At 40.3% G+C, this 130898-nt stretch overlaps 1 long non-coding RNA gene across 1 annotated transcript; it reads right to left on the reverse strand.

Annotated features, from left to right (window-relative positions):
* Window positions 1-64953: 64953 nt before the first annotated feature.
* Window positions 64954-121437, reverse strand: LOC143271878 (uncharacterized). The gene is made up of 3 exons (XR_013049163.1): window positions 121365-121437; window positions 120874-120939; window positions 64954-67406 (listed from the first exon to the last, which is right to left on the reverse strand). It is a non-coding gene; the product is annotated as an uncharacterized LOC143271878 (long non-coding RNA).
* Between the last annotated feature and the right edge of the window lie 9461 nt (window positions 121438-130898).

Genomic DNA, 130898 nt, shown 5'->3' on the forward strand with positions numbered 1-130898 from the left:
TGCTAGAGGGCTGTGAGGACAAACTAGATGGTAGCTGAGAGGTGAACTTGATTCATGCCTGGCACATGTACCAGGCACACTGTGGAGTGGTTGTTATGGTTTCCTCCATCTGCTGCTGATGGCAGGGCCATAAAGGGATTAAGTAAAAAAAAAAAAAAAAAAAAATTGCATTTAAAAACACTTCATTTCCTGCCTGCACCCAGAGAGTTTTCTACAAGTTGGAGCTGTTATTAGTAGAGATGAAGTATGTACATTACAAAATGATGATAGGAACTACATGACACAGACGGATTCTCAAGCTACCTCAAAGGAGATACCTGCAGAGACTTTCAGTCAGAAATCAGTTTTCCTCATCTCTCTGCTAAGAAGCCACTCATACCTCCATGCCCAATCTGTAAGAACAGTACTAACACATGAGCTGGGGAGCTACATGTTTAGCAAGCACCCCAAGATTTAGCCATGAAAAATATCTGCACACCTCTAATCTGAATACCTTCCTGGATGGGACTTACCCCCAGGTAACTATGACCATAGCTATGGAGCAAGTACCAAGAAAATGGAAACCATAAGACAAAAAAAATTAGATTGATAAGGCCAATCTATTTATTTCTAGAGATTCTACATTCTTGGACTCTAGAGGTTATAATCCCCCAGGGTGGGGGTAACTATCATACAAGGCTAAACCGTAGGGAATTGCCAACATTGTGCTGGTTTTCACTGATGTTATGTCATACACACATACGGACAAAAGTACTTGAAACACACAGACTCATACACAAGTTGTGGAGTCATTGCCATGGCATTGTGGCCCACCAATTCCTGCTAACCAGCACAGTTCTCTCTAAAGCTCAGGTTAGTACAATGAGAGAGCAGTGAATTCATCACCAAAGGTATATTTGGCTAAGAGCTACTGTTACCAAAGCAAGGAATGGAGATTTCTAAATCTTTGGATTGCACAGTAATTTAAACACTAAGCTTGTTGTGACAAAATGCAGCATGATATATCAAAGTAAGTGGGAGGATTCTGTAAATGAAAGAGAAGCTGGAAACTCAGAGAAAACCCAGGGGAAGGCAGACTGCAGCTCTCAGAAGGGAGCAGGACAGAAATGGTCTTCAGGAAGCATGGCTACATGGGAAACAACAGCATTCTTGCACATCTCTGTAAGGATCCCATATACCTTATCACTAAAATTTGCCATGCCTTCCCTGGTATTCCCATCTGACATCAGAGATTCGAAAATGTGAACTGGGGTCCATTGCATCCCCTTAATCTAAAAGGAGCCATGAGGAGTTTACACCAAATCCTGGGGTAGAGGAGGTCAAATCAAGCCACAGACATTGTATTATTGGCAGGAATTAGTCCTGATGCTCAAGAAGCTGGAGATGTCTGCAGAATGCCCCTCCTAGAAGTTTCAGTGTAAACAAAGGGCAAGAGACTAGACTGCAGGCCTGTGCTGGTTGTGATGATAGCAATAGCAAACCCAGTCCTATTCAAAGCACTTGTTAAATACTAATTTACACATATGACACAACATCCCTATGAAGTCCACATACTGGGATTAAGCAGCACCTCATGTAAAAAGAAACTGGGATGCTCTCCTGGTTACACTAACATGCAAGACCACAAGCTGAGTCTGCTGCTGCCCTGTCTCTGCCGCCTGTCTTCCTCCTTTTAGCCAGAGATAAACAGAGGAACAAGTATGACTGGAGCTGGAGGAAAGGCTGCTTTTATAACATATACAAAGGTGAAAGAGAGTCAAATGACATATTAATTTTCTGGACATTATCTTTTCATTCTGACACTTCCAATGCAGTATTTATATGTGATGCTGATTTGTTGTTGATATTGCAGCAAGATAAAAACTCCTTCTAAAAGATGACTGTTAGCAAAGGATGACCATATTTATATTTATTGTATGGGTCTTCTTTCCTATCTGTCTCTTAAGGCTGTGTATCACTGAAGGGTGTGTGTTTATGTGTGTGGTGTGCCTTATAAGAATACTATTCTAGTGTGTATTTTGGTGGAGCTGTGTGTGTCTGTACATGTGTTCTCTGGGCATCTGGGCATGTATATTATTTATTTTCTCCCTGATGTGACAGGATTTCTGACAACTTTAGGGAGGAAGGATTTATTCTGGCTCATGGTTTCAGGGGATATTAGACTATCTTGCCATGGAAGGCATACTGGGACAGCTTCATCTGTGATGAGAGGAGCTTGCACAATGGCTTCTTTTATATCAATGGACCAAGAAGATGAAAACAGGACTAGAAATGGGGATAGTCTATAATCCTTAAATCCCCACCCCTGAGGGCCTTAATCTGCCAATTAGTCACTATGTCTAAAACATTCCACTCCATGACCTCCCAAAATAGTGCCACCAGCTGGAGGCTAAGTGTTCAAGTACTAGCTTATGAAAAACATTTCACATTCTAACCATAACAGCATGTATCTACAGATATGCATCCCTAAATATCCTGTGTGATTGTGTGTATGTCTGTAGTTTGTGGTTAACTTGATGTATAGAATATGTATAGGTAATATATATGTGAGTGAACAATATGGATGGTATGTGGGTTACCCACATGTGCCCAGCTATTGCATGTACTGGCTATGCTAGGTGTGTTCCAAGTGCCTTTGATGTATGTACATCTCAGGTTGAAAGCTGTGTGTTTTTGTGGGTTTCTGGTGTGTCTAGGAAGGATGCATTCGGCTCAAGCATATATCATATGTGTGTAGCCTATTTCCTGTATGCTAAAATACAATGTTCTGAAGTATACTCTATATCTCTGTTTGTGGGTTTCAGGCTGTGTTGGCAGGTTTAGCCTGTGTATCTGAATGTCTTTGTTGCAGGTGTGCCGGTGTGTGTGTGTGTGTGTGTGTGTGTGTGTGTGTGAGAGAGAGAGAGAGAGAGAGAGAGAGAGAGAGAGAGAGAGAGAGAGAGAGAGAGAGAGAGAACATGTATATGACTGATGGGAATCTATCAGGTCTCTGTCTCAGAGTGAATTACACCCTCCATTCTCCCGCACTCTCTCAGACTAAGCCTGTCTTGGTGTTGGCATCAGATAGTTATTAGCTGGTCAGACATTTTTATCTCCTCAAAATATCCTATTGCTCATATCCAGCTCAGTAATCACAGGAATGGGCCTCAGAGATGTCATTTTATGCTGCAGTCTCCACAGACCAGGGGGAGCTCATGTCCCTGTTACCTATTAGTTACTGAAAATAAAGACTCAAACAAAATAGCTGCTGTCTGAGCTGAGGTTAACTATTTCCGGCCCAGTTAGAGATTCTCTTTATTGGAGCTGTAAATATCACACAGGTCAGGGTGGGAACAAAAGAATTCCGCGCTTTGAAATACCTGGACATTTCAGCTTCCAACTACCATAAAATACAACAATTGGCTCACCCATCTAATGGAGCACTGTTGGCATTTGCTGAGGAGGGGGTGAGTGGACAGGGCATCACTGAATGTAACAGTTCCACACAATGCAAGGTCCTTAGTCTTTCCAGTCCCACCTATTTGGTGCCTGAGGCTCTACACGGCTGCAATCAATCATAACGATTGCAACATATCCCTTCTCCAAATTTTTAATAAAAGGGAAAAGAATACTTTTATGAGCTAAACAAATCATTACATTATAGGGGACTTAAATGACAGCTTTCAGGAATTATCCTTCTAGTCTCTGCCCTTCCTAATCCAATAAAATGGAGGTGGCCCCTTAGAACTTGAACTAATATCATCTATCTAGGTGAGATAGATTCTGTTGGCCCAGGGAACACACTTGAAATCTGCTGTTGTGGAGAAAATATACCAAGCAAAGGTGTAGCAAATGGGCATGCAAAGAATGAGGTCACTTCATTGCGTCAAAACAGAAGAGAGCAATGACAGCGGCAGTAACTTTGGTTATGCACCAGACAATGTGTGCACTGGTTATCATTATCATTTTTCACAAAAGAGAATTCAGGCTACAGAGCAGGCGAGTGGTTTGTCTCCACTTTCACTTATCTAATATTCCAGTGTATAATGCAAGCCACCTGACTCCTGCGTCTTCACATCCCAAAATCCCCATTGTCAAGGCCCTGGAACTTCTTTGAATTGTAAGACACTCTCTAGTTTTGACCTCTGTGAGTTCCAATTTTTCTAGCCTTGAACCACCACCATCATCACCACCACCTGCCAGGAGTAGGGAGCAATGTCCAACCCCCTCATTGGCTCATAATCTCCCAGATGATAAAGTTTATAAGCTCTGCAGAAAATCGGCAGCGCAAGAGACACCTAACTGTAAATCATGGGATGGTCTTTAATACTTATCCTTTTCACTTGACAGCCTGCTATTTGTGTCAGCATGCACTCCCCCTTTCTTACACACACACATGAACACACACACACACACACACATGCACACACATGCAGGTACCTTTTTTCCCATTCCTTTGCTATATTACCATAACATGAAATCCTGATTAATCCTGATTTTACATATTTACTCCCAGTTTTTTTTTTAAATATATACAAGGCATAAATAATCCCAAATATGTTCAACATGAAGAAACCTCTGACCTCCTAAGAAAGCCTTGCCCTTTCATCACAAGCAGTGGTGTTGGAGGACTAAAGGCATCTTTCTGTGTCTTACTTCAGGACATCCATCTCCTCAAACCCAAGAGCAGCAGGAGCCATACTCTGAAGTTAATTAATACTATGGTCAGTCCAAGAAGGTTTCTTATCTACTGGCCAAAAAGCATAGGCCTTCTTGGGCAATGCTGGTCACAACATTATTGATCATCATTTTTACATATATACTAAATAGATTTCTAGAAGATGCAAATAGTTCACAAATGTTCCCAACAAAATGATTTCTGCCATGAAAGTATAAAATTCCCTTTGAAGAACTTCATGAAGTTTCAAAAGGAAAATTATAGTCTAATCACTGAGTACTTACCAAACTCCAAGCTAGGAATCCTGCTCTGAGCGCTGGCTTGTTCTTCACAGAGTTTCTATGGGATGGGTGTTATTATCATCTCTATTTTGTAAATGAGAAAACCAAGACTCTGGAAGGCTTAATTGTTTTACTTCAAGGTCAAACAGCAAGCAAATGGCAGAGCTGGGCTACTATCCAGAATTCTTATGACTCCAAAGTTCACATAAACCCACAATTCTGTGCTACTTCCTCAGGTGAAGGAAGCATATTTGTTATGTACGGCTGTGCCCTTACATGGGGTCTAGATCGATAATGAGTTCACTTCCTTGTTCTTCAAGATGGAGAGATCATTTGGAACTTCTCCACTGCCATCTTCACCTCACTAACTATTCCGGAGTGTACATTTTCAACCAGAGTGTGGCTTGCGACTCAAACACTTAAACACTTACTATTCACACAGAGCAAGTAAAGAGGCAAGTAAATCATTCATAAGTATGAATCAAATATAGCTATTGTTATGAAAATAAACCATGAAAGCTACAATGCTGAAAAGGTATTCTATATTGTATGGGAGTTCCAAGTGCTCCAAATTTGACAATACTTCGTATTATCAGCCTTTTACTTGAGCCTTTCTAATGGGTTTCATAGTTATACTTATTTGTAGTTTTTCCTATATTTATCTGGTAGCTGACAATGTTGAGATTGGTGGCCACGGTCATACTTCCATTTATGTTGAAGTGTTTTGTAATTGAATTATCTTCTTATTGAGTCATAAGTGTTTTAAATATGCTAACATGAGTCTGTAGTACTGATGGTTGCTCTTCTTTAATGTGTATCACAGGTTAGGTAACATACAATAGAAATATTGGTCAGAGTTCTAGAGAGTGGGAAGTCAAGGCACCAGAGATTCAGTGTCTGGTGGGTGCCTATTCTCAGCTTCAAAGTAAGGATCTTATCTTCCTCTGAATGGCATTTACATCATTTTAGTACATCTAATGATGGAATGGTTGAACACTTTCTGAGTAAACAATTTTTTAGACTATCTTAAAAATTGAGAAACTTAAGAATATAAGTCTGGAAGGTAGAAAACTTGAATATTAATATTTATTCTAATATTAATTATCATTTCCTACAAAAATAATGAAATACCCTCTTTTCTACATATACATTCAAGATATGTATTAGATAGATGATAGATAGTAGATAGATAGATAGATAGATAGATAGATAGATAGATAGATAGATAGATGATAGATAGATAGACAATGGTAACAGATGGGTGACAAATAGATGATATATGATATATAGAATAGATATAGAGAGAGTATAAGAGATAAATAGATATATATATAGAGAGAGATGGAGAGATAGAGCAGATAATTAGAAGATGATTACATTGTTCTTAGTGTTCCAATATAGCCTGGCTTATAAAACCCAAAGCTTTCCTATAATTACTCTGACTCTTGGAAATGATTTTTATCTCAAAATAGAATTCCAAAGAGCCTGAAAAGTAGCTACAAGTGGCTTCATAGAAATTGTTTCGAAGGAAAGAAAGAACAAGAGAATGAATGGGAACATGGAGTATCCTCAGGATGTAGATGACTGCTGTTGGTATTTTCTATTGCAGTTGTGACAGATTTCGACAAAGATGGTGGCCTAAAGCAATACAAATTCTTAACCTTATAATTATTTCTGGGTGTTTAAAATCCAACTTGATTCTCTTGAGCTTAAACTCAAGCTATCAGCAATGCTCTGTTCCTTTCTGAAGACTCTGACCTTACACATTTCTTAATTTGGGGTCATGGACTGATAGCTCTATGGTTAAAAGCATGTACTGTTCTTGCAGAGGATCTGAACTTGTTTCCCAGCACCCACACTGGGCAGTTCACAGCAGCCTGTAACTCCAGATCCAAGGAATCAACACCTCTGATCTTTGCAGACACCTGCACAAAACCACACTTGCACACGTGATTAAAATAAAATAAACCTTATACATTTTTTTCTTCATTTTCAAGACCCATGTGATTAAGTGTAACATAGCCAAATTGTTCAGATAATGTCCTTAACTAAGGCCCTTAATTTAATCATGTATGAAAATTACTAACAATTTTTTAGGGTTAGGATATATACTGAAGGGGTACTTTTTTACCCAGCACAAGTGAAAAGCTCAGTTATGGGCCCAATCAGTAGCTGTTGGATTAAATTAGCCTTCATTTTTCAAGCTCTGTTAACATCCAAATGCATAAGGAAGGACCCAGAGTTTTGCCATTAACAAGAGAGATGCTAGGAAGTAGAGACAAGAACCCTGGGACCCATTTGTCAGGATTCAATGTCTAGCTGTGAGACCATAGAAGAAGCCTCTTGACCTATCAGTATGGAAATCACTACATATTTGCACTGAGAATTCTGGAATGCACATAATAAAAATATATCAGGCAACCAAATGAAAAATAAAAGGGGGAAAAGCTGGAGTCTTGAGCACACTGACAAGAATGCTCCATGTAAAACACTGAGTAAGATACTAGTGCTTGCTAAATAAAGCACTCAGCATGCACCAGGCATCCATATACCCTAGACCAGCTGAGCTCCAAGGATGCTTCCAGCTCTAACATCTGCTAGTCTTTACGGAACTTCATCTTAAATTCATGGATGTTTGTATTTTCCCACCTCCAGCAGCAGAAGATGAAGTATGACTCCAAACCGAAGTGCTTGCCGCGAGATGGAGAACAGAAAATAGCTGAGGAGATCAGAACCTTTTCTCCCTCATCCGCAGACTGCAAACACCCAGTTCTGCCGAGGCACCATCCCAGCTATGCTGAGTTCAGCTTGGCCGAGGCTGGAAGGAGACCTGGAGCAGCCTAGGCCTCATTTCCAAAGGGTGTTATTTCACCCCTGCTTCCCAGATAATGTAACTGAGTCACTCAATTGAGCATAAAATAGAAATTTGGCTTCTTATCTGCCTCAGACCTGACTTTACTATTTTCTTTCTGCAAAATACATTTTTCACTATCTTATCTTCTAATAAACAATCCTGGCTCTGCAGCCTTGTGGCGATGGCGCTGAATGCATTTAAGAGACATATTTTTCCTCTCTCACTCCCTGCTTAACGTATTCGGTTTAAAAGCCTTCATCCCCACCCCCCTCTTTTGGAAAAAAAAATATACATCCCATTTGTATGCTGTCTCCCTTTAAAGAACATACACATTTTCTCCTGCACTGTCCTGATGGATCCTTCCCTGGTTTTTCTTCTGCTCACATGATTGAAATTAAAAGGAAGACTTACTTGTGCAGCAAAGGAGTGTGAATTGGATGGGCTTGCGGATCAGATCAGGGAATCTCAAGGAGCCTCCTTTATGAGAAGGTCAATTTCTGGAGTGGTCAGACCTCGCTTGGTCTTCCAAGATTCTACAGAAGTCAGAGCATATGGATGAGAAAACAGCTCCTGATATCTAATGGAGTCTCTCAAATACAGGCAGTCATATGTGTCACCAGACAGCCACTCTTAAGCCTCAGCAGGAGATCAAGCAGAAGGAAACCGTATTTTCTGGAATTTTTCTCACAACAATCTCCTGAGTAAAAGAGCAAAAGCAAGAAGTTCCCTCCATTACAGAAGGGGAAACTGAGGCTCACAGTGCTAATGCATGTCTTGACAATGTGATTTCAGAGCTATTATCTTGCCCTTCAGTCACTACTTTGAATAAAAGAATTAGATATGCACAGATACACATATATGTTTTGTGGCAGAGAATTTGTAGTGTGCAGGCAATTTCTTTGTTCTGATACAAAGCACCCTGAAAATCAATGGCAGTTCCAGCCTAGCCTCCACTGGGCCCCATTGATGGATGCTTAACTCCTCCAGTTTTGTTCTAAGAAACATAATAAGTGTGTGCTCATGATTTTCTCAGCTTGAAAAAAATGTACCTCCAATACTATTTATTTGCATTTATTCTCAAAATAAAATCTGGCTTCTGTCCCATCTGGTCTTGCTGGCCTGCTCACCTCAAGGCCATCCTTTCTTCAATCATGCCACATCTTTTGACCCTTTTAGATCTCCATGTCTGTTGTTCCCTTTCTCTAAAACAAAAATTTCACCCCTCTTCAGTCTTCATATGTAAGGTCACATGCTGTCTTCCCAGGGACATCTCTGACCATGCTATCTACAGGAGACCTTGGGTTTATTCTCCCCATACACACTGCAGTCAGCCTCTTTCCTTCCCAGAATTGTTCCTCATCTGTACCTGTACGCCTATACTTTTACACATTTCTTCTCTGTCTCTACCCACAGTATATGAACTCCAGGAAAGAAAGGACTATACCATCCTTTTAAATACAGCACCCTGATCCTAGCACCTGACCCTCACTTAGTAGGTGTTCCTATTTACAGTGGAGGAAGCATGAGCCCACAGAACACACAGCAGGGGCCAGAGCACAAGATTTGCTGTGAAGGCTTTTCCTATTGAGCCTCAGGGCCTCACATCCGAGCAACCAATGGCAAGAAGGAAAGAACCAGGTAAATGTTTTGGAAAGTTGCCTGAGAAGAGTTTGAAGTCTCCTCCAACATTTGCCATACTTAGGTCAAAGGTAAATGCAAAAGAACAAAGAATGTTTCAGAAGCTAGGGTCCCTCGGGACCTTCCTGGCAAGAGGCCTTCTGGAACAAGACCTTGATTCTGCTGGTTTTGCTTGCCCTGGGGGCTCTTGCCTTCAGTTCAGCTGCCCTCTGCCCACTCCTAGGCCTTTGCCAGCCTGAGAACTCCATTTCTCACTTGCAGGCTAGAGAGCAGGATGAGGTCAATAGGGCCTTCAGTCCCTGCAGGAAGCCAGTGAAGATTAATTGGAAGAGAGAGAGATGATGCTGGGCAGAGGAAGAGATTTATGAGGGAGGAAAATCCAGGTCAAGGTCCCCAGGCTTTGTTTCTCTTTATCTCTCCTTTGACTATCACATAGCCCTGTGATTGGAAGAGACTCCAGAGCTCATCTCTTCCAGCCCTCTGCTCCTTGAAACTCCTCAGACAAGAGCATGGCCATCGGATGCTAAGACATTCAAGCTTTCAATAGCTCTCTCTGCCCTTCCTAGGATGAGTGCTACTCAGAGCTATTTTGAGAATCTCTACCTGGTGTCGGAGATCACAGTGATCCAAGTCCATGATACCTCATCTATAACCCCTTAACTTTCAGCATGAATGTCAGTAAAGTAGGTCATGATGATGGAATACATCTTCAATCCCAGCACTTAGAAGGCTGAGACAGGAGAACTGCATGTTCAAAGCTAGCCTAGGCTACAAAACAAGACCCCTATCTCAAACAAACAAAAACAAATATGAAGTAAACTTTACAACACTCAATCTGATATTTCTTCCCTAGGGCCCCAAGCTTGGGTCCATTTCCCATGCTACATCTTTCATTTGAAATGATTTACCACCTAATTTTCAATAGCATATATTTTGTAAGGTTCAGGGCAAATATCTATGTCCGGGGAGCCTGATGGTGGGAATCTATGTTAACATAAGATGTCTTGTTACATTCTATTTTTCTCTTTCAGTGATAAATATTTATAATCCCATCACCTCTGACAGATTTAGAGCAGTTGCACATATTGATCTTTCTTTAGCAACCAATGCCTAAGACCCTACAATGTGACACTTCCTCCCTCACCTGTCCTCCCAGACACAAGCTGCCCTGCTTACTTCTCTATACTGCTGTTCCCTCTCCTGCAAATATTTCCCCATTCTCACCACGACAAAATCATCTCTTGTGATGACTAATCTCAGTTGTCAACCAGACTAGATTTGGATTCAATTTAGACAAGCAAGTGTGCACCCCTAGGAGGGATTTTTTTAGAAGATCATGACATATAGACATGTAGGCCATGCTTTTTTTTTTTTTTTTTTTTTGGGTGGCAGCACAGACAAAAGAAGGTATGAGGAGAAAGCTTTTTGCCTGCTTGCCTTTATACCTTGCTGGCAAATTCAACTACTCTTATGCTGCCACTTCCTCTGCTGATATCACTGCTGCAACTCTCCTTTGTTGACATCAGAGCACAGCTTCATCATCCCTCCAATACTGCCCAGAGAACTGGCCTTCAGAATGCAACTACTGAGGCATCCAGCCTCATGAGCTGAGGAGCTACTGGGGTTTCAGCCTCTCTGGTGTGAAAACAGCCATTCTTGGGCTATTCATAATGCATTGTGTGAGCCAAACTACTAAATCTCTTTTGTAATGAATATTCATTCTATTGGTCCTGTTTCTCTAGAGAACCCCAAGGCAGAAAGGAAGTAACAATGTGGACTACCATATGGACATGTGTTGTGCTGGGTTGGGCTCTGCATATATGATCTCAATTAATCTTTACCAAACCATTGGTTAAAGCCAGATATTATTGTCAATCTGCAGATAATGATACAGAGAAAAGAAGAAAATTCAAAGATGGAGGAAGAAGGGGAAAGGCAAGGAGCAATGAGGAGAAACAAGAATGTTTTACAGCACTCTAGGTTGGATTCCACTGATTATAAATTACTCTTATGACCAAACCGGGCTCCAAGTATTGAAGGCAATACTGAAACCCATGTCCCCAGAGCTGGTCAGAACTCAGGTCATACAAAAGTTGTATATAGTAGTCCCTTGCCATCTCCTATGATCCACCCCAAAGATACATATTTTACCCCATGCAAATGCACCTATCACAGTTCCCCAGCCTTCTCTGGAAGGATACCTTGATTTTATCAAATGCTCATGAGATGTTACAAAGGGACTACAGCCTCCAGATGTTGTACCTTTACTTGAAATTCACAGGGGCAAAATTATGATTCTAAGCTTATATCCTCATTTTGCCTATGAGGAAACCAAGACTCAGGTTGGAAAATTATCCCGAGGACACAGATCTGTGAAACAGTCACCAAAACCACCACCAGAACTCATGTGTCAGAATGCTTATCACCATGACAACTAAAACAGAAAGGATTAAGACCCCCAGAAGGAATTATTGAGACAAAGAAATATATAACGTTCAAGGCTCTGAGTTCAATTCCCATCAACACAAAGATTTCTAAACATCCAAATGCCCTCCTAAATAACTCAGAGTATTCTATTAGCTCAACCACTCTTGGTTCTTTATCTGACTCTCTGTTTGTAGCACAGTCAAGGTAGGGTGCAGCAAATATCCAGATAGTCATTTCCCTTTCAAGAAAGTAACTGAATACAGAAAGAGTGAGAGAAAATCAATAGCTTGAACAAAATTTAATCTGTTTTTGAACTTTTTCTCTTTTGTTTTTATTCACAAATTAGTAACAGGTTTGTTACATCTATCAATGTAGTCTAAACTCCTGCATAAATGGAGACTCTACTCTTGCTCAGCAGCTCTTTTTGTGACCTATGGAAGGTAGCCAACCAGCCATGTCTCCAGTTCCACTTGGCAGCAGCTCCCTAAGATCCACTGAGATAACAGACACAACAACAGGACTGATGGATTCCCTCCCCTTCCTGTCATACTGTCGATCTGTCCATCAATCAACATTTCCTGATGCTCATATAAACAGCATGCCCTAGACTCCATGGCTCCAGACTCTCTGGCAGGGTTCCAGAATTGTTAAAGAAAAGCAACTTCCCACACCTGAGCATCTTGACCAGCCAAGGGCAGCTGCCTAGAAAAGAGGCTGTCAATGTGAATGATGCCCCATAGACCTTACAACTGCACAGCATGTCTGATTATCAGGAAGCTGTCAGTACTGAGCATGAAGACCCATGGGTGTCAGTGTTCATATAACATCCAGTCAAGAGAGAGATAGGTGTCATAGCCATGCAGAGTACAAGGGCAGGACAAGGAGAGTTCAAATGCTAAGGAGCTCACCCTGAGATTTAGGAAACACCGATCTCCATCATGAACGAAGACATACTCTGTACACAAGCATTTCCAATTACTGAGCTCTTTTTATAAAAGTGGCATGGTACAGAGTACTGTAACCTTCTGACAAATAAAATTCAGGTCATCTGACCTCTCTTTTGTGGTTCCTTCCCACTAGCAATGTTCCCTTCTCTACTAGTTGACTAGGGCTACTACAGCAAAGTTCCAGAGATTGGGTGGTTTACGGCAGACATATATTTTTTCAGAGGTTTGGAGACTGGCAGTCCAAGGTAAAGGTGTGGGTCTAGAATTACTTCAGAATTGAGTCTCAATTGAGTAATTGTTTTTATCAGGTTGGTCTATATGTGTGTCTAAGGAATTGTATTGATTGGAAATTGATGTAGGAGAGCCCAGCCCACTGTGGGTAATGCTATTGTCTGGGCAGGTGGTCCTAGGTGTATAAAGAGGGTAATAGAGCATGAGCTTTTAGCACCCCAGAGAATGAGCCATCAAGCAGCACTCTTTTCATAGTTTCTGCTTCTAGCTTCTGTCTTGAGTCCCTGCCCTGACTTCCCTCAGTAATGAGTTGTGACACAAAAATGTAAACCAAACAAATCCTTTCCTCCCTCATGTTGCTTTTGGTCAAAGCATTTTTCATCAGAGCAACAAAAATGAAACTAGAATATATGGAAGATTTGAGCTTAGTCTTAGGAACTTGACAGGGATGAAGTTCAGTCTGTATCATCTTCCAGGTGTAGCACATGCTGCACTTTGAAGTCCACAAAACATTTTATCTACTTTCAAGAACATGGGCTTTGAGTACAGACAAACTTGTAGGTGACTCTCAGATCTACTGCTTACAACTGTCTGCTATGTAGCCAGTTCCTTAGGGAGCCCTGGTTTTACTCTGTATAATGGAATAATATAATGTGCAGTCTAAGCATCTTGATAGGATTAGAGGTTGAGTTACAGAGGGCACTTAATGAGCATTACCAATGCTGCTAGTGGTATTTATTAATGGCAACAATAGTACTCTGAGATGAGATTAGTCTGGATTTGGACTTGGATAATAACAGCCAACATTTCTGGAGCCACAAAGCACTATTCTAAGTGGATTTGCTCATTTAATTCTCAAAACAACCCAGAGAGTACAAAGCACAATGGTCCCTTTTTACAAATAGGAAAGAGAAGTACATGGTTAAGTAAAATGTCTTCAAGGTCATACACAGCTAATAAATGGAAGGCCTAGAATTTAAACCCAGGTTCCTAGGCTCTCAAGACCACACACTCAGTGTTATTGTAAGTAACCCATTAATGTACTGATACTCTCTAAACAAAAGCAATACTCTCGTGGCCTACTGTTGATCAGAACATTAACTCCTAAATTATCTGATGTTCAAAAAAGGTTACTTTTCTATTTGATTGAGTTTCATAATTTATATGGATTTTTTTTTGTCAGAGAAACAATTGTGACTTTTTCAGACAAGAAAGCCAATATAAAAATTTGACCCTTCTACAAATGAGTTGATGAACCCCCTTCACACAAACTCTGCAAGTGGAGAAGATAGCTTAAATCTATCCTTTAGAGCCAACAATGTTGATTAAAATACTCTTATAAAGCAGAAAAAAATAAAGCTAATATTAAAAATCCAGTTTTATTAATCCCCAAAGGGAGGATTTTATTAATTCCTTTAGAATCCAATAAAAGCATGTTTTTTAATCAACTTTGTTTTTCAACTTCTGCTCAAGTGTCAAATCATAGCAAAGTACTTCACATTTCTTGAGAAGCTTCAAAATACAGGGACAAAACCCAGAGGTGTGGACTTAGGCCTTGTAGACAATCCAGTTGGATATGAGAAACATGCAATACATTCAGAAGTCATCAAGTTAATGTAAAAGGCACTGTTAGTGAGAATGATGGCTGTGCTCGTTTTTTTCCCCATTCAAACAGAAACCAATTGCTGTGGGATGTCTTTCTGCACACTGTGAATATGTATTGCTCTGATTGGTTGATAAATTAAGCAGTTTGGCCTATGACAAGGCAGCTTAAAGGCAGGCGGGGAATCCAAGCAGGAAGAAAGCAAGGAGAGATGCCAGTCACCGCCAGAGGAACAACATGCAAGCAGACTGCTAAGCTACAGAACATGTGGAAAACATAGATTAATAGAATGGGTTGATTTAAGATATAAGAGCTAGCTAGCAAGAAGCTTGAGACATTAGACCATACAGTTTATAAATAATACAAGCCTCTGTGTGTTTACTTGGTTCTGAGTGGTTTCAAGACCATGGGTGAGAAAGATTTGTCTCGACCACAGAAGACACGAAGGACAAAGGAAAACTTCGACTACAACCAATTGTTCTAGAGCCATTTGTGAAACATAGCACAACCTCAGTGAATACTAGCTGAAGAAGCAGATAATAGTGGAGTGTCTTCTTGGCATGATAAGATGTTTGGCTTAATTTCCCAAACAATATATGTCTTTCTAAATTGAAAGGTACCATAATTTAGCTGGTTTTGTCTTTTTAGGATGTTAGTATTGTGTGTGTGTGTGTGTGTGTGTGTTAGTGGTGCTGTTATTTGGTTGGTTAGTTGGGTTTTATTTTTTTTTTTTTCTAAATCACCTTGGGACATTTAGGAGAAGAAATACAGGCATGAGAAGAAGAATGAAATAAATATCAATTATGCAAGCATTACTAAGCAGGATGATGTTGGTCTAGACTAAGGGTAACCAAATAGAGACAAAAGGAATATGGGTATTACTAATCATAAGGCATGCCTGGGGACTGGTCATGGGAAACAAAGGAAAGCAGAGACTAAGTGAGACTGCCTGACATCTCTTGAGAATCTGGTGGATATGATATTTGCTAAGATTGGAGTAATATAAGGCAAAATGGACTCCAGGTTTAGGAAAGGCAGCAATCAAGATTTCTGATTTGAATATATGAAGTGTAAGATACTCATTGCTGTGAAAGTAGAAATAATTAGTAGTTATTGGATGTGCAAGTCAGTAGTGCAATATATTATAAGATGGAGGAGGTATGAGTGGGTAGTCTACCAGAAGCATTTAAGTCAAGGGTAAGACATTCTGTTCCTCTATACTATAGCGTCTATGGCATTCATTCCCCAGTTGAGCTAAACAACTCAGAGATGGTAATTTTTATTGTAAGCCAAAACTTGTTCTTCCAACAGAAAATCCAAGACATACAATGGGTTCTCACTTCCTATGAAGAGCTTCTCCAAGCTTCTCCCACACCCAGTAAATTTTATATGGGAGCCACTGGTATCCACATATAGTTAAAGTCCATTCTGCATACTGTGGGTTTAATCAGATGCATGGCTTCATCGCTTGGGCTTAATGAGGTAAACCAGACCTCCGGTAATATTGCCTGTATAATTGACATGGTTCTGTGGGAAACATTATGCTTTATAATGAAAATACTGTATATAATTAGAATCTAATAGGAAGAAAATAGTAATTAGCCAGAATTAACTGAACAGACGCAATCAGGCAAATAAAGGTTATCCTCAGGAGAGGACCCTTCAGAGTTCAAATGCACATCCTATAATTGTAGCAAAGCCCCAGTAATTACGGGTAATTTTTTCCTGCATCGTGGATTGTGGTGTTTGTGGAAGAAGAGGTTATTTTTTTTTCACATTTTTTTCTGCTGAGTGGGGGAATGAATCTGGACAAGATATAAGTAGAAAGGATCTAGAAGGTTATACCCAGATTCCACAGATCCCTAGATTCAGGATGGCATGCAGAGCAGGAACAGAAAGCATCAGAACCGATAACTCTAGATACAAAGGCAATGTTGGGTTTCATCTCTAACCAGCTGGGTGACTCCAGTGAGTGACTCATATTTTCTGGTGACAATAATAATAGTAACTGCTACCTGTTGAGTTTCCATTTACTATGAGCTCTCAGATTAAGCATGTGTCATGTGTTATATAATTTTTTTGTTCTGAACCACTAGATAAATGTCCTTCCTTCTTTATGTACTTTAAAACAAATGTCTTTCATGCTACTTAAGATTAAACCACATAATCCAAAACATACTTGTGATGACAAGTAATCGTAACTCTCTGGAGGGTTTAGCTGAGGCACCATTAAGATCAGGCCTCTTTTCAAGCTGCACTAAAAAGAAAAATCAGACTATGTGGACCACTTGTTAACATAAAGTACTTCAAGAGAATCTGGAACTCTTGCATCATAAACTTGAGCTCCCATTTTAGACAACCTGCCCAGCAAAGGCTGCTATGTTAGGGAAAAGGTCATATGAGGCTTCAACCACAGACATGTTCTTCAGATTACACAAGGTCACTCACTGACTTGCTTAATCTGCAAGAGGAGAAGGAAGTTTGCTGAAGGAAAATCAGCCTTGACTGAAGCCAGAGAATTGCTGTGAAATAGGAACTCAGCATGTGGCTCTAGGGCAATGGCTTCCCAAATACGACATGGTCTAGGTCTGTGTGAACCAGAATGCCAATGAAGAACGATATTTTCCAAAAGATGAGTCAGGAATAGTCAGCACTCACACTGTATTTTTACATCCAACAAAATTCGTGAGTAAAATCCTTGTGTTGACTGAGTGTAGACACTAAGGGTCCAGAGTCCAGTCCAGAAAGCAGGGATAGGGGTGGAGAGAGGAAAGAATAACCACATCAAATACAGTAAGTTCAGTAATAAAAACACCACCATAGTTAATAGAAGCTAACAGGTGCTTTTAAATACTCTATGTAAAGAATAGAGACAGAACTGGAAGACTTGGGTAGAGAGATTGCATTTGAATATGACCTCATCTTTAGAACTGTTATCTATAAGACATCAGTGAAAGAGGAATGTCCACGAATGTGATAGTTTATGCATAATGGTCATGCGTTGCTTCACAATGGGGATGCATTCTGAGAAATCCATACTTGGATGACTTTGTCATTATATGAACATGATAGAGTACTCACACTTTCTCAGATAGTGTCAGACAATCCAATGTGGCCTTTGGCTAGACTACAGAGAAGCATTAAACATAAAATATACAAGGCTTCTGTTGCCCTAACAATATGCTGTTTTACAGTAAACTTTTGAAAGTAGATGGAACACACTGAAAAACAATAATAAAAAACATGTATAGTAAACACATACTTCATTAGCACTGTCAAGTGTTAGATATGGTACATAATTGCATATGCTATGTGTTTGTGTGACTGGTAGTGTACAGGATTTGTTTACACCAATAAATGATGTATTACACTTTGATGATACCACAGCATCACTAGTTGACAATCCTTCAGCTTTTGTATAAAGTTATGGGCCCACTCTCGTGCCTATGATTTCATTGCATGAAAAGTCATTATGCAGCTCATGACTATGTTTATTAAGCACCCACTGCATGCAAAGTTCAGTACAACATGCCAAGGATGCTGTACAGAGGAGCTACATTTTATTTTATTCTTTCTTTTGAAAAATTTACCATGCCACAAAAGATGAGATTTGTATGAAGTAATCCTAACACAAGGTGAAAGGAAATAAGATGATTGTTTTAAGTGCTATGATGTGTTGTGGACAGGAAAAAGAAAACAACAGACAAACAAACAAAATCCAAAAAGAAGAAATTTTCAGGAAGAGGTTATTCTGACAAGCTGAGGGCTGAAGGCAGGAAGTGAAAATTCAAAGCTGAAAGAAGGGTCTCCCAACTTCTGCTTGGTGGAAGCAGCATCTAGGCAAGGCCATAAGAAATCAGGGTCAGGACAAGGAGGGGACATCCAATGCCAAGGCTTACCTGAGTACCATGTAAGGAAACATTGTGAAACATAGCTCAGAGCCTCTTGTATAATATTAAAAGACCAGCCTTAATAATATACTTCCCAGGGACTCAGAAGAGAAACTATGAATGGTGAGAATTATTTTCAGGAAATGAATCTAAGTACACCATGCTCTTTGTCCATCTACTTTATTCTTCTGAGATAAAATCTTATCTATACAGCTTCAGTTCTGTACTCAAGCCTAGTTCTTTTCTGTTTAATTCTCTCTATATTTATCTGCTGTCCCTTCTAAGTTCTATCTTAATTCTCTCATCTTAGTTCTGCCCCATCTAGGTTCTCATCCATCTAGTTCCTTCCCATTTTAGCTCCTCTCCCATCTCCTTCTTCCTCATCTTGTTCATCCCCATCTGGCTCTCCCTCATCATCCATCTTGTTCCTCTAGTACTCTCTTAGCCCTTCAATCTAGTTCTTCCCATCTATCCCATTCCTCTCCAGTTCTTACCCATCTAGTTCTTCTGTTCTCTTTCTCTCAGTTCTCCCCAAGTCTCTCAGGAATCCAATTATAAACTCAAGCAATAGCAATCCTCTGGCAGAGCAAGGTCATAAGTCTTGAATTCTTATGGGGTCATAAAGGCAGATAAGAATTTTCCTCAGGCAGTGACCACCAGGGTTTCTTTTACAACCAAAAGGGGAGTGGTAAAGGAGAAGGTCAATAGAGAGCTAATGATCAGTTAGAATATCAGGAAGGGGATCTATGTACATAGTCTATATTCCTAGAAGTAGTGAGGTAAGAAGTTAGTAGTCTACTGTAGATGTAACCAATCGTATTATTAAAATAAGAAACACAGAGCCAAGGTAAAAGAGAAAAGCCGAGAGGTCAGAGCTCAGAGATAAAATCTTACCTCCTCCAGTGCTCCTAGCTTCCCCGAGAGAGGGAGGTACTTCCTGTGTCCCTGTTTAAATAATCTTTCTGTTCTGCCTTCTCATTGGTTGTAAACCCAACCACATGACTGCCTCATCACTGCCTGTAAGTACCGCCCTCCAGGTCTTAAAGGCGTATGTCTCCAATACTGGCTGTATCCCTGAACACACAGAAATCTACCTAGCTCTTCTAACCACCACGCTCTTACTATGGCTCTAATAGCTCTGACCCCAGGGCAACTTTATTTATTAACATAAAATTAAAATAACATTTCAGTACAAATAAAATATCACCACATTTCCCCTTTTCTATTTTAATAAAAAGAAAAAAGGCAAAAGGTTATAACTAACAAAAGAAAAACTATATACAAAAGTACAATAACTATATACAATATATACAAGTAACAAATACCTAAACGATGTCTAGTCCATTTGTATTTGACAAATCAGAGAAAATAATTCCCTTATCTATCCTATTTTAGTAAGTCCAAAATGTATCTAATTCACTTTCTATCCTAATTAATCTTCAACTATAACTAACTAATCTTCAACTCCCTCAGAGACCCAAGAAGGAAATAATATTAGCTAACAAAAATAAAAACAGAAAGTGCACAAAAGCAACTTCCAAAAATTTTGTGAGTTGACAGAAACAGCCAGCTGCCTGGACAGTCACCTGAGGTTTCTCCACAGTGTTGGGGCATCATCTTCAGCCTATAGGCTTATCGTATCTGACAGACTCATTTGTTAAGTAGGTTGTACACAAGGTCAACAGTTCAACCTCACACTGGGTGAGAGCAGTCCATGTACCAGAAACACCTGAATTCCACTAGTGTCATGTCATGATTCAGGATTTTAAATTCTGGAAATTGTTGACAGTTTTTGAATTCAGCTGTCCATTCTTCTTGGCTGTGTATATATGGCTTCATCTAAGCATGCCCTTCTCCAGATCTCTCTATTAAATGCCAGTCTACTATTGAGAGGCGTGAGCTTTCAGTTGCTGTTCCATTGCACAACAGAAGCCATCGGCCCACTGCCTGTTCAGCTGCCTTCGAAGAAAAGGGCACTGTACCTTTTCCAGATTGTGAAGGCCACTTCAGGGATGGTGCCATATTGTCCTGGCCTCAGAAGATGCTGTCTGATAAAGCCATAACCACACTTGTTTTGGCAGGAATCGGTAGTCCTTTGTTTCGTGTTCCGTCTGTCCATTTTGTCCTGTTGATACGAGGATACTTTGTTGTCCAGTGGCTAACTTTTGCCACAATGAAAATTAACTCCATATGCAGTTTCTTCAATGCCCATATTTTCTCTGAAGTAGATTGGTACTGCCAGGAGCCGACATGTCTCAAAAAAGAAAAATTTCTAAGTTATTAAAACATTTTAAATGCCATATTCTGTAGATCTCTGAAGGGTTTGAAGATGACCTGTCTAAAATACATCTGCTCAATTTTTAAAACATATCTAATATGACTACAATTTCTATTGTAATGTCTAACTACTAACTTTCATTTCTTTATATCCTAATAGTTGGTAATAATGTAAAGTATTTAAAACTAGTAATTGTCTTTTTCTTTTCTTTCTTTTTTTTTTTTTTAAACAAGAACCTTAAATCTAATCTCCTTTGCTTAGCCTTTTTCCTAACCCTTGACAACAACTTGTAACCAACCCCCCTAAACAATTGAAAATTATCCCAGACCCAAAACCCATTAAAAGAACCAAAAAACCACCCGCCCCACACCACTTCTTTGGCAATGTGGGTGTCATATTCTTAAAATTGCTTCCTGCTGGGTATGGGTGAAGTTATCTTTATCCTGAAAGAAAAATTTAGGTTAATTGTCAAATTCTAGGAAAGGTAACTATATCCTTCATTATTATCCAGTCTGTGTATAAAGCCAAAGTTCAGGGTTTATCTCAAGTCCTTATTCAAGTAGTCTTTGAGACTGGATCATCTCAGCTAGTCATCTCAAAATTGCTCTGAGCACCTTGTAGTTCAAAGCTGATCTGTAGATGATGTTTGTCAGTTCAGTGATATTATTATTGTCCACGTGGAATTGTTGTTGTTGTTGTTGTTGTGGGGCCCCATCTTCTTTCCGGAGACTTCAGTTGATGTTAGGCCTGGCCGTGATTTCCTGCAGAAAACTGATAAGAGACTCGAACACAAAGACATATATATGCAGCTAACTGAAGCCTTTTTTCTAGAATTAGTTAGTACTCTATATGACCATTCATATCTTAACAAAGTTTAAAATGTATATATATATTAATCTTGTAAATTTTGATATAAAATTTATACTTTAAGAAAAGTTTAAAGAATCAGAATAGAATCAAAGAGTTGAGATTAGTAATAGAATAGTCCCTTAATTAATTTGGCTTTTGTCCTGTCCCATAGCAGAAAATGGCTCTTTTATTCTGTCATGATACAGGGAGTTTGTATTTTCATTTTAACAACATGCTTGAGTTTAAAGAAGGAGAGAGCCATTCTCCAACTCCAAAGTCAGCTTTAAATTTTAATTGAACTGGGACTATTAGAAAACCAATAGTGTTAAATCTTTAGAGAAAAGCAGAAACAAACATTTAAGAAGACATAAAATTTTTTAGATAATATATACCCATATGCAATATACTCCCATATACTCTGTTTCCTGGGATAGATGATTTGTCCCTTTTCTTCAGTTGTCTCATTTGTCTTGTGTCCTTCAGATTCCTTAACCTTCATTCTCCTAAAAGACAAAAACAAAAACCTTCCCCCAAGACTAATTTTGGGGATGTTCCTTTTTGGCAAGTTATTATCTGATTAAATGAAAAGACATGTGTTACAGGTACAAGTTAGTTTAAATTGGATATTCATGCTGGTTGATGAACTATCACCTCCTCTAATTAAGAGGTTTTTCTTGTTCAAATCGAACCTTTATCAATCTTGATGGTATCCACAGCTTATCTTCTCCTGTAGAAACAAAAGCAAAACCTCGTCCCCAACGTAATACATACCCTGGTTTCCATTCTGAGGTCAGCACATCCTTAAAGTATATAGGCTGATTTAATTCTTTCGTTTTTTCTATTACCCAATGTCTCTCTGCAGCTGTTGTTCCTTTCTCATTGGCATTCAGAAAATTCAAAGTTAATAGAGCATTATGCAGTCTATTTCTGGGGGTTTTTGTTACTCCTTTCTGTTTATTTAGCATATCCTTTAGAGTTCTGTTTGACCTTTCTATAACTGCTTGACCTGTAGGATTATGTGGTATACCTGTAATATGCTTTATATTGTAATAAGCAAAAAACTGTTTCATTTTAACAGAGACATATGATGGAGCATTGTCAGTTTTGATTTGTGCAGGTATACCCATGATGGCCATGACTTCTAGCAAATGAGTGATTACAGAATCAGCTTTTTCAGAACTCAAAGCAGTTGCCCATTGAAATCCTGAATAAGTATCGATAGTGTGGTGTACATATTTCAGTTTTCCAAATTCTGCAAAGTGAAACACATCCATCTGCCAGATTTCATTTCTCTGAGTACCCTTTGGGTTACATCCTGCTGGTAATGGCGTTTGATTATAGAAGGAACAAGTAGGACATTTCTTTACTATTTCTTTGGCTTGTTGCCAGGTTATGGAAAAATCCTTTTTTAAACCTTTACTATTGACATGATGTTTTTTATGAAATTCTGAGGCCTCCAGCACATTTCCTATCAATAATTTATCAATCTCATCATTGCCTTGTGCTAGAGGGCCTGGCAGACCAGTATGAGATCGGATGTGAGTTATATATAAAGGATGACTCCTTTTCCTGATTGTATCTTGTAATTGAATAAATAGTGAAGTTAATTCTGAAGCATCAGGGATAAATTCTGCAGTCTCAATATGTAATACCACTCTTTCAGCATACTGAGAGTCAGTTACTATGTTGAGAGGTTCTGAAAAATCCATTAATACCAACAGAATAGCATACAATTCTGATTTTTGCACTGAATTATAAGGACTTTGTACCACTTTACTTAAATTTTCTGATTTGTAACCTGCCTTTCCTTGTTTGTTGGCATCTGTATAAAATGTACGAACTCCAGATATGGGTTTTTGCCGTACAATTCGAGGCAAGATCCAATCAGCTCTCTTTATAAAATCAATTCTGTTGCTTTTGGGATATTTGCTGTTAATTTCTCCCAAAAAATTACTGCAAGCTCTTTGCCAAGGTTCACTTTCTGTCCATAATTTTTCAATGTCCTCCTTAGTTAAAGGTACGACAATTTCTGCTGGGTCTATTCCTGCTAATTGACGAAGTCTCAATTTTCCTTTCCAAATCAAGTCAGAGATTTTTTCCCCATAAGTTTTTAATTTTTTATTTGGTTTATTTGGTAAAAATATCCATTCTAATATAATATCTTCCCTCTGCATTAATATTCCAGTAGGGGAATGCCTAGAAGGTAAAATAACCAAAATGCAATCCAGCTTTGGATCAATACGATCCACGTGCCCTTCATGTACTTTCTTTTCTACCAAGGCCAATTCTTTCTCAGCTTCAGGTGATAATTCTCTTGGACTATTTAAGTCCTTGTCACCTTCTAAGGTTTTGAACAAATTAGTCAGTTCATCATTTTTTACCCCAACAATAGTTCGTAGATGAGAAATATCTCCAAATAATCTTTGAAAGTCATTAAGAGTCTGTAGTCTATCTCTCCTAATTTGCACCTTTTGGGGTCTAATTTTTTGTAGCTCTATTTTATATCCTAAATAATTAATAGAATCTCCTCTTTGTATTTTTTCAGGAGCAATTTGTAATCCCCAGCAAGGCAAAATTTTCTTTACTTCTTCAAACATTCTTTCTAAAGTATCTGCATTTGAGTCAGCTAGTAAAATATCATCCATATAATGATAAATTATAGATTTAGGAAATTTTTTACGTATCACTTCCAATGGCTGTTGTACAAAATATTGGCACAGAGTTGGGCTATTTAACATTCCCTGTGGGAGGACCCTCCATTGAAATCTTTTAACCGGTTGAGAATTATTATAAGTAGGCACTGTGAAAGCAAATCTTTCTTTGTCTTTTTCTTGTAAGGGTATTGAAAAGAAACAGTCTTTTAAATCAATAACTATGAGAGGCCATCCTTTTGGTAACAGAGTAGGCAAAGGAATTCCAGATTGTAGAGAGCCCATCGGCTGAATTACTTTGTTAATTGCTCTAAGGTCTGTTACCATTCTCCATTTACCAGATTTCTTTTTAATAACAAATACAGGAGAATTCCAAGGGCTGGTTGACTGTTCAATATGCTGAGCATTTAACTGTTCTTCTACCAGCTCTTCTAAAGCCTGGAGTTTCTCTGTTGTTAAAGGCCATTGCTGAACCCATACAGGCTTGTCTGTTAACCATTTTAAAGGTAGAGCTGTTGGTATTTTTGGAGGATTATCAGTTGTTGTGCCCTGTTCCTGTATAATATGGATGGCTGGTGACCACTCAAAATAATGCCTTCTAATATTTCTCTCAGAAACATGTGCTAGTTTATGATTTGTTTCTGAGATTGGAGGGATTTTAATCTGAGTATTCCATTGTTGCAACAAGTCTCGACCCCACAGGTTCATAGCTATGTTAGCGACATATGGTTTTAATTTTCCTCTCTGTCCTTCTGGACCTATACATTCCAGCCATCTTGCACTCTGTTTCACTCCAGATAATGTCCCAATTCCTAACAGTTGAACGTTTACCTCCTGAAGAGGCCAAGCTGGATGCCAAAATTCTGGTGCAATTATGGTAATGTCCGCACCTGTGTCTACCAGACCAGACAATAAAACACCATTTATTTTTATCGTTAATTTTGGTCTCTGTTCATTAATAGAAGTTTGCCAAAAAATTTTCTTTATGTTTTCTCCTGAATTTTCTATTCTCTCTTTTTCATCATCCTGACCAGCCTGATTTATTCCAATAGTCATTTGGTTATTTAATCGCTCAGAGCAGGGATTTCCTCTACAGCTGCAGGAAAGGTTTGAACTGGTTTTGCTATGGGGGCCTGCATGAGGCCCCTCCAGGAGTTTCCCGAAAACTGAGGCAAAGGATTACCCTGTCTGTCCTTTGTTGATCTACATTCGTTGGTCCAGTGTTTTCCCTTACCACACCTTCTGCATACTCCAGAAGGAAGGGGCATTCTGTTGCCATTGTTCCTTGAAGAAACATTGCTTCTAGGATTGACCTGTTTACAGTCCCTTTTAAAATGTCCTTGCTTTCCACACCCAAAACATCTAACACTCCTCAAACCTTTTGAAATTACTTCTCCTACCCACGTATCATGCTCATCAACCTCAACATTAATTGTTTCTCTAATCCAATCTTCCAAAGGTGCAGATCTTGCCCTTAACGGCCTGATTATTCTTTTGCATGCTGCATTCGCATTCTCAAATGCCAAAGCTTCAATTATTGCCTTACTAGCTTCTGATCCTGAGACCATTCTGTTTACTGCTGAAGCCAGTCTTTCTAAAAAATCTGTGAAAGATTCTTTTGGGCCTTGCATAACCTTTGTGAATGACTCAGGTTTTTTTCCTGGTTCATCAACTCTGTCCCATGCATTCAAGGCTGCCATTCGACATAAAATTACAGTTTGAACATCATATAAACATTGTGTTTGTATTGAAGCATATTGGCCTTCTCCAATAAGCTGATCCTGACAAACTTGTATTCCTTTATCCCTCCATTGTGTTTCTACGTTTCTAGCTTCCTCCTTAAACCATGTTAGAAATTGAATTCTCTGGCTGGGTTCCAGAACAGCTTGTGCAAGGTCCCGCCAGTCCTGTGGTATAATCCTATTATATGTTGACCAAGAGTTTAACATTTGCTTTACATATGGGGAATGCATGCCATAAGATACTATTGCCTCCTTAAACCTTTTAAAATCCATCAGTTCAATTGGAGCCCAGATATTTTGTGTAGCCATTTGATCAGGCATCTGCTGTACGGTTACAGGATAAATTAAGGATGACTGTGTGAAAACAGGTTTTCTTTCTGTAACCTTATGATCCAAACTTGAACCAACTTCACTGTTAAAATTAACAGGTTTTTCTAAAGCTGTTATCCTGGCACTTAAATCGACTATCTTTTTAAATAGTAAAATGAGAATAAGCATGGTGATTAACTGCATAATTCCCATAATACTAATCTTTTCATATAGTTGTTCCATTGTCAGACTGCCTAAAATTTCAAACAAAACCCAATTTTCTTCCAATGTACACAGGAAACCCATTTTTTTTTTAAATGTGGAAAAAATTTGTCTTTTAAATAGTTTCCTTTATGACTTACCAAATCTGCGTAGAACAGTAGAAATCCGAGCGAATTTCAAAACAGCCACCTAGAGTCCTAGGTGTAAATCCAGAGAGAGAGAGAGAGAGAGAGAGAGAGAGAGAGAGAGAGAGAGAGAGAGAGAGAAGCAAGAGAGAAAGCGAAAGCGAAAGTGAAAGTGAAAGTGAAAGTGAAAGCGAAGGGGTAGCCGGCTAAAGCTTAAAGCCAGCCACTTGTTCCCTCTTGAGCCTAGTCAAGGCTTGGCTTTACAGGCAGGGGCCCTGTTTAGCAGGGCAGGCCTGAGCTGTTTGTAGCACTGGCTTTAAGCAAGCAGCTCACAGTCCAGCCTGAGCCCAAGCAGACCTGGGCCGGGGCTAGGGAGCCGGCTGCTCCGGCTAGGGAGCCGGCCCCAAGCAGTTTTTAATGGATTCTTGTCACGTTGGGCGCCAGATGTAGATGTAACCAATCGTATTATTAAAATAAGAAACACAGAGCCAAGGTAAAAGAGAAAAGCCGAGAGGTCAGAGCTCAGAGATAAAATCTTACCTCCTCCAGTGCTCCTAGCTTCCCCGAGAGAGGGAGGTACTTCCTGTGTCCCTGTTTAAATAATCTTTCTGTTCTGCCTTCTCATTGGTTGTAAACCCAACCACATGACTGCCTCATCACTGCCTGTAAGTACCGCCCTCCAGGTCTTAAAGGCGTATGTCTCCAATACTGGCTGTATCCCTGAACACACAGAAATCTACCTAGCTCTTCTAACCACCACGCTCTTACTATGGCTCTAATAGCTCTGACCCCAGGGCAACTTTATTTATTAACATAAAATTAAAATAACATTTCAGTACAAATAAAATATCACCACAGTCTACAGTTTTAGTAAGGCTGTATAAGAAAGGAGGGTCTCACCTTAAATTGTACAAGAAATAAAACTATCCTCCTGACCTAGGAGACAAGTGTTTCATTTCGCCTTGGATGCTTGATAGGTATTTTAGATAAATGCACTCTTAGGAGTTCTTGGAAGCATGCATAGCATTACAAGAAAATCACTGTAGGAACCAGCTAATATATATACAAAAGTTAAAATATCACCAAGACTTCTTATGCCATAGCTTGACCTTTGGAGAAGTCCTTGACTTTTCCAAGTAGTGGCTTTTGTGATAGTAGCTAAATTCCATTATGTTTTCCTGCAGCTTGCAGCAAGAGCCAGACTTAAGGTGAACGAGATGACTCAGTGAGTTAAAGTGCTTGCCACTGAATCAGAAAGGAGAAATCCAGCTCCTAAAAGTTGTGCCCTGACCTCCACATATTTGCTATAACACACACAAATAAATAAATAAATAAATAAATAAATAAATAAATAAATAAATAAATAAAATAATAGATAGATAGACAGACAGGCAGACAGACAGACAGACAGACAGATGATAGATAGATAGATAGATAGATAGATAGATAGATAGATAGATAGATAAAGTGTAAATATTTTACAGGCCAGACCATAAGGGAAGTCAAATGTTAAATGCAAATGGCCTGTTAAATGCAAATGGCCATTGCCTTTTGAGAAAGTATTTAAGCAGCAGAAGAAGCCAAAGAAAGCAGTATGGCAGGGCACCTGATGGCAGAAGCACCCAAGGAGGAATAAAGGGTGTTTTGGGGGCTGTGTCTCCTTCGAACATGTGGGTTGGTGTTTTGGAAAGTGATATCAGATCAGGCTTGGCCTCCATCCCTTTCTTTCTCTCTACCAGAAGCAGGACCCAGGACTTCTTTGGTGACCACAGGCAGAACACTCCAGTCAAGGCCCAGTATTTCTATTATTAAAGCCATTTAATACTTAATTACTCAATCAGCCACAAGGCCTTTGGAGGACTCCTTGTGAGAGAGTCAATCATATTTGTCAGAAATTTCCAAAAAGCACACAGTGCTCTTGGAGGTCTCGGAATAGTTGCGTCAGTGGCCCTAATGGAACATAATTTCCTGTAAAGGAAAACTAATGTGATATTTTCAGGTATTATGTAACCAAGTGCCCAGGGACAGAGTGAAGATGACTGCCAACGAGAAACAACCAGTGTGCAGTAACCTCATGGAATCAGAAAGCCTGGATCTCTGTCCTGTGCTGCCAAAGGGGGCTGATTGCAGAGAAGGGGTGTGGCAGAGGAAGGAGGTGGGGCTTTGAGCCAGGCTTGTGCGAGCTATGAACCCCATGCTACTGTTTATAGGCCGTGAAACCCTGGTTATAGTCTAATATCTCTGAACATGGAAGTTCTGGCATCAGCAAGATGGAGATGCAAAAGAACCCCAACTCATTTGGTTGTTGTGAGGATTAAATAAAAAAAAATATGAAAATTTGTACATTGCTTAGTGCTTGGCACTTGAATATGCACTCAATAAATGGTGATTGTTGTTATTGTTCCTGAGAGGAGGGTTAAAGAAAACTCACTTCCCTCTGCTCAGTTTGGAAGGAAGGTAGGGGGTCAGTGCAATGGTCACCAAAATTTTGGCAAACAACACTCCATCACAGGACCATCTTATTATACATCTCTCCCTCTGACTACAGCACTTGACGTCCAGTACTACAGCACAAGACTGACAGAACTCATGCCTCTTGTCTGCATGGTGGACACTAATGATCCCTTTATTCCCCAACCAGCACCACAAGTGGTGTCTTCAGGTCACCTTCATTACTACCATCAAAAGACAGTTCTCTGGACCTGGGAGATTGATCAGTGACTAAAGCACTTGCCATGGAAGCATGGAAACTTGAGTGTTGATTCTCCAGAAATACACAATACACATAAAGCAAGACATTCTAGTATACATATGCAATCCCAGTACTCCTACAGTGAAATGGGAGCCGTCCCTTGAAGCCTGTGGGACAACTAGCAAGACAGAGGGTAAAGTCCAACACCAAAGTTGTCTTCTGACCTCCATACAAGTTCTATGTATCCTCTCTCTCTCTCTCTCTCTCTCTCTCTCTCTCTCTCTCTCTCTCTCTCTCTCTCTCTCTCCGATCTATCTGTTCTCTTTCTCTAAAATATAAATATGTGCTAATTCCAAATCATGAGCCTAGTTGCTTGGGTTCTCTGCTCAGAGGGTGTGAGAGTCTGTCAGAATCTAAAAATTTCAAATCTAGTCTTGCCGTTCTATCTTTCAAGGCCTTGCACAATCTGCCCCCTCTCCCACTTCAGCTCCCATCATGCCGTGTGGCCTCATCTTCCCACACACCACCTTGCAGCTTCTTTGATAAACCATACTTCCCTCTTCTGCACACACGGCCAACCTAATGAATCCTGGCACTTTCTCCTAGCAAGCCAGATGCAAGACATCAAACTCTGTCTCAACACAGTGTTCTAGGCAGCCACAACCAACTGGTCAGATTGGACCTAAACATTAAGTGTCTTCACCATCCTTGGCTAGGATAGCTTGAATTTTGGCCAATTTGGTCTAGGTTTAGCCTGAGTTTTAGAAACTCCACAGAACCAACTTAGTTAAGATTTTTAAGTATATCACATGCCTTGGGACTTTTCTGAAAAGTAAGCCTATTTCTTAACAAGTAGCCTTCATACCACTTCTATTCATTCTAGACTCTATGATCCCAAGATAGCCCTGCTATGACATGGCCTTACTCTAATGCAATGAGTCCCATAGACTTAGGGACATAGTTTCTGCTGCAATTTTGATAGTACTAAGCGGGACCCAGATGGGTTTCATGGTCATTAAGATTCCTTATATAAACTATTTACAGAGTCAAAGATAATAGCTTTTCTCTTTATGCTGTGAGGAACCAAGGAAGGTACTTTTGCCACCAGGAGAAGGCTTACATCCTAAAGATACATGCTTTCAACTCAGCATCTCTTCACTACTTCCCTTCACCCCAGGATCAAACCCTTATGAACCAGATACTTTCCTAACACCTCCAAATATAGCATCAGACAACTCCTCCAGCCTTACTAAGATCACTCCAGCTCAATAGAGAAGTAGGGAATCTAGTTTAGATGAACTACTACTGCAGACCTGCCTGCCCAGGACCTTTCCAGAAATCTCAGAGTAGAAATTACCCCAGCAAAGCTACATTATACCTCTGTAGCAAGAGTGTCTACAGCCTGGAGGGTTTTCAAAGACTCTGGCTTTACTTTAATCCTATCTGGGCTCATCTTCGAGAAACTCTACTTCCGCTCTGATGTGGAGCCTGTGCATCATCTTTTTGTCAAAAACTCCCTGGTGGATTCCAGTATGCAGGCTGGTTTGAGATGTTACAAATGTAAAGGAGTGATGATTCCCAAAGGGAGTGTCCTCTGAACAGTAGCCTCAGAAAGTCTTCCCACCAGAATAGTGTGGAAAAGAGATCAAGCTGCTGCCTAGAAACAACTGAAGATGATTTGGATTATCTTCAAAAGACCCAGAACTAGTGCCTAATCTTGGAACCCATCCATCCACCCATAAATACTGATCTTTTATTGTATATCAGGCATGGTAGTAAATGGGATACAAGTTTTATCTACCCATAAACACTGATCTTCTGTTGTATATCAGGCATGGTAGTAGGATACAGGTAGTCTAAGTGGTAGGAAGAACTTGCTTTTGAATAAAGGTACCAAGTTTGTATCTATTCAAAGTAGTTTCTGAACTTGAGCTGAGAACTCCAGAAACTTATCCTACACTCTATTGTTCCAAACACAGTGATTGACCAATGGCAATTTTTTTTTAATTTTTCTACATTTTAAATTGAGAAACTACTGTATTATAATGTGTTTAAGGTAATCATACTATGTTTAGTTTCCAGCCACCATTTTTCAAGATAAGTTTTATTGTAACCTATTTATAAGTAAGAAAATAATTTGTTGAAAGAGAAGAGTCATTGTCACAACATTGTGCAACTCTTCGGGAGTTGAACTGCCCTTGGATTCCATATCATCTAAGTTAGTATATAGTGTAGATATAGAATATACACCTATGTTAGTATATAATGAGCCTCATGTATTTACTTACTGATCCAATAAAACACTACCAATATTTATTGAGGTCCTTGTTACACCTGACACTATATGAATACTCAAAAGAATCCTGAGGTGGTTATCATCCTCATCATTTCAGAGGGATCATTAAGTTGCTGTAAAGAGCCATTTTGGAATGATTTGGGGTTTTGTGGGACTCTTTCATGGTCACACTACTATTGTAACACCAAGGTATTTTTTTCTTTTTCTTTATTAAGAATTTTTTTTATTCATTTTGCAGACCAACCATAGATTCCCCTCTCTTCCCTCCTCCTGCTCCCTCCCCTAGCCTTCTCCCCACAATCCCCCTCCATTCCCTCCTCCTAAAAGGTAAAGCCTCCCATGGGGAGTCAGCAAAGCCTGGTACATTCAGTTGAAGCAGGTCTAAGCCCCTCCTCGTGCATCAAGACTGTGAAAAGTGTCCCACCATAAGTGATGAACTTCAAAAAGCCAGCTCATGAACCAGGGATAGAAACTGATCCTATTGTCAGGGAGCCTCTTAAACAGGCCAAGTTACACAACTGTCTCACTTATGCAGAGGACTTAGTCCAGTCCCATGTAGGCTCCACAGTTGTTAGTCTAAAGTTCATGAGTTCCCACTAGCTTGGTTTGGTTGTCTATATAGGTTTCCCCATCATAATCTTGATGCCTCTTGCTTATAGAATCCCTCTTTCCTCTCTTCAACTGGACTCCTGGAGTTTGGCCTGGTGCTTGGCTGTGGATCTCTGCATTTGTTGTTGGATGAAGACTCTGTGATGGTATTTAGAGTATTCACCAATCTGATTACCAGGATAAGCCAGTTCAGGCACCTTCTATTGCTAGTAGTCTAAGCTGGGATCATTGTGGATTTGTAACTGAAAGTTTTCCTATGCCCACCTGGCTCCTGCGTCCTTACAGTCCCTCAGCTGCTCAGACCCAAATGAACACACAGAGGCTTATATTATTACAAACTGTATGGCTCAGACTTCTCTCTAGCTAGATCTTGCATCTTAAATTAACCCATTTATATATAAATCTATGCTTTGCCACATGGCTCCTGCTTACCATTATCTTTACTTCTTGCTTCTCTTAGAGGCAGCTGGCAGCATCTCCTCTGGTCTGCCTTTCTCCTGCCTTCTCTCTATTTAGAATGTCCCCCCTAACCTTATTCTGCCTCCACCATTGGCCAAACAGCTTTATTTATCAACCAATCAGAGCAACATATTTTCACAGCATACAAATAGACATTCCCCATCACGAATTTCTGGGAACTTCCCTAGTACCAGCTTTATCCCTATCCCCATGATGTCCCCCTCTATCAAGATATCTCTTTCATTGCTCTCCCACTCCATCCCTGTTCCAGCTAGACCATCCTGTTCCTTTATGTTCTCATCCCCAATCCACTACCCTCTATTGCACCCTCACACCCAGTTTACTCAGGAGATCTCATCTATTTCCCTTTCCCAGGGCAATCCATGTGTCCCTTTGAGGGTCCTCCTTGTTAGCTAGCTTTTCTGGAGACATAGGTTATACTTTGGTTATCCTTCACTTTATATCTATTATCCACTTGTGATTGAATACATAACATGTTTGTCCTTCTGGTTCTGGGTTACCTCACACAGGATGTTATTTTCTAGTTCCATCCATTTGCCTGCAAACCTCATGATGTCATTGTTTTTTACTGCTGAGTAGTAATATGTACCACATTTTCTTTATCCATTCTTCATTTGAGGGGCATCTAGGTTTCAGGTTCTGGTTATTATAAATAATTCTGCTATGAACATAGATGAGCATGTGTCCTTGTGGTATGATTGAACATTCCTTTAGTATATGCCCAAGAGTGGTATCAATGGGTCTTGGGGTAGATTGATTCCCAATTTTCTGAGAAACAACCATACTGATTTCCAAACAAGTTTGTACTGCCACTAGAAGTATAGGAATGTGCCCCTTGCTCCAAATCCACTCCAACATAAGCTGTCATCAGTGTTTTCTATCTTAGCCCATTCTGACAGATGTAAGGTAGTATCTCAGAGTTATTTGAATTTACATTTCCCTGATGACTAAGGATGTTGAGCAATTCCTTAAATGTCTTTCAGCCATTTGAGATTCTTCTATTGAGAATTCTCTGCTTAACTCTGTAGCTCATTTTTTAATTGGGTTGTTTGGTATTTTAATGTCTAGTTTCTTGAGTTCTTTATATATGCTGGAGATCAGCCCTCTGTCATATATGGGGGTGGTGAAGATCTTTTCCTATTCTGTAGGCTGTTGTTTTATCTTATTTGCTATGTCAAGGGTAAATATTAACAGTATATGTTGCATTAAAATTCTATCTACAAAAAAAGTTAGTGTCCTGGACTTGGCCTATGGAGCTTAATTTTCTAACATGTTCCAGTGAAAGAAAACTGAGATTAACAGGGGATGAAGACTTGTCCATGGTCATTCACCTCCTAAGCATGCACCAGCCTTCAATCTACATTTGTAGGACTTTTCTGTCATTTCCACCACCCCACTTCAATAGAATATCCTAGCAATAGAACCATGTGACATTGGAGCTCCTTCACTGTGGACAGGAAGCAGAAAGAGAGACAGGAAGAGCCAGAAACATGATAACCACAGAGTCCTTCTGTACCTGTTTCATCCTCCCATTCCTATTGCTATGATATTCTGTCTCCACATGAAACTCAGAGGACTAACTCTTTCATAATATTATCTGTCCCACTCCCCTAAATTTTGTCTGTTCTGATTAAGACCAGATTATTTTACTCAGGATACTATTGTTCACAATTCTATCTCAAGAACATAAGAAGAAAACAAATCTATTTTGTCTTAATAATTTGATAATGATTGTGAAATATTTCATGTGCTAAGTTCCAGTCTTGATCATCAAGTTCAAAGCTCTTCTTTGTCTGTCCCACACTCAAACAGGATGCCTTTGTCACAGTTTACACAGGAAATGTCACAAAAACAGCACACATGTTCAAACATGCTCCCCAATTGATAGCACTATTTTGGAAAGCTGTGGAACTTTAGGAGGCAGAGCCTCACTAGGACAAGTAGGTCATACTCATAGGGTTTCTACATCTGCACTCTGAGGTTATTGTGTCCCTGGCCCTTCCTGTCTCCCTTTCTGCTTCATGCCCAGAATGAAATGAAGAAGCTCCATTGTACCATGGTCTTATTCTGTCCAAATGCATGTGAACAGGAAACCATGATGATGAGAGCCCTCTGAAACACTGAACCAAAATAAATCCCTTCTACCCTGTTTATGTCAGGCATTCTGGTTACAGTGATACAAAACTAATTAATTTACTTTACTTGTTCACTCTTAGTATGCTTTTTCAATTTTAAAGCATTTGCATTATTCTTTCTAATTTATTTTTGAGAGCATATGTATATACTGAAATATGATCATGTCCATCTCCTGTTTCCCCATTCAATTTCCCTAAGATTCCCCTTACATGTCTTTTTCAATATCTTGTCATTGTCTCTTCCTCCTCCCTCTCCTATTCCCCTCCTCCTTATTTTATAACCTACTAAGTCCAGTTAGTGCTGCTCATATGTCTGGTTGTGGAGCCGTCCACTAGAATACAGACAACTTAGCAGTATCCACAACCCAAAGAAGAATGAGTCTCCATCACCCTGGCAACTATGAATAGCTGCATAGGTAGCCATTGGGCCTAACAAACTCTTTCTTTGTCATCTCTTCTCTCTTTCTTTGATATTGAATTTTGGCTTTGGTATTACTTGAGCCCCCTTAGTCCATCTTACCTTTTTGTCAGTATTTGCAAATGCTTATCATTTTGTATCTCTGTATTTACTCTTAAATGACTACAGGCTCCCAAGAACTCTGAAGGCAGTTAACTGTTCCATCTATTGTCTCCATACAAAACTATCCTCATTTATTCATTTATGCATTCATTCGTCCAATAAATATGAATCGATCATAGGCAGGCAGAGGTGATGGAATGTTGATCAGGACTAGCATGGTTTCAACTTTCATGGGGAAAACCATTTAGTGGGAGAAGTCAGCATTTGTAAAATGATAAAAAAAAAATATAATTCCAATACTGAGCAGTATACTAACAGAAGTTGCCTGACTAATCTCATTGGTTGGAGTCAATCATTGAGGTTTAAAAACTGTGCCATCCAATGACAGTCAATGTTGGAGAGGATGTGGAGCAAAGGGAACACTCCTTCACTGTTGGTGGGAATGTAAACTTGTACAACCTCTGTGGAAATCAGTATGGCGGTTTCTCAGAAAATTAGGAATCGAACTACCTCAAGACCCAGCCATCCCACTCTTGGGCATATACCCAAGGAATGCTGATTCATACCATAAAGATACATGCTGAGCTATGTTCATAGCAGCACTATTTGTAATAGCCAGAACCTGGAAACAACCTAGATGCCCGCCAACAGAAGAATGGATGAAAAAAAATGTGGTACGTATACACAATAGAGTGCTACTCAGCAGAGAAAAACCATGAAAGCATGAAATTTGCAGGCAAATGGATGGAACTAGAAAAAAATCATCCTGAGTGAGGTAATCCAAACCCAGAAAGACAGTCATGGTATGCACTCACTCATAAGTAGATTCTAGATATAAAATAAAGAACAATCAGACCACAACCCATAAAACCATGGAGGCTATATATATATATATATATATATATATATATATATATATATATATATATATATATATATATAGCATGGAGGTCCCTAGGACGACTGTGGCTTATAATAAATTTCGGTTTTACTCAATTATTGAAAAAAATAGCCAAATGAATGGAAACACATGAACTATGAACCAAAGGCTGAGGGGCCCCCAGCTGGATCAGGCCCTCTGAATAGGTGAGACAGTTGATTGGCTTGATCAGTTTGGGAGGCAATTAGGCAGTGGGACCAAGTCCTGTGCTCATTGCATGAGTTGGCTGTTTGAAACCTGGAGCTTATGCAGGGACACTTGGCTCAGTCTAGGATGAGGGGACTGGACCTGCCTGGACTGAGTCTACCAGGTTGATCGCAGTCCTCAGGGGAGGATTTGCCCTGGAGGAGGTGGGAATGGGGGGGTTGGCTGGGGGTAAGGGGAGAGGGCGGGAGGGGGGAGAATAGGGGAACCCGTGGCTGATATGTATGACTGAATGTTATTATAAAATAAAATTAAAAAAAAACTGTGCCATATAAGATATACTCTCTTAATGCAGAAGAGAGGTTGAGCATGAACTATATAGAACCTAGAGGAACAATGCTTTTCATCCCAAACCAGCTCCTATCTATTATAAGCCTCCATGTAAGAAAATCCTCTATACTTCATTTCAGGAGATCCATTAACTACCTCTGGATTAGAGGTACCTTATGTTACAACAGCTTCTAGCAAGGAGAGTCCCTTATTATCATCTAGGACAACTTAGTGCCTGAAGAAGATCAGAGGGTTGCTTGATTCAGACAGTCTGTAGAGGCAGAGCTGGGCTCTAGCCAGTCTCCTGACTCCTTTCCCAAGTGCTGAAGTTAAGACCCACTTTTATGAAGCTTCTGAAGAAAAGATGCATATCTTTATTGTAGATTGACTAATGGTTGGAGGGGTAATAACAATAACTACTATTTTTGTTAAGATCTGTCTGTAGTTCAGGTACAGGTTAATACTCATTAGCTCTTTTAGTGGGGTTCCAGTAGTCCAGTGATATGTGATTTGATATTGGTCCCTTTGTTCTTCCTGTGTCATCTCAGCTGGCTGAGACCTCTGTTCAGCTGTGGACCTCAGGCCAAAAAACAGAAGGGAATCTGCACAGCCAGCCTGACTTCTCTCTCTGTACCACAGCAGGCAGAACACAATTGGCCATTTGTACAGCGTCAGCCTGTGAGCCCCGCCGCATACTAATCAGGCACTAGAAATAGATGCATCAGGGGCAAAAACATTTACTGGCAACACTATCTGGCTTCAATCTTTCACCTTCACTGGGTAATGAGATGAGCTAGAACATTAAAACCAACAAACAGCCTTTGGTGTTTACAGCAAATGTTTGCAAGAGCGTGGGAGCCAGAGGTACACTGGGGAACATCTGGATTTCTGGAAACTGTGTGATTACACAGATGTGTTAGATGCATCAGGCTGTAAAAATATCCTGTGATGTATGTCAAGAAGAAAAATAGCCTCCCAAAATGGATTTTTGTACAAGTTATCAATCACTGAAAAGACACTCAAAGAGAATAGACACGACTCCAGGCTCAGTGGATATTCTCAAAGCTGGGGTGAACTGAGTGCTTTAAAGAGGGAGCCTTGTTGACAAAGACAGGAGTAGAGTAGAACCTAAGAAGTCCACAATGATGTGCATCTCTATCTTCACCTCTCATAATGCTCTCTCTATAAGCACCCCTTTGTACAGCTTGGATGACATTGAAAGAATACAATGGAACTCACAGGTTTACAGACATTCAGTGTAATATGTATTACAGCACTTTTCTAGCCTCAACTTCTGTATCTACTTTTGGTACAAAACTAAGATATATCCTGGTTTTCCATACATGTCATTTGTATTCGTGCAAAACCACAACACCATGTCTTACTTGGTCCTCTCAAATATTGCTTTGTTTTGTTTTTGAATGTTTGAGTGAATTAAAAAGTGATTTAACTGGCTCTAGACATTGGTATATGCCTATGTCCAGTCTTGGATGCAAAGCCAAGATCCAGAGTCCATGCAGGGAATGCTTTTACTCCCCTAAACCCATTATAGGGAATCATCTCAAATAACCCACTTCAATTCTCTAGAGTCTCATCATACCAAATCATCAAATGTACAAAGTTTCAGTTTAGCTCATTAAATGTCTTGTTTTTTCTTTTACACTTACCTTTATTTCTCATTGTTCCATAGCTTTAGCTGGGGGCATCAGTGTGCTCATTTTTATAGTTCTGCCCTCTAGCACAGAGTTATATGACGACTCTATGTCAGCCAGCTTCTACTATGGTTTGGGTGGGGTTTGTCCATCAAAACTGCATATGTTGGAGACTTTCTGTTCAGTGACAGCAATATTGTCGAGCGAGTAAAATATCTGAGGCAGGGATGCTCATAAGTCACTGGGGGCACAGGCACCAAACAGAGTTAAATTTGCTATCAGATTTCTTAGTCTTCCTGAAAACAGGAGGTCATAAAAGGGAGACCCTGGACCAAAAACCCTTCTTCTGCTTTGCTTCTTGGTTTGGGATGTGATCTTCTTTATATACATGAAGTTCTCATGGCATGTAAATGCAATTCCTTTGAATATTCAGTACTGATCTAAACAAATTATTTGTTTAATTTCTAAATTAAACAATTAATTTTAATTTAATTTATTTAAAAAGTCCCTCCCCCCCTTTGCAAACACAGTATATGTATGAACACACACATGTGTATACAGATGCACACATGAGTAAATGTGTGTGTGCATATGGCAGTCAGAAGCCAAATACGGGTGTCATTCCTCAAGTGTTTTACACTTCTTTTGAGGTAGGATCTCTCATTAAGCTGGAATTCACCAAGTAGACTAGGCTGGATGGCCAGACCAGGTTCCATAATTCACTTGTTTGTTGCTCCCCAGTGCTGGAATTACAAATGGGTACCATCATACCTGTTCTCTCTCTCTCTCTCTCTCTCTCTCTCTCTCTCTCTCTCTCTCTCTCTCTCTCTCTCTCTCTCCTTTCTTTCAACAAGGATCTTGGAGCTAGACCTCAGATCCTCCTGCTTTCAAGGCAAGAGGTTATCCAGCCTTGAGCATTTCACTATAGTAATGAAAAACACAGTAACTGTTAGTGTGTTTGTGACTGATAATAACCTTTAAAAATAATAAATAGTAAAAAAAAAAAAATACGGCAGGAACTGACCTACTCTGGTGATGGGATGGCCAGACACCCTGATAATTGTGCCTAAACCCCATCCAAGGACTGAGGAATCTGGATGCAGACATCCACGGCTGGGCCCCTGGTGGAGCACTGGGAGTCTAATTAGTGAGAAAGAAGAGGGTTTATATGAGCGAGAATTGCTGAAGCCAAGGTTGGATAAAGCACAGGGACAAATAACCAAATGAATGGAAGCACAGGATCTATGAACCAAAGGCTGAGGGGCCCCCAACTGGATCAGGCCCCCTGAATGGGTGAGACAGTCTTTTGGCTTGATCTGTTTGGGAGGCAGCTGTGCGTTGGTGCTGGGTCCTAAGGTCCTTGCATGAGTTGGCTGTTTGAATCCTGGGACTTATGCAGGGACGCTTCGCTCGGTCTGGGAGGGGGGGACTGGACCTGCCTGGACTGAGTCTACCAGGTCGACCCCGGTCCTCGGGGGAGACCTTGATCTGGAGGAGGTGGGAATGGGGGGTGGGCTGGGGGGAGGGGGAGGGGGGAGAGAGGGGGAGAACAGGGGAATCTGTGGCTATTATGTTGAACTGAATGGTGTTGTAAAATAAATTTAAAAAAATAAGTAAATAAGAAGAACAAATATTTCCCATAAGGTCACAAAGGCTTAGGATTCTAAAATTAATTTTATTATAACCCTGTATGTAACCTGGAAAAGTTCCCAACTCAACAAGATACTCAGGGCCTGAATAGGTGTTATTCCTTCCATTGGGAATCAAGATTAGATGGGGGAGTCATTGTAACAATTAGAGTAGATTAGTCTGACAGGCAGCAACATGCCCCAGCAGATATTTAAATCAATGTCTATTTCTTTTAAAAATTAGTTCACCAACTCTGAATACTGAAAATAGAAAAATAGTATAAATAGAAACATGAATAGCAAAATAAATAAGTATAAAAATAAACAGTATGTATGGGAAATATAGAAATAGAAAACTAAAGTTGTGGGTTGTGTATGGTGCATGTGGGGAGAAACTTTGCACCAGAGTGATGAGACCTAGAAAGACCTGGATTTCTTGGCTCTGAAATCTTCACGCTCTTCCTCCTATAACAAAAACTCACTAATGGAATTGCATGTGTTTTATCTGGAGTTGTCTGCTAAAGAAGCAACCCCCAAGTCAGCAGACAGCTACACATGGTTAAAGAAAATGCCTCTCCCTGTGTGGATTCATGCAGAATGATTTGGAAAATAAAATAAAGCCATAGAAGTTTAGTGACTACCCAAGAATTCCCAACTTTCTGCTTGAAAACAGACATTCTTGGAGTTTGCTATTGGTCATTTTTTTTCTACCCTGGAGGAAACAGAAAGTCCAAGTAGTTAATCTGTATCCAGTAAGAGTTAACAGAAATCATGTGGATTAACACATAAAACGCAAATAGCACTAATGACTAATGAGAAAAAAATTCCTGTATTAGACATGTTTATTTCATCATTCAGTGTGTCCAGCTCTTTGGGTACTTCTCAAAAGCTTTGGAAACACCAATACTACTTTAGAATATTTCCCAATATTTATTTTTATAAAAAGTCTAATTGGGGAGGGGCTAAGGGGCTGCCACAAGACCATATTGTACTATCCACCACCTTGAGAAACAAGAAAATAATTTGTTTTGTAGTGTGGCCACACTGGGAAACAAGAAACTATCATTCTAAATCCTATCTCAGGGTACAAACAAGAGCTTCAGATTTCTATAGAGTAAAGACCAAACAGAGCTAGGAAGGATAGTCTGTTTTGAACAAACTGTAGTCTGGTGTTATGAGGTCTTGCCCTGGGGAAGTTATTATTGCTTCAGGAGGAAATTTAGTGTTCATTATGAAATGATTGCTCCTGCTTAGAGAGGCAGCCTCAGTTTGCCTTATGGAGCAATTGCTCCTGCTTGGCAGTGGGAGGGGACAGTACCATCACAGGATGATCTGTCTACCTGGTTCTCTATTTCTAAAATGAAATCATATTAATTTTTTTAAACCTTAGTGTCTTCAGTCTCTCAGGAATTCAAGAGGCATAAATTTGAGACTAGATAACTTTGTATCACCAGTTCATAGCAAGCTACTCCTTAGACATATTTCTATTTCAGAATTGGGCAGGGATTTGACCCAATGTCTGAACATAGCAAAAGGGACAGATGCAGCCTTAAGGTAGACATGCCAAACATTCGTTTTAGTTACCATCAGACATCTTCAAGTGAAGATGCTTTAGAAGCCAAATGTGGTGGTGCATAACATACTCCTAAAACCCAGAAGATGGAGGCAGACATCCAAGGTCACTCTCAGCTGTAAAGTAAATTTGAGACTGCCCTGAGCTATGTGAACCTATATCAAAAACAAACAAACAAAAACCCAGAGACTTTTTTTTAAAGCAACCCCTACATTCCTATCACATTCTATGGCCATCATGGAAGAAGTTTTAATAGAGATATAGAGTTCTACTTCTAATATAATATAAATCAGACTCCTTGAAGGTATTGCCCAGGAATTTATAGTCTTACATGGATCCCTAACGATTCTTAAATGCAATAGTGTTAATGCTACCAAGCTCATCAAAATTCTAGAAAGTATAAAAGGGAAATTAAAACCAGCCTTTTACTTATATGATGACTAGATGTTATACAGGTCTGAAAATGTGGCTGTGTATGTTTAAATTCACTGAATGCAATGTCCAGTTTATTTCACTGTAGGAACCCCATTACTCTCCATATGCCCTGCTGTACCGGTACAAGAAAAGACCAGTGTTAAAAAAGAATCCCTTTGCCCAACAACTAAGACCATCTGCCTCTGCCTTGCAAATATTTTATAACACAGATCGGAAGAGAATGGGTCACCTTCGAGCCCCTTCCATTCCCTACCCTAGTCAGGGCCCCCGTCATTCCACAAATGAGACCCTGGAGGGCTGGTAGAAATGAGAAATTACTTTACCAAAAGCGACTCAGGGAAATTAGGGCCTCCCTACCTTGGAGGCATCAAGAGACAGTGGACAAGGGCTGAAAGAAAAGAGACAAAACGCCCATTCCAATAAGGAAAGGGCTTTAATCTATCAAAGTAATTCTCCTCCTTTCAGGAAGAGAGAACATGAAATTGCACAAAATGACTTACAGAATGGCACCCAGTCTGATTAGCGTGGTGAGGCCCAGAGCTCTCTGCACTTAGTATGTAAGGTAGAAAACCCATTTGAATATCCTGCTTTAAAAAATTCCACATAAAAAGGAACAAAAAAAATGTGTTCTTCTCTTCAAAGAATAGAAATGTTGGCAAAAGCATGTATTTGGGGGAAATAACGACAAAGAGGTATAGTGCTGAGCAGGGTCATAGAGAGTCTGTGATGATCAGAAAGAGTGACAGTTTTATTCCTGACCCCATACTGCCCCCAGATCTCTGTCTCCCTAATCTCACAGGTTAACATCCAATCCCTTTGTTGTGCCCAGTCCACTCCAGGGCACAGACAAGGGATAGTAAAATTATTCTATAAAAGAGGAGAAAGTAAATATCTCAAGTTTTACATGCCAATGGTTTCTGTCTGGGTTCTCTGCCTCTAATTTTACAGATCCCAGGTAACCACAGATAATCTGTCCATACATAGGAGTGTCTGGTCTCTTATTTTATATATGGACACTGACATTTACATTTCATGGACTTTTCTTGTATAATAAAATTCCTTGATCTGTTTGGGAGGCAGCTGTGCATTGGTGCCAGGTCCTGGGCTCGTTGCATGAGTTGGCTGTTTGAATCCTGGGACTTATGCAGGGACACTTGGCTGGGTCTGGGAGGGGGGAATGGACCTGCCTGGACTGAGTCTACCAGGTCAACCCCGGTCCTCGGGGGAGACCTTGATCTGGAGGAGGTGGGAATGGGGGGTGGGCTGGGGGGAGGGGTGGGCGAGAGGGGGAGGACAGGGGATTCTGTGGCTATTATGTTGAACTGAATGGTGTTGTAAAATAATAATAATAATAATAATAATAATAAAAAAACCAAAAAAAAAATTCCTCTGCTTTCAACAATTTAAAAATGAAAATAAATGTTTTAAGCATTTAGCATAAAAATAAACAGTGGGCCAATGCAAATCATAGGTTATAGTTTGCCCACCCTGGTCTAAACTACAGTGTGTGTGTGTGTGTGTGTGTGTGTGTGTGTGTGTGTGTGTGTGACTTTGTGCTCTTTCTGTGAATCCATCAAAAGAAATATCTGTCCTTCCCAGTGCAGGATCCTTTATATCCAGGATGGATACTGTTTCTCTACTCTTTTTACCTCCAATGTCTTTTATTTCCTTCCTCAGCATCCACACAGTCGTCTAATCCTCCAGCTCATCACCTTATCTTTGGTAGCTTCCATAAGACATGATCTTTCCACATCCTTTATCTATGAGTCTTATCTCCTGTAAGAGATTTTAAGCTTCTTAGAAATTAAATAGTATCCAGCATCAACAGGTATTCTTCAATTACTTCCCTATAACAGATCTCTAAGATAAACATGGGTATTATCTCCAATTACAGATGTTGGAATTGGATCTTGAAAGAGAATGTCAAGTTTCCTGAGGTTATTCAATTAAAAACAAACAAACAAACAAACAAACAAAAAGAACTCTTCCTCATGTACCAGGTGTAGTCCACAGGCCTGGATAGATGGAAGCCTTCCAAAATGCATAATTTTCATTACCTCAAACCTTGCTATATCTAATGTGTTCCACTTATATGTCTTATTTGTGAAACTTTGGGAGATTACTCATAGGCATAGATCCAAGTTATGAGTAATGACAAAGAGAGGACAGCTGACATCTGATATCTGAGAAGATGCTCAACCTCAGCTCCATAAACACATAAGGCTCAATGTTGGTACCATTTTGTGAAGGCCTGATGACACCAAGAGCATGACTCTGAGATCTATGAAGCATAGACAGGTCATGGTAGGAACACTAAGTCCTGTCAAAATCATCAAGTTAATTCTCAGAAGAAATCTAAGGGAAGTCTCTACTGTTTGGTCAGATGCCCAATTCATAGGCCTTTGGTGGCATTGTCATGTTTGGCTTTTGAAAAATTCTGTTTGAAGATGTCAGATCTTTGTTATTAAATATTCTTATACTGCAGGATTCACACCCCAATGATAATGGAGACCCAACAGCCTTCCTATCTCAGCCATGTTGCAGTAAATCCTCTATTTTACCTGCTACTCATGCCTGCTAGCCTTGCCATGAACCAATTTCCCTGTTTGTTACAGACTGGAAACATTAAATATAAATCAAACAGCATTGCTGAATTCTTATTGAGCTTGTCATGTTATGCTGGATAATGCTGGTGTGGAGCTAGTAATCACTAAGACCAGTCTTGTTTTTAACAGTATACAGTCAAGGAAAGAGACAGATGAGAAGACAATGCATGGGTTATGCTGTTTTGTGCCAAGTGAGTAGCATTTTATCATCAAGAAAAAAAATGGATTTTTTTTTGGTGGGGCACTGGCAAGATGGTTTAGTGAGTGAAGTTTTTGCTCAGTATGAGGCCCAAGCTTGAGTCACCACAATACAAAGAAATCCAGGCATGGCAGCACACATCTACTCTTATGATGAGATGGGAGGTGGAGATAGGAAAACTCTTGAAAGCTCATGGACCAGCTACCCTGGAGTATGAAGTTGAGAACACCAAGATAGATCTAGTTTCAAACAACATGAAAGAAAAAGAAGAGCAGAAGTTTCATTCTGACCTTTATGTGCACACCTTGGCACAAGCACATGTACACAAACAGACAAACTAACTCTCTCACTCTCTCTCTCTCTGTCTCTCTCTGTCTCTGTCTCTCTCTGTCTCTCTGTCTCTGTCTCTCTCTGTCTCTCTCTGTCTCTCTCTCTCTCTCTCTCTCTCTCTCTCTCAAGCACAAATGTATAACAAAGAAAAGCCTAAAATGATATGCCTTCCTTTCCAGATACCTTGATTTTAAGCATAGTCTTGGTCCCCTTGAACTTATTCTCCTGTGACTACTTGAACTACTTGAGACCACAAACTGTGATGTGCAACATCACCCTAAATCTGTCTTAGGAATTCCTGGTATTTGATTTGTTCCTTACTAGGCTTCGTTGGTGATGTTCCATTTTGCCCCAGGCTGCCATGTGTTGTTCATTTTCTATTTCTCTAGAAAGTGGTCTCTGTGTATTTCTCATCCTTAGATTTGCTGTTCTTGTCTTAGTGCTAATAAATCAATTAATACATTCCTGGGTGGAAAGAAATGATAGTCACCACTGGGAGAAAATCATATATCAATAATGCCATAGGCATTTTTGGTAAATATTTAGTGAGCATCTAGTAAATGCCAGGCTCTGTGCCAGCTACTAGAATGCAGAGGCAATGATACTATGCATTAGGGTGTTCACTGCTGATAGGAAGGAATTATTTGCACTCTGTGCTAAGTTCTATGATTCACTGAAAACACAGCCATCTAAAGCTTCTTCTCTGCCATAGCTCCTGTTCTGGAAGCCAGAGTTCTGGAAAATAATAACTTAAAAAATCCTTCTTTATGGAGCCTATTAAATCTTAGTAAATATTCTGGTCCTTCCCCTGCTAGACGCATGGTACTATCATACTTTCCTATCTATCTGAGTCCTAAGAGGGTGACTTGACTCATGATAGTCAACAAAACATGAGTGAACGGGACACGTTTTACATCCAAGCAAAGCTCTTTAAGACCCACTGTGCAGCTGCCATCACCCTGTTTCCCTGCTGTGGTGAAAGGAACACAATTCCAAATTGTATTTCCCTCAAGTGACTGAAATGAACAAATTACTTTGTGGACTCTTACATGTTATGTAGTGTGAGTCAGAAATAAAACTACCTGTGTGATATTTAGACACTGAAATTGGGGGAAGTGGCATTGTATATTACTTCTATGTCATCCCACCTCACCTGACCAGTGCAGGATACAAGTAAAAAGCACACTTGTGATAGAAAAGAAAAAAAGGCAAACTAAGCCTAAAGCTTACAGTGAAGCTTTCCAAAGGAAACGATGCCCTACCTGCCCAGATGTAACTATTAATAAAAAACAGAGACTACTGAGACCACAAAGAGAAGACATGGCCCTGGGCAAATGACTTCCTCTCCCTGAGCGTCTCTTTCCTAATCAGCAAAATAGACATAATGATGGCTACTTCAGTGGAATGTTGTGAAAGTCAGTTAATACAATAGAGTGCAAATGGTTCATACTGGGTTGTTATAAGCATCAAGAGTCATCGTCATAATTAATAAAACAAAACAAAATAGCTTAAAATAACAAAAAATAGAAATCAATTTGTATGTAACTTGTTAAATAGGGATAACTTTTGGATCTCTCTTTTCTCTTTCCCTCTCCTCTCTTCTCCTCTCCTCTTCCATTCCTAACTTGATTTTTTATGCTCCATCCTCAAGCATATATTTGTCAGTTACAAGGCTGAGAAATAGCTCTGGGAGGCTTTAAGTTGGTATGACTCGAGCACTCCAGACCAAGAATACTTTTCCCTAGCAGCTTCATGAGTGTTAAAACATAAAAGACCCTGTCACCAAATTAACTACCACTCATACCTGTGGGACAAGGAGAATGAACTGTTCTATAAGATGACAAAGCACCCATGCCTGTCTGGCTCACAGGATCAATAGTTTCACCAGATTCACCTTGAATTAGAATATTCTGTTTTCCAAGGGAAGAAGTGATAAATAGAAAAAAATATGTAGAGATCTCCCCTGAACTGAATGTTCTTTAAAGCAAGGACAACATATAGATCACTTGATGGAGTATGCTAAGGAAAGTAGAGAAAAAGCAATCTGGTTTTGCTAGAGCACAGAGTGAGGTATGCAGATGATGAATCTAGGCAAGTGAGTTGGGGTAGAAGACTCAATGGCATGCATTGAATAATATGCTAGCTAGTTTTATGTCAACTTGACAATGCCTCCATAAGACCAGGAAGCATCAAAGCCTGCAGGGCATGTTCTTAACTAGTGATTGATGTGAGAGGACCCAGGCAATGGTGTGTGGGGCCACACTTGGTCTGGTGGTCCTGGATTCTATAAAAAAGCAGGCTAATCAAGCATGGAGAAAAGGCCTGTACACAGCAACCCTCTGTGGCCTCTGCATCAGTTCCTGCCTCTAGGTTCCAGCTCTGTTTGAGTTCTTACCCTGACTTCCTTCAATGATGGACCATGATGTGGAAGTGTGTCTTAGGGTTTCTATTGCTATGAAGAGACACCATGACCACAGTGATTCTTATGAAGGAAAACATTTAATGGGGTAGCTTACAGTTTCAGAGGTTTAGTCCATTATCATCATGGTAGGATGCAGTATGCAGGACATGGCAGTATGCAGGCAAACATGGTACTGGAGGTGAAAGTCATACATCTTGATTAGCAAGCAACAGGAAGTGCACTGAGTCACTGGGCATGGCTTGAGCCTATATGAAACCTCAAAGCCCACCTCCACAAGTGATGAACTTCATCCAACGAGGTCGTACCTACTCCACAAAGCTACACTTCCTAATAGTGCCACACCCTATGAGCTTATGGGAGTCAATTACATTCCAACTACCACAAAGTGTAAGCCAAACAAAGCCTTTCCTCCCCAACTTGCTTTTGGTCATGGTGTTTCCTCAAAGCAATGATAATCATAACTAAAATGCATACATATATCTTGATCATAAGACAGGTGATACAAAGTGTCACAAAATTCTAAAATAATCTAAGTCACAGGCAGGTGGCTCTGCAGACACCCTGATGTTTTACTGCAAGGAAATGACCAAGAAACATACAGTATATAGACAGAACTGAGGGGAAAGAGCAACCCAGACACCTCCTGGGGCTGTGCCTACTTCTCATATGTGTGCTAATCTGATACTGGGTGATTTCCAGATGCACTTGAAAAGCCAAATCTTTTCTTTTTCATCACTGTGGAAAGTGTCACAGAGTGGTCCACACCCCACTCGTCATTTGAAGGTGCACAGTCAGGGAACAGATACAAAGGGTCTACTTGGGCTTTAATCTTTTTATAGCAGTGAAAAGTATTGCTTAAAGAAGATAAAACTCTACAATGCAAAAAACCAAAGCATAGCACTTGTGTACAGTGGATATCCAGTTTTCACAAGTTGAGAAAGGACTGAGTTGAGTTTAATGGCCAGGCAGATACTGAGTCATATTCTTGCTTCTCTTCCAGTCTGGCTCTCTATGCACAGGAATCTACATCACTCCTCCCTGTGCCTCAGTTGCATCATCTATATGATGGATATTTTACTGTCTCTTCCTCACAGGATATCCATCAGCATTGATTGTAAGGGAATATAGTAGAGTGGAACCCCAGTGACCATGGGGTTCATACCCAGGTCTTATCTTACTAGTCACCCTTAACCCCCAGCCCCAGCTAGAAAGCATCTTCTTCTGTTATGTATGCCAGGTAGTTCCCTTAATGGATAGAGGTTCCATGGATAACTAGCTCCCTCTCTGTAGCCCTTCATGTCTCCAGTCAGCCACTACAGTTCCTGAAGAGTCACCAGCTCTTGAAGCATCATTCTCAGGTTTTGAACCAAGTCAGAAGTTTCCATTCATGAGCTAAGAGCCGGTATGCTTTGTGTACACAGTTTTGTTTTTGTTTTTGTTTTTGTTTTTAACACTAGTACATGAGTGCTTCTGGGTACAATGAGAGCTCCACCCAAAACGGAAGTCCTCACCATTTTCTCGTGCCTCCTCAACTATATTATGCCGTGTGCATTACCCATATGAGCTGTGTGTATATCCTTATAACCACTACACTGTCTTCCCTACTCAGAAATCTAGGTTCAGGGGTCTGCTTGTTTCCTAAAAAAAAAAAAAAAAAAAGTGTTAATTTTCATTATTTTGCCTCTTCACTTGGCCTCTCCTTCAAGAGTGTGTAAAATTTCCCCCCTCTACTTCAAACCAGATTCTATGCATCTTTGACAGATTTTATCTCTTAGTTTTACTCATCCTATATTTCTTGAAGAAATATAATGAAATCAACACTAAGTTAACGTCACAAATAACAAATGCTTCAGGAAGATTTCATTGATGAACCACACCCTGGGTTTATACTAATGATGTTCACACTCAGTATCAAGACTTCCTACCATTAATGTGCCAGACATCATGTTAACCTATTCACAAGACACAACGGCTCTGACATGATGGTGCTGTCATTTCCACTCTGCAGCGAAGGCCATCCATCGTGTTTCAGAGATGTAAAGCAATTTGCCCAAAGGCACACAGGAGTAAGTGGGAGAACTATGTTTAAAAATCACATTCATTTGACTTCAGAGTCACTGATTCACTTTTTCTTATTAGTATATGTAATACAGTAATAATATCAAGAGGTAATTATCAAGGAGATAGATGCACATTCTGATTTGCAGAGGGCTTTTTCAATTACTCCTTTGATCTCATTAGGAGTCTGCAACAGAGAGAAGACATAGCTAATTCTTTCTACTTACATATTAGGAAGGAATTTGGGAAAACTTCATTTCCTCTCTACCCAGAGAAGCATCAGCTATGCCTTAAGATTTTAAAGAAACAAAAATCTCCTTTTTTGACTTAGGGCTGTCATCAAGGGCAAGATCAAATATATACCAATCTGCAAATATTTTCCTCTAAGTGTCTATTTCCAGTGAACATAAATTGGACTGAATTATCTTTACCTGCTAGAACTGGAAAATCCATCCTTATAAACTGACCACTTAGCTCTGCCATTCTCAGAGAACAATTAGCTGATCTCTGGCAGCTTCCTCCTCTCGGGGCGTGCACCAGCACTGCCACTAACAGTCACTAACTCCAAGGTTTTTCTCAAGGGTGATCCACTTACTTCTCCATGCTTCTTTTTTTTTCTAGAACCAGAATGGAATACAATTCCATTTCTAGCTCTCTAATCATCTCTGTTCCTGCTTCTCTCATATAATCACAGCATACTGAAATAGCTCTTTTTTTTTTTTTTATTTTGCCTCTTCTATTCTCAATACCTCTGCTCTGGGTCATCTCATCACTGTTCTGGGCTATGATCCTGCTTCCCCACTCCTCTCCTTATTTTTTCCCCCACACCTCCCACACTTATCTTCATGTCTCTGGTCAGAGAGTGCTACTCCATAGAAAAATAGAAACTATCTGTCTTCTTCACAGAGGGGGTCATGCATGTACTCTCCATTCAGATTAACTATTCTCAACTCAAGGAAGATGAAGAAGACACCCACCTCCACTCCATAGTGTGTGTGTGTGTGTGTGTGTGTGTGTGTGTGTGTGTGTGTGTGTGTGTGTGTGTGTGTGTGTATGTGTGTATTCCTATTCTGTATAGAGTGGAAAACTATGTGGGGAAATTTTATGAGTTCTCGTTTATTAAGAGCATACTGTGTGTGCTCTGGTGAGAGTTGTGTGTCATGGAGACTCCAGAGTGAAAATGGACCTAGGCCTATTACTGCCCAATTCACTTGTTGGCTGCATCACACATAACTGGAGAACTGATTTTGCTCCCTTGGGATCCTTTCCACCTTTCTCTATCCTACTCTGTACCCTGGTTGCTTTCTCTTATGGTCTAGGAAACATCTTGCAAGAAAACATATTTGGATTACCCCACCATGTGTCCAGCCTTTTACCAAAATCTAACCCAGGGTGCACATCATATAGAACAGTATTTTTCTAGATCAAAGCCACTGGTTCCAGGTCCTGGGGTGTGTGCCCTGTTTTACCCATAGCCTTAAGTGACCCACTGTTCTGTTCTTCAGCCACTCTTTGTAAGCAAACCTGCATCTGTCCTTTCTCCTCTGTCATCCAAGTTAAGTGTGTTGCCTGATTCCTGCCTCCCTCTGGTTTCAGAATAGGATACTAAGTCACACCCCTTCTCTGAGTCTGAGTCACCTATGCTACAGGGTATAGAAGGGAGGGAAGGGGAATACATGGTGCTGAGAGAGGTACACCAGGGAAAGCTCTAAAACAGCCCAGATTCTAGAACATGTCCTGCAAATGAAGGTGCCTTTCCTATTAGTAAATACCCCTGAATATGTGGAAACTAATTCCAGTACAGGTCAAAGGACTTGCTGAAAGCCACTCTGCACTTACAAGGGTAAAAATTCAAATCTGAGGCCTTGAGGTTTGAAACTGAGGCTGAGCTATGATTCAGTAAAGCAGTGAACCAAGGTTCAAACACCTCCCCTGAGATGCTCTTGCTGTGGCTCAGCCTTAGAGAAAACCTGCAGTCTTATGAGGACCCACAATGCACCTGGATAATCACTCCATGGATGCTGGAGTGAGGGATGGGGGTTCCTCCTTGACCCCTGCAGGCAATCAGCTTAGCCCATGAAGCATGAGATTTAATTACCCTTATCTAAGCTTAAATAACTGTAAATGTTATTGTTGGTCACACAGAATTATCTCGCCCTTTGAAAACACCCAGCCATTTCCCTGACTCTGTGATTTCCTCAGCCAGGGAAACAATGTTGTTAATGTCACAGAAGCCCATTGCTAGGTGAGCCCCAGTGTCTTGTAGACAGTTGCTATGAGATTTTGTAGCACCCAGTATGCCAACGTGAGGCTTACTAGAGAGCAGCTTAATAGCTGCTTTCATGGCATCAGGCTTGGAGAGAAGTGTAGAGAGAGCGCAAACATTCAGATTTCTCCCCTTGTTACTGGTACTCACTGGGGAAGCTGCTTAGCCTTTCTGGTTTTCTCTCTTCCTGTGACTCCTCAGCTTCTCCTAGTGTTTCCTGCTGGAAAGGTGGGACACAAATGAATAGCATTTTGAAAACAAACAAGGAAAGTCATAGGCTAGGTATGGTGGTGCATGTCTTTGATCATCCCTCACTTGGGAGACAGGGGCAGGCTGATCTCTGTGAGTTAGAGGACAGCCTGATCTACATAGTAAGTTCCAAGTCAAGGGAGACTGTGTCTTCAAATAAACAAACAAAACAGCTAAGGGAAATAATGTGGATTCGCCATTAGTGCATTGCTGCAGTTACCCCCACATAACCAGAACAGAGGCCAGGAGAGGCAAACCCAGACTATTCAGTACAGCATGAGAAGGCAGTGTGCAGTTATACAGCAAAAATAAAGACCTGGACATACAGAATAATAGTCCAAGCACAGCCATTGACTAGCTGAGTTAACAAAGCAAGTTCCCTTTCTTCTCTGAACTTCACTTTTTCTTCCTAGTAAAATTAAGATAACCCCAACATATAGTATTTGATTAATATGATAGACAGTGTAGTGGTTTGAATAATAATGGCCCCCAAAAACTCATATATTTGAATGCTTGGTTCCCATGTAGTGGAACTATTTCAGAAGGATTAGGAGCTGTGGCCTTGAAGGAGGTGTGTCACTAGGGGGAGGTTTTGAGTTTCCAAAGCCCATGTTATTTCTAGCTAGCTTTCTCTGCCTCATGCTTCTCTCAAGTTATAAGCTCTTAGCTACTGCTCCAGCATCATGCCTGTCTGCCTGCTACCATGCTGTCTGCCATGAAGGTCATAGACTCACCCCCTAAAACTGAAAGCCTACAATAAACTCTTTATACTGTAAGTTGTATGATCACGGTGTCTTCAAAGCACAAAATTTCCCGAGACAGACAGACAGGCAGATTATAGATTGATGACAGGAAGACAGATAATTAATTTTTAGAAAGCTCTGATAAATCATAAGCAAGAGAGAATAATTATGGTTTAGCTATAACTGTTTCAATAAACTATGAACAAGCAAGCAGATTGATATCCTAGATGATGACGGTGATGTTGAACATGATGACAATGCTTGACATCAGCTGCCTTTTCTCAGTTTTCATTAATAGTATACTAAGTAGAACTACTTAATCAACTATAAATGTCAACCTGTGCTAATTATATTAAATGAATTATCAAAACATTCTTTATAGCCCTGAGTTGGTACTATTTCACCCATGGCTACTAAGAAAAATGAGGCTCAGAGAAATTTACTGGTTGGTTCTAGATAGTGAGTACCTAGGGCTAGAAACCAGTTATACCTGACCATGGAGCCCCTGCTCTAAATAAAAGAGCAGGATTCTCCACTGTGATAGAAAAGTCAAGAGTGGTACTAAGGAGCAAGATTCAGTGCAAAGAAAGTAATCTCTGGGAAGTCACGGGTAAAGGGCAGGGAAAGAGAATGGAAGATCTCAATCTAATGAAGTATCCATTTGTTAAAATGGTCAGTACCATGGACCCTGCCCTAGGTATCCTGCAGACAGACCCAGGGTAGAAGCCAGGGCTCACAGCCATTATGGTTATAGTTCTAAATATCGGGTCATTTTAACTTTATGAGCAATGAAGCAGGGAAGCCAGAGCTAAGCAGACCTTGACAGAACCCTAAACCCGTCACCTCAAAGCTGTGAGTTATAATTGTATATTCTGTCCTTTCTAGTCCTTAGTTTCCCAAGGTGTGGTATTGAGTATATATAGGCAGGTAAGTGACCCAAAAAAAATGGCATAAATATAATCATGCCCATTCCTACAATTGGTACAGACATCATTAATGAATCTCTGAACACTTTCTATGCCCGAACTGTAGAATTCTATAGTGACAGCCCCAAGTAATCTACCCAAGTCATGGCCAGACTGAATTGCAAAGCATCTGAGTATCTGTTACAGTCTTAAGCACTGTGGTTCTGCTACTTTATTTTCTGGCTTGTGATGTTATAATCTTTCCTGTCTCACTTTAGAGATACTCAGAGATGGTTTTCAAACCAATAGGCAGTGGATGAACACAAAAATTAAAAGCCTACAGTGTCTTTGTATTTGTCTATTTAAGTGGCTTTTAAGGTGCAGTCCTCCAAGTTCTAGGGTTTCCTCAAGTTGGCCTGTCTTATTTAGAAGAAAGAACCCCAAGGCTGACATTCTCACATGAATCAAGGCAACTCTCTTTTTTCTGTTTTGTGGATTGAGATTTCAAATGAAATTTCATTTTTATCATCTATTCATGAAAAATATAATTCTTAAAACTAATGTGTCAGATTGTACACACTGAAAGAAAGGAAGGAAGAAGAGGAGAAAGGGAGGGGAGGTCTGGGAAAGGAGAAAGTATGTTATAAAGCCACTGACCTAACCTGATTTACAAACAGAAAGTCCAAGACATTGGACAAGACGAGGTCAAGGTCAGTTTTCTGAAGAACTAGCTAAATCAAAGCCCTTTTCATGGTGTCCTAGTTTCTTCTGCCCACGAAAAGTTGGAGAATAAGCAGAGTGAAGAAGCCATCTTTAGGAAAAGAGAACAAACAGAGACTAAATAAAAAATTAGAACATTGACACCAAAACCCACTGGGGCTAGAGACATTGCTCACAGGTTATGATCCTCCACTGTTCTTCCAACAAACTTCAAGTTCATTTCTTAGCACCCACACTGAGCTGACCACAACAGTCTATAGCTCCATTTCCAGGGGATCTGCTACCTCCAGCTTCCCTGGACACCTGCATTCATGTGCCTACCCATACACACATAAACATATACACACAATTAAAGTTGAAATAAATTTCTGGAAAAGCAAAGAAAATGGAAACCACCAAAGGATGCTACTTTTTAAGACCTTCAAGTATGAAGGTCCAGCCAACATACTAAGTGACAATGTTGGAGCATGTGCGTAAATACAGGGAGGCATGCCTGTGCCTTCCTGGTGGTATATATGCAACCCATGCCTACTGTCAAGGCATCCTCTGAGACATTTTATGATTGCTTCAAATTGCCCTGGAGTCATCTGCTTCCTTACACTTCTGGGTTCCTATAGATCTTTATGCTGGCTCTCATGTCAGCTTCTTCTCAGACCAGGGATGCTTGTGGAGGTTTATGGTGCATCTGCAACACTGTGGGCAGATTTTTCTTCCTCTCAAGAGTTTGGGTCTCCTTTATCATTCACAAAATCATTCTACATCTACATTCTACATCATTTATTAGAGTGACTTTCAGGCTGCAGTCTAGCTAATCCAACAATGGCTGGTTATGAACGGAAAGTCCCAAAATCCAGAGTCGCTCAGTCTACAAGGCTGGATGTCTCAGCTGGGCTTCAGTAGACACTGGAATTCCAAATAAGTAGGCTCTAAGCCAGGGAAGGAATGGACTTGCTAGCAAGGTGAGAGCAAGCAGGTAAAGAGTAAGAGCTTTCTTCTTCTGTGTCCTTAGAGGCTTCCAACAGGTGTGGCCAGATTAAAGGTGTGTCTCCCCACCTCAAAAGATCTGGATTAAAGGCATGTCTTCCCATTTCTTGTTCACATTCTGTAGGCTGTCGCTTTAAGAGACCATGGTAAATGAAGACCACATGAGAAAAGGAAGAAACAAAGTGCTAAAGAGGCCCACAGAAATCCACAAAGATACCCCCACAAAAGACTGCTGGCAATGGCCGAGAGACAGCCAGGACTGACCTACTCTGGTGATGGGATGGCCAAACACCCTAATAGTTGTGCCAGAAACCCCATCCAAGGACTGAGGAATCTGGATGCAGACATCCATGGCTAGGCCCCGGGTGGAGCACCGGTTGTCTAATTAGCAAGAAAGAAGAGGATTTATATGAGCGAGAATTGTTGAAACCAAGGTTGGATAAAGCACAGGGACAAATAGCCAAACAAATGGAAACACATGAACTATGAACCAAAGGCTGAGGGGCCCCCAACTGGATCAGGCCCTCTGAATAGGTGAGACAGTTGATTGGCTTGATCTGTTTGGGAGGCATCTAGGCAGTGGTACCAGGTCCTGGGCTCATTGCATGAGTTAGCTGTTTGAAACCTGGGACTTATGCAGGGACGCTTGGCTCAATCAGGGAGGAGGGGACTGGACCTGCCTGGACTGAGTCTATCAGGTCGATCTGAGTCCTCGGGGGAGGCCTTGCTCTGGAGGAGGTGGGAATGGAGGGTGGGCTGGGGGGAAGGGGAGGGAGGCAGGAAGGGGGAGAACAAGGGAATCTGTGGCTATTATGTAGAACTGAATAGTATTGTAAAATAAAATAAAATAAAACAATAATAATAATAAAAAGATAAAGGCATGTCTTCCTTCCTCAAATATGTAGATTAGAAGTGTTTCTTTCTAAGTTAAGCAAAATTCTCTTACAGGTATGTGTAGGCAGAAGTTTCTGTCCTATCTGGTCTTGCAGCAGTTCAGTCCCAATAAACACACAGAGGCTTATAATTATTATAAAATGTTTCGTCTATGGCTCAGGCTTCTTGCTAGCTAGCTCTTTCATCTTAAATTAAACCATTTCTATTAATCTGTTTTGCCATGTGGCTTTTTTCATGTGAACCAAAGGACACCCTAAACCCCAGAGGAGGCAAAGCACTAAGATGCTAATGTGTGGTTGAAATATCTTGGGTGGTCTGAAAAGTAAATCTCCTGATTTTTATTATTATATTAATTATTTATTAAATATTTATCAATATTAATCATATTCATAAATGTGACAAAGCAACTGTGATGGTTAAAATTGGTCTTCAACTTGACTGGATCCAGAATCTTCTATGAAACAGATCTCTGCACATGACTGCACAGATGTTTTTCCTTTTGTTAATGGAAATGGGAAGATATACCCTAACTCCAGGCAGTGCCATTCTATATACTGTGGTCTTTGATGAAATAAAAGTGAGAAATGGAGCTGGACATCCAGTGCACACTCTCTCTCTCTCTCTCTCTCTCTCTCTCTCTCTCTCTCTCTCTCTCTCTCTCTCTCTCTCTCTCCCCTCCCTCCCTCTCTCTCCCTCTCTGTTTCTCTCTCTCTCCCCACCTCTCTTTTTCTCCCTCCCTCCCCCTCTCCCACTTTCTCTCTCTCTACCCCTCTCTTTCACTCTCTCTCTCCCTCCCCTCCATCTCTCTCCCTCCATCTCTCTCCCTCCATCTCTCTCCCTCCCTCCCCCTCTCTCTTTCTGCTTTCTGACTACAGATTCAATGTAAACAGCCTGTTCAAACTCTTGCCACCATGACTTCTCTGCTATGACTAACTTTATCTTTAAATTGTGATGCAAAATAAACCCTTCCTTACAGAAAAAGGAGGAGGAGGGGGAGGAGGAGGAACAGAAGAAGAATAAATAGCTATTGTCTCATTCAGAAAGTAGAGTAAGTGAGTTGAAAGGGTTTTCTCCCCTACTAGAAGATGGTTCTAAGATCCTTGCTCAAGATCAAAGAACAGATGTAGTATGAAGACATTTCTGTCATCTGACATCCCTTAGGGATAAAAGATAAAGACCAGTAAGCCCCACAAGCCTTCCAGTGAAGAAGCAAGGGATCCCTGCATTGTTTACATATACAAATTCATAGCTCTTTTCTCCCAAAAGCAGTCTTCTTTGGTGTGTGTTTATAACACAGCATGTTCTTTCTCACCTCAAAGGCTGGAATTTCATACTCATCTACCCACCAACCTAGAATGCACTCCACCCTCATGCTTTCCTTGGCCAATCCTGAAATGAGCTGAAATGTCACTTCCTCGATAGGATTTCCAAAAGACCCAGAGCTATACTCTCTGTCAAGTTATTTCCTTTCACACACCCCATACTTCATGGAACTGATTAAAAATTTAACATTTTTTAGTTGTAGGTTTATTTTTCCTTTATTTGACTCCTCCACAAACCAAAAAAAAAAAAAAAAAGTCATTTGCTGCCTGAGTAGGTGAGTGAGTGATGCTACTGAACTAGAACCATCTGAAAAAAAAAATGTCTTGGTTCTGAGTAATGAAGGGAAGATGGAAATCACTTTATTTTTCTGAATCTTAGAAACTTTCTATTGATATCAGAGTGAATGTGGCACATTCATCTCAAAAGATACATTTTTATCAAAACCACAATAACACCGACTACAAAGGCATTTCTTAATTTATTTTGTGGCACCAAAACACTATCCCTAATAATTCGCAGGTAGTGTCATCAAAGAGGATGCTTCTAGGGGAGGGAGAAAGATCTTCTTAAAGCATCCTTAGCTTCATGCTTTGTCAGTTTATTAATCCACTAGTGAAGTCAGAGCCCTGGTGATCCAGTCACTTCCCCAAAACCTATCAGTTGAATGTCTGAGAGGCACTTCAGATTCAAACAATTTTGTTTCATCTTCTCCACATTCTTACCAGCTAAGCTTGATGATTCTACTTGTTGATGAAAGAGGAAAAATGACCTGCCCAGCTCAGTACCTAGTAAGAAAGACAGCTAGGTTTTCAATCCAGCCTTACCCAACTCCAAGACATGTAAATTCATCTACAACCCAAATATTTACTTGTTCACCACCTACTCTGTGGCTAGAGCAGTGTGCTAGACTTTGAGATTATGTGTTATATAAAACAAAAGAGAGGAAGTTCTGGTTTTGTATGGTGCATACCTGGAGGATAGCAATTGTCCCTACTTCTACAAGGCTCTCACGCTACTGACAAGTAAGTCAGAAAGAGGCAGTGCTAGAATATTTGAACTCCTGTGTCCAATCTTAAATTTCCTGCCTGGCTCCTCTGCCTTCCCTAGTGTCCTCATCCCTAGATCCAAGGTGCAGATGCCAGAAGGCAGGGCTTAACTACACTTATCTGAGACAGGACTCTGTCTATGGTCTTGGGTTGGCCTCTGCGACTGAGTGTAGCCATAGCAAGCTGGGCCAGTGCTAAAATACACCAGTGTTCAATAGTTTCCCAAGTCTTTGGTGTATTCTAGGAGAGATAGATTGTGCTTCCAAGAGCCACTGCCATCATCAGGGTGTTTTAAGGGTGTCCCCAGGCAAAGCTTGTTATTCATTGTGTGTGTATTCTTAGGGTCTAGGAGATATCCTCCAATCTCAGACACCCCCAGACACCATTTTCAGACTCTCTTCCTATTCAGGAATTTAGAAAAAGATGAAACACTGGTGTTTTATCTACCCTGAAACCTCAAAAAGCCACGCACCTTGCGGAGCCTTGGCTTCTGCATCTGTAAACTAGGACCTTAGGGTTCATCCTGGACCGTCGTAGCTCTACAGTCTAAAATCAAACAACACAATATGGAGCAACCACCAAGGCTTCGTGGATAGGGATCACTAAGCAGCCAAGCCTACTTCCTTAAATCTACTCATATACTCTGCCTTTGCTCCCTCTCAATAGCCCCATCAGCTGAGTCTTAGCACATGCTGCATTTTTTTTATACTAAGAACCGATCCTGGGGTGCAGTTCTCACACTCTTCCCTTGTGCAGCCTATTTTTACCCACTGCACAGCTCACTGCCTGGGTGGCAGGCACCAGCAGCTCCAGCTGTGAGGCACACAGTTCAGCTTTGCTTTTCCTCCTTCAATCTGCCAGCAACACTTCCCTTCAACACTCAACCTGGGGAATGCAGCCCTAGGCGCCATTCCTTCACAGTTTTCTGAAAGTGGTGGGGAGAGCTTCGTGCCCACTAGATGAAGAAATAAGGAACATGAAAGCAGGAAGAACAAAGAGAGAAAAACAAAGAGATAAAGAAGCAAATACACAGGAGTAAAAATACAAAGGACCTGAAAGACCCAAATTTCTACTTCAAAAACATCATCTTTTGATTTATCCAGCAAACATTATATACATGACACTGTATAATGGGCACTAGGAATATAATAGTGGACAATAGCAGCTCACTGCCATCTTGTTGAGAGAGACTAATAATATCCATTAACCCCTGCATTAGCTACTTTTCCTATTGCTGTGATTTAAAAAAAAATACTCTGACAAAAATCAACTTAAGGAAGAACTATTTTGGATCATAGTTCAAGGGTATATTCCACCATGGCAAGAATTCATCGAGGAAGAAACCTGAGGAACCTGATCACATTGCATGTACACTCAAAGAAACAGAGAGCAAAGAATGCTACTGTTCAACTGTTATCCTTTTTATTCAGTGGAGAATTCTACCCCATGGAATGGTGCCATCTAGTTATGGTGAGTCTTCCCTCATCAATTAAAATAACCTAGATAACCCTTTAGAGGCATGCTAGGAAAGAGGCTTGTCTCCTAGGTAATTCCATATCTTTTCCAATTGATAAACAATATTACCTATCACGGTCCCCCTTAATAACCTCTATCAATTAAAGTACCCATTTTAAAGATTAACTAAGACTTTAATTACTTGCCTAAAACCACTAAAAGGAATTTGGAAAATCTGAGATTTAAACTTAATACCTCCCGACTCCTTAGAACACATCTTGGGTCTACTTTTCTGTCCTCTGTCTTCAGCAGTGGGCTCGGCTCAGTTGGAAACACATCAACAGTCACCTACACACATGAATAGTTAAGAGTAAAAAGTCCTTCCCATACCATTTCACTAGCTCAACGAAACCAGAGAGAAATAAAGCCAGAAAGGGTGAATGACTGCTGAGAGCTTCATGATTCAAGGATCAGGGCTGGAACTAGGGCTTTCAGAGACTGGTCATCATCCATCTTTTATGTCCCCATGGACCATGTTACTCTTCTTTTCCTTTAGTCTTTCTGGAAAAGATGTATTTTTGATGATGTAAAGCAATGTATCTCCTCTTTCTCTCCATTCCAGCTGGATTGTTTCATGCCTACTGCAGCCTGGCAATGTAAGAAGAGATTCAAGAATGGTTTTGCTAGCTGGGGGAAAAATACAGTTTCACTCAACTGGGATGAACAAATTAAACTTTTAAAAGAAATAAAATAGATTTGAGACTTTGTTTAGAGAGCAAGGGGACCTCCAAATTCTCAGTGTTCTCATTAGACATTAAGAGTGCAACCAAGAAGATTCGGCATCAAGTTTTATTCTGGGGTAGGAAAACTCAAGAACAGACACAACTCCAGCTTCCACCAGTCAGGCAGGCTGAAAAAAATGTTTTGGCAAGGGATAGCTGTTTGGAAGTCATAAGCTTTTAAATAAAGCTTTAATCTTTAGGAAAAGAAATGAAGTCCAACACCCAGGCCTAGCCCAAAGGAGAGTCAGGAATACAACATCATAAAGGGAAAAATCTCTTGGGTCTGGGCTGAGTAAAGTACCTGTCACACAGCTTGAAGACCTTAGTTCTGATTCCCAGCCCATGTTTTTTAAAAAAAGTTCAAGGCTTAGTTGCATACTCTGAGAGTTCGAGAGAGACTAGAGAATCCCAAAGCTTGTTGACCAGGCAGACTAGCTGACTGATGAACATTAAATTCACTGAGAGGCCAAGTCTCAAAAGACTAGGTGAGCAATAAAAGAAGACATTCATATAAATCTCTGACTTCCATATATATATATGTGCATGCACACCACACACACACATGCACATACATACACTACACACATATGGGTGCTCACACATATACACCAAAACATAAAATCTTCACTGCACCTCAGATATGGGGACAGTGTCTGAAGCCATCAGGCTGTTGTTTACTTACCACTATCAATGCACTAAGGCCCAAGGAAGCAGTAATCCAGTAAAAAAAAAAAAACTAACAGCAACTGATTCCACATAACCAAAGCAAGCTCCTCAGAGGAATCCAAATGTCTTCTGGGTATCCTTTGAAAATCATCAGTGGGTCAGCCAAGACCCAAGTACACAACAAAGAAGCTTCCAGGGAGACAACCAAATTGAGATTCCAAAGTCAGTGCTTGATACCAGACTAAACCTGAATGTCCCACACACAACCAGTTTCATCAAGGAGTCTTAATCAAGGACAGAAGTGTATATCCAAACTGGAGGGGCAGAATTGTCTCCAAGGTCAGTAAGTAGTGGCTTCAATACAGCCACTGTCCCACTATCAGAAGGATAATTCCACTTCTTCCTGAAAGTAGGAAACATAACAAGGAAGGAAAACAACATGTATGGATTCTATATCTCTGAGAGATCCAGTATTATTCCAGGAAGGGTTATTTAAAACTGAAAGAAACTGAATTCCAAATTCATAATATTCTCTCTCTCTCTCTCTCTCTCTCTCTCTCTCTCTCTCTCTCTCTCTCTCTCTCTCTCTCTCTCTCTCTCCCTTCCTACCTCCCCCACCCTCTGTTTCCCTTCCTCTTTAAGGCTTTAGTGATATGAGGGTTGAAGAGTCATTGAAGAGACTTTTTTTTCCATACATTTGTGTCTTGCATCCATAAATCATTCATGAGCAGGGTATTTGTTTTGATGACTGCCTGAAACATTCTGGTGGGAGAAACAGGGTGTACATAGAAAGACTAAACCTCAGGTTTCAGGGATCTTCCTCTCAGAATCCAGCATCTCAGCCACTCATTGCCATGTTCTATATCACTTTCACCATCTCTCAAATACGCTCAAAGTTAAAAGAGAACTGAGAGCTTTCACTAGCATGCCTCCCCAAGCATAAATCTCCACTCATAAATCTGAAACATGATGTCCAGACTGGGGAGTATCCCAACAAGGTGACGAGGCTCATGATGTTTGTACCAGGATGTGCCCCAGATTTCCTGCTTCTGAGTTGAAAACTCTGTTCAGAGCACAGATTCCCCACCCCCTTTTGTTCTCATCTCTACTGTCTCACATTCACAACACCTCCTTATTTTTATCTCCTTTATTTCTGTCGGGATTTGTTATTCTGACTGGGTAACTGCTGAGGGCCTTCCAACAGAACAGTCAGTGGTTCAGTTTGTCTTCTTGCTTGTCCTTGAGTCACCCCACTTAGAGTGAGCAAATACTTGTTGGTTTTTAGAGGAATGTGGGGCAACCACCAGTTTGGTGAAATAGTTGTCAGAGCCCTGCAGCCTGTCCTGAATGACAGACCAGTGTGGGGTGTCTCTGCCCCGCTTACTCGACTGCACCACTTCCATGGCTGCTCTGGCATCTTTGCTAGTTTATTCTTTCACTATGTCTCTTTCTCATTTCTCAGGTAATCTCCAGAATTCCAAGCATAATCAAACTTCAAGATTTCTATTCCAATAATTTAGATTTTATGATAATTCACTCAGAGCATTAAAAGGTTTGTTCACCAACATGAGGAGGAAGGCAATCTTAATACCTTAAATAAACCAGTCACTCTGGGGATCCATAACCAAAGCAGTAGTTGGCAATGAAGATGCAGACCTAGGCTTCAACCAGCCCTAATCCATATAAAATCGCCTAGCTTGTTAAAATATCATTTTTGACTGTTTGGTTTTAAAAGATCTCCAAAGAGCTGTATTATGTATGATCATGTTAGCCTCGTTTGAATTCTGGTCTATGTATACTCATGGATTAATGCCAACTTTTTTTCCATTAAACTCTCTTTGGAACTGGTGATTTACAATATCCCCTTTCTAATTTTTCTAAATGAGTAAAGCCTCCACTGAGCATGCGGTACTGAAGCACCATAGGTGTCAGGAAGCAACTCAGAATATGTGTTCTTACCCATAGCATTTCCCAACTTGTCCAGTGAATCCAGGTAAGTAATGAACTTCACCCATCCTCTGCCATACAGGAAATAAAGACACTACTGTAGGTTTATTTATTGACCTAATTTATTATTTTCTTTACCTCCTAAGGCTATGAGGTGACAGAACAAAATCATTCAGGTAGCCAGTCCACAAACAGTACACACTGAATATTGATGCACAGAGCCTTTGGGGATGTATGAAGGAAGTATTCATTCATTCATGCAATAAATATTAGTATATCTCCCATGTCCTAAGCCATTGGCACACACTGAGAGAACAACACAGATATATAACTTCTGTGTGGGTTAAGTTCTCTTTTAGTGAAAGACCTAGGTGATTAAGAAAACAATAATAGAAAATAATGACACCTGGATTTTTTTGAAAAAAAAAATGGGATGGAGAAACACATGGATGAAAAAGATGGGTGTGGTTTAATGTGAGTGACCTAGGGGACACACAAGAGGAAACAGTGTTTAAACTAAGACTTGGAAAAATGACAAAGAATGGCAAATGTGTGTGGGCAAGTATTTCCAACAAAAGAGCCACTTCAAGCATTCATGATTTGGCATTTGGTACCATACTTGTTTTGACACTGAATTATCTCAAATCATTTAGATTAAAAAAAAAACTGTGGATACCGCAATTCCTTTAACTCAGGAATGTTCGATTTAATTTAATAATGAAACACATTTCCTAAAACTTTCTTAAAACATCCATTTTATAGGAAACCTAATATGGAAAAACAGATGAAATCATAAATTAATGAGAAGCATTTATTTTCTACTCTCCTGTTCACCACACTTACTTGGATGCCCATCATCAAATGCAAAAGTCTTTTTTCCATAAAAGTAATAATATAGCAATCTGGAGTAACACTCAGTTTAAGTATGAGTATTTAATACAATGAGTTATTTTATTTTGATGAGGTTAACCATATTGAGAAAAACCTCCCTTCACTCAGAAAATTAGTCATATTCATTACAGTAATCTGTAAGATTGGAAAAGAACATTGTGGGGTTAAAATTAAGTTCCATCCTAGGATTATAGATTTCTAATAATGACAAATTCATATTTTTATAATAGATAGATGGATAGATGATAGACATATAGATAGATTGATAGGTGATGATAGATAGACGATAGATGAGAGATAGATAGATGATAGATAGATAGATAGATAGATAGATAGATAGATAGATAGATAGATAGATAGATATACAATGATCACATGATACCATATACCAGATGAAAAACATATACTTTGAGGCCATAGTTATATGAAAACTGCCTGTGCCTAATACTAGCAGGGTGATCTCCGTTATACTGTTTAATCCCTTCAAGCATTAATTCCTAAATCTTAAATATTAGGATTAGAACCCTTGCCCTGTCAATTGCTATGAGACTTCAAACAAGGTAAAGTCCATACAGTGATGAGTTTGGAGTATAGCATGCTATTATCACAGGTCCTTAATCAGTGTTTCTTCTTTGATTTCAGCCCTGCTCAGTCTTTTCCTATATAAATGAGTGAAAGTAAGATCAGATCTTAGATTTGTTCAAATGTTTCACTAAATGCTCCCAGGTTCTAATAGCATCAACTTGTCAGGCTGCATCTTCTATGTTTGTAATTCAGGTAGCAAATTGATTTGTGAGAGCACTCTGGGCCTACTCTGTCCATGTCAGATAAGCTCTGAGCATTAATTATGCACCAATATTGACGTTTTTGTCTGACAAGGTCTAATGTCACCATATTCAAATCTGGCTGCTTCCTTATTAGAAAATCCTTTGAAATGTGGCCTTGGAAGAGACAGCAAGTGTCACCTGCAATATTTGAAGTGTCCTAGGATTGAAGCCCTCAATTAGAATTAAAGACAATGCATGTCTTTGTCCTGTTCCCTGAAGTAAATAAGCTGATGTATTTCATGAAAGCAGACTCTGCTATGCCTTCATCAAGCACTGCTGGAAAGATGGCAACCAACCCTTTTGGTGAACTGTAAACATGATGATGCAAGGGAATTGAATACATTTGGATCTACCACATTCACAGGCCTGGCACTTCAGTGTATTAGGAAACCTACCCCTTCGCTGATTATTATGCTCCTACATGTATAGCCCTCCAAGTCCGATGGACTTCACAGACTCCTTAGAACTGGGATCAACTTTATTGTTCCTGCCGTGCCCACCGAAAGAATTCTTAGAATCATGCAAATATCAGTAACTTTGACTTTAACCAAGCGAATAAACTTCAGATAACTTCCATTGATGATTTGTATTAGATGTGTTTAATCCATTCAACAAATGATGTAAATAATTTGTGCTCTGCCTACATGCCAGGAATTCACCTAGACATTGAGCACCCACCAACTAGGGCTGCTCTGGGAAGTGGCATCACTTAGATACTCTAATTTCCCAGACTTTGGCTTAAATAGCAATTTAGGGCAAAGTCAGTTAGCTGAATTCTTCTTTTCTGTGAGTTTAGGACTTCGATTAATTTAAAGTCGTTTTCTAATTCTATCTCAAGAAACTCCTGAGAAACATGCTCAAGAGTTCTGAAGATAATTAATGTTTCTCTCATTTTTAGCTACATTGTGTTTTCATGATATCTGAAAAATAACAGGACTCTTGGGAAAATGATTATTCTGTATTTTCTGAAAGGGCATAGGACAAGAGGGTTACAAGTGCCTACTTGCTCACTTGGTAAAAAGGAAAGGACTCTCACTCCTGAGAATGAATGGTTAATGTTAGTGATACTTTAGTTATCTGGGGAAAATGGAGGAGGAGGAATTTTAGCATATCCCAAGATATTTTCAACAATGTTCAGCATGCACTTTGTCCAAGGAACTATATAATATTTGGAGATTACAAATAACATGTAATATGACCCAAATAGTCAAGAAGTTCACAGAAGAAGGATAAATCAAGCCTATGTAGTATAGGCGTTAAAATGGATAGCTTTGGGATATGAAAACAAAAAGTTTAGATAGAATAATGAATTAGACATCTAAAGATGCTTTGTTCTTTTCCTGTGTCACTTGAAGAGACCACTAAAACTTTCTTTATTGAGAATCCTCATCAGAATGAAAGAATTTCAAAGAATTGTTTGCAAGGATTACTTAAAATCTTGAGAATGAAATGTGGTGGAAACAGTGATTTCCAAATGGAAATGATGGGACACATTGGTTACATTTTCTATAAATTTAAGAGAGCAGAGTGTAATGGTAAATGCAGTAATAGCTAGCCTTCATTGCTCACTTAATTCACGAGGCCCTACTCAAAGGCATTTATGAACACTAACCAATTTAAATATTGAAATTAGACATGTGAAATAAGTGTTACTTTTACTTCCATTTTAAAATAAGAGCAGGGAGGTCCATAGATGTTCAATTAATTTTTAAAGCATCACCAGAAGTGACATAGACCAGATGTGAACTGGAAGTCTGACTCAGAAGCCACTCCAGTATTTTTGTACACTTAAATATTTTGAATTAAAATTCACCAGGCCACCCACTTTCAACTATAATGATGGATAATCTATAGTTCCTACCTTGAACTGTTAATATTTTACAGAGGCAAGGTCATCTTCAAGGTCAGGCTCTTCCTCTCACCTCTTAACTTGCTGGGAACAAGGAGCATTCCAGCTGCAGGTGGAATACAGAAACAGGTACTCCATGTAGTTTTATAGCCTTGGGCCATGAACTCTAATCTCACTTTTGTCAGAAAGACTTTCCTTGAGAGAACAGGTCGGTCTATAATTATTAATAAAGTAATACCCAACACCTTAATCGTTTACTGATCCATGCATAAAGCACTCTTAGTTGGAGGCTATAGAGAAAGGAAGAGTGGACAGCATAGAAGGGTTTAAGCATTTCTATGTCTCTTGCTGAAACTCCATGCCAGCTCACCAACACCTTATTTTCAGAAGTGTTATATGTTAGGCATTTCAAATCTATTATCTCTACCAAAACTCACAAGTGGCATATGGTAGGCCCCTAATAAACACTGCTCCTTTGATTGGCTCTATTTTGTTCAATCTTGCATCAAGTGTGAACAGGTCTATCACTTATTCAAACTCTATGAGACAGTACTATTATTTCCATTCCATGTGTGGATAAATAAGGATGTAATAGCTTAAATTAGTCACTTTGTGATTCAAACGCAGGATTATTTGATGCCAACCCTTGTAGTCTTTTGGATAAACTCAAGGACACGGTCAGCATTACCTTCTTTCTTTCGTTCTCCCACCCGTTCTACTTTGTCCGGTTACTTTGATTTTGTCTCCAGTGCATTGTTCTGAAAAGCACTTAAGACATTTGATGATGTCACTTTGCTTACATTTCTGGTGCTGGAACATATCTGGCATGCCTAAGATAATGGAAGCTTACTATGTGTCAGCCTCAGTGGTAGTAATTTTACATATAGTATTTCTTTATATCCATAAAACAAATTTACAAAAAAGGTAACAATACAATTATAAGAAAAAGAAAGAAAGAAACAAGAGCCCAAAGTGGCAAATAGTCTTTCTAAAACCACACAGAAAAAAATAAAATTCAGACTCAGCTTCCTCAAGAAATCTTTTGTGGAACCCAGCAATGGCTCAGAAACATTTGTACCAGCTGGGAACCCCTTCCAAGTGTACCCTCCAATATCTTCCCCATCACATTCATTGCAAGACTTTGATCACTACCAATTTCTTCATGAATACCCTTGCCCCTGGAGGTTAGACATGGAGTCACCATTCATAAAAAGAGCTACCTGAAAACCCTCTTCCTGTCTGCTTCCTGTAAATCCCATCTCCCAACTTGCTTCCAACAAGCAATCCCTCTTCTCTTGACACTGCCCCTCTGTATCTTTAATGGAGCTGCAGTCAACACTGAACAACTTGATCAGACATTTCTTAATCAAATTAGCAGAAAACAGGATGGAAAAGGCAAATTTCTTTCTTCTGGATGCTCCTGAGAGACTCAAGATGCTTTGAGTAAGTGGACATCCCTCACAGAGAAGGAAATTTTATAATGTGATAATAACTGGAAAAGTAATAGGGGCAGGAGTGATAGCTCAGTTAATGAAATGATTGCCTTGCAAACATGAGGACCTTAGTTTGAACCTTCAAAATGCACATAAAAAAATAAAATGTACAGTGGTGTGGTGACAAGTGTTTGTATCCCAGTACTAAGGAGGTAGACACCAGTGGGACCCTGGGGTCACTACACAAGCAGCTTAGCCTACTTGGTAATCTTCAGACCAATGAGAGACCTTGTCCAAAAAAAAAATGGGCAACACATGAGCAATGACATCTGAAGTTGTCTTCTGGCCTCCACATGCACTCACATACACTTGCACCTACAGACACCTGCAAAAGACACACACATGCACATACTCACCTCAACCAATGTAACAACAATAAATCAGCAATAAATGATACATGCTACTGCTCAATTCTCTTTATCAATTTTATACAGTCCAGGACTCCCAACCCAGAGGACAATGACACCCACAGTGTGCATGTCTTCAGCTCCACTTCTTTTAAAAAAACACCTTTTCCTTCGTCTTGACAATATTCTCAATAATGACAAAGTTCCAAGCCTCCTCTTCCTGGTCTGCCCTGGAGATTTTAGGATAACTCCTGTCAAACACTACTTTTATAGAGGTCACTAACAAAGGTCAGGGCATTTGCAATTCATCACTCTAACCAGACTCCCTTAACCCCATGTTGCTCTATTCATCTCTAAATACCACTCTCCTCCCAAACTCTCCCATTCCTTCCTAAGTACCTTCTTCATATCAGGTTCTCCCATTAGCAAAATCCTCTATATCTGCTACAATTTCAAGGTCTTTGGTACAGTCTGAGTTTCCCTAAATTCTAGAAAAATCCTTCAGAAATTTCTTCTCCAAGAGTCCTGGCTGTCACCATGCCTGAAGAAGCAAAGAAAGAAACTTTCAGGACTGAGCTACTTGGGACACATATTGGTGACCTCATTTTTGATAGGAGTTATTGATTTTTTTTTTTTTTTGTAGCTAAGTACACAGGAACTGAAAGAAAATCGCTTAGATTTAGTCTCCATTCTGCTACTAGAAACAGGGTAGACCCGTCCCTTAACCAGTCCAAACTATGGAGTGTATAATGGTATAACCGTGCCTGTCTAATATGTTAATAAAAAGAAAAATATCTACGTCTTAATCACCTCTTCCAGAACATTCTACCTGACTATTAAGACATGCATACTAGAACCAAAGTTTATATTATTAGTCTATGCCCACCGGTTCTACTCCATCAAGTCAATTTAAAGATTTTAGTATATTCGTTGTAACTATTGCCACAATCTAATTAGAGAATATTTTCAATACCCGCAAAAGAAACTTTACATACGTTATCAGACACTGCCTCCCAGCACTCTTCCCCAGCCACAACCAGCTACTAATCTATTTTCTGTCTCTATAGATTTGTCTAATTCTAGAAGTAAGTAGAATCAACAACCATGTGCCTTTCTGTAGTTTGTTTCTTTCAGCCAACATGATGTTCAAAAGTTTTATTTATGTTATAATGTGTCTTGATACTTCACTTATCTTTTTGCTGGATAATATCCCACTGAAGAGATATACCATACTCTGTTTATGCATTCATCATTTGATAGACATTTATATTGTATGCACAGTTTTGCTATTATAAATAATTCTATAATTTTCAATTATGCACAAATTTTTGTGAGAACATGTTTTATTTCTCTTGAAGGCATTCATGAAATACATAAAGTAAGTTTACATTTAGCAACATGACAAATTATTCAAGTACTTTCCTAAGCAGATGCACATTTTTACATGACCAGCAATGAATGCAGACTCCATATCTCCACATTAACTCCAACACTGTATATGTATTTATCAATTGCTTGTAGATATTTTGCTTCTAACTCATTGTTGTTTTGATTTATATTTATCTGATAACTACTAATAGTAAATGACTTTCCTAACTTTGTGGGCCACATGAATATAGTCATTCCTGATAATGATCTCCATTATCATGACATTTTTGTTGGCTGATCTCTGATTTCCTTTACATCCTTCAAAGTCCATGTCCTTTGCCTCACCCCAGCCACCATTCCCACAGACATACCTACTGTGATCATCAAAAACAACAAAAATCACTATGTTCTCAATTTTAGGAATCCCATCCTCCTGTTACTACCTCCTGCCTTTCTAGCTCACAGAACATGCTTCCAAGACTCCTAACATTCTTTGTCCCATTGTGACCTTCATTTCATATACCCAACAGACTATTTTATATTTCTTGCACTTTTGTGTCTCACTTTCTGTCACAGATAGTTCTGTGTATGTGGTCCACAGATAAAATTCTCTTTCTGCCTCCATCTCACCTAATCACTCCAGGTTCAAAAAAAGTTTCAAACCTAGCCAATCTAACCTTCACCCTTACCCTCACTTTCACCCACTGAATTTAAAGGAGACAAATGCATGTGGTTGGAGAGGTTGGAGAGGTGGCTCAATGGTTACGAGTGTTGTTAGAGGACCTAAGTTCAGTTCTCAACACCTTTCTATTGACTCCCACCCACCTTTAACTCCAGTTCCAGAGGATCCAGTGCCCTCTTCTGGTTTCCTCTGGTTCCTGTATACATGTCATATACAAAGTCCATGCAGTAATACATGTACATGCACATATATACATATACACACATGCATACACACACACACACACACACACACACACACACACACACACCCCTCACACATGCAGAAAGTGATAGAGAGAATAAATCTTAAACAAATATAAATAAAAGGTGGAAGAGGAACACATACAAACCTACTATCTTGTAAACTCAGGGCCACTATGGTCAGGAACAGCTATGAACTTCTGGTGTAATTGCCTATCTGAGTCACTCTTCCATTTTCATTGTAACTGTCTCAGAAGACCTCTTTCTCCTCAAATATCAACACATCTTTCCTGAATCTCAGAGTCAGAGGGTTTTTTTATGTCAAGGTGCAAACACTGCTGAAGAATTGTCCATTTCTTTCATGATTATACTAAGATATCTGTACCTGACCACTCATTTAAATCCTCCAGTTGGCATGAATGAATATTCCCTAACCTACTCTGGGCCCAGGGTTCATATTATCAAGGGACGAGCCTCAATAATGGTACCCACCCTCTCCTACACTGTCAAATGTTTCTTTTGTATGGGTCCACTCCCATTAGCAAACAATCATGTTGTAATATATTTTCTCTTCAATTATGCATTACTCACAGTTTCCCTTTGATGCATACTTCCTTGTGAGAGTTAGCTAGTCTGTATACTTGTGGGTTTTGTATCAGCCCCTACCCTCTGTTACAAAAAACAAATGTGATTTAAGCTATTTATCCACACTGTTTCACCAAAACTGTTCTTGTAAATGTTTGTAATGTTTCTCCAGTCTTCATGTTACTAAGCCTAAAAGTAAATTCTTAGTATTTATCTTACTTTCTTTCCTGCAATACTTGAGTCAAGCATCTCACCCTCCATTTTTTCTCCTCCTAGCTCTTAAATTCCTTAAACAAGCCCCTTTCTTCCCCTTGACTTCTTAGTAGCAGAGTACCCAGTGTTCTGCCCTTGGGTTTCTTCATTTTTTTCCAAGTATACTTATACTCCGCATAAGCCAAACCACTGACTAATACTCAGGTTTCCTATTTGATAGGTATATATGGTTATTTCACTGGAAATCATCAGTTCTAGTCACTGACAGACAGATTAGATAATGGTGTCCCATGAAGAAAAGACAAATCTACATGGGTGAAGCACTGGAAATCCAGTGAGCCACTTCACAGTTGAGAGTGATTCACCAAGCAGCCTGTCTTGAAGAACTAAAAGAGGAGAGTCTGAAAGGTAGACTAGAGAGTCTAAACATGTCCAAGGGGAACACTTGGAAGACCAGCTAGCCAACCTGTGGAAGGTTTGCTGGAGGAAGAGGAAGAAAGCCAACACTTAAGACACATACAGCTAGGACAGGTGCTATACTGGTTCTTTTCTATGCATTTCCTTTAGTCTTTACTGTGAACCATCAACAGTTACAGGATGAAGTCAATGCTGGACCTAGATAATGCTGGAGATCATAGAGATAATACCAGGAAAACAACATGTTAAATTCTTAGGAACACAGACATGAAGGCTGGAGGAAGAGAAAGAATGGATCTGGGAAGGAGAAATGACACACTGGTGAGAATTGTCCATGTACCTAGTTATCAAACCTGGAATCGGGTGATACACTAGAAGTCCAGCTGTAGATGCCAAGAACTTTCCTGGCCTACCTCATTTTGGAATAGATCCTGGTACTACCGCAGATGAAGGCTAGTGACACCCTCTATTCACTTTGGAGAGAGATGGGGATTTGTATCCTCCAAGATGTGGCATAGAGGAGCAGAACCAGACTGATTCTAGTATGTTACCCACCAACACTTTTCTCTTATTTCTACTCAGACTGACATAAATGACCAGAGTCAGAGAATAATGACACTTCCTCCCACAGAGCCCTTGTTTTTTATTCGCAGAACTTGTATTATGAATTTCAATTGTAAGTGATGAAATGTCAGTTCAAAACTGGCTTGTTATAAAGAACATTGATTTTAACAGCTTGAGTAGTATATAATTCCATTTAAATTGTGCACGCGGGTCAATTCAATGGTTTTTATGCAGCCACAGATACATGCATCCATCTCCACAATTTCAGAACTTTTTCATCACCTCCCAATGAGATCTGTAATCTTTAGCTATCAATGCCTGTCTTCCCATTCCTCTGAGCAAATACTCATCTATCCTGTCTTTAGAGACCTTTCTGTTGTGAAATTTTCCTATGAATGGGATTATATAATATTTAGGATTTTCCGAGTAGTTTCTTTGAGTTATCATAATGCTTTTGAAGTTTATTTATAGCATAGCAAATCTATTTCCATTGAATAGGTGTACCACATTTTTTTCTTATCTATTCATCATATTATAGATCCTCTGGTTGTTTCCATCTCCTAGCTATTACAAATGATGTTTCTTAAAATATTACAAGTCTTTGGTTAGAAAATATTAATTTTTCACACAGATTAAATTGGAACTTTCGGGCTGGAGAGATGGCTCAGAGGGTAAGAGCACCGACTGCTCTTCCGGAGGTCCTGAGTTCAATTCCCAGCACCCACATGGTGGCTCACAACCACCTGTAATGAGATCTGGTGCCCTCTTCTGTATAGATAATAAATAAATAAATAAATAATTCAAAAAAAATTGGAACTTTAAAGTAATTTTTGTAAGTCTATATGAAGAATTTTCATATTCTTTCCCAAAGAGGCTGTGCTACTTTATATTTTCACAAGAGTACCATGTGAGTTCTAACTTCTTCACATGCTTGCTATCATCTGCCTCTGAACTTTGGATCTGGCCATGTTAGTAAAGAAGTGATATCTCATTAATTTTCATTTGTATTCCCCTGATGACTTGTACTGAGCACATTCTCACATATTTATTGACTATTCACCTATTTTCCTTGTAGAAATGTCTATTCAGATCCTTGGCCTTGTTTTTAATTGAGTTATTGTTTTATATTACTGAAGACTATTTCTATATGAATATTCTCAAGATACAACTAAGTTTTGCATAAGGCTGGATCCGATGGCTCAATAATATTACCAATACCTATGTCCTTCATATATTCATATACATATATTTTTATTTATGCCCTCAAAAGATATTGATTTCACCCTAAGCTTGTTTTTTTTTCAATGATTTAAAAGTGACCTCTAGAAGCTGTTACTTCAATATTTCTTCTGTCTTAACCTATGGCATAAAATAGAATCCCTTTCACAACATAAAAATCTTGTAATTATCTTTTATTTTCAGAGCACGAAATTATCTCTGAATCAGTCACAGTGATGATGAATGATGGCTCTTACACAGGATGGATCTGGGTATTTAGATTGTCTTTAGCACTGAGATTGGGTTCAGTTTCTGCATTCACATTGAAAGCACATGACTGCTACACAATCACAGATGGTTTGGCTAGGTGTTGGAAAAGGCCACCCTCATCATCCACCCATCCACTTAGCACTACTATAATTATGTTTTTGTACAAATACTTTATCATGTCTCTCTTTCCCATGAAAAGATGAAGACATCAACTATAATAATTCTGCTTATCTGTTCCCACTGAAAGTCCTGGCCTGGTTATGGTGTATGTACATGTTCTATGTGAGCTATGGCATTCTAAAGTTGAAATTGACTGTGACTACCTGTAGTTTAGAAGTAAAAATGTTCAGCTCATACATATTTAAAGACTTATCCAGCCACCAGTAAGAGGTAGAGCTGGTATTTGAATACTGTCCGATGCCTCAGTATCCTTGAGTATAATATTTTAAATAAAGGCATGGTTTCCTTTTATTTGACAAAAACATTAAGGTCAGGGTGAAACTGAAGAATCCAGTGGTTGTAAGAGTTTCCCAGCAGCCCCGCCCATCATGCTGCTGCTTCTGCTGCCTGTAGCTTAGGAATGGTTGTCTGGGTCACAGCATCAGAGCTCCCACACATCAATTTGACACATCCTTTGGCCTTTACTGAGCTCTCCTCCCAGGAGGGCAGATCAGCATCTTGATGTGCATGAGTGACTGTAGAAATCCAGAAAGAAACTTTGAAACCAGGCCTTAAATGCCTTGTGTGATAAATAATTGAAAAGTCCTGTAGGTTTTTTTCCTCCTATCCTTCAAATCAAAAGAGTAGTAATACGAGATCAAAACCCCCAGAAGAATATGAAGAAAAATACTCAGAAATGATATGGGTGCCTGGAATCGAAAACATCTTCTTTTCCCATGCATCAAAAGAAGCTCCAGTTTATCAGACATTTTCATGTGGGCTGCAGCACATTGGGATGAGAATAAAAGCATCGCAGTGAATTCTAGGTCATTAGACTGGAAAGTCAGCCCAAATGAAGCTCCATCTCATCTTTCCTTTGAGACAGACACATTTGCAAAGGATTTCTTCAATTTTCAACTATTTCCTGACTTTTCTTCTGCATTTGATGGAAAATAAAACCTTTAGGTGGATGGTAGTTTAAACATTTTCTTACTTTGCTAGGTGTTTTCTCTTGTACCAACTCACAGGAGGCTTATAAGTAGACTGCAGCTCTGTGAACGTAAGGAAGTTGATATTAAAAGCTCTGTTTTACAAGTGATAAAATTGAGGCTCACAGTTGTACATTGGTGTTGAATGCTATATAGATGGTGAGGATCAGAAATGAAATTCCATTAAGGTATTTGACCTTCTGGGGCTTGTAGCATAAATATGTCATGGTTCAGGGAACTGTATACATGAACTTTCTTTTTTTTATCATTTCATTTCTTTTTGCTCTATTTTTGAGACAGGGTCTTATATAGTTCAGAATGGCCTCAAACTTGCTAGATGACCAATGATGCCTTTGAACATGTAGTTCCCTTGCTTCTACCTTCGGTGTTCTGGGATAACAGGTGTGCAACATTGTGCCTAGTTTATACTATGCTGAAGTTTAAACCTAGGGTTTCATACATATCAGACAAACACTCTACAGATTGAGCCATCTCTTAGGTTTCAAGCATAGACTTTGACTTTGTAAGTTATTTATACCTTCATTTTCTTCATTTCACTGTAAAATTTTGCTAGCTCCTGTAATGCAAGGCAGTGGTAAGACTTACACGTAGTGCATGTAATGTTCCCAAATTAGAGACTTTAGAATGACCAACAACTAATAATCTACTTTTGTACCTAAATGATGATTGAGAAAAAGAACAGTAAACGTAAGTAGGTGGGTGGAATGTCACTAATGGTGGTTAAAAAAAAAGTGGGCTTCTTAATGTTTAAGGATAGACCTCAGAAGACTTGTCACTGAGTCACATGGAACATTTTGTGATCCAAAAGTGATAATGATGATGTTGTTAGACTCTCTTTCTGACATGTCCTCAGTGAACTTAAATTATTGGGAATATAATCAAATATTATTTGATTAAAAGCTCTCATGATTTGAGTAAGTGAATGGAGCCCCTTAATAACTTGCCACAAAAAGTCAGTAGCAGCTAGGCAGGAACAAACCTGGCAATAGGAACCCACTTTCTTATTTCCAATACAACTTTCTTCCCATGGTACTATACTACCTTACTTGCCAGGAACCAGAATTTTCCTTCAAGAAAGGTTTTGGATATTTTTCTTGACCAAATACAATAGAAAAAAAAATTGGTTTTAAAAGGTACTTAATAATTAAATGGTGTATTCATCCATATTTCGCAAAACACTCGTTAAGCTTTCTGGGGGCAAGACATTTGCTTGAAGAGGTTTATTTGCTGATGATATCAAGAAAAATCTGAGAGAATTTAATCTGTAATAAGAACCTTCCACCGGCCAGGCAGCGGTGGCACATGCCTTTAAACCCAGAGCTTGGGAGTCAGAGCCAGGCAGATCTCTGTGAGTTCAAGGCCAGCCTGGCCTACAGAGCAAGATACAGGATAGGCACCAAAACTATGCAGAGAAACTCTGTCATGAAAAAACCAAACAGAAACAAAACAAAACAATAAAAAGAACCTTCCAGGCAAATGCAACGACCTTGATACAGGAAGATGCTTGATATGTTTGACAAATAAAGAAAAGGTCCCCATGGATTGCAGTTTTTAAAACCTGTCATGATTACTATGTAGGCAATGGGGGAGCAATAATAGAAAGAGAGAACTAGTCAGAATGCCAAGACAATGATTTAGACTTAAGAAGAAGCTAGTAGCTTGGAATAAGGACATGGTCATAGTAGAGAAAAGAAGTCAAACTCTTGGTGTTTATTTTTAGGCAAAGTTAGTAGAATTTTCTGATGTATTAATGAATATGTGAAATAAAGAAAAGAATAAAAATGATATCTAGATCTTTGCTTGGGCATTGGAAATAATGGAGAGGGGTACACTCTGATTATTAGAGTGGGAAGATCATGGAGGAGTTGGTTTAGAGATACTATAATTAACAATGTGATTTGGGATATGGTAAGCTTAAAATACTCATTAGACACTCAAGAGGCCATGTATAGTAGTATATTGGTTGTCTAAGACTGAATTTCAGGAGAGTTATCAAGTATGTAACACATATATTGAGCCATCAGTCTGTATCCTGATAGCTTTGTACCCATGTGTGATAGTACATGATAAAGCCTAAACAGATATTTATTAAGTAGGTGAATGTTTCTCATTGTAATGAAATAATCATATATCTATCTCTTTGCCTCTTTGCCTGCCTCTCTCTCACACTCTTTCTCTCTCCTCCCCCTCTTTCTCTCTCTGTCCCTCTACACACACACACACACACACACACACACACACACACACACACACACACACACACACACACACGAGACACTCTCATCTTCTACACTAGAAGCTGTCTTTTGACAGTGCTTCTGATTATCTTTGCAACTCTAGGATCCAGCATGCAGCCTGCATTCAAGTTAGTCACTCAGAACATATTGGTTGAATTCTTTTTTCATGAAGTCAGTCACCCCAGCTAAATAAGATCTCAGTTCCTCTGAATATTCAAAGATTCTTAGAAACTCTTGACACATGTACCCACCTCTGCTCTGTACTGTAAGGCTTTGCAAAAACAGCTTTTTACACCCCTGATATTATGAATGCTTCTGGAGGTGGGTTCCCACCTGGTACATCTACTGGAGCACCTATTAATGGCATGGAATAAAAGGCCAGTTGGGGGAGGGGACTAGAAATGACTTGTCACATAAGCAAGCAGACCTGAGTTTAGATATCCAGTCACTCAATAAAAGTAAGGTGTGGTGGTATGTGTCTATAACACCAAGAGGCTCTCTGGCCAGTCGATAAAGTCAAATCAAAAAGCTCCAGGTTCAGTGAGAGACTCTGCATAAAAATAAAGGGGAGAGCAATAGAGGAAGACATACAGTGTAGGCTTCTGGCTCCCACATGCATCAAACAGAGAGTGACCCTTCACACATATGTTCATAAACAAACATAAACTACACAGAGAAATACATGCACAAAAGACACAATAAAAACTTAATACATGTATTTATTTATTAGTAGGCAGACAACTGACTGGATATGAGAAAAAGAGTTCTATATCAGAGGGGAAACGGCATACATTTTGGAGGATCAAATACAGTCTGGCCCACAATCTATTTTCATGACACTGCCATCAAGATATATTTGTAGGTAGCATATTTGTTTTATCATCTCATTCACCTATCAGACTGCAGATCCCCGGAGAAAAAACATCCACATTTAATGCATCCACCATTGTACCCTCTGTGTTTAACACTTGGCAAGCTTTTAATAAGTGTGTTGATGGCTGAACATTCATGCATAGGTAACTCCCCAAGTATAATCTCTTCTTTCTACCACTCTTGATTTTAGTCCTGAAATGACCAATGGAAGTCTTGTGCCATCTAAGTGGGTAAATACTCAACCACAGGAGTGAGCATCCCTCTTCAGTGGCCTCTGCCTGCATCTTTATGCTTCTCCTATTGGCTTGAATCATTTAATCTGCAGTTAATTCAGAAGCATGCAAGCCAGCCTCTGATAAGTCAGATGATCTAGAGAAATAGCTGAAGTACTTTTATGAGTAAAACCTCTTCAGATTTCAGTACATAAATCATTTGTTGTGGAAATTGCTCGTTGTCTTTAGGCTAAGCTATAACATAAAAAACATTCTATTTATGAACCAAAAGTCAGGGGATTAGGAACAGTTTGAAGGAAAGAGACTACGATATAAAAATAAGATTTATTGCTTAATATTTTCCTTACATAGATCCTCCTCCCCCCTTTCTTACTTACTTTTCACAGTGGAATAAGAATTCAATTTTATGTTTGTTCTGTAGAGTCATTGGAGGTGGGGGATGAGAAAGAATTCAGGAAATACTTTATCTCCCTATCAACTCAGTCAATCCTCACTGGATGTCAGGTTAAAAGTCACTTCCTCAGAGGAGCCTTCCTTGATAGCAGGCTAAAACATAAATCCAGTTAGCTGCTCTGAGTTACTTATATTGCTCTTACCACAGTTCTAATTGTATATTTACATATTCCCTCTCTTTATGCCTATTTCCCTCAGTAGATTGTAGATTTCTTTATATGACAACCATATTTGGTGTTCACTACTTAACACAGTGCCTAGCATGAAGTAGATGCTGAGCAAACATCTGTTTAAAATAAACACATGATGAGAATTTTCCCAGAGTTAATGTAGAAAGCCCACCACAGGACAGAAGAAACATTTAATTTCTCTTAAGTATTTTAAATGCTGATGATGAGACATGAAATGATACTCTTGAAATCAAACAAAGATGCGTTCACTCTGTAGTAGTTATCATATATACCAATTTTATAACACTTTCAACAGTGTCTAAATTTGGCAATCTAGGCATGACCCTATGCAAGTAATAAGCAGTTTGTGTCCTCAGAAGCTTAGGCTTTTTCCTAGATTTGTTAGCCAATGATAGATTTCAGTCTCTCTCTCTCTCTCTCTCTCTCTCTCTCTCTCTCTCTCTCTCTCTCTCTCTCTCTCTCTCTCTTTCTCTCTCTCTCTCTCTCTCTCTCTCTCTCTCTCTCTCTCTCTCTTCTCTCTCATATGTATGCCTATTTGTTTAGATATGCTGTGCATGTGTATGCCCTGTATATGCAATGTGGAATCATGTGGAGGCTAGAAGTTGACATTGAGTTCCTTCTTCAATTGCTCACCACCTTATTTTTTGAGACAACTTTTCTCATTGATTCTATAGCTCACTAATCCTTCTAAACAGAGTGATGAGCAAGGCCCTAAGAGACTCCTCTCCATGCCTGCCCAGCACTGGGATTACATACACACACCACTAGACCTAGCTTTTTATGTGAGTACTGTGGATCCAAACTCAGACCCTCATGCTTAAGTGGCAAGCCCCCTTCTGACTAAGCCATCTCCTCAGCCCCTCACTAATGGCTTTGATGGGATTAAGACCCACAAAGTTTAACTCTCAATTTCAACCTCTTGCCCTCATGCTAAATACCCTTGCCTGTGAAGACCCGTGGATATAAATATAGTTCCTTTTCTGCTGGAAACATTTTTCTCCTTTCTGGCTTTATACCATGCAAAGAGAAAAAAAGTAGTACAAACACCTGAAGACCAAAGAGAGGGTTGTGCTTTGCTTTTCCCTTTAAAACTTACAGAAATTCACTAGACATGGTTCTGACATGAGGAATATATTTTAGACTGTGCTCGTGTCTGCCTGCAAAAGAATTTTTCAAACAACCTTGCAGGAAGTCAGCTCCTGGGGCCAGGTCCTGCTCTCTACCAGATTTGTCTTTTGGTGCACGGATGTAAACAGTAAGGTTTTGTTTCCAACAAACACTAACAAAGGCACCATGGACACAGAGGGACATATGCACTACACACACATACAGGTGCATGTGGGTGGTGTGTGTGTGTGTGTGTGTGTGTGTGTGTTTGTGCACTTTGAACTAAGAAATAATCCCATGAAGTGTGAACTAAGAAATAAGCCCACCAAGTACCACAAGAGTACTCATGTGTCTGCTTTTAAAAAATAAGCAATAGCATCCTCTTTCACCAACACAGCAAACATGGGACCATATTATTAAGATAAATTATTAATATCAATACTTCCATGTGTATGTCCTCATAAATAGTACATAGTAACTAACCCATGTCAGTGTATCAGTTTTCATCACAAACTCATTTTATATCCATTTCTTCACTTTGTTACCATAAGAACCCATCTGTTAATCGATTTAGATTAAAATAACATCAACCCAACAATTTCACAGGCATCCATAAACAGTAGATGTGAATAAAACTGTTCTGAACAGTTTTGCCAATGAACAGAGGTTTTTCTTTTCTCTAAGATGAATGTGCATGAGAACATGTTGCAGGTCATATTTGTGAATGACTCCATCTCTCAACTTTCTTGATACTGTTTCTTGTTGTCACTGTTTTTTGCTTTATCCATTCTGATAAGTGTGAAGTAAAGTTTCATTTGGCTATTAATTTGCATTGATCTAATGATTAAACATTTTTAATTTGCTTACTTGCAAATAAAAGTGCATCATTGTCTTTTAAATTTTAATAACATATTGTACTTAACCCAGTGTAGCAAGAATATTATCAATTAAACTTGCAATCAGTATAAAACTTGTTAATGATACATTTTATGTTCTCCTTTCATGCCATCCTGGAAACTGAGAGTGTACACTTGAAGTATGTATTGGATAGGATTGTCCTCTGTCAAGTGCTCAGTAGCAACAATGCTGTATACTGGGAGGAAAGCACAGATTTGGAACTTCGAATATTGAAATAATGGTTTGGGGCATAGCTCTGTTGTAGAGCACATGTTTAACCTTGAAGAGGTTGCCTCTAAATTTAATCCCCAGCACCAAATAGAAAAATTCCACCCTTTCTAATGAAGTATGACTTCCTATCTTTTGTCTATTTTCTCATTAGAATATTTTCTTTTCCACTGCTGAGTTTTGAGAATGAAAACCTAATGTAATATATATTATATACTGTGGCATGAGAATTAAAATAATGTTTATATATATATATATATATATACATTATGACATGAGAATTAAAATAATATGTAATATACATTATATACTATAACATTATACATAAAACATGTATTCTAGATAACAGTTCTTTGCTTGATTTACAGTTTATAAACATTTGATCTTACATTTTTTATTCTTAACAGAAGTTTGGGCAGAGTAAAACTTTTTACTTTTACATGAATCCCAACATATTACATCTTTATTTTTTATGAGTTGTGCTTGGGGCACTGAGTCTAGTCTAAATTCCTTAACAATTTCTCCTACATTTTTCTAAAAGTTTTATCGATTTTCATTTTATATTTGTCTATTATTCATCTTGATGTATTTTTTGTGATCCATGTGTTAGTCAGTTTTCTATTAATGTGACAAATACCTGAGGGAAGCAACTTAAAGGGAAGTGTTCACTTTGGTCCATGGCTTCAGGGCTTTTGATACATGGAGACAAGGAGGGTCTGTCGGATCAGAGTGGCTTATTTCACTGAGATCAGGAGGCAGAACATGATTTACCTGTGCTACCATGTTTTTCTTTCTTTTTAGTCTATCTAGGTCCAAATCTATTGAGTAGTGAGTGCAATCCACATTCAGGATAGGCCTCTCCACTTAGTTTATCCTCTTTGTAAACATCTGCATAGACACAGTAGGAGGTGTGCTTCACCCATGTACTCAGTAATTCTAAATCTAATCAAGTTGACAATGAAGACTGCCCAACATGAATCTAGCCCTTGTCAACTTGACACCCAAGTATATCACACTGAAGGATGGAATTCCACCATCAACCCCCCAGAGGGTCATATCCTTCTCTGCTGTGGGATGGTCTTTCTGTATGCTGTAAATATGTGTTACTACCATTTGGTTAATTAAGAAGCTTCTTTGACCTATGGCAAGACTGTAGTTGATATATTGTGCACCCCAATAAACTTACCTGAGGGTCAGAGAACAGAAAAGCCACTATATTAAACATAGGTTTAGGCAGTGGTAGCACATGTCTTTAATCCTAGCATTCAGGAGGCAGAGATCCGTTGGGATTTCTGTGAGTTCAAAGCCATACTGGAAACAGCCAGGCATGGTGATGTACACCTTTAATCCCAGGGAGTGATGGCAAGAAGCAGAAAGGTATGAGGTGAGGGGTGAAGACCAGGAACTAGAAGCCTGTTAAGCTTTTAGGCTGTTAGCAGCAGTTCAGCTGAGATCCATTTGGATGAGGACACAGAGGCTTCCAGTTTGAGGAAACAAGATCAGCTGACAAATTGGCGAAGTGAGGTTAGCTGTGGCTGGTTCTGTTTCATTGATCTTTCATTATTCACCCCAGTACCTGGCTCTGGATTTGTTTTTATTAATAAGACCTTTTAAAATTCGGCTACACGAGACAGGTTATAGCCAGGCGGGAAATCCAAGCAAAGATACAGGGAGAAGAAAGGCAGAGTCGGGGGAAACAATTCAGGCCACTGGGGGAGCAAGATGTAATGGAACACAGGTAAAGCCATGAGACAGGAGGCAATACACAGATTAATAGAAATGGGTTCATTTAAGATAAAAGAGCTATTAACAATAAGCCTGAGCCATAGACCAAACTGTTCATAATTAATATAAGCCTCTGTGTGTTTATTTGGGGCCGATCAATTGCAGGACACAGGAAAACTTTCAGCTACTCTTCTCATAATGCAAAATACATTCTATTTACCTTTCAGTGTTCCTATTTTCTTAAAAGTTCAAAAGTTGTTCAGAAATCCAGGCCCAGCATATTTTCTGGCATTCAAGGCAAACTCTTTACCATGAGACCATATAAAATAAAAAACATATTACATATTTCCAAAATTTAAAGATACAGTGCAGATATATAGAAGATTAGGAGAATAGTAAGGAAGAATGGGAACAAAGCCTTGCAGACTCTCCTTGAAGCCCAGATGGAAGCTTCCATGATACCACAACTTTCATTCTGCTGGCCTACAAATCCAATATCATGTAAACAATGACAGTATCTGATGCCAATTTGAACAGTAGGTATGTCCTTTTGGACCACAGTGGCAGTGGCTTCTAAGTGTCTGTCCAATGAGTACAGATGTCAAACTTCTTTGTATGAGTGGGGTGCCCAACAGATGTACTTGTCTCAAGGGAAAGTCTTCCAAATCAGTTATTCTTTTATGCCCTGAGCCTGAGATGGGAGAACATTGGACAATTTTCAAGAAGCCTCTGAGGTATTTTGTTTTCCCAATGCAAAGAGCTTCGTTTCTTTTTAATGTTACTAATTTTGTTGGAAATCATATCTTCCTTAACACCAATGTCACACATTGTTTTCTAACCAAAGTACAAATTCTCCAAGTCTTCCTGATCTATGTTTTTTTCCTGGATTGCAACTGATACTACATGTCATAGCCTCAACTTTATGGTGCCATGAAGCTTCTTATTCTAAATTTTTTATTCTATCATCTTTCTATTAAATCATTATATTTAATCCCCCAGTCTTAAGGTATGGACAAAATGTGTGTCATATAGCACAAATAGCTTCTACTCTGATTCCTAATAGAGACCTTGTTTCTGTCTTAAACCCCATGAATATACATCATACTGCACTCATTCCAACTGGCATTCTGGAATTCACATCAGAGTTACAAATTAAGCTTTGCTTGTAACATCATAGGCTTTCCTTAACTCACTTCTCTGAACTTTTTCCAAATTCACCTCAGGAAACAGTTCCAGTAATGTCTGAGCCACTTTGTAAAGATAGCCATGGCAATGACTATTTCCCTGGTACCAACTTAGTTTTCCATTACTGTGATAAGTACCCGAGTGAACAACTTAAAGGAAGGATTAATTTTGACTCAAGCTTTCAAAAGTTTCATCAGAACAGGGAGTACATACTACATGATGGCCCAGTAAACTAAGCAGAAAGAGTATGCCATACTTACAAGCATTGTTCTTGTTACCATCTTATTGTATTAAATATTCAGTTTATTGAATGTTGTCACACATTCAGGGATGGTCCTCCCCTGTAATTAATCATCACTGAGAATTCCTATTGTGTTTCAGAATTCCCTTGGGTGTTTTTTAGTCTAATCGAATTGGCAGTCAATACTGACCACTACAATAAAGGAGGTTTACAGTGTTGTTTTGTTTGTCATATGTGCTGATGTGCATGCGATTTTCTTTTCCTAAAATGTCTTATTGCTCCAGCATGGATTATTAAAAATGCTTGTCTTCTTCCATTCAATGAGATAGGTGCAACTAGTCAAAACTCGATCAGCTATGTGTGTATTTCTAGGTGTGCCATTCTGTTCTGATGATCTGTGTGCCTATCCTTCTGCTAGTGCCTCATGTCATAGTTACCATTGCTATTCAGTGTGCCTGAATACCCGGTAGAATTATACCCCTCGTTTTTTGCTTCTTTGTCAAGATAATTTCAACTATTCTAGAGCCAATGATTTCAATATACACTTTAAAACAAGATTATTTATATCCACTAAAATCCTTTCTGGGATTTGGATAGGAATTTGTTAACATTTTGTATCAATTTGGCTAAGCATTGACATTTTCATTATATGAGGAATAAAGTCTGTGACACTGTTTTCCTTCTATTTTTATTTCCTACATTTTATTTTATTTTGTTTATTTGTTTTTCAGCATACATATCCTAAATTGGATTAATATATGTTCATTATTAGCATATAGAAATGTATGCATATGTATTAATTCTTATGTATTACTCTTGTGTCCAATAATCTTGCTGAACTCTTGTTAGGGGGTTTTTAAAATTTTTTTGTTTTGTTTTGTTTGTTTTATGTTGATTCTTTGTAGTTTTTTTCTACAATTTGAAATCATTGTATTTCATGCGTTCTATTTATGTCTTTTCCTCCTTTTTGTCATATTGCAATGGCTAATATTTATAGTGCTTTGTCAACTCAGAGTGGACAAATTTGATCCCAGTCTTCATTTTATGTACTTCTGCCTTGACGTCTGCCCATCTCCTTGTGGTTCCTTCTTGGTCTTATCAGTGTACTTGGTTCAGAAAGAGCTGACAGATTCAGGAAGTCTCTCTCTCTTGTCCAAATGGGAACTCGGGGCAGGATGGAAGCTCTTATCTGGACTGGAAGTCTCTGGTCCAGAAGGGAGGTCGGAGCAGGATGGGAGCTGGGGGCTGGTCTCTAAGTCTCAGGAAGTGGCTGGGGTCTCAGGCAGATAGGCGTGGGGGCAGGGCGCGGAGACTGCAGGGGCTGCGGGGGGGGGGCTTGGAAAAGGAAAAGGGGATCCCTCCCGGTGGGGCTAGAAGGGGACCTGCCCGGTGGCCAGAACCTGGGGCCAAGTTGGGCAGGTCTTCCCAGAGTGGCTGGTGCCCAGGGATGGGGTCCGGGTTGGGCCTGGATACTCACCTCTGGTCCAGAAGGGAAGTCGGGGGCAGGATGGAAGCTGGGGACCGGTCTCTAAGTCTCAGGAAATGGCTGGGGTCTTGGGCAGATGGGCATGAGGGCAGGGCACGGAGATTGCAGGGGCTGCCGGCGGGGGGGTGGGGTAGGGGGGGCTTGGAAAAGGGGATCCCTCCCGGTGGGGCTAGAAGGGGACCTGCCCGGAGGCCAGAACCTGGGGCCAAGTTGGGCAGGTCTTCCCAGGGTGGCTGGTGCCCAGGGATGTGGTCTGGGTTGGGCCCGGATACTCACCTGTGGTCCAGAAGGGAAGTCGGGGCCAATTTAAGTACTGTAGTTAATAGTTTTAATATTTTTCCTAAATGCTCTTTATCAATTTGAACAAATCTTTCTATTTATATCTTTCTGAGCTTATATGATGAATGAATTTTGGATTTGCTTAAATTCTGTCAATTGATATAATCATAAACTATCTTGCTTCAAATTGATATAATCATAAATTGTCGTGCTTCAGTTTGTTGATATTGCCCATTACACTGTGATATTTTAATATCAAATACAGCTTTCATTATCTGGAATAAATTTCAACGTATTTCATACATAGGTGTTGTGAAAAAATAATTAATAATTTTTGTGGCAGTATTCTTTCCTTATATTTAGAGGCTGTCTTAGTTATAGAACCCAGGACTACCATGCCAGGAATGGCACCACCCACCATTGACTAGACTCTTTCCTATAAATCACTAATCAAGAATCAAGAAAATGCCCTGCAGGCTTGCATACAGCCTCGTCTTATGTAGGCATTTTTTCTCAGTTGAGGATCCCATCTCTCTGATGACTATACCTTTGTCAAGATGACATAAAACTAGCCAGCACGGGTCTCAAATAAAACTAACCAGCACAGGTCTCAAGTATGCAAATCATCAGACTTCCTTAAAAACTATTAGATTGGAAGATTCCCTAGTACCTCTTCTCAAACCAATAGAATCTAATTATCCAAAAGTATCTAATTTTTAAATACTACTCTCTAGTAAGTTAATGTATTAACAAATGATTTTAATGATAAGGAAGGCTTAGAGTAATTGTCCTAAGTTCTATATTCATGCTATCCCAAGAAGAACTGACATAAGTTCACATAATTCCTTTCCACAAAAAAAAAAAAAACAAAATAAAACAACAACAAAAACACACACCTGAAGAACATAACCTCTACCTTCTGACCTTTTAATGAATTTGGAGGCTTCCAAATATGTTTAGGAAATATATCTTCTATCTCTAGAGCTATGACTTAATGGTGGAGTGCTTGTCTAGCCTGTGTGATGCCCTAGTTTCAGTCTTCAGTATCACATACAGTAAATCTAATAAATATTAGGCACAAACTTTTTCAATTTTGCTAGGAAAGAATATCTATGTTTTAGCTTTACATTTTCTTTTGAATCTCAAACAAAAGAGAATCTCAAACAAAGTAAGTAATAGAAACATAGCAGTAAGAGAAGACAAGAAAAAAATTCCTTAGAACTATTTATAAGGAGAAAATTTGACATCTTCTTTTCAATGACTATTTGAATATATTCCATTATTTTGTTTAGAAATAACTGACCATCTCAAGTAATGACCCCTTTCAATGGGACCAGCAGCATTCTTCCTTCTTCTTATTGATCTGCTTGTGCTATGGGCTGCCCAAATGTACACTATTTCCAAGCCTATACTGTTATTTTTGGTTTCCCAATTATTTCAAATTTACAAAATGCTTTTTTTTTTCTAACAAAGAGTGTTAGCACAATGGGGAAAAGGATACAGAATGTGCACTCAATTAGACCTGGAATTGAGTTGGTTCTCCCTCAAAGACTAAATATGTGACCTTATTACTGCCATTGACTTCCTTGAGGTTCAGATTTATCTGCCAGGGACTAAAGTGCGTTTCCTAAACACTCTCAAGGAGTCATTAAGATCATAATTAGATAATGGATGTAGATACAAGATCTGAAAATACTATAGAGATTTCAAATGTTATTAATGTTTACCAAGGAGGATTTCAGGGCTCCTTGAATAAGTATGAGGTTCCCGTTGTGTAATGATAAAACACCATCTCTTTGATTCTGCCTTGAAGAATGTTCAAGAGTTCCTGCCCTCTTGCCCATTAACATTCATTCACTCAACTAACAATAACTGAGTGCCTACTTTTTACCAGGGCCCATGTTGGACACTAGGAAAATTATAACACAAAGTACATCTCTGATCTTTGTGGCTTAACGTATGGCAGAAAACCATAAAAATGGAGGAGGAGTGGATGAGGTGATGCAGAGGAGAAAAAGGAGGGACTGAGAGAAGGGGAGAGATGGAAAACTGTAGTTGATATGTAAAATAAATAAATAAATGAACAAATAAGTAAATAAATAAAACAGAAAAAATGAGTTATTGCACAGGTGTAGTACATGCTTTGATAGTCAGATAAAAAGCGTGCCTATGTATGTTATAGCTTGGGTACAAAATGTGCCCCACAGTCTTATGTGCTTTGATATGAATTCCATGCTGGAAGTTCTTGATTTTTTTTTTTTTAGTGGGAAAGGGGGGCCTATGGACTTTTTGAAGAAAGTGGCCAGTTTAGTAGAAGTGTCTTACTAGATGTGAACCTTAAAGTTGACATCCACTTGCAATTTCAACAGAAGCTTCCACAATGTGACCAGTCACACATTTCCACAATCATGCCTTCCCTTTTACAATTGTACCCTATGAATGGTGAGCCAAAATGCATTCTTTTTTTAAGTTGCTTCTGGCAGATTTGTGGTTAAAGCAAGAAGAAAAAATTCTTATACAGAAAATCAATGCTGGGGTGGAGTCATTGTGGTGAAAACTCTGCTGATGTGCTTCTTGGGCCTTTGGAACTGGTTCACAGGAGAACTATTGAAGTAATTAAAACTATGAGCTAGAGTGCTGTCAGCAGGGCTTAATAGATTATTATATTGGAAGGATAGACCAAATTCCAGTATAAATGAAAACAATAAATGCTGTGTGCAGGGGGGGGGGGGGGCTCTCAAAAGTAAAAAATCACTATCAAGACTTGCCATTCTTTGCCATTCATGTTCCATTCTTACAAAGAATCCCTCTACATTCTTTTTGTTTCCTTTATGTTCGAATAAGACTGGATTTTGAAGCAAAGTACTAATTTATTTGATGAAAAAATTCAAAATGAGGTAGCATTCAGGTTGTGTCATGGTTAGTGCTTGCTGGGTTTAGTCAGATTTAGAATGAGAATCCAGATGCAAACATGGAACAGAAAAATGTGGGGAGTGCAGTTTGGTGAGCAAATTGTGGATGAGAAGATGTAAAAGAACTGGTATGGTTTTTAAAGATATTAGAACAAATAAGAAGCCAAGTACTTTCCTCAGGAGCAAGAGGAAAAGTACCTTGAGAGTTAGATCCCTACGGCTCCAGTATATAAAAGTACAAATGCATTTAGGAGATTTTTCTATGAATGAATGTGCGAGAAAGGAGGATGCCTAAACAGATTAGGTTCAAGGACACTGTAGGACAGGACTACCTATGGAAGTACTTAGGTTCAGTCAAGCAAACACTCTGAGGCTGGTATCTGTGATCCAAGCTGGCAAGCCTCTATCTTGAGCTAACCATAACATTTGGCATCACCAAGAAAGTGCTGATTCTTAGGCACATGGAATATAAGAGTTGAAGGATCATTGAGGCTTAGACCAAGTTTCCAAAAGTATAAGGGATGCCAACCAATATGTAGCAGGGTTTCATTCCTTAATGAGGAGACCAAAGGGCCAAGATATGGGGCACAGATGGTGAAATATAAGTTTCAGTGGATATCCTATAATGTTGAAGATGCCAGGAACATTTATCATCTACCAAGGAAATCAGTAGGCATCAAATAGAGTTGTTCTAAGAAAGAAGCCATGTGTACAATGGGCGTCAAGGCTGTAGAGTTATGGCAATGAGCAAACCCACTGGAGCTCACACGATGCCACTGAGTCCTAGATACAGTTCATTGAGCTATAATGTTTGGTATTTGCCATTCTGAAAGTCAGTTTTGCTTTGATCTATCTTTACCATCCTTCCATTCTTCTTTTTTAAAAAAAAAAAGGTTTGTGCTATTGTATGTTGGAAGTATGTAACTGGTTTTTGTTTTGTTTTGTTTTTAATTTACAGCTAAAAGCTCCTGTTGAATTTCAGAAGGGACTAGATTTTTGTACTTTGAACAGTGTTGGGATTGTGAAAACTATGTGAACTTTTAAAGTTAGACTGAATGCAGTTTGCATTATATGATGGCCATGAGCCTATCAGGCAACAGGCTAAATGTTATGGTTTGGATCTGAAATGTCCCATGTATTTGAATACCTGCTTCCCAGCTGATGATTACATTTTGGAGAGGTTTATGGAACCTTTGAGACATGTGGCTTTGCTGGCAGAGATAAGTCACCAAGGACAGACTTTGAAGATAGTATTTACTTCTGACTCTCATGCAATCTCTCCACTTGCAGTCTCCTACCACAGTCTGACCAGCCACAGGGCTCCACAGCCGCAGACAGGAGTTAGTGCTACTGTCCTGTCTTTCTTGCCACAATGACCTGCATATGCTCTGAACAGTAAGTCAGGTACCCTTTCTCTTTTGTGTTGCTTCTGTTGGGCATTTGGTCACAGCAAGAAGAAACATAATTAGTGCAATATTTAACATGGGGTACAACCACAGGGGTCAAATGACATCCTCAAGGAAGTAGCAGGTAATTGAAGTTACAAGTTGCTACACTAAGGTGGAATTGGAAGAAAAACCAAGCTTGAGAGCACCCTGAATCAGATCCAATAGTATATATTATTTGGGAACATAGAGAATATGAAAGGCTACTGAGGCTACAGGGAAAGAGCAAAGACCAGCAGGTCCTGAAAGCTATGCAGTTAGACAGGACCTGCCTCCTACTTTCCTTCATTCAAACTCCTTGGCTTTGCCATTGATGTCACCTCCAGTAATGATATATATAGTTTCTGCTTTTAAGCCAAAAGTGACAGAAAATACATACACAAAACTTGTAGGCAAGCATCCTCAGTACTTTCTTTGCCGGGTATAAGATCAGGTTCACTAAGGGTGGGGCTCTGACATCTTTACCGTCTCCCTGTTACCCTCAGCCTACCACATGGTTTTTCTTCTGATAGACCTCCACCTTTACTGCCTGTCTTTTATTTTGCTATAAGTGTATCAGAGCTGATAAATGTCTATTGGGTTGTTTAACAGGAAAGAGAAAAATATTTTTTGAGCCTCAGAGGCTGCCTTAAGGAGAATACAAAATCAATCCGGAAGCTGAAGAGAACCCAAAGGATCTGCCACCAGAGTGCTGCAACCAAGCCAGTCACAAACCTGTGGTTGTGGCTAGGGTCTCCCCACCCCCTTTCATTGAAAATAGATTTTTTTGGACATAGTACATTCTGCTTGTCATTTTCTCTCTGTCTATTCCTCCCAGCTCCTTCCCACCTCTCTCCTCCCATCCAGACTAACCCTTTTTCTATATCTCCTTAGTAAATAAACCGACTTCTAAGGGATATTAATATAACATAATATAGTAAAGCAAAACAAAAACTAACACATCAGAATAGGACAAAACAGAAGGAAAAGAACTCAAGAAATGGCAGAAGAAACAGACATAGACTCAGACCCACTCATTCCCACATTCAGGAACCCCATAAAACTACTAAACTGGATGCCATAATATGTAATTTTTACTGCTAGAGTAAAATAAGACAATAAAAATACATATAAGTACATAAAAATTTAAAAATAAATTTTACCCCAGTAGAGAAAAGAAAAAATATAAAAATAAAATTAAAAGTAAGATAAAATTTTAAAACAAAGAAAAAGGAAAAGCCCAGAAATGACAGTATTAGACAAGTCTCCTCCAAAGATGCTGCTGAGTTCTTTTTCCGTTGTCTATCTATTGCTCAGTATGCAGCCTACCCTTAAAAATAGTATGTTTCCCCAGTGAGACTTCATTGGAGAAAACTAAATTTTCATCTGTGGGTGGTTATCAACTGGAGATTGCTTCTTGGTTAGGGGTAGGAGCATGTGTCCACTTCTTTTCTCACCTCTAAAAACCTGCCTGGTGCAGGCACATGCAGGCTCTATACATTGCCTCAGTCTTTGTGAGTCCATATGTGTGACAATCCTGTTGATTTACCGACCTTTTTTTATGTAGTGTCCTTCTAGAGCTCTTATGCTCTTTCTGTCTTCTCTTCTTCATGGTTCTCTGAACTTAAAGGAAATCTAAGGAGCAGCAGTACTCATCAGTTTAGCATGAAGGTCCACTGAAATACTATCTATAACTTAGGGAATATTCCTTCAGCATCCAGCAGAGCACACCTATCTCACTGCTACAGTATCCCAGGGGATTTCATTATTTTCACGAGCATTTCTCAACCCAGGACCCAAGTGAGAGCCATGCTGTCAAAGACTTCACCTTGTTATCAGTTGTTGCCCAGCACTTTCCAACAGAGGCAGCTATTAGCATCCTGTGGACAACCATGTCTGGGATGTCTGCCTTATTCTAAATCTTGTCAGAGGACAACCCTACCCTGACCCCTCTAGTCCAGAAAGTCAGGCTAGTAGCAGTAGCACTCTGTAACTTCTGTCAGCACTGATGATTGCTCCAAGTAATGTGAAAGAGACAAATACTACCAGCCTCCAAGACGAGCTTCTCCCATACCAGCTTGCCATTGACTGAGAAGGAACTCACCTTCTTTTCTAATAGAAATAATTTCTTTTTCAGTGCTAGGGACTAAACCTGGAACTTTGTTTGTTTGGTTGGTTGGTTGGTTGGTTTGTTGTTTTTTTTTTCAAAACAGGGTTTCTCTGTGTAGTTTTGGGGCCTGTCCTAGATCTCGCTCTGTAGACCAGGCTGGCCTTGAACTCACTGAGGTCTGCCTGGCTCTACCCCAGTGCTATGATTAAAGGTGTGTGCTGCCGCCACCACCTCCCAGCTCTAAACCTGGAACTTTAAGCATAGCATGCAGGTGGACTACCTCTGAGCTACACACATGCTTCTTTTTCATTATTTTTTAACTTTGAGAAAGTCTTTCTGAAACTGGTATTGAACTCATTCTATAGCTTGGTAAACCTTGAGCTTGGAACCTTCTGCCTTAACTTCCCAAATAGCTATGATCGTAGCCATAAGCCACCAGGCTCAGTAAGCATTCCATTTTAATGCAATTTTGAAGCTATAAGTTTATATGTTTGAAGATGTTCAGAGTTGGGATGTGGGTTTTTTAAAGGCATTTGTGAGATGGAACAGCTTTATCTCATCTTTGATATTCATACTATGAACATAGGGATGCCACTTCCCACTCTCTGACCATCTTTCTCCTCTATAAAAAGAGAAAGAAGAGACCAGTGTTTCTATGCCTCTAGCAGAGACACTCCCCATTGCAGAGTCCTACAAAAACTCCACTGTGAGTCAAAGGTTGCTTTGGATCTGTGTGGTGATTTATTGGCTATCCCAATCAAGCTCATCTGGGAATCAGAGGACAGAACCTGCCACTAGAATTAGACATAGAGGTCAGGCAGTGGTGGCACACACCTTTAATCCTATCACTTAGGAGGCAGAGATCCTTCTGGATCTTTGTGAGTTCAAGGCCATACTGGGAACAGAGACAGGTGTGGTGGCACACACCTTTAATATTAGCACTTAAGATCTCGTGTCTTTTCTTGGGAAGGACACATGCCTTCAATCCCAGGAAGTAATATGGCAGGACACAGAAATGCATATAAGTCGTGAGGAAATAGGAACTCTCTTCTTGAGGCTGAGGATTTTGCAGAGGTAAGAACATGGCTGGCTTGCTCTGCTTCTCTGATCTTTCAGCTTTCACCCAAATATCTGGCTCTAGGTTTTCTATTAATAAGACCATTTAGCAATTCGTGTTACAAATCTATGCAAAAGTGTTATCAACTTCACTCATATCAGATTTCAGGACTCCCAAATGCTGTGGGATGTTCTGTATGGCAAATGTGTTGCTCTGATTGGTCAATAAATAAAATACTGATTGGCCAGTGGCTAGGCAGGAAGTATAGGCGGGACTAACAGAGAGGAGAAAAGAAAGAACAGGAAGGCAGAAGTAGACACTGCGAGCCGCCACCATGACAAACAGCATGTGAAGATGCCAGTAAGCCACGAGCCACATGGCAAGGTATAGATTTATAGAAATGGGTTAATTTAAGATATAAGAACAGTTAGCAAGAAGCCTGCCACGGCCATACAGTTTATAAGCAATATAAGTCTCTGTGTTTATTTGGTTGGGTCTGAGCAGCTGTGGGACTGGCAGGTGACAGAGATTTGTCCTGACTGTGGGCCAGGCAGGAAAACTCTAGCTACACCCAAACATTCACAAACCACCAGGTATTAGAGATTTTTCTAATACAATTTTTCTGAAGACATTAAAGTTAGTACAGAAATTAAGCCAGGGAATCTGACCTGGCAACATTGCATTTTCATCAAGCTATCATCCACATTCATGTGGATATCTGCAACCTAAGCCCGAGTCCAAATGTACTGTGTCTGTCCCTAATGAAGAGGCAAAAGTTCAGGATGAAGAACTGGATTTGAAGGAAGACAATGGTCTGAAGGCACATAGGCACTAGGAATGGAACAAGGTTGCTCCATGATAAAGATATATCTATCCATAAATCCAAAGGTATGAAGGACATATTGAAACACCTGGAGGACTCTTTTCATGCTTAAGAAAAAGAGTAAATGATTCTGAATGGAGTGAAACTGTGTATGATGGTCTTTATCTTCTAAAGATTTTTTTTATAAATGAAACAGAATCCCTTCATTTTAGAGATGATTGAATTAAAGAAACTGTTTCATAACTATGTCTCATATAATTTACACGAAAGTTATTTCATTAGATAGAAAAATCATTAACTACATTATGCATAGGGGGAAAAAACAGAAACCAAATAAGAAAAAATGAACTTGGACACATTGTCTCCTGATACCCAGATCCCTCGTCTCCGGTGGTCACCAGTGTAGCAGAGGCTGCTGCTTGCCTAGCCAGTATCCAGCTCACATATCCCCCTCTTTTGGCTTCACTCTGAAGCCCCCATATCAAATATTCATGCCATTTTCTGAAACTCATGCATGTGAGGAGATAATAAATGACTTTTCTAAAGACACTGTTATTTGAGGGGCTTTTTCTTGATGAAGTTAAACTTAATCTTAATGATTAAACCAGATGTCTTAATTTGAGAACTGATGTGAAATGCAGACACTAGCTGCTGGGATACCTGGCTCTTCCACTCAATTCACATGATCATAAGAAAGAAGAAGGAAAAAAGGATGTCACATAATTCATCAGATTTAAAATCTCATCCATGGAATGACACGCTATAATTTTATGCATCACCCAAGAAGGAAAAAAATGTTGCCAATTAAACTGTGACATGACATTGATTGTAAAATGCAAATCAATTTCAAAATGTTAAAATGTGCAGGGAAAAAAAACAACCTATGAATACGGTATATCAGGTAGGGATTTATCCTTGCACAGAGTTTAGATTTAAAGTTTACCACATCTGCACATCCGCCCTTCCCTATTTTAGTAAGGACACTGAAGCCAAGAGAGGTGCATGGACTTGTTCAAATTCAGTGATGGATCCATGGTGAGACTCTCAACTGAAAATCAAAGCTCTTTAATAGGTCCCATTAGACACCAAGTTTCTGCTTGTGTTACCTTGACCACTAGTGACATGTTTATTTAATCAACCACCTGTTTCTGTTTTGCTCTTCTAAAATATGCAGTACTGAATGCGCTGTGACAAAGGCCCTCACCCCCATCCCTCCCACACAGAAAGGGACTCAGCCATCACAGGAGATGACAAAGGCAGATTTCACAACAGATTCATGGTCACACATTACAGGGCCCCCATGAACCTTTGTCAGCAGCTCTGAAATAGATGGAGAAGAACAGGTGGTCACCAAGAACTGCAGGCAGGAGCCTTCTGAAACAGGGCACTCAGTTGAGACACAAGTGTCTAATGACTGAGATATGTATACAAAGAGAACTCAGCCCACATGCCTCCTCCTTTCCCTACTTAGGGAGAAGACACAATGAATAACAGCCCCATGGTCGGGAAAGTCAAGGACCTAGACTCTCAACTGTCAGAGAAAGGTATGAAAGGAAGCCTAGGAGAAACTGCATGGGTTTGGCCAACATTATAGGTAAAAGTGGCTGTCACCTCTCATCATCTGCTTTGGATCTAGAGAGACCATGCTGGTGATGGAGTATGATAGTAGAAGTCAATTCAGACATCAGGGTGAAGTGGTCAGAGCCTGTATCAAAGTAGTGAAGGCAGAATGAGTTAGAATCCGTACCTTACATTGAGGCTTCCAATGCATGAACTTCTGACATTATTGCCTATTCCTGATACTGTTTTCTCTTTTGTTCCTAAATATAGCCTATGCTTTAGTTTCATTTTTGATGCTAGAATAAAATACCCTGACAGAAAGCAGTGTAGGGGACAAAAGAGTCTATTTCAGCTTACAATCACAGGTTATAGTTCATCATTGTGGGGCAATCAACACCAGAACTTCAAAGAGCTAGTCACATAACATCCACAGTACAGCGCAAATAAAATGTAGACATATATGTTAATTTGCTTGCTTGTACTCACTTCACTTTCTCTACTTTTGTATAGAGGACTCCCTGCCTTGGGAATGGTGCCACCCAAAACAGGCTGGGTCTCTTCATATCAGCTATCTTACTAGACGCTCCCTCACAAATGTTCCCAGGGACCAAACCAGTGGAGATAATCTCTCACTGAGATTCTCTTTCCAAGTGGTTCTAGATTGTATCAAGTTGACAATTAATGTTAACTATCATTTGATGTATGCTTACTCTTGGCATTCCTTATTGTAACTCATCCTTTTTTTTTTTTTTTTTTGGTTTTTCGAGACAGGGTTTCTCTGTGTGGCTTTGCGCCTTTCCTGGGACTCACTTGGTAGCCCAGGCTGGCCTCGAACTCACAGAGATCCGCCTGGCTCTGCCTCCCGAGTGCTGGGATTAAAGGCGTGCGCCACCACCGCCTGGCTAACTCATCCTTTTTTAAGGATACATATGTTAGGTATGAATACATATATAATGTATGGATGACTATTAAACTGGTAGGGTGCCAGAGAGAACCATGTTCACATAAGGAATCGAAGCCTGGAATTAAATGATGTAGATGTAATGGCTGAATTTCAAGTGCCAGCTCAAGCCTGAAACCTAAAGCAGCACTTCAGCCTCCCACTGCCCCTGATATTTTCACCTGCATTTCCTGTTCTAAGTGTGTTGACTTGCATGGAAGACAAGCAGGTCTTTCCTTTTTGTTCTGGCCCAAATCTCAAATTTTCAATTCATATGCAAAGTTGAGTGCATGCAAGGTTTGGATTAATGAAACGTTTACACAATAAAGCAATATAGAGAAGAATAATGGAGACTACTTTTCAAAATAAAAGTAGCATGGACTAGACTCATAGTCTGCAAGAGCATAGGTGAGCAGCTGGGTGACTGCAGTGAATGCAGAAGAACAGGTTATAGAAATAAGAATGCAGCAAAATGATAGAGCACTTGCCTAGCATGCACATGCTCATTTGAAATGGTCTTGTTTTCACAGGGCGATGTTATAACTGAAACCTCACCACAATCAAAACTAGAATTATCTTTTGTTTTACAAACAAAAATAAAAATCCTCAATAAAGTAGCCAAGGACAATATCTTTCCCAAAAATTGTACAATTAGATGTATTTCGAGACGAGATAAGAGGGAAACACTAGTTTCTAAAACTCTGTCATTTTTCCTTGTGATCAATCCCAAGCGAAGCATTCCAAATGGATTTTATTGAACAATGGTCCAGTGAAATCATAAATATCATTTAATATTATATCTAATATCTAATAGCCAGCAAAAACTTAGGAACCAAGACCTATTATCCTCCCACTCTGCAGATGAGAAGGCTGAGGATCAGACTGGGCAATAGTATCCCCAATGTCCCACAGCACTGGGTGAAGGTAGCAGGACCAGATTTCACATCTGAATCTGGTACACACTAAATATTTAAACAACTTTTTCCAGCCCAGCCCAGCGTTTTTCTATCTTACCAGTGTGGATTTGGTTGATTTATAATAACAGTGGCTCATAGCTCCACAGGGAAGAAGAGGACCTAAGGGCTCTGCTGTATGGATAGATATTTCCTTGCAAGGACTACATTGATGGAGTAAGCAAACTGTCTGCCTCTCTCTGTAAACCTGCCTTCTGCAAATGAATACAAAGTGAGACCTTCAAGCACTAAGGTGTTATTTTCCCAGCAATTCCTGGGCCATTGAGGTTATCAGACCTTGCTCTGTTTTTTAGCAGGGGAGCTAGCATTCAAAGGTTTGAAGACACAGTCCCAGAAGAAGTTCGAAAGCCAGAGAGAGGGATGAAGTCAAGGGAAGAGGAGGCTGAGGGGGAGGGCGGAGGAGGAAGGAAGTTGCAGCTGGGAAGAAGGTGCTTTAGAAAGAAAACCGGGATGGATAGCGAGAAGGTTAGCCTGATTCTGTGCTTTTAACATAATAAAAGTGAACACGGCTGTCTAGTCGGAAAGACAGCTAGAAGATAAAGATTAGAAACAGGGCACTTAGACCCCTCCCCACCTCCAATCCCAAACCACTCTGCATGCAGGGGAAAGAGAAGGTGCTGGGCCCAAAGACAGGGGTGGGCAGAAAGGAAGGAGCAGCCTGAAAGCCGATCAAAAACACTTTCAAGTTAAGATTAAACTCTGCAGATTGCAGGAGGCCAATTTAATGGGACACATTTCCCAGTGCTCCCATCCTCTCCCTTGGCTTCCCCTGGGAAGGGGCTAGGTTGTGATGTTGTACATCAGAGAGACTCCTGGGTACCAGATCTTATCCAAATGAGCAGCAGCGCAAGGCTCAAAAGATAGAACAGGGAAAAAATAGTTTACAAAGTATTGAAAGGGAGAGAAGGGAGGGGAGAGGAATGGTAATTACCCTGCATCCATCCTATGAAGGAGCAGGACACCGAGGGACAAGTTAAGCCATTAGCTCTAAAAGACAAGACAAAGCTGGAGGAGGAAACAGGGTACCTGCCTAGTTCCAGGATCAGTTTGGATATTCCACCTCACCTCCCTTCTCTCCTGTCTGTCTCTCTGTTTTTCTGTGTGTGTGTGTGTGTGTGTGTGTGTGTGTGTGTGTGTGTGTGTGTGTGTGTGTGTCTGTGTCTGTGTCTGTGTGTCTGTCTGTCTACCTGTCTCTGTGTCTGTCTCTCTGTCACTGTGTGTGTGTGTGTGTGTCTGTCTGTCTGTCTGTCTACCTGTCTCTGTGTCTGTCTCTCTGTCACTGTGTGTGTGTGTGTGTGTGTGTGTGTGTGTGTGTGTGTGTGTGTGTGTGTGTGTGTGTATTGCTAGGGATTTGATCCAATACTCTACCATCAGACTACATTTCCAACCCAGGCCACTCTCATCTTACAGATGTCCTTATTTGGAAAAGAAAAGGGCCAGGAACTGTTAAGACTGTGCTACACTAAACCAGTACACACAGTGATTAAACCTCCTGGGTATACCCAAGTACATCCTGTTCTTATAAGCTGTGTGACCCTAATAACTATCATAATCTCTCTGAGCCTCAGTTTTCTCCCTGTGGAATGGCACTGATGGCCATTTGTACCTGTGGGGGAGCATGGTGTGGATTAAATCAGCCCATTTAGAATGCATGAAACAGTATGTGCTCCACAGCCAGCATTCACTATAAGCATCTATACTTGTTTTTCCATGATGTGTGGGATTTGGGATGGAGTTAGTACCAGGCTCTGAAAGCCACTTAGCTAATCTCTGAGCCTCAGCATCCTCATCCTTAGCCCCAGGCCTATGAAATGTGTGCCTATGGAGAGCTTTGGGGGGAAACAAAGCCAATGCTGTTTGTTTCCTGTTATCTGTGAAATGTTGGGTGGTTTGTAGAGACTATAATGTTTCAAGAAGAATGAGTTGCAATGATCTTTGGCACAAAACAAAGCCTGTAATTAATAGAAGTGTGCTATGTACCTAAAATATTTAAGAGGATAGATTACATGTGATTTGTTCCTACCATGAACAAGAACAAACAAACAGGAATATTAGACACAAACCTTGGGAAGCTGCAGATAAATCTACTTCCTTGATTGTTGTGATAGTTTATGGGCTTGTGACACCTTTTAAGTCATCAAACTGTATGTGTTAAACTTTCAGTTCTATGCACTGGTTATTGTGCGATAATGATGCTTTTAAAAAGTTTTACTTACAAACACAGTTCTACATTTTGGATATATTTTGTTCAGAAGGAAAATGGTAATTATACAAAAATATTGTTCAAAAATTCAATATCTATTCAGTAAGCATAATTGAATTTTGTTTGACACTAGGTACTGCATTGCTAAGTTTCAATAAATGAGTGAATAAAGTCCCTGTTAGAGATTTCTCCCTCCCACGCTCAAACATGATTCTTCACCTCTTAGATCTGTGTGGTTACACCTCCCAGGTGACAATATGCAGTGTGTGGTAAAGTGTGGGGTGCCACAGTGTTCCAGGAGCAAAAATGGTCTTGTGCCTTCTGCTTAGAAGCTTTGAAATTAGAAACAGAGCCTCGGGGACATTAGCAATCTCTAACAGGAAGACATCAGCCTGCCTTCACCCACAGACCAGTATGTCCTCTGACATACTGCAGAGAGAAAGACAGACCACTTCAATACCATTGTAGTCTATAGGATTTCAGAAGGATCAACCTGCCACCCACCCCACCTTCTGAATGGCAACATTTCCTGACCTCATCCGTCATGGCTTCCACTCAATTCCACCACTAGCAAAGGAATGGGTATGCCTATAAAAACAATGAAGGTGAAGGGTTTTCACCTCAGTCATCATGGGGCAATCTTGGCCCTCCCTTCCTCTCTCTCATGTTATGGTCTGAACACTTGTCTTGCCAAAATATCCATGTTAGAATCTAAGCCTCAAAATGATGTTATCATGTTGTAGGGCTTGGGGGGAGGGATTCCTGGGAGTGGAGCCTCATGAATGAGATGAGTGAGATAATTATCTTTATAAAATACCCTAAGAATGTTTCTTCACTTCCTCTACCATCAGAGGACACAGCTAGAAAAAACCATCCATGAACCAGGAAGTGGCCTCAACAGAAACTAAATCGGCAAGCACCTTGATCTTGGACTTGCCATTGTCTTGAACTATGGGGAACAAATTTCTATTGGATCAAAGCCACCCAGTCTCTACAATTTTGTATAGAGGATGAAGACAGTGGCATTGGATTCAACATTATCCTTGATATCTGGACTACCCAGTGGTCAGTGTCACTGTTTCCAGCCCCAAGGAATGCAATGTGGCTTCTGGTGGGCAGGTGGTGCTTAGGAGACCCCTGTGATACTGTCCTCTGGTGCTCACTCTCTTGTACTGCCCCTCCTCTAGAGTGGGAGCATGTCCTGCGATTTATTTAAACCAATGTGACAAATACAACTTTTTGGAAGTGATTCAGGCTCAGTCTTGCAAGAATCCTTTCTTATTTCTGCTTTTCATATGACAAATAGTCACACTGGGAAGCCTAGACAGCAGGGACTGTTAGTATCTGTTACAAAGTGAAGACAGCCTCTAGCCAATAGTCCACAAGTAAATGACAGGTGAAGGAAACTAAATTCTGACCACACTGAGGAAAAACCTCAATCACTCCAAAACTACCAGGCCAGTGCTTCAGAGACAGAGGTAGACCCAGCCAGCACCCTGGTTCCAAGTGAAAGAGCCAGTTACACCGTGAGTGGACTCCTGGCTCATAGAAACTCAGGAATAATGGGAGCATATGGTTGTAAGGCACAAAGCTCATTCTCTTGTTGTTACCCAGTGTAGATGACTGATACAATAGAGCAAAGTGTGCAGCTAACACCTCTACAGAGCTCCATGTGAATAGTGAATAGACTCTAACGAAACTTACAGTAGCCCAAACACAGCAGGAGATATTCTTTTTCTACATTCTAAAGGAAGGCTCCCTTCACATGCCTCCTGCCACTCAAGTGACCCCTGTTTTACACTATGTTGTCTAGTTGCCTACCCAACTCTAGCTACAATTGACTTAATACTCTCCACTAGAGATACAATTGAATCATTTTACATTTTTCCAGTAGACAAATTTGACAAAGTAAGAAACAAGGAAAATTAATTTTAAACCTAGTTGGTTTTACAGCTCTGCAGAAATAATTTCAAACTGTGGAATAAGCCACATTTCAAGGGCTCGTCAGCTACATGCAGCTGGTAAGGATATGGAGAGGACAAGGTTCACTGGACCTGTGCCCTAAAGGCAACTGGTCCATAGATCGGCTGTCAATCAAAGAATCAACCTTCTGATCTCACTTGACAAGGTGAGCTGAGCCATTCACATATTTTTCTCTAGGCAGTTTGAACTAAGCAATATAAAAAGATGTCAGTCGGTGTTAGGATCCACAGCTGAAAGGTGCAAATGGGGCCTTTAGAGGATAGGAGGGCCAGGGCAAGTTTTAGCATGGGCAAAAATAAACCAGAAATTATGGAAGCTGAGAAAACTGAGTAATAGCCAAGGGTAGACCACAGAATGTAACTGGAGGCATACAAAGGGCAAGTTATGGGAATAAACAAATGGCCCTTCCTTCCTTCATTTAATAAACATTTACAGAGCACCGCCCACAATCAAGCCATGCACCAGGGACTGGGGGTGAAGGGTTTGGAAAACAGATCAGTTCTGGCCATCTTGTAATTGACAGACAACTGGGAAATGACAGATGCTGAGCACAGATGTCACAGCTTCTAAGAAAGAGCTTTGAGAGAACACCACAAGCTATGTAAGTGGAACTGGAAGACCAGGGAAAGCCTCTTGGATGAAGTGATAGTGAAGTTATCAAATCCTGAAAATGTGCAGAATAAGGAGGAATGAATGTCTTGGGCAGCACTCTAGAAACATGGAGGAGGAGAGGACAGGGGTATTCAGAGGCTATGTAGAGGGTGTAGGCAGGAGCCTTGGTGAGGGCAAAGGGCCTGATTTGAGGTGCAGAGAGCAAAAGCACTGCTGTAGAGCAATGGATAACTGGCCATCTGCAGGATTTCTGAGAGCCTCTGTGCATTCCATTTTACTCTCCCATCAAAGACTAGGCCCTGGCCCTGTTTGTTCTTGAGTCCTAGTTCTCTGATGTCACCCATTTTGTCCCAGTTTTGATTTTGTGTATGTCATTCAAATAAGATCCTCTTATTAGAAATAGTATGAGTGGGATTCTTTCTTTCAAACAGAAGTGCCAGCTTTGTGTTGGCCTGGGTCCCCACTTATCATAAATTGATAGAGGCAGTGTTCATATCCATATCAAGTTTTGACCTTGAACTTGAGTGTTGGTCTAGGTGGTGACCACTTCCTCCTCACAGTTCCTCCCTGGCATGATGCCTGCCTCCCTATCTAAGCCAAAACTACAAAAATCCTGGGAAGGAAGCTGGCCACCTAGGGTCCACAGATATAATGTCCAAGGCTTCAGAATGAGGAGCAAGACTAGTTTACTCTAGGAGGAGTTAATATAGTATGGAATAGTACCTCACTCAGTTTATAGGCATGAAGCTAGCACATGCTCAGGAGGAAAAGGAAGACAAATATCTATTGACAAGAACAAGAAGGTTGTAGATATTCTACCCACATTATCTCACTAATCTCTCCAGTCAGTCAGTGAATTCTAGCATCAGAACTGAAATTCACAGGAAGGGAAATCAAGATCTTCATTGAAGTCCAGTTACTTAGGCTTGAGAGATGACTCAGTAGCTAAGTAACAGTAGATCCTGAGAACCCACTCAAGTGCTGGCCTGCTCTGTCATGCCAGGCCCCTCTATAATTCTAGGCCCAAAAGGAGCAGATAAGGGATCCCCACAGCAAGGTGGCTAGCAAAACAAGCCATATTGGTGAGCTCCAGATTTGATTGAATGACCCTGCCTCATTGAACAAGGTGGAAGAGTGATTGTGGTTGATTCCTGATATCAACCTCCAGCATTCATGTACACGAATATAACCATATGTATATGTACCCACATATATGTGTGCCCACACACATGGAAAACATACATACACACACTGCAATCATAAACAAACAAAAAAACAAATAAATAAATGGGGGAAAAAACAGAAAAAAAAAACGAACAAACTCAGCTTGCTCTAAATCTCCCTCTATTGTACTCTGAACTGATTCTTGAGATGATAAGAATGCTTTTATGTCCCTAAGCTCCATGTAGCAAGATCTACTCAGAATGTCTACCCAAATATACCTAGTGCTCCTACAGGGCATGTCCCAGGAAGCTATGTCCCCTGGTATACACTAGTTGCTCAAGAGATTTATGCTGTTCAAATGACTGATAAAATGGCCCAAAGATGTCAATACCCAAAGCACAAAAGGATGCTAAACTTTCAAAATCCAAAACAAGTGGGAACTCAGGAAGGGAAAAATAGTCTAGAGTCACAAGCAAAGGATATGGGAAGGTTTAGTGATGAGATGATGACAAGAAATTAAAAGTCCCAAACAACCTCTGGCCATCTGGTCAGCGGCCCTCATGAGACAGGGACTTGGAAGGTGCTACATAAAATTAAGCCCTCCATAGAAGAAAACAAACGAAAAGAAACATGTATCATTGGCATTGTTCTTGATCCTATTCTTTTCACACTGAATGCCTGGTTCTCAGTAGAGGACCCATTAATGAATCCGAGTAAACAAATTCTTGAATGGCTAGGAGGATGAATGGATTGTTGAGGGAAACACTGGATGAGATATCAGGAAACCAGGGATCTAATTCTAGCTCTACTTGTAACTGGCCTGGAAAGGGTGAAGACATTCTAAAGAGACACTTAGATGTCCCCATGTGGCTATTAGACTGCAGTAAAGGTAGATCACAACACATCGAAATATCCTCAGGGATCCACACTGGGAAACAGTTGAACCCTGCTGTCAGCTATAGGAAGAACTTGAGAAATCCTAAGATATTTCATGTATTTTCATGTCATTTCATGACAACTTGTCAGACTACCTGGCAGGCAAGATTAGTCAAGATAACAATGGATCAATAAGTGGTGTGACTATACCTTGTTTGGGGGTGCATATTTCTTACCTTCTATTTAAAACTAAACCTCCTATCCCCAAAAGATGAGCTTGATGGGATCATTGGATCTCCTTGTTCTTCTTCTCAAGTAGCCACATTGAATATCTTCTTTCTTTCTTTCTCTCTCTCTCTTTCTTTTCAGTAGTAATTATTTTTGTAATTGTTCTATTGAAGAGATGTGGCTGAGTGGAGTTTGTTAGGGTTTCCAAAGCACAAGCTGTCGCAATTCCAGTAACAACCTTCTGTGTCTTCCCTGCTGTGCCTGGTGATGCCACACATCCAGAGAGCCCTTTAAAGGACTCAAACCCTGGCTGCCATGTTGTGTGATGTTGGGGAAGCTGTGGACCCCAGGACTCTTCTCTTTTAAACTCACACTTTTCCTTGTTTATGAGATGCAAGCTCCTTTTCTAACTTAATCTGTTAATTTTCCAATGTCTTTATCAGACTTTATCAAAACGTGTATCAGTATGAGAAAGGGAATGTCTGTCTATCACTCCTCCCTTTAGGCAACAGCAAAATCCTGCGAAGGCAGTAACACATTTCATATTTTAATTATTTTTGCATCTTCCTTTGCTGGGCTATGTTTCTTCATGACTCTTTTCACTCCCTTCTAGAAGAAGGCCCTCCTCCATCTCCAGATGGAAAATATGCTTATCTCTGGTGGTATAGAAAATGTTTCGTGCACATCACGATGTCAGTTGGAGAAATAGTATGAGGGAAGTGTCTGTTCCATTTGCAGTACTAGGAGAAAGCAGGTCAAACAAGGAGCAAATCTCAAAACTCTAGAACATTCTAAAGCATAGTGAATTTAAAGGTGAACTTGGACTCCAATTTTTAAGTAGCAAGTTAACTAGCAAATGACCTTGAGATTGCCTTGTTTATTACTGATTGGTACTTGTTCTGGGTGCTTTTACAAGGCTTGGCTCATTAGGCCCTACCATATCTTCATGAGATGGGAGCTATTATTATCTGTATTTACCTTTCAAGGCAGAAATAGAGCATTTTGCTTTGTCCCCAGATGCCCTTGCAGTAAGCAGAATTGGAATCTGAACCTGAGCTTGGAATCCCCAGAATCTCTACTTTTATGTTCTATTCCCTTAGTATAACAAAAGCATTATCCCCACTTTTTTGTTTTAATTTGTTTGTTATTTGTTTTGATTTTCAAGAAAAGGTTTCTCTGTGTAACAGCCCAAGCTGTCCTGGAACTTGCTTTGTAGACTAGGCTCGCCTTGAACACACAAAGATCCATCTGCCTCTTGTCTCCTGAGTGCTGGGATTGAGGTGTGTGCTGTCACTACCACTCGATCATGATCCCCTTTTTAATATGCAGAAACATGAGGCACAGAGATATAAATACGTGGCAAACCTTATGGAACTACTAATTAGAAAACCTGGGACAAACCCAAGATCCTCACTCTCATCCAGTGAGCATGCCTTAAGGATAGTCATGTTGCATAAGCTACAGGATTGTGTACCACCAATGCCACCAGGAGTAGAAAGGACTGAACAAAGCAAAGATCCCACCCTCCAGAAGATAGTGTGTAAAGAGGAAGAACGTTGTCAGCCAAAACAAGTAACCAAATATCAGCAAAAGCAATGAAAGGCAAGAGCAGGATATTTAAGAATTGGGGCAGAAGCCTAAGTCAGGAAATGATGGCATCATATCCCATTCAGAATTGCTTATAGTAAAATCTAAAAAGTTCAAGGCAGATACCTTGTGGGTAATAAGCAAACTGCACCATGCAGTATACCCCTACAAAGCATTCTTCCAGTACCATGACAGAGAACTACTTAAAGTAAGAGATAAATTTTCTATAAGTAAATCCTATCTCATGGCAATAATGTGGGGACTCCATGAGACAAGTCTGAGACAGAAATGGAATTAGTATACTAATCTCTAATAATGGAGGAAAACTGTCTTCCTTTCAAACCTTCTGTGATGGTTTTTTTAGGGTTTCTATCACCGTGATAAAACACCATGATCAAAAACAAGTTAGGGAGGAAAGGATTTACTTCACTTTATAGCTTACAGTTCATCATAGAGGGAAGTTAGAGCAGGAACTCAAGGCAGAAGATACCTGGATACAGGAACTGAAGCAGAAGTCATGGAGGAATGTTATTTCCTGACTCTCTCCCCATGGTTTGTTCATACCATACAGGACTACCAGGCCAGAGGTTACAATACTCCCTTTTGTGATGGGCCCACTCACATCAGTCATTAAATAAGAAAATGTCCCATAGGCTTGTCAAAATCCAATCTGGTAGGGGAATTTTCTCAATTAAGTTCTCTCTAATATTTTCTCAATTAAGTTTCCCTCTTCACAAGTGACTATAGCCTTGTCCAGTTGACATTAAAAACCAGCCAGCACAGAGGTTAAATAAGTTAGTGTACAAAAGTTCCTCAAACAATGGTTGATATATAAGCAAGTGATTGATAAAAGTTACCTGTATGCTGGCATTATTGTTGCTGCCACTGTAGTTATTGTTACACTATTTGGTACCTCAAAGTGCTAATTTTAGGTAAAATGCACCTGAGATCAAAACCACTTCCATTACTTCCGAGCTGTAAGATCAAGGACAAGCTGGATACTACCTCCATTCAGTTTCCCCATTAACAAACTTAGACATATAGCAATGCATCCACAGAAGAACTGAAGACTATGTACCTGATGGACTCAGCCCTGTGCCCTCCTCCTAGTTCCAGGTATGGCTAAGCACTCAAGGCCTAGAGAGAGAGAGAGGTGTGCCATAAGTCTCTTACATAAATAGTGAAGAATTCAAAGTCTAGAATGTCAACCACTTCTTCAGTAAAAAAACTGTACTGGAAACCATCCTTTCCTTATGTGATCCTGTGCTGTTCTTATAGTCCTGAGCACTCCCAGGAACTGAGGCATTATCTATCATCAGAGCTCTACAAACAAGGAACTGGCTGTCATAGGAGAGAGGAAGCTCACTGTTAAGGAGCTGTTCAACCAGGAAAAGTATGATAGAAATGCCATGGGTAGAATGCAAACATTTAGGTGGGATGATTGAGGAACAGAATGAAACCAAATTTTGAGATACAGCAATGGTCTTTCTAACTTTATTTCACATAAATAAAGTTGCCTGGGGGTCAGAGCTAATAGCAAGCCATAGCAGAAGCTGGACGGTGGTAGTGCACGCCTTTAATCCTAGCACTTGGGAAGCAGATCTCTGTGTGTTCAAGGATACAGTCAGCATGGAGACACATGCCTTTAATCTCAATACCAACCATAGAAGACCTGGAGGTCTGTATAGATAGGCAGTGACGAGGAGGTCATGTGGTTGGGTTTACAATCAATGAGAAGGCAGAACAGAAAGTCTATAAGAAGACAAACACACAGGATGTAGTTCTCTTGGCTGAAGAGGACAGCAGCAGCAGTGAAGGATAAGGTTTTTAGCTCTTATCTCTGACCTCTTGGGCTTTCATCTCTGCATTGGCTCTGTGTTTCTTATTTAACAAGATGGTTACATCTGCATCTGGTGCATGGGTTTCATGGTTGGTCAGGCAGGGTCAAACAACTGTGAGTTGCAGCTTCCTTCCAATCAGCAAGATACTCCCCATTTACATTGATTTTTTTTAATTGAGGTACATCTATCTCTCACATGTCTTCATGGCTCAGTGCCTTCACTGGGCTGTTGCTAGAGTTTTCCTGCTTTGCCCACAGTCAGGACAAATCTTTGTCACCCACCAGTCCCACAGCCGCTCAGACCCAACCAAGTAAACACAGAGACTTATATTAATTACAAACTGTATGGCCGTGGCAGGCTTCTTGCTAACTGTTCTTTTATCTTAAATTAACCATTTCCATAAATCTATACCTTGCCACGTGGCTGGTGGCTTACCGGCGTCTTCACATGCTGCTGGTCATGGTGGCGGCTGCAGTGTCTCTCTGCCTCAGCCTTCCGCTTCCCAGAATTCTCCTCTCTCCTTGTCCCACCTACTTCCTGCCTGGCCACTGGCCAATCAGTGTTTTATTTATTGACCAATCAGAGCAATTTGACATACAGACCGTCCCACAGCACTGGGCAGTTTTGTGTTTTGATCGTGTGTGTGTGTGTGTGTGTGTGTGTGTGTGTGTGTGTGTGTGTGTGTGTGTGTGTTAGGTAAATAGAGTCAGTGGATCTTGGTTTGGTTGTCCGGGAAGGCTGGTTCTTCTGTCATTCTCCTTAAGGAACCCATGGGATTATGCAGGTATGTCCTTCAAAGGGTAGTGACAGAAGCAGAGAAGCACAAGCCCAATGTTCAAGCACCTTTCCAAAGCCTCTGCTCTTACTGTTTCTACTAATGCCTCATTGGTAAAACATGGGGAGTGAGCGACAGTCAGGGGTTGAACACTACAATATGAAGGGCGACTATGGAAGGACTGGAAAATGAGTGGGATTGGAATACATAATGTGAAATTCCCCAAAAAATATTTTTAAAAAACTAATCAGCTGGCAAATCAGAGAGGAAGACATCCAAAGTCCTACTCTGGATTCTATACATATAGGCATGGGTGCACATGTCTGTACATACATCTCACATGCACACATACACATACCCAAAACAATAACATAGTAGCCATAAATAATATAGTTTGTACATCTGCTAGAAACTTTAGAAATTATAGCCATAGAGATCATTGTACTGGTCTTACATATGTTGGTAGCAGGACTATAATCTGAAATTGCAGGTCCCTGAAGTCCCTGGACCTTTGTTGGACTCACAGACCTCTCCCATGATTTACACTCTTTGCAAAAGTGAATACTACTCCAAATGTAGTGCTCCAGAAGAATCCATGAAGAACCCTGAATTCATTTCCTTCATTTGCAAGCACTGCACCAGTGAGCTTGCTAAACCTTTGGCCCTCATTTGCCTTCCAAATGGATTTGTCCTCTTACCCTATAACTAGACTACCAGTTAGATAGTCAAGAGTGTACATAAATGGGGCTGTACATTGAAGGGACATGGTCTTTTGATGTCCATGAGAATGACTTTGTTTATTAATACCTGAAATCAGATCAAAGTGAACATCATAGAAAGAAAAATACAGTGCTCACAGAGATGCTTTCTTCCACTGAGAAAGGGGTGTAAAGTTTCATAGAATAAGACTAGGAAGAGCACCAGTGGAGGAATAGTAGACCAGTTTCTAGCTGTCAGTTTCTAGCCTCTTGAGTTAAGTTCTGGGTGTGGGTGTGTATTAGTTACTTATTGCCACAAAAAATGCTGTGTAACAAACACAGAATCCTAGTGACATATTACAATTTATATGCACAGTTATACAAATCAGGTAGAAGTCGATCTGTTTGGTCTAGGAGCTAGGCACAGGCAGGGTGGTTCTTTTCCTATTTATCTTTTATTCTCCTTAGACCAAAGGGTAAGCTGAGGAATGCTCTGTTGGTGACATGGAAGGTCTAGGTAGCAGGGACCAATGTAACAGGCCTGTGAAAACTTGGAAATGTCACTCCATTGTTTTATTACAATTTCTATTGACAAAACTCAATTACATGGCTGAGCTAAAATTCAGGCAAAGTGAATATCTATAGTAGAAAGGTTGGTATATGCCCTTCCTTCAGAAAAAGAATTCCAAGTCATAAGCAAATGGCATGAATATCAGGAGCAATAAAATCATGCAATGTTTGTAGAGAGCAGTTGCCAGGTAACCAAATTCATCAACCATGGTAAAGGGAGATACAGACAGATACCTACATTCAAAACACCCTGGAACACTGAGGATGCAGACATAGCAATTGTACTGGGGCAGCTAAAGAGTGTTCACAGTTCAGATACAGGGCAAAGGTATGAGTGACAACCACGGGAAAGCCAGCAGCCAGGTGGCTCCAGATGGAGGCCAAAGATCCACCATGCGGATACCTCACTCCTCACAGTGCCCCTATAAGAACCAAATGCCTTCCTGATAATCCCAGGCTGATAAAAGTTAGGGCTGACAGAAATGAGTTCCCCACCACACACACACACACACACACACACACACACACACACACACACACACACACACACTTGAAGAAAAAAAGTAGAAAGTAGCAAGACTGTTAACCTGCCTGCATTTAAGCCCTAAATCAATGACATCTGAATCAGAGTCAAATCGTTTGATGTACAAGATTAAGTTTCCTGCCCATGGCAGAGATGGGGACTCGGGAACTAAGGACAGTTACAAAGAAATAATGAAAGTCACATCTAAGTATGGTTTATTGAGGGTACTGACTGTGAACTTCAAATCTGCTACTTAGTATGTGTCCACTCTACATTGTAATCACATTTTTTTCTGCAGGTCTTCTCACTGCTTTCATCAGAAGATCAATGGCATTGCTGATAGAAACTGTTTAAAGAATCCTCTCTAAACCACACACGAAGGATAGAAAAGCCACCCTTATGGAAATCCCAGCTAGGCTGTGGCCTGGCTGTCTTCCTCAACTACCTCCTTTCACAGTTACTGATAAAGGTGTATCAGGTAATGTGGAGGGGGTATCCTTGTCTGGTGTCTTCAAGGAGGAAGGGGACTTTTAGTTTATGACTTCGTAAATTCATCATGCCACTACTTCTTTGCCTTCTGTTTCCTTGTGGGTTTGAGGAAGGGAATTGAAAGGGGGAGGAGAGCAAACTGGAGTCAGGCTGTCCTTGTTTGACTTGCCAGTATTTGGAAGGCGTTTCAGGGTTTTCAGATTTTCTTTTCCCTCTTTCTCTTTTCTATTGGAATGAAAGTGTAATGCAAAATTTTTAGCTGTCTCTAAATACCAACCAACTAAGCTGAAAGACTCCCAAAATAAACAGCTTAGCATCCCAGAAAGTTCCCAGAGACCTGGAGGTTTGGGACATGAAGCACACACCTCTTGCCCTCTTCACTCATTCTGCTCAAGCAGCATTGCATTGCCAAGAAAGACAACATATGTTTGCTTTGCAGCCAGGAGATACGGGATGCGTTGCTAACCCTTTGGCTTGTGGTGCAGGGCCCCAAAATAGACTGCTATGCTGCCAAGAAGATGAAAAATCAGCACCACCCCCACTCCGCATTCATATGCCTTTCTACCTTGCTCATACCCTCCCGTCCTTATGAGGATAATATAAACCTCACACCCTACACTCGTGCTTTCCATATCTTAAACCACATTTGTTTTAGGTAGACAACATTTGGTCGTCATTGATGTCATCGCTCCTATTGCCTTCCCTGTTCAGGCATTACTAATTGATCACATCACCTCCTCTTTTGATCAGTTAGAATTGGCATCTACAGGGAAACAGCTTTTAGATGCCAGATTTAGATTCTATTTTGAATCTTTAGGCACTGAGAATGAAAATAAGTATAATAATAGCTATTGCTTATTGAACAAGCACTGGGATAGATGCTTTTCAATTTCCATCTCTCTGATTCTTTTTCATCGAATTACAAATTAAGTATCATTTCCTCCAATTGCGTGAAAAAGAAAACCAGAGTTCAGAAAAGTCAAGTAACAAGTACTAGCTCCCACAGCTGGAAGGTGGTGGGCATGGAATGCAAGCCCACCTATAAAATAGGACAAGGACCCTGAGGTTTCAACACCCCCCACACCATACACTGTATTCAACTGCTTATCTGTCCCCAATACACCAGGCTGTTTACTGTTCCAGCCTTTGCTTACACAGCCTTTGGCCAGCATGTTTGTAGCCTTTCCTAACCCATCCATACTTTCTTATCTATGGGGAACCAGCACCTGAGGTTCTGTGTCTTCTAGGAACCTTTCTAGGTCTGGATGTAACTGTCCAGTCCTTCCTTGTAATACTCCTGTTCAATGTCTCCACATTTTGATGCACCCCAACCATACAGCTCCAAGGAAAGGTGAGACTAAGAACTACTGATTATTCCACACTAAATGGAAGGAAAGGATGTCTCAAGGACTGGTTGTGAGGTTTCAGTCCCCCTGGAACTCAGATATCCCCAATGAATGATATTCCCAATGAATGAATCCACTGCCTGTCAACCAGGGACTCTGTCTAAGAGAGTGGAGAGAGAGACAGAAGGACAGACAGATAGACAGACAGAAAGACACACAGAGACAGAGACAGACAAACAGAAATTGAGAAAAACTTTTGAGTTATGGGTAAATAAAAATAAAGACTTTAGTCAAAAAGCATGGGGTCAAATGTCGCCTCTCAAGATCAGCCACGGGAAGACAGATGGACATGGCAGCCTCTGCTAAATGTTCTCCACACACATATGCCTTCCCCAGTTCTCCAAACTTCCTTTTAGTTTTCAAATAAAGGATTCAGGTCCTCTCTGTCTGTCTGTCTGTCTCTTCTCTATGCTCTATGTGTGTGTTTGTGAGTTTTGGTGCTTACATGTGTACAAGTGTGTATGCACATGCGTGCATCATGTGTATGTGAATAACAGAGTACAGCTTCCTTAGAAGCTATCAGCTTCTTATTGAAGACAGGCTCTCTCATTGCTTGGCCTTGGGATCGCCAAGTCGGCTGGGCTCTCTGGCTTACAAGTGCCAGCGGTCCTCCTGTTTCAACCTCCCCAGGACTAGGATTACAAATATTCACCACAGTGACCAGCTTTTCACCTGGGTTCTGGGGATCAAACTCAGGTCTTTATTTACTCATATGTAGCTAGAGTTTTCCTGCCTGGCCCACAGTCAGGACAAATCTCTGTCACCCGCCAGTCCCACAGCCGCTCAGACCCAACCAAGTAAACACAGAGACTTATATTGGTTACAAACTGTATGGCCGTGGCAAGCTTCTTGCTAACTGTTCTTATAGCTTAGATTAATCCATTTCCATAAATCTATACCTTGCCATGTGGCTCGTGGCTTACCGGCATCTTCACATGCTGCTTGCCCTGGTGGCGGCTGGCAGTGACTCCGTCTGCCTTCCTGTTCTTTCTTTTCTCCTCTCTGTTAGTCCCGCCTATACTTCCTGCCTAGCCACTGGCCAATCAGTGTTTTATTTATTGACCAATCAGAGCAACACATTTGCCATACAGAACAACCCACAGCACTCATACCTCCCCAACACTAACCTTTCTGTTTTCCATTATAAGTCACATCCAATATCTGCATGCTATTAGGCAGCTGTGAGCAGGTGCCATGCTTTACCCCCATGATCATATTGGGTGCACAGGGCACTATTTTACTCTCAGAGAAGAAAGGAAATGTACCAGGTAATGCAGAGCACTCATTTCCAGCGCACTATCCTGCTTCTCTGTGGCTCTGATGTGCTAAGAAATTCTTCTTTACAGTCTAGAACTCTTCCACTCCAGAGTATACCCCCCACTTTCCCACTCACCATGAACTTCCAACAGACAAAGGAAAACCACTTCTAATACGTTATTGCTATCCTGGACTTTTCCCTCTCTCAATAAATCCATTTAAGAGCAAAGTGTTTGATGGACAGTTTAATAGAGCTCTCCTTAAACCTGGCCACATTAATGATTTCTGGCTGGCTAAATGTCAACTTCTGTAGCTCAATAGCTATTTTCTTTTCTTAACAATCAACGTTTCACTTGGGGTTCTTTATTTGGTGGACAGGGTACCATGCTCTAATGGGTCATCCTGAGTTAGTGGACCTGGAGTTTGAGCTGGACTTGCTGTGTGACCTTGAGCAAATCATTTAACCTCTCTGGACCTTAATGGCTATAAAATGGTGATCATAATGACCAGGTCCTGCCTACATGTTATGAGAGAGTATTTCATTGTGTCTTGGCTGTTTTTAAAGCTCTATAGAGAAGGAGCCAAGATACATAAACACTTTAGCCTGGACGTGTTCTTCTTTCTAGCCATAAAAATGCAAAATCTTGGGACTGCTCATGTATAAGGACCTAAGTTTGGTTTCCCAAGACCAGTGGAAAGTTCAGGTATGGCAGTGCATACCTGTAACTCACTGGAGGAGCAGAGGAAGGGTCATCACAGAAGCTTGCTGGCCAACTAGTCTATCTGAAAAAGTGAGCCCCATGTTCAATGGGAGACATGGTCTCAAAATGTAAGTTGATTGAGGAAAGGCATCCCAATGTTAACTGTTTGCCTTTGCCTCTACATGTGTACTTATGGGCAATATCTCTCTCTCTCTCTCTCTCTCTCTCTCTCTCTCTCTCTCTCTCTCTCTCTCTCTCACACACACACACACACACACACACACACACACACACACACACACACATACACACACACACACACACACACACACACAATATTACTGAAACAAAGATGCACTTGTCACAGTACTACCATTTGATCTGGGAAGCTTATCCTGGGCTATAATTTTTGTAAACAGGAAATTTTGTTTTCCATGGGGACGTATTCCTTTCTCCTTATGAGTATTAATCAGTATAAACAGAATGGCCATCAGTCAGGTGGGACTTTCCTTTCTGTTCTTTAATGCACTTTATAGTGTACACATTGGCAACCCCACACTGCAAGTAGGGAAGTTAAATCTCAGAGATACAATGTTGAGTAAATTTCCTGAGGTCACACAGCATGTAGGTAGTCACATAGGGACCTAATTCTGGCCATTGCTCAGTTAGCAATCCTGACACCAGATGAGAATGGGCATGGTGTGTTTCAGAAGAAGAGGTCCAAGATGTTAGTCAGGAAGGGACATGGTATCAGTGGACTCCTTTGAACACTAGAAGTTTGGCTATCTGTTTGCAGGGGTATAAGAATAGTTAAGCCCAAGGGTCTATGTCAAAACCCATAAGCAATGATCACTTTTAGTTTTCTTAAATCTCTTCTTGCTTTTGAAATACTCACTCTGGCCTAGGAGTTATGTGTTTAAATAAGAAGCCTCGTTGAGGCCCTGCTTGTGTGGCAGGGCTGCTGCATCCCCTCTCAGTGTCCTGTGCAAAAGCAGAACAGAGATCCTGGGGTGGGAACAATCGCCTTTACTAGATGATGCCACAAAACTCTAAATATCATTTTTATGGAAGTGAAGCCTTACGTGTTCAGGGATGTTGGTAATCTGGCAGTCTCTCAAAACATGGAAAATTCAAGGCCACCACCCCAAGAACACTAGGACGGAACTGGAGCACAAAGATGCTGTGTCTCACTAAATCCTCACAGCCAGCACTTCACAGAGGCTCTGGTTTCTGAGTTTTGTATTTAAGGACAGACTATGTGTAAGTGTCAGAACTGGTCCATCTACCCCAGGTTCATGCTCTTAGTCATTATGTGAGATGGAGAACCACCATACCTACACAATCTGACAAGCTTATTTATTGCAGCCTGTGAGTTTTACTAAGCTGAAATGTCTGCTGGAAGATAGGGGCTGTGAGGGACTGTAGCTGCAAGCCCAGGGAGTGATAATGCTGAGGGGACTCAAGGGAGCAGAAGTGAGTAGATCTGGCCTTCGCTCTTGCCCAGCCACTAATTCACCATACCTAGGTTCTCAGCAGCAGGTTGAAATGCCTGACTAAGTGGTCTCTGAGGATGCTTTGAGCTACAGTGGATCAACATAGAGAAAAATAATATAAGACAAAACCCTTGTTTTTAGCAACTTACAGTATCCTGAAGAAAGAGATATAATGAACAACGCAAGGCAAATCAAATAAAAGTTAGTGTTGTATACAAAAGCAGGTGGACTGGGAGCCAAGAATGTAGGATTCATTTCCACCCATGGTACATCACAGAAAGAGCAGCACGTATGTTTTCTTTCCTTTAATGCTGAATGATGGTGATTTCTCTCAGATTAATGGCACAGGACAGGTTAAACCATTGGATATATGGTTTTGTTAATACTTCAGTTATATGGACAATCCGTCTATCCAGAATGTCTCTTTCATGGCCCTAGCCAGACAGTCAGAGTTTATGGGCAAATAGCTCAATGTTCCTACAAAAGGGACTCATGCTCAGTAACGGCTCTGGCTTGTACTGTTATGGAAGCCAATTTATCTTATCCTTGTGAAATAAAATCCTGTTGTCTTTGATTCTCTCTTCTGAATCTCGTCTAATTTGATTCTTTATTGGAGCTGGGTTTCTTCTCTGCTTTTTTTTTTTCCTTTTTATTTTGGTCTGATGTTTTATGAATAGCTCAGAACAAATACAGAAATGAGTTAATGTAATCAGAGTGACTTCTGAAACTCAGGGAGATTGGAAAGCACTTAGAGATGTTGGGTGGCTTTCAGTTTCATTCTACCCCCATCAGGCTCAGCCAGAGACCAGTCAGTCACCCTCCAATTCTAGCTATGGGAGGCAATTCTAGCTATGAGAGGATCTTAGTCAGGGCTTTGAAATCCTTAATGTGGTCTGACCTCAAGTTACATCCCACTCCCTGCTCTTTATGCATCCCAAACTCAACATCTCAGGACACATGGAGCTCTTCTTTTGCTCATTTAGCACTCCATTAATTCTCTCTCTGCCAATGGTTTCTTGTCTACTACTCACTGGCTAGAAGACAAGCTTAATTCACTTATCCAGTCTCTAAACCCCAGAAATTGGTGTGACAATTCATGACTCCTTTCTACATATTCATTAATCAATCTCTCCAGAACATTTTCCCTGATGCCCCCAAGCCTGGGCAAGGCAACTCCTCTGAGTTCCCTCAACAGGTTTATAGTCTTCTCTACTCCCTGATAACAATCAAACTACTGCTCTCATTAAAATACAAGTTCTCTAAGAGTAAGGGTAGTGGCCTGATGCTCACTGTCTCAGACTCTCACTTATCTATCAGCCATACAACCTTGAAAAGACACAAGCCTCTTCATGACTGTTCCTCTACCTGCAAACTCAAAGATGAGTGATTACATAAGACTTATGAATGGAATAAATGCTACTCCCCAAAAATAGCTTAATATAGAGCCTGGCATATATCAAGCACATGATAAATGCTTGCTCCTGACACTCCTTATCACTGTTTTGCCAACTACCATCACAATGTTTGTTAGATAAGTTTTTAGATAATTTTCATACAAGAAATATTTCTGAGGAATAAAGATCTAAATTTATGCTGTAGTTTTTACTATCTATCTTTTACCAAGTAGGACCATAAGAGTCAAGTAGTAGTAGGGGAGTGGCAAGGGCACACGTCTTTAATCCCAGCACTCGGGAGGCAGAGGCAGGCAGATCGATCTCTGTGAGTTCATGGCCAGCCTAGTCTACAGAGCAAGATTCAGAACAGGTACCAAAACTACACAGAGAAACCCTGTCTGAAAAAAAAAAAAAAAAGCGTCGGCTGGGCGGTGGTGGTGCACGTCTTTAATCCCAGCACTCGGGAGGCAGAGGCAGGCAGATCTTTGTGAGTTCGAGGCCAGCCTGGTCTACAAAGTGAGTTCCAGGAAAGGTGCAAAACTACACAGAGAAACCCTGTCTCAGAAAAAAAGAGTCAAGTAGGTCGTGTGTGTGTGTGTGTGTGTGTGTGTGTGTGTGTGTGAGAGAGAGAGAGAGAGAGAGAGAGAGAGAGAGAGAGAGAAACTAGGTTTATATATGTTATATGTTAGACTATCATATACATCATATGTAACAAATGTATTCACCAGCTTAACATAATATATATGTTGTTTCCCTTACATATTTTTTTTTACTCAGGATATTAAAAGGGCAATTTTAAAAAGAGAGGTTTGCTCCTTCTTTTCTAAATGATCACATCCTTTCCTGTGCAAGTCCTGAAGACAGATGGAAGAATGAAGTGCTGACCTCAAATGCAGACGTGCAGTGTGAGAAAGGAAAAAATGACATAATGCTCGTGACGTTTAGACTATGCTGGTACTGGACACTTGCTGACTGCCATCATCCTCACAGGGTCTCTTTATATTGTACCCTCTTATAAGTGACTTCAGGTAGCATCAAGCCACCCATTTTAGAGACCCATAGTCCTTTGTGTTTCTCTGACTGTCTTAGGAAGTACAGGAATAGACTCAGGAGAGGCTCTGTGGTTCACCTGCTTCCTTCCCATAACATCAAGTACAGGAAACAAAGTAGGAGTGCAGTAACATTGGATGCCTTACTTTGTGCTTGAACTCACTGGAGATGGGTGAGTTAGTTAAATATGTGCTTGTAAAGGTGAGGTAAAGGCATGTCATTGACTTGTCATGTGTTACAGTTGTATAAGAAAACCCAGGACTACAATCAGGTAAGAAGATGCAAACAAGGATTTCACTTCCTGTGTACCAACATAATATTCAGTGCCCTCTCCTCCATGTTCTTCAAAGCCCTGTGGATAGACCAACTCTAACCTCACACTGTACATGTAGATACTAAAAGCTGTGTGTCTACAGGCATTGACCGCTACTACTTAACTTGTGAAGATTCGAACTTACATGAATGAGGTTTGTCTCACCTCCAAATAGCACCCTCAGATGCTGCGGTCTCACATATCTCCCCAACCCCTGTCCTGCAGGCCTTAAGATTACCAGACCCCCTTCTTCCTTGATGTCAGACTTTCTCATTACAGCCTTAGATAACAAGTCACTTATCTAAGCATTCACAACTTCCCATCCTTACCACTAACCTGAATATGATTTCTGCTTAATTCTCTGTAATATTAAATATCTGGGTAGGGGGAACTAGAAGTCCCCCAGATGACTTTGTCTTGAGTCCAAAGGGTATGACTATGGCTGGTACCCTGATTCCATACCAGAATCTCCCAGGAGAGATTTAGGAAACCCAGGTGCACTATCCCAGCCCTGACTCTCACAAATGCAGACTTCAGGACTTTGCTAGGATTCAGGTTAGATGTCTCTATTTTTAAATATCCCGTCTGCCTCCTAAGGGCAATAAGAATCCTGAAGTTGGGTTTCTGAGTCAGACATCTCTGGACTCAGCATCATTTCTCTTGGTATCAGTTCTGTGACCTTGAGAAAAAAATGTGTGACCTCTAAGAATAGCCATGTCCCAATCTATCAAGCAATAATAAATGCTTCACTCATCAAGACCTTTGACAACATAAGTGACATGAAGCTAGCATGCAACAACACAACACTGAGTAAATCCCAGCCTCCCAACACACTCCTCCTAGAGATGGTGTATTAATTTAGACATTGTGCTGATTAGGGAAACCAAACAAGTCAAGAATAGTATACCTGTGAACTGAGACTCTTCTCCTTCTGTTCCTATTATTCTTAGGTTTGATCTTTTCAAAGTGTTCCCTGGAAAGGTATAGAAATAGAATAGATTTCACTAGTGGACAGGGGTTGGGGGTGGGAATGGGGATTGGAGGGATCAAGCTGGGGGGAGGGATAGAGAAAAAGAATACTGGGAGAGATGATTGGAACTGGGAGCCATTTGAGGGGCAAGGTAGAAACTTAGTGCAATGGAAACTCCCTGGAACCTACAAAGGTGACACTTGAAAAGACTCCTAGTAATGGTGCATGTGGATCCTGAACTTACCATGTTCTGTAACCAGGCAAGGCCTCCAGTAGAGGGACTGGGACACCAACCCAGCCACAAAACCTTTGACCTATAATTTGTCCTGCCTGCAAGATGTCCTGGGGCAAAGGTGGCACGGAACTTGGAGTGGCCAACCAATGACTAGTCTCAACTTGAAACCCATACCACAAGAGGGAGTCCATACCTGACATTACCTGGAGGGCCAGGAACAGAGGCTGCATAGCCCAGAGACCTAGGATAGAACCAAGCATGACCTGGGGAGAGGGAGAGGGAGAGGGAGAGGGAGAGAGAGAGAGAGAGAGAGAGAGAGAGAGAGAGAGAGAGAGAATTCAATGAAATGATTCCTAATGATACTCCACTATACTTGTAGACCAGAGCCTAGCATAATCATCATCAGAGAGGCTTCAACCAGATAGGAACAGATGCAGAGACCCACAGTCAAACATGAGGTGAAGCCCAGGGAATCCCATTGGAGAGGGAGAGGAAGGATTGTAGGAGCCAGAGGGGTCAAGAATACCACAAGAACAAGGCCCACAGAATCAACTAACTGGAGCTTGGCTCAAGGGGCTCAAAGAGACTGGAGTGACAATCAGGGAGCCTTCATGGGATTGATCTAGGACCTCTGCATATATGTTATGGCTGTGTAGCTTAGTGTTCTTTTGAGATTCCTCACAGTGAGTGCAGTGAGCTGTCTCTGACTCTTTTTCTTGCTTTTGGGGCACTTTCCTTCCTATTGGGTTGCCTCATCCAGTCTGGGAGGCCTGTTTTGTTGTTGCTGTTGTTTGGTTTTTTTTTTAAAGGGAATTGGAAGATGGATAGATTTGGGGGAGAGGAGAGGAGGGAGGGGAAACTACAGTCGGGATGTAATATATATGAGAGAAGAATAAATAAATAAATATTTTTTAAAAGAATAAAAGACCATTGCTGAAATGAGAGTTTCAGGTGTGAGCTCCAGCTCCACTCCTAATACCTGTGGGAACCTTGTTAAGTTACTAAGGCTCAGTTTCGCCATGTATGAAGTGGGGCTTATGCCACATAGTCCTGGTAGTGCCAGTTAGCATTGGAAGAGACTAGATATGTCCTGCATTTATAAGTTTTAAGTAGAACTAAAAAATCCACATAAAAACTAAAATACATAATGCTCACATTCCTGTCTGCCTGCATTTTATACTTCTGCAAAATCAAACCAGCATACTTCTGTGGACTCTGGACATGAGTACTTGGGGATGAGACCAGAATTTCAAGGATTTTCAGCCCTCCTCCCAGAGCCAAGTTAACAGATTTTTGTTTTTAAACTATAGGGATTTAGGGCCTAATCCACAGGAAATGGGTTTGGCAAAGCACCGTAAGAACAAACACAACTTCTAACCCAAACCCTGCCCAGCCTTTGGCCACTGATGCAGAAATAATTGAACAGTCATCTTTAGCCGGGGCAACTTCAGGGAAAGGGTGGTCAGCTCCAAAGCATGGGACAGAGGAGATGAATACATTAGACAAAAGCATCAAGATCCCAAAAGATCTGTGTACATGAGAGGTGAGCCAAATCTAATGGGTAATTTAATGGGCTGCATACAGTAAGTGCTAGTGTGGAAGAGTGGGAAGCCTCTTTCTGGGTGGGGAAATTATGACATTACCTATTCTGTGCTCAATTGGCTAATGACTATCAGGTCTTCTATCCCATTCACTGTGGGGTTGTGGTTGAAAAGAGATAAGAACACTGGAGCCAGCCTGCTTCCAACATTTACCAACCAAATTATTTACTTCTCTACATCTTTGTGTCTCTGTCTGAAAGCAGGGATAAAATAGAGTGCATCTATTGCTGAGGTAATTAAGTGGGATAATGCATGGGTTGGTTCCTGTGAACGCAAAGAAATCTAAGGCAACCTTTGTCTTATCTTTAAGCAAGCTGCAGCCTAGCAGGGAAACTGACACATGAGCCTCCAAGAGCTGTTTGCTTAGATGAGACTTTGCCTAAGATGTTCTGGATCACGGACCAGCAAACTGTAGCCAACTAGGCAAATCAATACATTTTTACATGTTTTTGTAAATAAAGTTTTATTGGAACACCAGCTCACATATTCCTTTACATTTTGTCTGTAGCATAACATCATTGTAATGTAATGGTATTGTTGCATCAGAGACCATAAGGCACTTCAGTCAAGCTGGGTTCAGGAACTAAATGCCAATTACAGCAATTCAGAAATCATCATATCTTTTTATCTCATTGTACATATATCAACACTGAGGCCCAGAGAAGAGAGACTTCTTGTCAAAGACATACTGCACATGATTACAGATCCAAGAATTCTTTAGAACCTCTCATCACACAGGTGATGATGACCTATTTGGACAGCAAGGAGTGCTGTGTCAGCTCACCTACTACACAGGAGCCCTGAGAATCTGCAGTCAATTGACGAAGGTCCCTTGTTTCCCTAGGACTGATTAGGTTCAATCACATTATCCATCCTGTTCAATGGCACCCAAGCCCCATTGCTACAGGGTCACCATGCCATTTAGGATGAGCAATGCTGGCTGGAGGCCTGCCAGTGCACCTGTGGTATTTTGATAACTTCACATATTGCCAACTTCTCCTATTAAATATACAACTTACATAGGGGGCAGAGTTTAACTCACTCTAATCAACTGTAAAATGAACCAGAGGCTTGCTGCCCCCCTCTGCAGACCTATGTCTGCATCTTTCTCATCACTAATGGTCATGGAGCCCACTGTTTCCCAAGATGGGTTATTAATGAGGGCTGGAATTACGGATTTCAATTAAGTGTGTTAGCACTGGTCTTGAAATGCAGTGGGATCCACTCTGGGGAAATATAAATGCCGAGATGAAATGCAATCCTCCTTCCCCACCTCCTTGCTTCTTTAGGTACTATGCTCCCAGTCCTATCTCTGTCTACAAATCAGCTGCAACACAGTGCAGGGCAATCAGATGAGGGGTCAAATTCTAGTCCTGGTACCACCATCTCAACCCTAGGAGGAGCTTAGGCTTCCTCAACTGCAACTTGAATGGCAAGGCTTTAAAAAAGTATCAACAGCTGGGAAGAGAGGTGTAGATTAATGTACTTCTACCAGATACTCTGTGTCTTTGAAAACTGATACTTCTTAGCAGGCATTGATTGAGCATTACTATGGGGAAGGTGGCCTCAAGAAAATATTTGAGCTCTATCATAACCCAGTTGAAGGCAACTTCTTACTCGGCCCTATCCGAACCCCAGGGCTTTGGTCAATTAGCTGCCCTTTAGTGTAGGGTTCTATGGCTCCTAGTCTGGCATTAAACTTGCCCTCCTGGATGATGTGCCTGCTACTCCAGGCTGTTCAACCTCAGGCAGTGAGGAAGGGAATTTACATTTTTTGCTTTCTCTTAACCATTATCAATTTTCTAGACTCTTGCTTTTCAAAATCGCCTTCCTCTACTATCGTAAACAACCAGTAAAAGGGCCACTGTCGTGGCTGTTGTTAACCATTCTAAAACTTTTATTGAGGACCTATCATGAGCTTAGCTTTATCTTGGGTTTTTGGGAATAACACTTCTTCCATGGCATGATTACTTACATGTCTTCTCAATACTTGAAGCTTTAGCTTTACCACAGATAACACAAGTTGAGGCCATTCTTCATGATATTGAGACAATATAGTGCCTCATTCAGAGAAGGGTTGCAGGGAAGTAAGTTGAATAATGCAAGAGACTAATTTGGAAGGAGAACTAGAGTGGTTTTCCAAAAAGGAGGACTCCTGAACCAGGCTGGTGGCTATGAGGCCAAGGGGACATCTTGACTGGCTAGTTTGCAGTCACATGCAGGAAAGCTTTGGGCTGTGTTGTCATCTGCCATGGGGAGAAAAGTTGGGGTTCTTCTGCTATACTGAATGACTTAGAGCAAGCTCCTTCCTAATCTGGGCTTCATCTTTCCTTCTCTATAAATGGAAGTTTCTCTCCCACCCACCAGTTCCAGAATAGCCATTCAGAGGTTTAACATTAATTATAAAGTCTTGGCCTATTACTCAGGCTCATTACAAACTAGCTCTTACAACTTAAATTAACCCATTTCTGTTCATCTATGTCTTGCCATGTGGCCATCGTGTTACCATTCTTCTGGTATCTTGCTCCTTGGATTGCTGGATGGCATCTGCCCCTGACTCTGTGCTTCTTCTCCCTGTATCTCTGCTTGGATTCCCAGCCTGACTTTATCCTGCTTTGCCATGGGTCAAATCAGCTTTATTTATTAACCAATGGGAGCAACACATATTCACAGCATACAGAAAGACATTCCCACATCACTTCTCCCCACTTAGTATGAAGAAAGGGGAAGGGGGGAGATGAAGAGGAAGAAGTGGTTCTACAAAGAGAGAAGATAAAATCAACCTCCCTGGAACTCATTGTGAGGACAACACAGAATAAAGAATAGGAAATGCTCCAAAAAACTCAAATAATGAGTATATGGAAAATCACTGCAGAGGGCAGTGTGAAAACACACACACACACACACACACACACACACACACACACACACACACACACACACACTAGTGGCCTGAGACCTTCTTCTTTAGGATACATGACCTGAGCAGAGAACATCTTAGTTCTGATCTGTGGTTACAACTCCAGCTCCAGCTGTCTCATGTTAGGCTAAGTAGAATCTAGGTCCCAACTCCCAGACTCAGGCTCCTTTGTATTCCAGACATGCCACAGAAGTAAACCAGACAGATTTCCCATTAACTTAGGGCTGTTCTGCAGCCTTCCCATTCTAGACAAGTTTGCTTGGCCTCAGCACTTTCCCAAGGAAGAGTGAGGAGAAGCAGATGAGGAGACAGCCAGAGCAAGATGCCAGATCAACTGTCTTACATTGAAGATACACAGCCAAAACCAAAAGGCCTGGAAATGAGAGGCAGCATGATGACTTTCCTGTGCTGAATGCTGTGCTAACCTAATCTCTGTGTGCCTTGGAGCTTACAAGATTCTCATTCACGGACTTTTTTCTTTCTTAGTTGAAAGCATTATCCCTTCTTTTCCTGTCTTAACATTGTTGACTCACATGTACAGATGGTTTAAGTATTTGTAAAGTCCATGTATATGAGTTCTCATAAGAAATTCTCCACACAAATATGGAGTAAGGGTGATAGATGTTCATGCTAATCTCGTTCAAAGATGAGGAAGTTTGGTCCTGAAAACAATCATCTCTCCTGTCAATAGAAGAGTTGGGTCAGGTGACACTTCAAATCCTTACCCTGCCCCCATTTCCTCTACTTCTTTCTCCTCTTTTAAGATTTTCTGAAATTTGTATGTGTGTATTTGAGAGAGAGAGAGAGAGAGAGAGAGAGAGAGAGAGAGAGAGAGAGAGAGAGAGAGAGAGAGTGCCATACGTGTGAATATACCCAGAAGAGAGTTTCAGATCCTCTGGAGCTGGAGTTACAGTTGGTTGTGAGCTGCCCAATGTATGTATTGGAAACAACAAAAGAGCAGCAAACTGTTGAACCATCTCTCCAGACCCTCTTACTCCTCCTCTTTGTTTATTCTTCCTGTTGTTGTTTTGAAACAGGATCTCATACAGCCTAGACTGGCCACAAACTTGCTATGTAGTAAAGACTAGCCTTGCATCCCTTATCCTGTCCTGGCTGCTGAGATTACAAGTTTGTATCTCCATGTCAGGCTAATTCTCTGTATGGGCAGAGATTGTTTCTAGACTATTACATACTAAATATAAAGAACCTTTGATTATCAGATTCCAAATTCTAATTTTTTTATTACTGAAAGTCAAAGCTATAACCACTGTTCTCCCTTACCTTGCTTTACTCTATACTGCTTCCATACACACCAATCATTGCTAGGTGTTCTGTGTCTGTTTTCTCAGAATTGAAACCTTTCATGGAGGTAGGAGAGAGGCTCATAAGAAATATGAGGTCTAGGAAATATGTATGGCTTAGAAAGCTCAAAATAGTTACAGGATTCACAGTTTCCTGAGGCAATATAATCAGTGAAGAGCTGTTGGAGATTCTTCAGTAGAGCAATTGATGGGTTAGGCAGGGGTTTCCAGGGATGCAGCTCTTGTGAGTCACTACTCACAGGAAGGTGGACTTTTTCAGTGGGTCTTTAAAAGAGGAGAGATGGGCTGGAGAGATGGCTCAGCCGTTAAAGGCTAGGCTCACAAGCAAAAATAAAAGAGGAGAGATAGAGGAATGGGAGGTAGGGTGATGCAATGTGAAAAAGACTACATCTGCTCTTGTTAGCTATGAAGCTTGAAGACAGGTCATATGAGCTTAGGGATATGGATAGCCTTTATGAGCTGAAAGGGGCCAAGAAACGGGTCTTCCAAATGCAGTATTGCTGAAAAGTCTACTTCAGTTCTAGGAAACCCCTTTAAGATCTTTAACCTCTAAAACTATAAAGTTATAATTTTACAATAAATTTTAAAAATGTATTTGTTACAGCAGCCACAGAAAACTAATACAAAGATGAAATCCTATCATGATTGAGAAGAACATTATCAGAAAGGAAAGCAGTAAGCACTGACATGGTCTCTGATGATAGTCTTAAGATTTCAAAACCCATGGGCAATGGGAAGCCACTGAAGGATTGTTGAGGGAGATGTGGTCAGATTTCCATAATCAAGTCCACCAGTTAGTGCAGGATAGGAACTGGAAGGATGAGCTTGGAGACAAAAAAACTCTGGAAGGCAATTATGTTTGCTACTATGCCACCAATACAAGTGCTGGAGCCAGTGAGACTCTGGAAGACCTCACTGGTGTTGGTGAGAGAAACTGGGTTGGGACCTCAGGAGCATTAATCCTCTGAGCTTTGGTGACCTATGGGACCTCTGCACCAGATCTTTGGCAACTGGGGCTATACTCACTGCCTCATTCCTTTGCTGGAATCTTTCTCAAGGTGGTCTGTACAGTGCAAAACTTGGCTACAGCAGCTGGGTTTGAAATCTGCTCTGCCATTTATGTTTGCGTTGAGCATCCCTAATCCCAAAATCCAAAAACTTTCAAATTCTTTAAATTATTGAGGGCTCACTTTTCCACACATAGAAAATTCTACAGCATAAAACTTTCATGCACACATTACTTAAAAATCTTTTATAAAATTACCTTTAGGCCATGTGCATAAGAAATAAATAAACTTCTTGTTTGGGTTTGGGTCCTATCTCCAAGATAGTGCATTTTATATATATGACAATATTATCATATCTGAAAGACTCCATAGCTGAAAGACCCCAGACACCCAGACAAGAGATAGCCAAACGGTGCTAACTCTGGAGCCAAAGTCAAGTTGGTTATCTTTCTGTGCTTTTGTTTTCTTTCTTAGAAAATGGTGTGGTGGCTGGCACCTTTAAAGTCAGCACCCAGAATGTGGAGAAGGGAGGATTGCAGTAAGTTTAAGGGCAGCCTAGACTACACAGCAAGCTCGGGGTCAACATGAGTTGATTTAAAAGATCCTATCTCATTGTGTAGCTTGATGGGCTTAAGGGGTCCCCTGGCAGTAGGATCAGGATCCATCCCTGGTGCATGAGCTGGCTTTTTGGAGCCCACTACCTATGGTGGGACACTTCACACAGCCTTGAGGCAAGGGGAGGCACTTGGACCTGCCTCTACTAAATGTACCAGGCTCTGCTGACTCCCCGTGGGAGGCCTTACCTTCTTGTAGGAGGGAATGGGAGTAGATTGGGGGAAGGCTGGAGAGGCAGGAGGAGGAAAGAGGGGATCTGTGATTGGTATGCAAAATGAATAAAAAAGTCTTAATAAAAATTAATTAATTAATTTTTAAGTTCCTATCTTAAATCACCATCCTGCCCTTCCAAAGATCCCTCTCTGCTTTGAGTGTAATTCTTTCCAAGCTACTGACACATCTCTTGTTGTGTACTTAAGCCATCCTTCTATGTTCTCTTCTGAGATGAAATATTTTCTCCACACTTTTCAGACTCTCCCACCTTTATTTCAGGGGAAACTCTTACAAGTCACAGGCTTGGCTCTCAAAGCCTTCTGAAGCTCTTCCTTCTCTCTAGGGCACAGTGTGGTTCAGAGGGCTGGGTGCCCTCTAGAGTTCATCAGAGGTAACATACAGAAGGTGAAGAAAGCCCTGTGGTTTCCAAAAACTAATTAAAATGGATGTGTGTGTGTGTGTGTGTGTGTGTGTGTGTGTGTGTGTGTGTGTGTGTGTGTATCTGCTGGATTTTTTCTGGCACTGGATGCGTTCTATACAAAAATAACACTTGAGAATCTTAGTCAGGATTATATACCTATAGTTCTTGAACTCTAACAGGGCTTGGAAAGAAGTATAGAACACTAAATGTTCTGTGTTACAGCTCGTTATGTCCTAGAGTACAGTTTTGAACCTTCCAAAACTGAAAGGGAGATGTTCTTAGTGTCTTTCCTTCTTATATCATGGGCCAGCTCTTGGCCTCCCCAGGTTATACATTCATCTCATGAACTCCTATGTACAAGCTCTTCATCATCTGCTTGCCCAGAGTTCCTCTTCTAACTAATCATACCTAGAAGTCCCAAGGAAGGTTCTACTACCAGACTGAGACCCCCTGAAATCAAGACCTGTGGCATTCATTTTGTTTCCCAGTCCAGTGATGCACTGGATATGAGGTTCATAGGCAGCCAGATGCTGTGGCTCTTACCGGCAGAAGTCTGGTTCAGTCCTAGCTTCACCACTGGCTGGGTCTGCCATTGAGTAGTGATTTGGTTTCTCTGGGACTTAAATGCTTCATCTGTAAAATATAGATAATGACAGTGCACACTTCACGGGGATATTGTGAGAACAAAATAATATGATCCATAGAAAACACTTAGAAGAATATCTGCTATGTGGTAGGTGCTAAGTAAATGTAAATGACTGTGCTTAATTATAATTATGTTAAGTTTGGGTTAAACTTCACAGGCAACACAGCAACAAGGAAGACATAGCACAAAAATACTGAGAACAACAATGAAGGAAATTAGGGAACAGAGAAGAAAAACAGTCAGAAACTGTACACTTGCATGTGGTAGGTACATGCTAGGTGGCTTGCATATGGCATGTTACTTTATGAACACAAGGATATGCAGCACACTTCTGTGTCCTCTTCCAGGTCAGTGCCTTCCTCCAGTGAACCTACTCAGATGCTTCCCCTTTCCCTGTCACATTTTGCTTTTCTGTACAACTTTCTCCATTCATCCAACTCTGATAGCTAAAGAATCATCTTAGCTCTCATTAACATGAAAGGAGCTAATGTCCAACAATTAGCTAAGGCAAGGATGAACGAAGTGTTCAATTCCCGTGCTGATTCCCATTATTTTTGACTGCCTGGAGCTCTAATTTGAGAACATAGCAGAGTTCCAATGAGAAGGTATCTGAGGACACATTTGATGTTCATGCACCCAAGTGTTGACATAGATTAGTGGTGCCTGCACTGAAATTAGAGTAAGAAGGTTGTAGTACGTGTGTCTTTAATCTTCCAAGCTCTTTCTGAACTATGAAGGAAAACAGGGTTTTGCCAGTTAGTGACAGTGGTGTTGATTACATACATTAATTGCCTTTATTTTTCATGGCATCACTACAAAGTTTATTTCTGTTATGGAAAAACACACCTTCAGTGTGAAAGGTCACTGAAGAACTCACAGGATATATGAAGTGTTTCCATTTGATAGAATACCTTGAAAAATGCCTTTACTAGAAGAAGAAGAGAATTTAAGGCATCCTGGCCAGTTGATGGAAGAAAGTTTT

The sequence above is a fragment of the Peromyscus maniculatus genome, chromosome 2, assembly GCF_049852395.1.
Source record: "Peromyscus maniculatus bairdii isolate BWxNUB_F1_BW_parent chromosome 2, HU_Pman_BW_mat_3.1, whole genome shotgun sequence".
Lineage (NCBI taxonomy): Eukaryota > Metazoa > Chordata > Mammalia > Rodentia > Cricetidae > Peromyscus > Peromyscus maniculatus.